Source organism: Tenrec ecaudatus, assembly GCF_050624435.1.
Source record: "Tenrec ecaudatus isolate mTenEca1 chromosome 6 unlocalized genomic scaffold, mTenEca1.hap1 SUPER_6_unloc_1, whole genome shotgun sequence".
In the NCBI taxonomy this organism is placed as follows: domain Eukaryota; kingdom Metazoa; phylum Chordata; class Mammalia; order Afrosoricida; family Tenrecidae; genus Tenrec; species Tenrec ecaudatus.
The window spans coordinates 1,661,230-1,805,408 of record NW_027457605.1 but is presented as its reverse complement, the minus strand read 5'-3'; the positions used below and the strand labels follow the sequence as shown (position 1 = coordinate 1,805,408).

Below are 144,179 nucleotides of genomic sequence, written 5' to 3'. Positions count from 1 at the left end.
AAATGTTTACTTCTCACTTCCTTTTACTTGTATTTTCTCTTCATTTAAAATAACTATCCAATGAAAATCTGAAAACCTTTCCCTTTTAATCACTCAATTGGTTACGCCAAGCCCTTAAGTCTCTCGCGCTGTAGTCCAGATGTCCTGCCTGCAGCGCCATTTGAGTTCAAGTTTTTCTGCAGACAAAGAAGATTACCAAGGAGTAAGGTGAGTCTCGCCAACCCCTCTGTCACCTCCGAATATAGGCTGGCTGCACACCTCCACACTTTTGCAATTTAAATTCACCAAGAGCCAACGCATTTTTCTAGACTCGGGAGGGTCCTCCCGGCACATGTGGCCATCTCTGAATACACTGCTGATTATCACAGCTGCTGGCGCTGCTGGCATCTAGTGGGCAAGGAAATGCTGATCCACAGCCGGTAACGCGCCGGACAGGCCATCACAACAGCAACCACAGAATCAGTCAGGTCAACATGAGCATGGTCCTGAGATGGAGAAACTGTGTTCCAAAGAGTGCTTAAGGGTCCCTCCCCTCGACAGCTGGAGTTAGAATGCTCAGAGAATTTCATCTCTGCCTCGGAATTAACTCCATGCAGACAGACAGAAAGGGCTTGCCCTGCTTCCCGCTGCGCCTGCCTTGCAGACCTCCTACCGCAACCCGTGGGGGAGGGCAGAAGGAGCAGAAGGGACTCTGCAGACCATCCCAGCTGGAGTCTCAGCCCCACAAGTTAGAGTCACGTGGCAATGGGAACATCACTCCAATCTCCCGGAGCTTCTGTGCCCTCCTCCATAAAACATTGTAAAATAATGTGACAGAAATTTCTTCCTAATTGTTATGAAGATGAAATGAGATAACTGATGCATAATAATCAATAAAGCAAACACTAGGTATTATTTGATTAATGAAACATAAGTATTAGCCATTATTTGGTGAATAAATGATTTATTTTTGTACAGCCCCAACAGTGCAGACAATCTCTTTTCCAGCTTTCGAACTTGCTGTACAGCCCCCCACCCCCACCCCTTCTTTCAGGACAGCCGGACAACTAGCAGGATATCACTCTGCTTTACATACGGCTACTTGTCACAGGCACCTGTGCATGACTAATGCAATCATTTACCTGCTTTATTTTTGTTGTTGAAAATAAACACGGTAAAACAGCTAACTGTAAGTCAAAAAGTATTGATACTACCGTTTCCGTTCATTTGCGCATGGGTTTATTCCAAACAAAATGTATGTAAGCATGTCCTTGGATCCGTGGATGGGTACGGACAAACCCTGTCAGCAATGTCCTTGTGCTGGTCTGATCAGGGCGCCTTCATAAAGGAAAGGGAATAGAAGGTGGGGCGCTGCAAGACAGCGGCGCCCCACAGGATCTGCCGGGCCAATTAAACTCCAGACAACAAAGCCAGCTCCGAAAGTTACAGCCACTGTTTGTAAGGATCCCAGTGGGATAATCTTCATAGGTTTTCTCAAAGAAAAATGCACAATTAATTAGAGTTTACTGGGGGGGGGGGAGAAAAATGAAAACCGTATAGGTGAGAAAGGGCCAGGAAAGTTGTGCCAAGAATTTTCCCATCAAAATACACCTGCTCGGTCCTAAGAGCAGCTATTCGGGAAATCCTAGCCCATTCATCCCACAACCTCGGTCCTGGGCCTCACACTTCCCTTTGTCCTGAAAACTCACAGAACATTTGAAAGAAACCCAATTTGTATCCCTTGCGGATGCCAAAATTATCATTGACATGGTCTAAATCCAAGAGGGCAAAGGAATGCCCCTTCCTCAGGGCAGGCGAGATAGGTACAAACACTGCCTTTGGAAGTATAGATGTAGACAGAAGATATGTCAGGAAGCAATAGCTTCGCATTTTGTAAAGGTTTAATAGAGGTTTCTATGATTTTGTAGCATTACTTTTTTACGTATCCTTACATGCCACTTCCACAGTTAAAAATTACAATTCAGTGACACTGACTATATTCTTCAGGTTGCACAACCACGTTCAGCCTGCCTTTCACTGTTCCCGAAGCTTCCCATGCCACATCTCAAGGTGTGATGAGCTATTGGACCTGTCTACATAGTTCGCTGACAGAGTGCAGTGCTCGCGGCAGTTATTCCACATTAATTAAGCTACACTGAGGCCTGGACTGAAGAAGGATTCAGAAACAATTCTTTTCATGTAAAGTTGAAATGTTATCCCAGGGCGCATTCCATTTCTTCCTCCTAATCCTGACTCTCCTTCTTCCTCTGCTGTTCTTCATGAACCCCATGGCCACCAAGTCAATTCCAACCCATAGCGAGTCTATACTGCAGAACAGAGTAGCCCCTGTGGGCCTCCGAGGCTGTAAGCCTTTGGGATGGGAAGAAAGCCTACTTTTCCTGTCTTGAAGTCACTAGTGGCTGTGAGCCCCATGCTGTGATTATCAGCCCAATTCTTAGCCCACTCCAGCATCAGAGTTCCCATGGTAGGTACGTCGAAACCAGTTATTGTCACTTAGATGCCTGCTTGCAAGCTGTTTAGCACCCTGTGACAAATCAGGGACAAAACAGAAGTACCAGAACCAATGATAAGCCAATTAATTGAATGTCCTATGAAATCGTGACCCCTAAACCTTCAAATCAAAAATCAAACCCCTTGAGGTGTCTGACTCTATATAAGCAGCCTTTACGACGATTCTCCTCTTTCTCTCCTCTCTGTTCCTTTACTGCTGCTGCTATTAAAAAACAGATATACATGCATGTATCACACAACATTTGCTAATTCAACTTCTTACAAATCTCCATCTCTTTAAATACTTCGTCTCTAGTATATTACTGAGAACAAAGTGCCTTGAACCTAAGAAGATCTGATCATCCAACATATGACAGAACTTAGCTCATTTGCTCCAATAACGAGGTTGATTATCATAGGAATAATAAGCACTATGCATTTTTACAGCATTATCCACAGATGCATTATGCTGGGTATATTGTCCTCTCAATCTATGCCTCCTTCCCTTTTGCAAACTCCATCTTTAAACCTGCTCCCACAAAGCTCCCCATTTGAGCCTCCTGTGCACTTTCTCCCCTATTCCATGCACAGCTCTACCCTGTTCACTCACAAGACACACACGCACTCTGGTCTGTATAGTTGCTACACATTGAGAAAGAGCCCTTACATATCAGGCACTTGGATGGGTGCTTCGCTTCCTTGGTCTCTCTTTAAGCCTCTCAGCTGCATTACAGAGTACTTATTGTTATCCTCATCTTCGTAAGAGAAAACTAAGGTTCTAGTCCTGGTTTGGGGCTGCAAATCACAAGGTCAGTCATTCAAAACTATCAGCTGTTCCAAGAGAGAAAGATGAGGCTTTCAACTCGCTAAAGATTTACAGTCTCAGAAACTGACACGGGCAGTCCTACTTTGTCCTCTAGTACCACTCTGAGTCAAAATATACTCAATGGCAGTGAGTGAGTTTCTGGTGTCTGAGACCCAATGCTGGTTCATGGTAGAATCTGAAGTCCAACCCCACTGTGCCAAAAGCCAACGCTATTTCCACGAGCCTCTCACCAATCTACACTGGAACCTCCATGGCCCCCAGAAACCCCACAGCACTGAACAGACTCACTGTATGCTCAGTTGATTCTTTTACAGAGGACTCTTTCAGAGCCACATACTGAGCCTGGACATTGCATCTTCTGTTTCTTTGTCTCCACCACACACTTCTCCTATGTTCATATAAAGGCCTTTCTGGTAGAATTTTTCATTGTCTAATGAACTACTGAATAAATATGTAAATAAAACTCACTCTGGAAAAATAATCTGATTTTGAACAGTTAGTGTGTGTTTGCGCGCGTATGTGTATATATATATTATATACATATATGAAATTCTGTGAGAGACTTCGGCATTAATTCTAGGCATGTGTGGAAATAACCTAACTTTCAGCCTGACTTGGCATTTGAAAGATTTACATTTGATCAGAGACACATATTATAAGTTTTCCATATTAAAGAAAACCTGCCATACTTCTTCATTTTCTTTCACTGGCATGACAGGATTGCGCTGTGTTAAATTGGAAGTGGAGAGAGAGAGAAAGGAGTATCGCATTCTGACCGGCCCTCTACCTGAGGCTTCACAGACAAGAGTAGTAAGAAAAAGTATGAGATAAGGGAGGCAGGGGAAGCAAAAGGGAAAAAAAATAAACCTAACGTGCAGGGACAGTAATAATTTGCCATCCTCTCAGGAAAAATGGTCTAAAATCTGTAAGTTCTCTTTGATTCCCTTTTTACCCCTTTGTCACCGAAATCAAGGCACTCATCACGTCCACATGACTTCCCTTCAAATCGTACCTGGCCCCATTCCTAAGCGCTCTGGATGCCTCCTGAGAGACAGCGAGGGCATGGCACTGGGCTAGGGACCATGCGGTGAGTAGTAGCTAGTTTGTATACCATTTCTGGGACTGGGAATATTATCGCATGTAACAGCGCATATCTTCAAACTACAAAATGAATAAACCGGGATAACTATCCAATGAGAATCATTCCTGAAGAGAAAAATTATGAATAAAAAGAGAAGAATCAAAATGGGAAAAATCACAAGGCTTCAAGGAGGAAGTGAAACTGAAAATTTTCCCTCGAAGTTCTTGTGCCAGAATAATTCTTCCTTGTTAGACCATTTTTTAAGAAGTCTCTGCCTCTTTAACACAGTGTTTCCTGGAACTGTGGGGCATCATGAGCTGAAGCCAACGTGACAGTAAACAGCAGTGACAGTGTGTTCTTGTGATTTTTTTAGAAGACTAATGGAACAAACTGGAGACGTCAGAAGTAAACACAACCACCTATGAACAGCTGATGTTTGGCAAAGGCTGAACTACATTCAGTGGGGAAGAGGTCATCTCTTCATTAAATGGTGCTGGCAAAGCTGGGTTTCTATTTTCAGAATAATGAAACAGGACCCGTATCTCATATCACACAGAAAACCAAAACTCAAGACAGAGCAAAGACCTAAATGTAATACCTACACACTATCATACATAAATAAAAATGCACAAACACCAGACTATAAACTAGAAAACTTTAACCTCCCAAAGATTAAATATTTATGCTCATCAATAACTTTCCCCAAAAGAATAAAAAGAGAATCTAAGGTCGGGTACTATTTTTTGGCAATAACGTATCTGAAAAAATGGTCTGATCGCTAATGTTTTCAATAGAACACTTCAATCCAAAAGAAGCAAAAAGACAACCCATTTTAAAGTGAACAAGACATGTCACCAAACAAGACATCCAGGTGGCTAGCAAACATCAGAAGATGCTCAGGATCACTGGCCAGAAGGAAGATGCAGATTGAAACTACAATGACATATCATCTCACTCCAGTCAGAATAGCACTGATAAAAAAGGAGAACAATAACAAAAACAGCAACACAGAACAACAAATGCTGGAGCGGTTTGGGGAGACGGGGACTTTCAGACACTGTCAGTATGACGGGGCACAAATCAGCACACCCACTGTGAAAAAGGGAATCCACACTTCTCCGAAAGCCAGGACGAGAAATGCCATAAGAGTTAGCAATCTAACTCCTAGATGTAGATCCTAAATAAGAGGCATTACATCAATAGACAAAAGCACATCCATGTTCCCTGCAGCATCAGTCACAATAACCAAAGATGGAAACAACAAAAGAGCCCACCGAGGACGAAACATAAATAAGCAGTGGCACATACATACAACGGAATATTCTGCAATGATAATGACGAATCCACTAAACACGGGTGAATCTTGAAGAGATCATGTGAGTGAAATAAGTCAAACTCCAAAGTACAAATATTGTATGAGACTGCCATGATAAAATGTCCAGAACAGATTTAGAAACATCATTTGATCATTACCAAGGAAAGAAGGGGAATCACTTACTAGACAGCAAACAGGATGATTCTGGTGAAGAAAAAGCAATATACAACATGGAGGAAGTCGGCGCAATGTGACCAAGGCAAAGGGAGACACTGAGAACATCGTAAGCAGAAAGGACAACGGTGGTAAATGCTATGGGGCTCTAGGGGCTTCATGGGTACAAGTCGGGCTGCTGCCCCAAGGTCAGCCGTAGGCTTTCTATGGGGCAATTCAATCCTGTCCAATAGGGTGCTCTGTGGCAGTTAATTTGGCTTGGGTATGTAAATGCTGTAACATATACAATTCTGGAAGAACAGTAATATTGACCAAACATCTGTGAGTGGTTACCTTCTTAACATGTATACTAGCTAAGTGTGGGAGGGCATCTGAGAGTACACATGCATGCACGTGTAGATATCATTAGGGAAATTGGGCGTATGTATACAAATAGGGGCACTTTTGGGGAAACGTCTTAGACCTATCCAAACACCTCAGAGGACTGAGCTATTGGGTTTGAATGTTAAGGACCATTGTCTCGAGGGACATCTGGGTTAATTGGCATAACATACCTCATAAAGATAATTTTCTACATCCTCATTTGAAGAGAAGCTACTGGAGTCTGCAAAGCTTGAGACTGGCCATCACAGAAGCCTGGAGCACCAGATGGGTCACCCTGACGCAGGCTGCTGGCTGTATCCTGGGGACTCAGGCTGGGTGTCACGGGGCCTTGGGACACTGAATCCTGGACCTTTACGTCGTACGGCATGCCCCAGAGGCAGAATCAAAGAGATCCCTTGCAGGAATCCCACCTCAGACGCACCTAGAACTTGTGGACTTAAACCGGAAAATACATGTGTCCAAGGAAGCAGAAAACAGCTGTATCAATTTTGGAGAATTGTTGGCAGGTAGACAAATAAGGTCTTGCTACATCAATGCCTCATAGATTGTGCTAAGATCAAATATTGTTCTGGCAAATATGTGATGATCGTTCTGCTATATTTGGTTTTTGTTTGTTCATAGCAGGGCATACCTCAGGTGCTATGGAGTAGGGAATTAGCCTTCAGAAGAAGTGAAATAAGTTTTTCCTTTTTTTGGTAAATGAAACCCAGGAAAGTGGGGAAGGGGGATAGCAATAAAAGGGAGATAATGTCAGAGTACCCAGGAGAAATCCAATGTTTGGGAACTGATTATGGAAGCAATGGTAAAATTCTTCTTGATGAGATTAAGTGGTATGATATTTGGGTTAATTCCAAAGTAAGAATAAATTGAAAGACCACGTCAAACAAACATACATCCAGGACTGGTTTGGGCATACACTAAATCCCAGTTCCAACTTAAAAATAATTAGTTCGTACATCATGGCCATGCTCAATACTCCAATACTCGTCTCCAGGAAAGGAACATGGAGGAGACGGGTGCTATCGCAAAATGTGGTAAAGAAATTAGATGGTGCCACCTATCAGATAAAATAGCATCTGGGGTCTTAAATCTTGTCTCCAAACAAGCAGCGATCTAAGTGAGATGTCAACCAAGTCCACATGGAAGAAGCACACCATCACCAGTCACCAAAGGATTGTGAAGCATATAATCCAAATTGAAGGGAGGGCTCAGTATCAGAGCCTAAAGCCCAAGAATCTGGTTTGCCAGACGCTACGGATGACATGGGAGCCCGAGATTCATTGGTGGAACTATGCAGGAAATAAGACTCTATCCAGAATCGAGGGACAGGAGGAAAGTGGTCACTAAACGGAGGGCATTGGTGAGTTGAGTATAGAAGGTCAAAGGCAGAAGCCTGCCTGAAAAAGTTAAAACTTGTCAACAGATTCCCCCTAGGATGCACGCTGGACCTGATCTGGTCTCCAAAATCGTATGCATTGGGGATTGTATTGTTTGGCTGGGTTTCTGACTGTGCATATTCAGGGGTATCTTGGGAGTGCAGTATCATTGCAGTCACCCTCTGGAAGCTGCAGTATATGTCTTTTTCATTTTTCAGGTTATGAAAACCAGGACAGATGAACCTATATCGTCAGCAGTAGGATATGAGTTTTGTGGGGGAGGGGGCCACAGATTAGGTAAAGGGAGGCTGTTATCAAGGGGGTCCATACAGAAAAAGATTGTGTGGAAAATGACCGTGGCAGCAAGTGTACAATTCTGCTAGATGTGATTGAACTGTGGCCTGGTTTGATAGGTGTATTAATCACAATTAGTTTAGAAAGAAGACGAAAACTGAAGACTCAAGGAAGCAATTAGTAGTCCAGTCCAAAGGATGCACGGCCCACATGAGCCATAATGTGCGACCAGAGAACCAGGTGGTGCCCAGCCACCACAGTTGGCGCTGACTAGGAGCACGGAAGATGACCCTGATTAAAATGATTAAAAAGTAGGGCAAATTCAAAAACAAAAATAGAAAATACCAGCTTACTGCTCTGAAAGGTATTGGAAGACACCGCAAGGCTAGTTCCCTAAGACAGTGGTTCTCAACCTGTGGGTCCCGACCCCTTTGGGGGGTCTAACGACCCTTTCACAGGGGTTGTCCAATTCACGACAGTAGCAAAATTACAGCTATGGTTATAGTTATGAAGTAGCAATGAAAATAAGTTTTATGGTTGGGGTTCCCCACAACATGTGGAACTGTATTAAAGGGCCCCAGCATTAAGAAGGTTGAGAACCACTGCCCGAAGGCAATCTTCCAACTTGAAACTCAATACGGGGCTATAAAATAAATAACAGCCATGAAGAGCATGCTCTATATTGAGACTAATGGGGCAAAGAAGGATGGAACAGAAAAGCCAGATCAATGGAAAGGAGTACCCAAGGGGAAATTAGGAGATTTCAATTAATGTCACAGAACAATGTGTGTATGAATTAATGATTAGGAGATTATTTTGCTATGTTAATTTTCACTTAAATTAAAGTGTGTTAAAAATAATTCATTGCCATGTTAAAAAGGTATACAGGCATTCAATGAATTTGCCTTCACTCGGCCATGGGCTTTCAGGACTACAGACTTTAGTTTCTCCATATTATTTGACACTCTACTTAGATAAAAAATAACATTTTTAAGTATTTATCTTTTTTCTTCTATGATGATCATTTCCTCCCACTTCAATATAAAAGTGTGTTTTTGGCTCCTCTACGTACTCAACTTTATTTTCTGAGTCTCCATTCTGCAACTTCTTCAGCATAGTCAAAAGTACACACCTTGGAGCTCAACTACCTGGGCCGGAACCTCACCCCTGCCACTTATGGACCACGTAACCAGGACCAAGTACCCTCACCAATCTCTCAGCGTCTTACTGTCCTCGTCTAGCAAACAGATAACGCAGGTCCTGACACAACCTTTTCACCCTCTGAGGAAAGCCTTATGATCCTTCCTCCCTTTCCTGACCCTTTCTTCTTCTCAAACACCATTCTCTGACTCGCTTTTTAACACCTCATGTTCACTCACTTCCCAGGCTTCAAGACTCTTCAGTAATCATACCGCACTCATTGACTTTCTTCTCTGTTCTTCATCATCTAGCAGTCTACTGACTTTACCTTTCTACGTGCCTTGTAAAGAAAGCCCCATGAGTGGCAGCGTGCCTATCGTGTCTTCAACTACTTCCTGAACCAATAAACATAAAATCTATATTGTCCTGCTGGTCTACACATAGTACACTCAGAGAAGACACTGGTGTCTGCTAGTCAACTGATTAAGGTTAATCAAAATTATTCCATTTCTTATCATTCAAATTCCTATATGTATGTGAACAGCTTATGAATTCTTCCCAAGCTGTTCTCTTTTTAATATGCTTAATTAAGCTAAAGTATTCCAAATATCTCAGTTCATCATTGGTTATAGTTGTTCAACTTATGTTTGTGAATAAATTAATAGCTCTCTGTGGTTTTAATATATAGGGTCAGCAATATATAATTTTATTTTAATGTCAACAGTACACATGAATAATGATTAGCTTCAAACACTGGCCAGTTCCTCCCTAAATTAAATCTAATCAGAGAACAGCAGCATCTCACAGAGCCAGTAAGTTTCCAGCCTGCCATCTGGTCTGATAAGGACATGCAGAAACATTAGTAAGTGGCAACGGCTGAGGACAGGCAGAACTGTCAGTACTTCTGATGGCTTCTTCCACACTGAATGTGCAGCTTTGTTTATCTGCTGAAATAGAAAGGCCTTCCAGGAAGATAATTCCTTGATCTTTCAGCAAATGGTTTTTCTCTTTTCTCCCCTTGGAAATTCCAGACCCAGAAATATCAAACAACCTTCCACCAAATATACTTGTAAGTCTTCCTAAAAATTAATATCCAATCCTCTAGGAATCTTTTGAACCTAGGTAATATTGAACTTTAGACTATGACTTTGCCTCATCATACACTTTATAGGATACTTACCAGAAAATTTTCTCTGTAACACAATTTGTGTCTGAGATCAGATGCAAAACTTTGGCTTTGTTTTCATGTCAGCTTTGACATGAAAGTCCACAAGGCCAATAAATCTTTTTCTTGAGCCTTAAACTAGATTAATCTAGTAGCCTTAACCAAATAGGAAAACAGATACTGGTCAGTAAGAATGGAGAAAATGAACTATTGCAAGTATGTGGGCAAAGGTGATAAGACATTGTCTATTATTCCTGTGCTTCTCCAGAAAGCTCCAGATATGATCTGAATGCCTCTCGGCACAGCCTTTTAATGGTTCCTCTCTGCTTAAAGATAAAATCCAAACTCCTTATATGACCTACAAATCCCTTTGCAATCCCGACCGTGCAGAAATAATCAACCTCATCTCTCCTCACACCCTTCTCTCTACCTGTCTCAACCCGCTGCCGTGAAGTGGAGACCAACTCCTGGCAACTGCATGTCTTGCTGAGCTCCACAGTCCACCCATCCCAGGCAGGGATGAAAAAAGACGTGGCCAAACAATCCTTTAAAGCGAAAATCTTAAAGAACTTAAAGGTAAAAAAGAAGAAAAATAAATCTGAAATTAGGAAAATAAACGCAACTGCAAAGGAAAGAAAATCAAGTCTATGAGGAGGTACTCTGAAAAAGTGAATTTTGTTTTCAAAGCTAGGTATTTAATTTTTTTACAAAACAACCTTATCACATTCTAAGTATTCTCCATTACACTTAATACATTGGCCAAATCTGCAATTCCATTCTTGGAAACATTTTTCAAGCTCATCTGTTTGGATGGCTGACAGCACCTCCTTGATTATCTTCTTCACCTTCCTACATCAGCAAATTGCTGTCCTTTCATGTCCCTCTTCATTTGCAGAAAGAAAAAGGAGTTGCACAGAGTGAGGCCCGGTGAATAAGGGGCACGAGACAAGACAGACATGCTGTTTTGTTGCCCAAAACTGGCACATTGAGATAGCTCTGTAAGTAGGAGCATTGGCATGGTGGCAAAACCGGTCCCCTTCTGCCACAAATCAGGCCTTTTCTGTTGCACCCTGCTATGCAATCTTTTCAGACCTCTAAATAGAAAGCTTGATTAACAGTCTGATCTGGTGAAATGAACTCCCAATGCACTAGCAGTCAACATTTTCATCCATTCAGGAAGTTGACAGACATCCAGAATGAGGTTTGTCATCAACTGACATTTCATCTTTTTTTTGAAATGAGAAAACAACTCATACACTTGAGTATTTCCCATAACACTGTCCTTATGAGCTGTGCTCAACATCAGAACAGCTTCTGTGTCATTTTTCCCAAGCAGGAAACAAAATTTCACAGCCGTACACTGTTCTCTTAAATCAACCGTCACAAAAAAAAAAAATCCGAGGTTTGAGCTAAATTGCTTTTAAGAAAAAATTCCCTGTAACCAAAGAGAGCCTTCCCAGGGGACACCACTGGGTAAACTCGCTCAGAGCGAGTTGCTCCATGCTCTCCTAGCAGGAACAATGCAGACTACACGAGCTGCCCTCTGCCCAGCGCCGTTCCAGCTTTGGTACCCCTCACATTTAGATGAGCACGCGATTGCCATTAAATCATTATTTCCTGATCTAGCCAGCATGTACCCAACAAGACACAGTCGCGCTGCCCGGATAGGGCAAGATATGACAAAATAACGAGGTATAAATTACCAAGGGCACATGAGGGAGGGGAAAAAAAAAAGAGGACCTGATGCAAGGGGCTTAAGTGGAGAGCAAATGCTTTGAGAATGATTGGGGCAGGGAATGTATGGATGTGCTTTATACAATTGATGTATGTATATGTATGGATGGTGATAAGAGTTGTATGGGTCCCTAATAAAATGTAAAAAGAGAAAAGAGGAGAAAAAAATGATTAGGGCAGGGACTGTACAGATGTGCTTTATAAAATTGATGTATGTATATGCATGAACTGTGATAAGAATTGTATGAGCCCCTAATAAATTGTTAAAATTTTAAAAAAATTAAAAAAGAAAATGATTAGGGCAAAGAATGTACAGATGTGTTTTATACAATTGATGTATGTATATGTATGGATTGTGAGAAGAGTTGTATGAGCCCCTAATAAAATGTTTTTTAATAAATTAAAATAAAATACAAAAAAAGAAGCAGAGGGGCACATTTTCCACCCCAGAGTAATTGGTGGGTTCAAATTGCTGACCATGTTAGTATGTAGCCGAGTACCTAACAGTGGGCAACCAAGACTCTTTTTTTAAAACTGATCAGGATTCAAGCGAGGAGAATAATGCAGCTTTCTACTCCCATGAAGATTTACAGTCTCAGAAACCCACAGGAGCTATCTGACTCTGTCCCAAAGAGTCGCTAGGAGTTGGACTCAACTGGATGGCAGTGAGTGAGAGGGAGGACACAAACTATTCTTTAGTCTAGATATGCCGAGACTACACTAGAAGACAAGGGAACTGATGGTCCCCTCTGTAAACACCTGAAATCCTGCTGGAAGACCCCAAGGATCATTTCCCAGTTTGTACAAGGAAGGAGAATAACCTGGTTGTGCGCTATACAATCTAGCACACGCGTTATCGCGTTATCATATCTAAACACACCATAAACATGAATGCTCTACACTAATTGAACTCTTCTGTTTTGTACGTTTGATTTTCAATTCAAGCTCTTTCCCTTAGTTTCTATTCTGCTCCTCAATATATATGCTTCTAAGCCTTAAGGCTGTTGATAAATTGTGGATTATATAACAAAACCCATTATCGTTCATCACTGAAGCCACCATCAGCCGAGGCCCGCCACCAGGGGATGGCGATTTGCGGAGGCACACTCCATTACACCGATATCCCGATGGAAACCTTGGGGCTTGATGCTTGTGTCAGCGCCTCCATTAACGAAATGTTGCCTGCTTACTCCTCCCCTGTTCTGCAAATATGTCCCTCTAGTCTACCATTCCGACAGTTCTCATCCTCTGACTCCTCTTCCTTTCTGTGCCCACTGAAAACAGCTTGTTCACCTACCCTCAGAGACAGACAGGGGTGGGCACATTCCCAGCTCCCTCAATTGCTGCTTTATGCTATTCCTCTTCTACTTCATGGAAAACCTTCTCTCTTATTGGATGGAGTTCACGGCATTCACAAATCCTTTCTGCGCCAGCCCCCTGGCCGTGCATTTCTTCAAGGAGCTGAAGTCTAGCTTACAGATTTCTTATCAATCCCTTCTCAATAATACTGTCTGTTCTAATCTGACCTCTCCATGTACACTCCAGAACTCTTATCTTCATTGCCCCAATTCACCCAATTTGCAGTAGAACTTAAAATCCCTCCAGCTTACTTAGAAATCTGCTTACCTTACCTAGAAAACTCTCTATAACAATCTTCCTACCTTATCCACTTCATCTCTCTATTTCATGAAACTACAGTTTAGTCTCATGTTGACTTATATTCTTCAATCCCACCCAATCCATTTTTCACTTATGTCCCTATAGGCTCCCACTGAAGGTTGGCTTCCCTCTTTATCGTTCTTGACATTAGGACTAATTATTTCTACAACACTAATATGTTGTACTAGAAATCTTGTCCTCTAGACAACTGGCTCTGTATGTCTTGTGAATCCCCAAGGTTGAAAATCTGCATCTCCTCTCTCTCTATTTCTGGGTTAATAAAACTTGCAAATAGGCACAAGAGTGTGCTGGGTATTTCTCTCAGAAAGATGAGTTGTTAAGCATTAGGTGACCCGTGACTGCTATCTGAAAATGTCTTATAAATACAGCTCTCCCATTATCTAAATCATTTTAACTATGCTATGCATGAATACATTTTCCTACCCCTTCAAGGATAAGGGATACTTTTGAAGTCACGTTACTGTTTACACTGATGTTCCAATCAGTCTTGATCCATCGTGACCATGCGTACAACAAAACAACACTGCCCAGTCCTGTGCCGACCTCACAGTTGCTCGTGTGTCTACACCTACTGTTGCAGCCACTGTGTCCGTCCACCTGCCCCTCCACTCAAACAAGCATGGGGCACCTTTCCAAGAACTGAGCTCTCCTGACAGCACGTCCAAAGTATGGGACTTCTCTCCGTCCTTGCCTCTAAGGGGCATTCTGGCTGTAATTCTTCCAAAACAAATCTATCTGTTCCTTTGGAAGCTCATGGTATTTTAAATATTCCTTGACAACACCACAATTCAAATGCACAGATTCTTCTTCAGTTTTCCTTTTTCAATGTCCAATTTTCACATGCATAGAAGTCGATTAAAAATCCCAATGCTTGGTTCTGGAGCACCTTCGTCACCAGAGTAACATCTTTGCTTTTCACCAATTTAAAGAGGTCTCGTGCAGCAGAGTTACTGACCACAATGCATTTCTGCTGGCTGCTTCCATAAACATCGATTGCGGAGTCGACCAACATGAAATCCTTGACAATTCGATCTTTCCTCTACTTATCAGGATGTTGCCTATTGCTCCAGTGGGAGGGTTTCGGTTGTCTTTACATCGAGTTGTGATCCAGACTGAAGGGGACAATCCATGATCTTCATCAGCAAGTGCTTCAGGTTCCCCTCCCTTTCAGCCAGCAAGGTGTGTGTCATCTGCAAGTCACAAGTCGCTAACAAGCCTTCCTCCAATGGTGATACCGCATTCTTCCTCAGCGTCTCCGTTCTTCTCCTTGGCATGCAGACTGAAAAGGTACGATGGGAGGATACAACCTTGGGGCACAACTTTCTTGATGTCAAAGCATGCAGTGTGCCCCTGTTCGTGGTCCCATGTGCTATGATCCACACAGCCAAACACTTTTGCACAGTCAACAAAACACAAGTAAACATCTTTGTGGTGTTTTCTGATTTCAGGCAAGATCCATTGACATCAGCAATGATAACCCTGGCGCTAAATCCTCTTGACAGAATTTCCAGAATTCCTGACAGAATTCCAGACAGAACTTATGGAATTCCTGGAATTTCTGGAACTCTCTGTCAATGTCCTGCTGCAACACTGTTGAATGATCTTCAACAAAATTTCACATGTAGGTGATATCAATTTTATTGCTGTATAATTTTCACATTCTGTTGGGTCTCAGTTCTTAAGAATGGGTAGAAAGATGGATTGATTCCAGTTAGTTTGCCAAGAAGCTGTCTTCCAAAATTCTCAGCATAAAGGACTAAGTGCTTCCTGTTCTTCATCAGCTTGTTGAAACATTCCAATTGGTACTCCATCAATTCCTGAAGTCTTTCAGTGCTTTCTGTGTAGCTTAAACTTCTTCCTTCAGTACCACTGGTTCTTGCTTATATACCACCTCTTGACATGATTCACTATTGACGAGTTATTTTTGGTAAAGGATTCTGCATATTATTTCCATCTTCTTTTGATGCTTCCTGTAACGTTCTGTATTTTGTCAATGGAATCTTTCAATATGACAAGTTGAGGCTTGAATTTTTCTTTAGTTATTTCAGTCTAAGATATGCTGAGGGTGTCTTTCTTTTCGGATTTCATATTTTATATTTTCTTCTCAAGTTGTCTCCTGAAAAATTCTATTTAGTTATTATACTTCTTCATTTCTTCCATTTGCTTTAGTTACTCTACAAATAGAGCAAATTTGTATGTCTCTCCAGACATCCACTTTGATTTTTTTTTCCTTCTTAGATTTTTAATGACGTTTTGTTTCTTTATAGATTTTTCTTGATGCCATTCCACTGCTCATCTGGTCTTCTGCAATTAAGGGGGCACAGCGTCAAATCTGTTGGGATATTCTCAAAATTCAGCTGCAATATACTCAAGGTCATACTTTGACTTGGGGGGACTTCTTTCAATTTTCTTCTGCTTCAACCTAAACTTAAATATGAGCAATTGATGGTCTGTTCCACAATCAGCCTCTGGCCTGGTTTAGCTGCTGATAGTCAATCAACTTTGCCATTGTCTCTTTCCACATCTATCCACAGATGTAGTCAACTTGATTTCTGTGTATTTCATCTAGAGAAGTCTACATGTCTTCAACCTTTTGTGTGTTGAAAAGAAGTTATTTTCTATTAACAAGTCTTGCAAAATTCTATCATGCGATCTCCAGTTTAGTTCTATCACCAAGACTATATTTTCCAACTACTAATCCTTCCTCTCTTTCCAACTTTTCCATTCTAATTACCATTAATTGCCATTGCATCTGGATTGCATTCTTTAATTTATTCATCACTACCTTTTGAGGTTGGTGCATAAATTTGAAAAATAGTGGTATTGGTGGGATTTGTGTGAATGTGGATCGATAGAGTCCTATCACAGACAGCACTGCACTGCACGCTATATCTTGATGTTCCTTTGGATGATGAAAGCAATGCCTTCCTTTCCTTTCGATTTTGCTGGTGGGAAATAAAATACATAATTTTCTGATTCAAAACAGCCAATATCAGACTATTTCAGCTGAACAGTGCCTAGAATATCAATCTTTTGTGCTTTTCACTTTTAATGACTTCCAATTTTCCTAGATGCATTCTTTGTACAAACCACGTTCCAAGTACTCATTTACATTCGCAACACCTTCTTCCTGTTTTGAGTGAAATGCCCCATCAGAAAACGAAGGGCCTGCAGGCTTTACTTCATCCAGGCCTGATGGTCCCCTCTACTCTGAGAAGGCAGTTCTTCACAAGTAATAGTTTTACTTCCAATGTGAGGGGCTTATCTTCCAGCATAATCTTTTGCTTTTGATTTGCTTCTGTTACTTGGGTTTTTAGTAACTGACAATGTTTTCTGCTATCCATAGTCTTTCCAGAGGCTAATCGCTCTGAAGTGGACGACAGACTAGTCCTTCAGAGTCCATTCTCAGTCTGGATGCTCTCCTGAAACTTGTTCACGCCGAGTTACCCTGCTGGTATCTGAGATGTCAGTGGCACAGCTTCCACATCACAGCCATACACAAGCCACCACAGAATGACAGACAGACAGCGAAATGGTGGCTGGAAGACAGAGTCAGCAATAGCTGGAACCATTTCTCCATTAGACATTCTATCCATCACAGAACCTGTCCTTTTCTCACCACATCCGTGAAATATACTGAGGTTTTCATAGTATGTGTGTTCTTTTTATATTCTCTAATTCCTGGACCCAGTAACCCTGGCCTTGTCATCTCACCTGTTGATAGCAATGCTGATCTCACTTGGAGCGCTAACCCTGACTCGGCACATCTCCCGCACATCCGAGGCAAGTTACTGATGATGACCCAAGGCAGGCACCCACCTCACAGATCTCTGCCTGCCAGCTCAGTGCCTATTTGGCATGACCAGCCTGTCAACAATTCTTAGAGACGATGCTCAAAAAGAACCAAACCCAAACGTATTGCCATCTGGTGAGCTCTGACAGACAGCAACCCTGCGTAGTTTCTGAGACTGGAAATCTTTAGATAGCAGTACCCTCGTGTTTCTCCTGCAGAGCAGCTGGTGGGTTTGAACTACCAGCCTTATAGTTGGCAGCAAGGTAGTGACCCACCCCACAGGACCACACAGAGTCCTTTCCTAAAAAGAAAACAAAGATGATTTATGCTTCTTGATAGTGACGTCTTCAGTGTCTAGACTTTGCTGGTTCCATTTTTCCATTTGACAGTCTCCTCAGTATTCTCTCTGGAATCTCATTTCACCTACATCTTCCTGGAAAATTCCTTAGAGGCAATAATAATGAAAGTATCTGTCCTACATATTAACTACCCCAAACAGTTAGAAGCTCCTGAAATTGGGACCTCTCTGAAAGGAACTCCCCCATTCAAACACCAAGTGGACTCTCCCTAAGTACCTACCATTTTTTATACACTACGAACAACCGAACCTACAAACCTGGGTAAGCAAAGGAGCCTGCCTCAAAGTGTGCAGACTTTGGCGCTCCAAAGAGGCCAGCCAAACAGCCGATGGACAGCTGTACATCTGTGGAAAAATGCATGCTCCACGTACTTTAAGAGGATCTCGGAAGATGACTAACTCTTTCTGGGTTTGTCAGGAAGTCTCTGCTTACATTCCAAGACAGGCTGCAAGCTAACACATTTCTTACTGTTTGCTTTCTTTTTCTCTCTGCGGTCATTGTTACATGTGCAATATAATCAAAACAGAAAGGCTAATGACAGAGAGACTTTTGTTATCAAACATAGATTTTTTTTCTATGACAACTGAAAAATAAGTCTAACCATATACTAACCTATTTCTCTTATTAAAATAAGACCTAAGTTCTGCTTCCAATGGGAAATAACACAGAATAATTCAATTTTTAAAAATGTACACATTATTTCTTCACTAAAACTGGCCATCAGAATGTGCCTTACAGATCATTTAAAAATATAAACATATCACACGCAACCTCATCCCTGGGGGATGGACAACAGAAACGTGGATAAAGGGAGACGTCGGACAGTGTAAGATAAGACAAAATAATAATAATTTACAAATTATCAAGGGTTCGTGAGGTAGGAGGGAGTGGAGAGGGAGGGAAACAAATAATGAGCTGATACCAAGGGCTCAAGCAGACAGCAAATGTTTTGAGAATGATGATGGCAACAAATATAAAAATGTGCTTGACACAATGGATGGATGCATGGATTGTGAAGAGTTGTACGAGCCCCCAATAAAATGATTAAAATGTGTGCATATATATATGTATATATATAAACATAAAAAAGAAATGTGCCTTACATTCGTGTGTGAATGTGCAAGTGTACACTTTCCAGGGGGTGTATTGTATACATACTACCACTGCATATTTGGTTTATGGTTTCTGTTGTAGTCAATCCAAAGTGAAAATATGTAAAATGCAAGCTTTAGGACTTGCGTTTTCTTCCTGAAGTCCTTCTTTAGAAATGTATTTCTTGAAACACCCACTCCCGTTTGCAAGGATGCAGGAAAAGATATCATGTTCTGAAAATCTCCCTTCACGTGTGTACTTTCCAGACCTAGCAACCATGGATGATCAGTAGTTCAAACACAGGCAATCAATACTCTTGTTATTAATTGGGGACTTTATAAAGGTCACTTCCTCTCTTGGAGTGTGCACAGCAATATGTAAAGCCTGAAAATATGGGCAGTCATAGTTCACTGTCTGCATCGAGGAACAGAGGAAGAATGCCACCGTAAGAGAGAGAAAATGAACCAGAAACAGCATTTAGAAGGGCCTATTCTGTGAGCTAAAGTATGTCCCCAGAAAGCGATCATCAAGTCTTTTCCTCAGTATCTGTGAATGTGACCTTACTTAGAAACAGGGTCTTTGCAGATGTAATTAGTTAAAAATCCACCGCCATCCAATCAATTCTGACTGATGGTGCCCAATGGGGCAGGGTAGAGCTGCCCCCTTTGCAGTTTCAATACATTACCTCTTGACCGCAGCAGGAAGGCACGTCGTGCTCTCAAGCAACAGCTGGTGGCTCGAACTGCTGACCATGTGGTTGACAACCCAATGTGTAGCCACTAAGCCACCAGGGCTCCTTGCAATTATTCAGATCACAACGAAGTGGGTCATAATCCATTCTAAATGAATGGTGTCCTTGAAAAAGGAGAAGCGAAGAGAAACAGAGACACACACCCAGAACTTGAAGGCAGACTGGAGTAATGTATCTTTATGAATCGGTGGAAGGACAAGGACTATTGGAAGGGAAAAAAACTAGAAGAGCCCCCCCCCGCCCCCCAAAAAAAACACAGACTTTCCCTAGAGTCTTTGAAGGGGTATAACCTGGGGAAAGTGTAATTTCAAACTTCTAGTCTCCAGAACGGTGAGAAAGCAAATTCCTATTATTTTAGGCCACTCAGTTTAATGACCACTTGCTGCAATGGCCTAGGAAACTAACACATGCTGAAATAGGAATCATAAGTTCCCACAGCGCCCCGAGCACTAAGTTCATCCTTGATGTGGACTTCAATCACTTTCTAAAATAAATTCTCTTTTTCTTTAGCTTTGATGGAGTTTTGTTAGCTACTAATAAAAAATGTGACTAATAAAATTCTGTATAATAAGTTACAATGCAACAAATGGGTTATTTGGGTAGTGTGCTTTATGTGCCCAATGGATTGGCCAGGAAGAATGAAAACCCACATTGCCTGTGAATAGTTGGTTCAAAATGCACAACAAATGCTGATAGGAAAAAAAAAAAGTGGTTTTGTTTTAAACAGGAGGCCTGGTGTGCTGTTGGGTAAGCATTACGCTCCTAACCTCAAAGTCAGCAATTCAAACCCACCAGCTGCTCAGAAGGACAAAGGTGAGGCTGTATGTTCCTGTAAAGATTTATAAAACCTATGAAACTCCACAGAAGGTTTCTATAGTCAGAACTGACTCACTGGCAGCAAATTTGGTGTTGGTAATTACTTTAAATTTTAAAGCCAATCTTTGCTTTCTCAACTTTTTATTTCCCTATCCAAATCCTATCAATTCCTCCTTTAAAATCCCTTCCATATCCACTTTGTTCTATGCATTTTAAGTTATGACTTTAGTAGTGATAATACTTAGTCTTACCTATGTGAACTCTCCTCGTGCCATAAAAGCTGCACCAGATTATCAAGAGTATAAATAAACACATGCAGCTTTGAAGGTACCCCAGTGGCACGGCAGTTAAGTGCTTAGCAGCTGGCCAACAGGTTGCCATTGGAAGCCACCACCTGCTCCACGGGAGAAAGGTGTGGCAGTCAATGCCCAGGACACTTACAGCAACAGCCTGTCCTGGTTTGACTTCGCTCGTGGATGCAGACTCACTAGCTCCCAACTGGAACGCAGAGTTTTCACACCAAAGAACACACTGGTCTCCTGAGAGCACTGGGTTGATCTAAGAGGGAAGTATAGAAATTGGATACCCAAAAAGGGAGGACAAAGTAATGACATGGCTGGCTTACAAACTTCCATGGGTATGGGAATATGTTCATAAGAATATTTTGATAGGAAACTTTTTTTGAAAAGAATATTTTGATAGGATTATGATGTAGATATTCACATACTGCAATTATTACGCATAGAATAGTTTTGTTTCTATGAGTGTATAGAATATTATGTTTAAAAAGCCTGGAATATTTTGAATTTTCTGAATTTTAGTTTTTTCCTTTTAAGCACAAATATGATTTTACTACTGTCCTTTTTAAAAAAATTATATTTGACTAAAGAATGGTATATATGTGCCAAGTTGAGGACTGTGATAGTTAGGTTTTCTTGTGTCCACATGGTTCTTGTAGGAACCTGGAGTTTAGTGTATTAATGAGGTCACAGCTTGAATGGAGGACCGAGATAAATGGCTCTGTGAGGCCAGCCTCTTCCTGTCTCTTTCTCCTTGAAGGCAGGCCATACACACTCTCCGTTTCATCTTCCTGTTGACAAGCCACTTCAAGTCATGCTGATGGCAGCCAGAGCCCAGAATGTGTCTACCACTATTGACCTACAAGACTTTGCACCCACCCCCACCGGCCCGTGATCTTCCTCCATTCTGCCTCACTGCATGTGGCTGCACGACTCTGAAGGGGTATTTATGGACTAGTATTCGACTTATGGTGTAGAATCAGATTTATGGACTTGATCTGTACTAGGCTGGGATGTTAGCTGGAAATATAATTACGTCTTGATATAAAGCTCTCTCTTACACTTAAAAAAATGACAGCATTGGAAATCCTAAGACAGTCTGTCTTACAAGATTGCTCTCAGTTGGAATCAACTCAAAGCAATGAGTTTGTATTAGCTTTCTATGTAGCTTTAAATTATTCAGTGAATAAAACAAATACTCGAGTGGTCTGGTATCAAGATCCTCTATAATCTAGTTTACATCTAAACTCTTAAATGTATATATCACAAATTCATTAAAGAATTTCTGAACAGATTGATTTATAATCATCAGTGTATTATGTGCCAAATGCTGTGCTTCCGATTTCATATCCATAAAACTGAAATAAATTCATTTTTGTCAAGTCGATTCAGACTCACAGCGACCCTGTAGCATTACTCCATAGGTTTCAAAGGCTGTAAATATTGACAGAAGGAGTTGATGGGTTAGTTAGCAACCAAGACTTAAACACTGAGCCACCAGGACTCCCTTTATTTATGTAATCTCTTCTAATATTTAGAAAAACTTTTGGTAGTTTGAGAAAATTTATACAACTTCTTTGACTCTATTCTCACTGAGAGATGGAGTTTATGCCTCATCCATTGATCATGAGTCACCCTAAGCTTGAAATTAATAAAGTAATACTGACACATGGCTGCATTAGAAATGGTAATACCTTCCTAACAAGAGAGAAAAATATAGTGACAAATGCAATTCTCCATAACTATTTTATAATGCAAGGAACAAATGATGTAAATCTCTTTATACTTGTGTCTTTGGAAAATGAAATCAATAGCTAAGAAGACCAACTACCATGTGAATACCATGTGATCCCCATGCTTCAAAGACGCTCAAGTGACGGAGAGAGGCCACATGTAAACCCCTCGGCTGCCAGCCCCAGGTGAAGTCCTAATGGCATCACCCATTAGACAGTGGATGATGGGGCCGCTGGACAGCTCGGGCCCTCCAGCTATAGATTATCTTGATATCCCAACACTGACACTTCCCAGCTAAGGCCCCAGACATCATGTAGCAGAGATAAATTGCTCCGTTCCAAAAACGATCTGAGTCCCTCACACAAAGAACCTGTGTGTGCCATAAAAAGTATATTATATTGTCAAGTGGTTTGCTCTACAGCAGAATCAGCCAAAGCAAATTTGTATCCATGGAGCATTGCTGTAACAAGGGCTTTTAATTAAAACATGGCCGTAGCTTCAGACATAAGAAGACTATGAGTGGAAACTGTTGATGAGGGCTTCGAGGCTAATACGATAAATGTGGGTAGAAACATAATAAAAGACAAACTTTTTGTGTGGTCACAGAAAGTTTAGCTCTACAGTTGTCTGCAGTATGCGAAAGGAGAAGAAACCCATTCCACTCTTCTTTTCTAGCCAAGGAGCTTCCAGAAAGAGTACTGACAGTGCTACCTGGCTGATCGTCAGCAGCTCTGGTAGTGTAGCGGTGACCCACTGGGGTGCTAATCACAAAGTGAGCAGTCAAAACCACTAAGCACTCTGCAGGAGACACGTGGAGCTTTCTGCTCTTCTGAAGCGTTACGGTCTCAGAAGCTCACGGGGCCAGTTCCACCCTGTCCGCAGCTGCTATGGGTCTTCATCACCTCGATAGCAGAGAGCCTGTCTGGACCTGGCTTATCACTCACTAGCCATGAAACACACACACACACACACACACACACACACACACACACGTTAAGAACAATCTCTACAGTTTTCAAGTAAAATGTAGCTAAACCATAAACGAGCAGGACTTTCTAGGTTTTAAATTAAAATTGTGTTTCCTTCCCAGACTACAGAGGGCTTAAGATCCTTAAAGTAAAAGCAGCCTCCGAAAAAAAATATTCAAATCAAAGGGTTAGAAAACATGATCTAGTTGGGTGAGCGGGGAGAGAAGCATTAAAGAACTAGAAGAAAGTTGTAGGTTTCATCGGTGCTGTACTGCACCCTGGCGGGCTCATCTCTTCCTTGTGAGCCTTTAATGCTTCCTCCCCTCCACTATCATGACTTCAATTCTACCTTACAAATCTGACTAGACCAGAACATATACACTGCTACAGATAAGAGCCCATAACACAGGGAATCCAGGGCAGGTAAACCCCTCAGAACCAATAATGAGACTAGAGATACCAGTTGAATACGGGGTGTGTAGGGGAGAAAAGGGAATTGATCACAAGAATCAACATACAATCCCATCCCAGGAGGACAACCAACAGAAAAGTGGGTGAAGGGAGACAGAGGACTATGTAATATATGAAAATAATAAACTATAATTTATCAAGGGTTTATGAGGGAGGGAGGGCGGGAAAAAATGAGGAGCTGATATCAAAGGCTCAAGTAGAAAGAAAATGCTTTGAAAATGATGATGGCAACATATGTACAAATGTGCTTGACACAATGGATGGATGGATGGATTGTGATAAGAGCTGTAAGAGCCCCAATGAAAGTACTTAATAATTTTTTTTAAGTTGGCAAATTCACATTTTCCTCTTCAAAAGCAAGACTCTTTTGTAATAGATACTGCATTGAATTTAATTCCCAAACAAACAAATAAAAAAGAAAAGCTTGATCTAAAGATAATGCTAGAGTATGACTTTATTAAGACCCTAACGGGCCTTTTCAACGTGACAACAGGCTGTTGGAGTCTTTCGATTAAGCCTCTTCCAAGCCTTGTCTTTTAAATAATAGGATAGGTAAGAATTATAAGGGTCTTGTTCTACAGACCCCGAAGGTAAAGAAAGGCTCATCTCAAAGAGATTTGTGCATGTAATTTTGTCTAATCGAGTGGATACCAGTTGATACATAAAAAACCCACCATTTTTAAAAGAATTACAACTGCTTGAATTCCCAGCAATAGAAACGAAACAATAAAACAGAAGCCTTGCTTCCCAACCCTGCACTGAAACAAACTGAGAAGGTTATTCAACACCAACCACAATCTACTGGTTGTTGTCTGCATAAGTTTTCCTGAGTTTACTGACAAATCATCAAATGGTAAACAACTTTTTTGGAGAATCAACTGAATGTTTTACAATGATCAAAGTTTTAGTACCTGAATTATATACTCATATTCTTTCATGATGTGTAAGTCAATCATAAACCTATGCTCTATCTTTCAAAATGCCACAGTTTGGATTAATAGAAATGTGGCAGTCTCTCCTGCTGACATTTATACGTCCTGCTCACAGCTCATCTTTTGCGGATAAGTAACAGTTTGATTCATTCCAACATACAACACAGTGGAATTTTAATAAAAGAAGAAAACATCTAAAGGGGAAATTATGGTCCAAATGTAAATTAAATTGCAATCAATCACATGAGGCTTATTAATTAATTCAAGAAACTCTCCTCAACAGAGGAGACCATGAGCTCTCTATTACCCCTTGTTACAAGTTCAGCTTAATTAGCAATGTGTGCCTTGAGCACTGCTCTCAGGCATTTGGATCGAATCAACAACAGCATCCAGAAAGATCAGGCAAGAAACTTAAGGAGCAGTAAGTTTATATAAATAGTGGTGGAGTGATTATGAAAAAAATAGTGAGACTGGTTATACAACTGAAGAATAAAGCCGATGTCAATGAATTGAGCAAACTGCCTTTTAAATGTAGAGAAAGGAAGATTTAGAATGAAATATAAAGGCCCCAGCAAGGAAGGTCACGTATCAGGGAGAACAACTCTCAAGGAGTCGAAAAGAGCCATAATAAAGGAATTGGCGGCAGGGGCTCAACTGAATTGGAGAACTGCCATCGGCCAGTGACGTCTGTATCCTCCTATTTTCTCCGTATTTTCATGAAAATGGCTGCTGTAATCACCGTATGCCTGTTTTATTACTGCACACTGGATGTGCAGGGGGAAACAACTTGTCTTCTGACTTGATGGTCTTCAGAGTAGAGGAAGTACACATAAGAGACAAACCCCGAGTGGCAGCTGGGCAGGGTAAGATCCTGGACCTCAAGCTTGAGCTTGAGTTGTAATAGGAGGAGGCCTATTGGTGGTTCGCTCTCTCTGAAGGGTCAGCGGAAATTCGTACAGGGGTGGATAAAATTCTTTAGGACCAGAGAGCAAATAATATACATTTAAAACACTTCCATAAGCTGTTGACCCTTTTCCTATCAAGAGGTGAGGTACACTTTCTCTTCTAATGAATCAGGGCCATCCTTAATGACCCACTTATAATTAGGAGATATTATGTATGTGATACTGAGCAACCCGTAAGGATGCCGGTAAAGGCCACAGTCTCCACCTAGTTCTTTCAGAACACCCCCCTTCGGAGCCCTGAAGTACCATGTAAGAACACAGGCCTGAAGTACCATGTAAGAACTCCCCTACAGAGCCCTGAAGTACCGTGTAAGAAAACCAGCCATTCGGAGATCACCACGTGAGTTAGAAGGCCAGGCCACACTGCGTTCCAAAGAGAGTACCCACAATGAGCAGCAGGTGAGTTCCACGAGCGTGCCAGCACCAATCCCACAGACACAACAAAAGAACCTACACGGAGTCACCTCTCATCATAGAGTGCAGGCTAGCCTGCCTCTTTCCTGTCCAAAATTCCTGATCCATTAAAGGAGAGCTTCAGTATAGCAAAGTGGTTTCTATCTGCCACTAAGCTTTGGGATGGTTTGTTTTATCACAATAGTAACCAGGAAAACAATGTAAATGAAGAATTTGTATTTCTAGTTTTTAAAAATGTGAATTAAAGAGAGGTTAAGTAATTAACCCATGTTACACAGAGAAACGAAATCTAAATTCTCAGATCTATTTATAACAAGAATACTATACTTTCTCCCACAGACCTCCCCATTTCTATGACTTTTCTTTATAATATTATTTAAGTGAATACCAAATCATGTTTCTTTTATAAAGTAGATCTCTAGACTCTAACTCACAGAAATTTCTCCCTCTTCTAAACTCTCTTGGACTCATTATGTACAAGAAACTTATTCTCTACAGGTTACACTTGACAGTTAGTGAATGCTACTGTCATTAATTCACAATTAGTGAACTTGTTGATTTTCTTATTCATATTCCTCTTTTTCCTGGTCCTTATTATTGGCCTCCCTGGTGAATTATGGCCCAAGCAAGGGTTGAAAATCCAAATAGCCACTTGATTGAAAAAGGTGAAGTAGACTAGGTACAAAGATGCAGAAGTGGTCTAGATTAAGTTACACATGGAAGCAAATGTCACTTGTAAATGGGTCAATCACAAACTTAAGAAGTATAAAAGCTTCCTGACAATGTGATTTTGTTCACTTTATTTCTAGACCCTAGAGCCTATGAAACTGCCTGACTCTCACAGAGGACATTCAATAAATAACTGTTGAAGTAATAAATGAAGACAAATACTGCCAAGCTAGAATGTAAGCCCAGTGGTACAAGATTTTCCAATTTTCCAAAAGGCCAGAAATAAATACTTTTCTATGTAATCCCTCAATTTCTAAACTTTTACAGCTAATCAGAAAAATAACATTAAGCTGTTTGGGGGTTAGGTAAACAAATCGTGTCTGCAGGCTTGAAGTCTATCTGAAGGCTGCATGTCCGATCTCTGTACCAGTGGGACCTTGGACTGCTTTTTATCTTTCCGATTACTCAGGGCAGTGCCTGGTGGGGGGGGGGGGAGGGAGGGAGTAGGTAGCTTAATAAGCAGGTACTGAGGATATGGCTGATGTCTCAAACGTGCCACCTTGAGGCGCTGCTGTCATTCAGCTGGGGTTTACAAAGACACTACTCAACTTCATCGCTCTCATCCCAAAGGAAGGAGTTTCATCTTCGGCTCTGTAATGGCCACCTGGATTTCACATGACTATCCCCCACTCAAGATTCTGAAGCTAAACTTTCACTCCTTCCAGCTGGTAAGGGTTGATAAATGTCATTCCTATCTGTTTCCAGTAATAAAAAAAGAAAGGCAGGAGAAAGAAAACAGATTGAATTTTCAAAGGGTGACAGAAGAAGCGAGACTGGTTTTGAAATCAGATTTCCACAGTATTAAATAAGAACTCCCTATGGCAATTTTGTTTTCCGTTTTACTGATCTTGGCATTTTTAGATTATACAAACTAAAAGTTTTTTCCAATTGACCTTTGATACTCTCTGATAGTGTGCTATTTTATTTTTCTACATAAAAATTATGAAGTCAAATTTTCAAATGTTTACTAATTACTTAGATTCTTAACTCATAAAAAGTCACATCTAAATAATTGGTGTGTCTGATTTTAAACCTTTAGCAACAAGTACAGATGAGTGGGACTGAGAACAATTTTAAGATACTTTATAGCAGTGGTTCTCAACCTGTGGGGGTCAAAGGAACCTTTCACAGGGGTCGCCCAATTCATAACGGTAGCAAACTATGATTATGAAGTAGCAACGAAAATATTGTTATGGTTGGGGGGTCACCACCAGATGAGGAACTGTCGGAAGGTGAGAACCACCGCTGCAAGGGAGCATGCCCGAAGAAAGCACCTCCGGTACCTGCCCCACGTGCTAAGTGACTCAAATCAAATCAAACACCAAATTTTGAAGACAGAGAGAAAACGAGGTGTCTTGGATTTCCTTTCACGAAATGATCTAACCTGTATAGCCTTGAAATGGCCATAAGAACATCAAAAAGCATCTAAAGATTTCTATAAAATGATTATAGATGCAAAAGAAGAACATGTTCCTCTATATCCAAAATAAAATCCCTGATGGTCCACTGCTTAAACTGCTCTGCTGCAAAGCAAGACGTCAGTGGTTCGAACCCACCAACTGCCCCGTGGAAATAAAAGACGTGGCAGTCTGCTTCTGTGAAGAGTTCAGCTTTGGAAACCTCTCGGGCGGTTCTGTTCTGTCCCATAGGGTCACTGCGAGCCAAAACCTACTCGATGGCAGTGGGCTGGGAGTAGGTATGGCCAGTATCCACTGCACTTAGAACAGTAACTACGGTCACATAGACTAGGCCACTATACTTTGATAATGGCATTAATTTCCTTTGCAACCATATTTATTTTAAACCAGGTTTCCCAGAGCTTGCCCCTGTGTCCTTTTGGAGAATGGGGTTTTTAAATGTTATTTACACTGCATTTAGGTGATAAAATTATTACTAACAAAAGTCCAACTTTGACTGAGTTCCTGCTATTAGTCTAAGTAGCCATAGTAACAGCAACAACAACAACAACAACAAGAGTTAATATCTGGAACGCTGGTATGATTTTTTTATAATAATTTACTACATTTTCATTGTCTTATCAACTCTAGCATAAACATCCAATACATGATCAAATTAACATGGCCTTAAAGAAAAAGGAACAGAACTCTTAGGAACACAGAATCCTGTAGTTCCGGGGGGGGGGGGGCAAGAGGAGAGTTTAGCTGCATGGGCACTAGGTTAAACTTTCAACTGAGCCCTTTACATCTGTAGGGAGAACTGAAGGAGTGCATTGAAATGCAAATATGTACCAGGGGTATAAGAAATCAGTTATGGGTCAAGCAGAAACATCTGGTCTTTTTAGGAGTCCTGTTAATTTGAAAGCACTGACCAAAACAAACTCAGTTCCACCAAATATATTTTGGCATGGCTCAAAAACCAGCATTAGTTGGAGGTATTTATTTTACCGCAGCAAGATTTATCAGTAGTGATGTGCAATTTACAGTATTGATATTTTGATATAATAAGCTTTTTTCTCAGCATATGAAGATATACCTTCTATGCCTTTCCCCATATTTGATGATAGTGGGGTTTTTAATGGTTAATCTATATTCTTTATAATATATGGGAAAATGATGGAAAGGGGTTTAAATTATCCATACCTAATGCTACGATTTATCAAGTGACTAATTTATGGGAGACCTTAACTATCATGCAACTATTGAGGCATTTCGGTATTTTATTTATATAACGTGACCTCATAAAACAGAACTTTGGTGAAGTTCCCGTCTCTGAGAGACTAGCAGTTTCTCTTGAGAGTTTCCAGGCACCATAAGCTCAGGTCTAGGGATCAGAAAACCAGAGTTCAAACTCAGCTCTTCACTGACAAGCCTGGGGATCCCAAGTGCGCTGGACTGCTGAGCCTTCGTTTTTGCCGTTGTGAGAATCACTGGGGATCTCCCATCAGTCATTTCCAGCACACCTTTAATCAAGTTGTTTGCATTTTTAAGTTTGTTATGTTTCTACTACTTTGTTATTTTTTAACTCTCACCTGTTCTAGTCATTTAAGTAATCATTTGCTTTAAACGCAATGAGTCAGGGGAAGAGCAAGAATCTTATTCTTTCATTAAAATATACCTAAGAACCTCGTACTACCAGACACTTATTTATGGTAGATTATATTCCCCGCACGTGGTCGAGTGTTGTTTAACACATTTACTCATAGGCACCTAGGAGCCCTGGTGGCATGGTACTCACTCATTGGTCTGCTAAACACTAGGTCAACGGTTCGAATCAGTGCTCTGAGGAGACAGACAGACAGGGCTTTCTACTCTGGTACACAGTTACAGTCTCATGAACTCATGAACTCACAGGAGCAGTTCTACTCCGTCTACTCTGTCCTGCAGGGTCTCTGTGAGTCAGACTTGAGTCTCTGGAAGTGAATGAGTCATGGGCACCTGATGCAATACTGTGAGAGTATGGTATCATTATGGATTTATTATTGTTATTATTCCCAAGTCAGGGGATATATATGGGCTCTACCAAGCCTTGCTGCCTGAACTCAAATCCCTGCTTTGTCGGTTCATCATGTAATCACAGTCAAGATACCTGACTTCCCGATGCTCCCCTTTTCCCATCTGTCAAACTCGGGATATCAGCTCCTATCCTACAGGGCTGCTGTGGGGTTGATAGAACTTAGATAGAGGTCATCAGGTTCAGAAATATTGGCTTAGCTAAATTAAACAACTTCACCAAACCATAAAGTTTTGGAGGAACTGGTGCAATTCGCACCTGTTCTGTTGGATTCTTAAGCACAAACTCTAAACAAGTGAAGGAAAGTTTTTTAAGGCACTAATAAGTAGAATACTGACCAATCTAAAAGGCATCAAAGGCACTCGGCTTTGAAGACTAACTAGCCGTGTTTTCTCCCCCTTCACCACTAGAGACATCTCCAGGGGCAATAACTCTAGGAAAAGCCACTGGAATGACCATGCCTTGATCCTCAAACTGCAGCTCCCGGCGGCGGGGCACTCTTGGCAGCGTGTACCATGCCAACCACCCCTCCAGCCTCTCCGGCCTTGAGCTGTACTAGGCAGGGCTGTGAACTTGACGTTCTACTTTTAGAAAACTTTACGCAGCCAAAGCCCATCTTCTGCCAAGCGTTTGCCAGGGGACGAAGAGTCAGACAGGGTGGACCTGGTAAGAGGAATTTGCCAATACCTTAACGGAGAGGCTCTGCTATGTTGGCCTTAAGCGCTCAGTCATTTTCTTTAGAGGATAACTTGTTAGCCTTTTACTGTCAATCTGGCATCGCTCAAATTACACATACCCCTTAGAAAAGCAGCAGCACTGGGAGTGGGAATCTATTCTAAGGCCCAGCAAGCTTACCCCAGGAGAAGGTCCCAACTATGCAAGGGGGGCGGAATTCCCTGTTTGGCACTGAGTGAGTGAGTGAGTTTGCGGAGCAGACGGGCTTTGGGGACGGGCTTTGGGCTTTGGGGAGTAGAGGGTTTGGGCTGGTGACTTTACGCCGCCACCCCTTGCTTCCCAGAGGGAATGGGACCGAGTCTGGGGGGTGGGTGGCAGGCAGCCCAGAGGGTCCTGAGGGTCCCGCGCCGCGGGGCCCCGCCCCTCCCTACCTTCTCTCCCCGTGTAGCACATAGGAGCTGCGGAAGAAGCCCAGGAGCTCGTTTTCAATGAGGGCATTGTAGATGATCTTCAGGTTGTAATTCCTCTGGGCGTCCAAGGTCCGGTTCAGCACCACCACCAAGACCTGGGTCTGTGGGTAGAGGAAAAAGCCGGCCACGGGCACGGCCCCAGCCACGCGGTCCTCGGCCACCTGCACCTTCTCGACGGCCACCCGGGAGGCGTGCAGCACGACGTAGCGGGTGGCGTTCCGGCACGCTATCTCCACGTTCACCTCGCCGGCGAAGGTGAAGTTCTCCATGAAGGCGGTGAGCATCAGATTGTAGTGCAGCGGCTTGAGGTGGCCCGACAAGCGCAACTGGGTCCAGGGGCGCCGCGGCTCGCGCTCCTCCTCCGATGGTGGCCGGGCGGACGGGGTCGCCGGCGTCGCCTGGCCGGCCGCTTCGGACGGCGCCGAGCCCTCGCCCGCGGGGTGGTTGCGCGGGGCGGCTCCCGGGAGGCTGGCGTTGCGGTCACGCGCGGGGGAGCCCGCGGGGCCGCCGTCGGCGCCGGGCGCGCCGCACTCGTCGAACCGCAAGCTGAGCAGCACGGCGAGCATGGTGACGGCGAGCAGCGCCACGAGGGACACGGCGAAGGCCACCACGAGCCGTTTGTGCACCGTGATGTGGCGCTCCGTGGTGCGGGGTCGCACGCCCACCGAGTCCGCCCACGGGTCCGAGGGCCCCCTGCCGCCCGGCCGGGGCGCGGCGGCGGCGGCCTCCCCCATGGTGGCCTGCGAAGGTGAGCGGCTCTCCGCGGCCCCCTCCTCTGCCCTCTTCTTCTTCCTCCTCTTCTTTTTCTTCTTCTTCTTTTCCTTCTCCTCCTCCTGCTCCCCCCGCTCGCCGTCCAGGGCCATCACGCCGCCTCCTCCGCCTCCTCCCCCGCCCTCCCCAGCACCCCCCGCGGGCGGGCGCCCCGAGCCCCCTCCGGCGCGGGCATCCGGCAGCGCACGCGGGCCCGCGGCGCGACGCCGCCTGGCAGCCGGGAGCCTCCGGCCCGCGCTCTCGCAGGACGGGCGCCGGCCCGGGGCGCGGGCCGCCCCGACTGCCCCCGGGAGCCCCGCCTCCCCCCCCCGGGCCGGGCCGCCCGGGGCGGGCTCGCGGACGCGCCCAACTTGGAAGGCGCCGCCGCCGGCCGCCGGCGCGCTACTTCCTGGGCGGGGTCCGGGCGCCCCCTGCGCGGCCGCCGCTCCCGCCGGGCCCTCCCCTGCGCCGCGCTCTCCGCGGGAGCCCGTCCGCCGGCCCCGGGCTGCGAGCCACTGCGAGGCGGACGCCGAGCGAGGGTCCCGCGGGGGGGAAGTTAGGGCTCCCGCTTTCGCCCCCCACTCCGGTGTCGCCGGGGCGTTCAGTGCTCCTCCGGGTGGGCTGCGCTGGCGGCGGCGGCGGCGGCCCCGGGGCGCCCCAGACCAGCACCCCGCAGAAGGGCCCGAGAGGATGGCCAGGAGGGACCGACTGGAGCGCCGCCGCCGGAGGAAGTCCGGGAGCTTCGGAGCCCTTCCGGGAATCTGCCCTGGAGACTCCTTCTTCGCCACCCTGGACACTTTAAGCCGCGGTGGCGGCCAACGTCTCCAGCTTGCCAACCGGACAGCCAACCGCCCTCCCTGGTTTGGATGTGGCTCTGCCCTCCGCAGATGGCGAGTAAGCGCTGAGCGCCCGGCCGGGCCACCCCCTGCAGGTAGCTGGAGCTTCGGGCTGGCTTGGTATCCCCGTGGGGAGAGCTGGAGTGAGTGAGTGTGTGTGTGTGTGTGCGTGTGTGTGTGTGTGTGTGTGTGTGTGTGTGCGCGCGCACACAGGCTCGGGTCTATATTGCCAAAGCTACTCTAGCTGCCTTCAGGGACTGAACACCTATTACCCCACCCCCACCCCACCCGAACATCCCCCCCTCCCCTAGAAAGGCAAAGGAGGCGAGAGCGCTGGGCGGCAGGGAAGGCAGGAGAGGGGAGCGGCTGAAAGGCAGAGGCAGGCACGGGAGATTAGAGAGCTTTTCCCCGCTCTGTCACAGCAGACACCCACGGCCACAGAGGGGGTTGCTGAGCCGCCTGCAAGAACTACATTGTAAATCTTCAGCGAAACAAGCCCCGCAGCCACTCCTCTCCCGGAATCTCGAGCCCCACCGCGCTGTCCAAGGATCTGTATTGCCTTCGGAGGTGAACCCCCTGGAGGAAAAGAAGATCCTGTTGGGGAGATTTGGCCTGTCTCAGATTTCACATCAGGCTCACCAGAGGATTTGGAGAGCTGTATGTAAATTGAGATAAATTCTCCATAGACTGTCGACATATATTATACAGTATGATGTGTGCAGGTGTGCAGTACTAAATTGTGGTTAGCAAGGAAGCATTGGAGTCCTCTGGCTGTACAAGCTAGAGAGAGAATTTCCCTCCCGTATCTTTAGAGTTGAGAAATGATAAAAACATAATACCTAAACATAACATCCAGGACCGTATACTTGAGACAGAACAACAGGGTTCAGAGCCCCAATACTTCAGACTTGCTGGAGGAGTAAACAAAGCAATGCTATAATTGGTCGGCATTTTTTCCCCGCTTCACCCAGTCAAGATGACTCTTGTGCAGTTTTTCGGTGTTATCTTGAAGATTGTTACAAAAATGTGTTTGGAAATAAACTTTGTTAAGAATGGTTATAATAGGCCAATATTTATCAAGGCACGGAGCGGCGTTGGCTGGCTGTGGACACATGTCTGCACGGGGAAGTTCTGAACGGTGGTGCAGAGTTTCTATGAGTGTGCATGGGCTGTGCAGGAATAGCTCGAATTGGAAGAATATTCAGAGGACAGCCCCAATAAAATTAACATCCAGGAGGCAGGGGACTGGTGTTTAATAAAGCGAAGTGTTACTGGCTTTAGAGTCCATAAAAATAGTTTTCACAATATAAAGAGAATGAGAGAATTCCTCTTATATGTGTCTTTCAAGTCTTCAAATCCTCAAGGCATTTAAAATGAATCGATATTTATAATTAAATATAAAGTGTACTGATTATGTTCAAAATTATTTTCCTTACAAAAAGCAACATGTAGTGCTACTGCAGAGCTGAAAAGGTACGATGACCTTAAAATATGACCAAAAGACAAGAGATCAAGTACACATCAACTTTGTCCTAACAACAATTATAGAAATGCAGCCCATCGTGCTAAATCTCTTTTCCATTTTTCCCAGATGGAATACATGCCCAGTGCTATACATTCTAAATGTCCATTTAAGCTGCTTGAAAATGATGAAGAGAAAATGTTCTAGGGTGGCTTTTTAAAAGCATGTTGTATGTGGGCCGTTAGCAAAACCAAGGGAAAATGCCACATTCTGTTCAAGTTACTTTTTTCTGCTCTGTTTTTACATCGCTGTGCTCTTGCTGCCCATATGTATCTGGCTAAATGCATTGGAAGAAGCAAGGCGCAGCGTTACCTATTTTGCTTTCATAGCATCACACAGCAGGGGAACGGAATGGTGGGACCCTTCTCAGATCACCTGACCTCAGGTTTTAATCTGCCAATTCAGGTTATTGATCTGAAGTCCATGGATTCATCACACGTTGATGATCAGAAAGGTCTGGAACCATTCGCTGGGGTCTGACAGCCGCCACCTAATGAAGAAGTTTACACACTCAGTATTGCTAGTCGTCATGAAAAGATGGGGCACATTTCCGTTCTTTATGCCTTTTCAATGTGTTCATGTTCTTTTCAGTGCTACAACAAGGAAACTCTCAGATATTTTGAGATAAAGAATATATATGTACCAATTAGTAAAGGCTTTACTAAATGTGACTGAATTAATAAATGATTTTTTTGAAATTCAAGTAGACTGGACATGACCTCTTAATGCACTGATTCCCCAAATGTAGCCTCACTCAATAAATTGACTATCAAGGTCAAGTGTATGGATATTTCTGCCTTTCATATCAATGTTATAAAAGCATCCAAGTGAGGTTTTGTTTGATTTTATGGTGTTGTGTTTTCTGAAAGTGTTTTAGCACCCTCACCCTCAGAAGCAGGGTCTTTGGAAAAATAGTAATATCTTCTTAGAACCTGCTATTTCTATCCTGTGTTTCTGTTAGATTGTGTGTCCAACAAAAATATCAAGAAATAATACCCTGATATTTCTACCAAGGAATATTGGTGTTATGGGCCTTCTGTGTTGTGAGCCACTGGGATAAAGACACTTTTGACTGGGCCAGTTCTGGAGCCATGCATTTCCCTAGGGAAATATCGAGCTTTCCAAGTACATGATGTTTTTTCTCAGAAACACATTTATTTGTTTGAATAATATTATGATTTTTCCAGTGAAGTCAATTTTGTGGCCCTAGTTGACTTGTAAAAATGGAAACAGTCTGAATATTTAATATTCATGAGTCCAAAGAGAAGTTATTTTTAATTAAATTTATACTTCACCTTGTCCCTGTAAATGATCAAAATGAACTGCCTTTCGTGAATGTGCTGGCTTCAGAGCAGAGACTTTATGCTTTAATTGTTTACACCTGAGCTCTTTTTGCTCTCCTTTGGAAACTGGTTTGTATGGTGAGGTGCAATTTAAGTGCCCTTGGATTCTCGGCCCCTTCAAGTGCGATTACTGCTTCTCATCCAGAAGCAGCTGTTGCTCAGGAGAAAGAGCTAGATAGAGCCCGAGTCAGCCCCAGCTGCTTACACAACCTAAGTCCAGTGACTGAATGAGCTCAGTTTTGGGGGTGACTGACTGTGGAGAAGTGGGACTAGGCAAACGCTACTAGTTCTTAACTTTTATGAAAGACTTAGAAACTGATATATTACCCTCTCTGCTTTCAATAGATTTCTCAATTATCTCCATTGAGAAATGTTTAATTTTTACCTTTTTAATGGGTAAAGAGACACTATAAAATGTTTAATAGCAAATATGATATGGATTGAATTGTGCCCCCTCAAAAGAAAAGGTGGAAGCCCTCATCCTTGTATCGAAATGTGACCCTGTTTGGAAATGAGGTTTGTCACTTAGGAATGAGAGAGGACTCTGATTCCATCTGAGAGACGGTTTCTAAAAGAGGAGAGCAGGCGAGAGGATAAAGTCACTCGAGGAAGAGGGCCACCATGTAAAGATGCATTTCAAAGCCCAGTCACTGAGAAGCGCCCAGAGCCTGCGGAAACTGGAAGAGGAAAGGAAAGATCTTGCTCTAGAGCTGAGGGAGCATGGTTCTTCCAATACCCTGGATTTGAACTCCTAACCTCCACAACTAACTTCAAGACAATCTCTGTTCTTTAAGCCATCTATGTAATGGAGTAGTGGAGCAGAGAGGAAGGATCAAACCTTCCCCAAACTGGCAGTCAAACAGGGTCGATGCGTGTGCTGTGAGGGCTGAGTTCCTGCAGACCACACGCAATTGGGGACCATGCTGACATGAATATGGAGAAGCTGGTTACCGCCATGTGACAACAGAAAAATGAAAACACAAATTTGTTTGAATAATATTATGATTTTTCCGTGAAGTCAATTTTGTGGCCCTAGTTGACTTGTAAAAATGGAAACAGTCTGAATATTTAATATTCATGAGTCCAAAGAGAAGTTGTTTTTAATTAAATTTATACTTCACCTTGTCCCTGTAAATGATCAAAATGAACTGCCTTTTGTGAAATTGTGATGAAATTTTTATTTTGGAAAAATTCATATTATTGTCTGGTTTATTAATCTTTTCATATTGCACAACTTGTTGATTTCACATGTGGCGCCACTGCACCTGTCAGCAGTGGTGAGGGATTTCCACAAGAACGACCCTGGTGGGTAGAACGTTCCTCACCATCTTGAGGATGGAAAGAGAATTGGTTAAAATTAGCCCTAATATGGAAACATGGAAATGTCCATGATGTGAGTAGTTTGTCACTATAGATAAGGCCTTTGATTTAACTGGGAGTTGTCTGACTTCTGTTTGTTTTTAAAGATCTATGTGAATAGAAATTACATCTAAATGTCATTGTCTTTTGTTCCTCACATAAACATTGGTGAAACTATGGAATTGTCCCTTAATCCCTTAATGCATTAATATATTTACTTGTTGTAGGCCATTGAATCAATCTCAAGTCAAGTCAAAGCAACTCCATGGAGCCAAGTAGAACACGTGGTCGGGGTCCCTAAGCTATAATCTCTGGGGAAGCAAATCTGATTGCCAGGTCTTTTGTGGAGCAGAAGGTAGGTTTGAACTTTTCAAATAACTTTCAAGCTGTCATTACCCCACCCCCACTAGCATTGCTATAGAATTATTGAAAGTCTTCTGATTATTCTTACATCAAAACAAGGTTAAGTCTAAGCAGAAAATAGATGGGAAATGTAAGGAAAAATCTGACCAAATATCCAGGGTATTTCCCAATCAAGCATTGAAAACTATACGCACAGAAGAGATAACTGGGATCTCTGGAAAGTTATGTTTCCACCAAGGTGGGGTGTTGGGGGGGTCCTAATCAAGGAGGCCTGGTGGCACAACAATTAAATGCTTCACTGCTAACAGCAAGCTCTTTGGTTCAAACCCATCCAGTAACACCACAGAAGAAAAGACCTAGGAATCTGCTCCAGTAATGCATCCGGCCTAGCAAGCCCTATCGGGCAGTTCTGCTCTGGCTTACAGGATCACTATGAGTTGGAATCAACTCAGTAACACACACAGTTGGCTATAGTCCCTGGGTAGTGCAGTTACAGATACAGCTGCTAACCAAATCACTGACAGCGAATCCTCCAGAGGCATAGCAGAAGAAAGGCCTGTTAATGTATACTACCCCCTCCACCACCACCATCCCCCCAAAAAAACATTGATGAAGCACTGTGGAGCTCAGTTCCACTCTGACACTGGATCAATGACAACGTAAAACTTCAGTGTTTGCTCTGGGTTCTTTGTTTTATAAGCTCAGGAGGCAAACTCTATAAAAAGGCAAAGTATGTATTGTGGAAATCTTATATATTTATAAAGCTTGCAAGCATAATAGGCACCAGATTTTACACACAGAACAGAAATTGGGTCATTTTCTAGGGATACATTATGTTGAACTAGTCTGAACTAACTAGTCTACTAGCTGAAGAAAGGAAAACTATAAGATACCAACATATTTTTGTCATGAACTTAAGTTGTTCAAATACATAACTATGACAAGAATTAATTATATAAGAATTAGGTAATGGTAAAGGTTTATCGAGGACTTTCTCAAGCTGAAAGAACATTTCAGGCCTCCAACTGCAATGTTGAAAGATTGAATGGACAAAAATTCAACAAAACAAAGTAACAAAATAATAAGGAAGGAATCGAGAGCCAAAAAAACTGATCAACCAATGTTCAGTTCACGCCAGGAGAGAACAGCTGATCAAGAACTGACAGTACTGAAAAAAGAAGTCCAAGTTACACTGAAGGCATCAGCGAAAACAAGGCTCTGGGAATTGTGCAGTTAACAGATAGCAATTGAGCTGTTTTGTCAAACAGATAATACTGTAAGCACACATTCACCTACAGCAAGAAATGGGAAAGACAGACACCTGCTCCACTGACTGGGAAAGACTCACATCTGTGCCAGTTCCCAAGAAAGGTAATTCGGCTCACTCTGGCAACTATCCACCAATATATTAGTACAAGTAAGCTTTCACTGGAAATATCCTTAAGTGGGCATAGCAGTACATTGACAGACAACTGCCAGAGATTCAAGCTAGATTTAGAGAAAGGTGGAGAATGATGGATATTATGGCTGATGGCAGATGGAGCTTACAGAAAAGCAGAAAATACAAATAAGAAGTCAACCTGTGTTTTATTGATTACACAAAGGCATTCAACTGTGTGGATCATAACAAATTATGGATAACTTTGCGAAGAATGGAAATTCCAAAAGACTTCATATTGCTCCTATTGAGCCTGTGTGCAGACAAAGAGGCTGTACCAGAACAAGAGGATAGCGCATCGTTTAAAATCAGGACTAAGTTACTGGAAGGGCTGTATGCTTTCATCATCCTTACTCCATCTGTGTGCTCAGCCAGTAACCTGAGAAACTGAACTCAGGATTACAGGAAGGCACGTTAACAGCCTGCTATGTGCAGATCATGTACCCTAGCTGGTTAAAAGTAAAGAAGATTGAAAGCACGTACTGATGACTAACAAAGAACGCAGCCTTCAATGTGGATTTCCCTTCGGCATCAAGAAAACACAGGCCCTCGCAGCATAAGCAACACCATGATAAAGAGAGCAGTATGGGAGTGCCAACGATCTCATTTTAACTGAGTGCACCGTCAATGTCCACGGAAGCAGCAGGCAGGGAGCCAAACGACATACCGAACTGGGAATAGCTGTTGCAAAAGACCTATGAAAGGTGTTCAAAAGGCGGGTTCCTCTTTGATGACTAAGGGGAGCCTGACCACAGCCATGGTATTTTCAGTCCCTTGTGGTCAATGAATAAAGAAAACCGAAGGAAAATTGTTACCTTTGATTGCGGTCTTGGTGAAGATCATACTGTGGCCTATAAGAAGAAGCACACCGGTCCTGGAAGAAGTGCAGCCAGAAGGCTCCCTAGAGGCAAGCATGGTGAAATGTCACCTGACGCACATTGGACATGGTATCAGGAGAGACCCGATCAATGGTAACTTCGAACTTCAGTGTAAACTAGAGAGGCAGCAAGACAATGGGAAGAACCTCAGATAAAGCGGCGCCCCAGCCGCAGCACTAATGTGAAACAGAGCAATGCTGTGAGGTGGTGCGGCATTGCTGTACATGCAGTCCCTGTGTGTCAGAACCAGCTCCGCAACTAACAACACCGAGAACTTGCCACGTGCCCTATGGTTGTTGAGCGACTTTAGAATATCTCATTTATCGTGAAAATGACCCCAACAGGATCATTGCTACCATGATCCCTATTTGAAAAAAATGAGACTGAAAGAAATTAATGTGCCTAAACTAATTTAATTAGTTGGTGACTGTCTTAGGTTTCTAAGGCTCAGATCACATCATAAACTGTGGTTAACATATTAGTACAGAAATGTTATGCCATAATTCTAGAAGCTAGAAGTCTAATTCAATGTGTAGACCAGGCCATAGCCCTTCCCCCCCACTCCAAGTCTCTAAGACAGTGGTTCTCAACCTTCCTAAGGCTACGACCTTTTAATACAGTCCCTCACATGTGACCCCCTCCCAACCACATAATTATTTCTGTTGCTACTTCATGGCTGTAATGTTGATACTGTTACGAACCAGGCAACCCCTTTGAAAGGGCCCTTTGATCCCCAAAAAGGTCAGGACCCACAGGTTGCGAACTGCTACTCTTAAGATCTTTTGTTAAGAACCATATGGTCATATCGTTTGATGCAGAAAAGGCATTTGACAACATCCACCCCTTATTCCTGATGAAAACAATCAACAAAATGGGAATTAGATGGGAAATTTCTCAACACAATTAAGGCCATAGATTATAAACCAAAGGCCACTCTCTTCGTCAATGTAGGAAAGCGGCAAAGATCCCCGCCTAGTGAGTGGGAATCGGACAGAGACTCATCACTCTTATTATTCAACCTTGTGCTGGAATGATTAGCCAGAGCTATTGGACAGTCAAAGGAAATCAAAGAATGTGGATTGGCAAGGAAGAAGTCAAAGTCTCACTACTTGAAGATTATATGATTTTATACATAGAAAATCCCCCAAACATTCAGAAAATTGTTAGAAACAATCTGAGGAGACTCAGCAACGTGGCAGGATACAAGATTAACATACACATAATCTGATCCCTGTGTGCTAATGAGAGCAATACGGGAAGAATATGAGAAAAAGGAATCAAGTAAACAATACTAGTTACAATATCCACACAAACAATGAGACGTACTTAGGAATAAAGGATAAGCCTCACCAGAAAAACCTAGGACGTGTACAGCGAAACTATGCTTCTACAAGAAGCCGAAAGAGAACCACTTAAAGAATATTTATGAATACAATTGCAATTCAGATCCGGACTCCACATGCGTTCTTTAACGACATGAAGAAGACACTACTAACTTCATGTGGTAAGGAAAGATACCCAGGAGGTATAAAAATAAAAAATACTTAAGAAAAGCAAAGGAGGAGGCTTCGCCCTTCTGGACCTCACAACCCATTGTACAGCCACATTATCGAAAACGTCCTGGTACTGGCACAATGACACTGGTACATAGACTAGTTGAACCAAATAGAGATGCCAGAAATAAATCCTTCCACCTAAAGAAAATTTATCTTCAAAAAAGGTCCTAAAACCATCAAATGGCATTAGATAAATTAGATTTCCATTTTGTAGAAGAATGAAACAAGACTTGTCACCCCATGAACAGAAACATACTTAAGATGGATCAAAGACCTAAAAGTAAAACCCAGAGCCATAAAGTCATCGGTAAGAAATCAAGCTGAGAATAAAAATTCCATAGGACCTGGTAATCTCGCTGCTGGGTGTAAATCATAAAGAAGTAAGAGCCGTACCAGGAGCAGACATAAGCACATCCATGTTCAATGCAACACTGTAAGCTGGAACAAGAAGATGGAAAAAACCTAAGTGTAGAAGAACGGATAAAGAAACTGACACAAACACACAATAGAATAGTATGCATCACTAAAACTACCAACACCAAACCACAAATCATGTCCTGGCATATGGAACTAGAGAATATGATGATGCATGAAATTAGCCGTCACAGACGGAGAAGTGTGATATGAGACCACTCTTATAACGAGGGGGGAAACCAAGACGAGGACTTCCATGCTAAAGGGAACAGGCTTTGGAATTTGGGAGGCCATGGAGGAAAGACAAAGCAATGGGCTAGGCTGTTAACAGGTGTTTCATTAGGTGAAATGGAATAAGGCGGTCCACAAGAGGGAGAAGAGAAATCGAGTGGATGAAGGGTGAACTATTGGGACTTTGATTAGTAGTTTAAATTGTTGAATACAAAGTTAGTGATCTGAAAATTAAACACGCACCTAATTTACAATAAATATTGTTTCATGAGTTTTCAAAATTTTTAAAAAAATTAACATTTTTAAAATTGAAAAATTCACGGGTTGTCAGATGCATCCTCACATGGCTGCCCTAAGTCCGTGCTGCTCCTCTTTTACGAGAACACCAGCCACACAGGATTAGAACCCACGCTGCTCCAGGATGACCTCATGCCAACCGAGGGCGTCTGCAAGAATCCTATGTGCTAAAAAGCTACCGTCATACCTAGCAAGGGTTAGAACTGCAACATACCTTTGTGAGAGCCCTTTTCAATCAACAGCTGTGGCAATGCTCAGATTCCAAATCAGGTCATGTTGTTCTGTAACTTCTACAGGTAACCATAATGCTATCCTGTTCTCAGAAAGGTAAGCAACTGTAACAAGTCTGAGTGCATAGCTGAAACTCTTTATATAACTTATGAAGTTGGTGAGACACTGAACTAGGAGTGTAGGGCAGAACCAGACAGCTCTGAGCTCTACTCTTACTAGCGTACAGAAGTGCTACCTGGGTGTTTGTTACGTGAAGTGAATAAATAGAGAATAGTGTAGTGTGACCCTCCGCAGAATAATTATAATTTTATAAAATAATGATTATAGAAAGCACAGCATTATCCATCCTGGATTGAGAACTAAGTAGTTGAAAGAGTTGACGATAGCTTATTTTCATACTGCAGAACAAGCAGTTTATGTGCTTTACAAATCTTAACTTGTGGATGCATTAAAAATATTCCCCTTTGACCCAAGATGGTTTGACAGATCAAATTTACACGATTTGAACGGCGCCTCACCACTTTCAAACCACAGTCAGTATCTGCATAAAAGACATACTGAGTGTAAACGCACATAAAGGTGAAACACATCCTGCTTTAGTGCCTCCACGTACTCTAATCTGTAAATGTTAATCTTTCTTACAGTAATTTATCCCATCTCTTTACATTAAGAGAAAAAAATCATCACAGCCCCTTATTTGATATATAAATATAACTATACTAAGTAGAATATTAAATCTAGCTATCAGATGATCATTGTGGATAAATTGACAAAAATATGGTGAATTAGTGTAGTATTAAAATACAGCTAACATGGAAGTCATATGCCTAGGTGTGATTTTTTTAAAAGCTGATTTTGGCACACGGTGTCTTATTTTTAATATTGTAATATTAAACCCTGTTCTTGCATAGTCAGCTTCCTGGTCAAGGACATTTTAATGTCTGTGTCAGAAGCAGACTTTCTGCTAGAAAATAGTTCATGATGAACATGCAAAATAATGCTAAAAATTTAAATCACATTGTCAACTACACTAAATTCCTACCGGGATACTAGGCAAAGGAGTTGTACTTAGATGTCAGTCCACTATGTCTGTGTGAAGGTGCAGAGGTGGAGTCCAACCTATCCCTCAGGTCACAGCCTGAGGATGCCTCATTAGGGTATGGCCTTTTGCAAGCGAGGCAGGAAGAACTCCCTCTCTTGCCCTTGACTGGCCTCCTTGCTGGGACTCTGCCTGCCACCAAGGGCAGCACCCTGTGGTTCTCCAGAGAACTGTTGGCGCCCCACCTTGCTTCCGTCGACCTTGGATCCCAGTGTTCACAGGCTGATGTCCCTGCGTCCCGCTTCACTTTTCGGTGTCATCAGTCTTGGGCTACCAGAGTCTGAAGAGGACCACGGACGTTGGTTGGACTGGGCTGGAATGATTTCTTAATATATAATTTTATCTTGATAGAAAGTTCTTTTTATAAATATCTGAGTGTCACTGGTTTTGTTTCTCTAGACAACTCAGCCTAACACAGGAATGAATTATTGTGTTTTTTCCCTCTTCAAGTTTTAGGTCTGTGTGCAAATAGCATAGTTCCTTCCCTCGGAACTGAAGAGCAGCTTCTGGTTCACTCCATCTCTTTGCGCATAGTCAGTAAAGCTTGTGCATAGTCAGTAAAGGGAAACTCTTCCTTTCAGCTCATGATACCCTAATTCAGAACCCATCTTCAGTCTCAGGATTGGATACTAAGACTACACCAAATTTGTTTGAGACACACATTGTTTTCTGAGAACATTTCCACACACCCAGAAGGCACTTTTCAATGGCTTAAAAAGAAAGTAGGAATTTGGGAATGCAGAAATATTCCTGAAACTCGAACATTTAGACTTTTGGCTATGGGGTATTATTACAAATATTAAAAATCTCACTAAAAGGATCTTCAAAAAGTTCATGAAAAAATGGACTTGAGAAATAATGGAATTTTCCCAGGAATGTTTGAAAGGCCCCCAGCTCATATAATATGTTGTTACACTGATTGCCTTTTATATTAAGAAACTAAGTGCTGGGGACTATACAAAACGTAAAAGTGCAATGATCATCATTTATATGCCAAACAGTTGACCAGTTTATATCTGTACAAAGTCGTCCCTGCAAAAGGGATCCACAGAAAATGCAAACTGCTGACTCTTGAAAAATAACCAACTGTGTCATAAAATGAAGCATTTTTCCTCTCAACAGTTTGTGGGAGGGGAAAAGCAATGCACCTGAAGGAGACGATTTGTGAATTATTAAATAAAAGTTGACCCGTTCATAAAATTGGTTAATTCTCAGTATAGGATTTATTATGTAAGTCTTCCTTGTATATTCACTTTAGTCATTTTTCTCTTTAGTGCCACCTTGTGGGTTCGCCAGTAACAATAAATACGTAGTTTTTAGTCTCTGGGGTTTGGGGGAAGTTTTTGTCTTCTGCTGTGTTTAAGCTAGTCTTCATCGTGGTGTGGTAAACTCGGCCATTCGTGTCCTCAGACAGCCTCTGCACCAGAAGGTATGTGCCATACCTCTGCAACTGGCCCTTCTGGAGACCAGGATGATTTCTCAGAGATCGGCAATATTGGAGTCTATACAAAAATCGATGTTAATTTACAGGATAATCACCAAACTTATCTTGGATAACATAACTGGCCAGCTCGGACGTGATTTTTCCATAAGAAAAGTGTTTTCTCAATTCAGTATCATGATGTTTCCAACAGTGTCCCATGAGAATTGATTCTAGGTAATTCGCAGCGCTGCTTAATCCTGTTGTAGAAAAGCTCTGGTATCTGATTTCGTCGCTAAGGCAGCTTACTTCTAACATGAGATTGCATTTGCATTGAGTTATCATACTCAGGTTTTTTTTTTTTCAATTATGCTGCTGCTATGAGAGAAGAAGGAAAAATTCCGCACAATATATTGAATGTCTTTTTTCAGACATACAGGAAATATATATTCCCTAACACGACGGTCCTCAACCTGTGGGTTGTGACCCCTTTGGGGGGTCAAACGGCCCTTTCACAGGGGTCGCCCAATTCATAACAGTAGCAAAATAACAGTGATGAAGTAGTAACGGAAATAATTTTGTGGTTGGGGGTCACCACAATGTGGAACTGTATGAAAGGGTCGCGGCATGAGGAAGGTTGAGGGCATAACATTTTCTACATATTATAATAATCTTTTAAATTGTCAAAGAAAAATCCATGGCTTATCCTCTTTAAAAAGTGAATGTAATCCACATGTGACCTCCTCCCTGGGAGATGGACAGCAGAGAAGGGGGGGAGGGAGACTCCGGATAGGGCAAGATATGACAAAATAACAATCTGTGGATTATCAAGGGCTCCTGAGGGAGGGGGGAGCGGGGAGGGAGGGGGAAAAAAAGAGGACCTAATGCAGAGGGCTTAAGTGGAGAGCAAATGCTTTGAAAATGATTAGGGCAAAGAATGTACCGATGTGCTTTATACAATTGATGTATGTATATGTGTGGATTGTGATAAGAGTTGTATGAGCCCCTAATAAAATGTAAAAAAAAGAAAAAAAAGACAAACGTAAAAAAAAGTGAATGTGTCTGAACTTACTGCTGTGGGTGTATGTGGACACTTTTTGAAATTGTATTTTTGGAGTCATTTAAGAGAAAGTAAAAATCATGTATAGTCTGGTTACTTGGAATGTGTAAATGCTCAGAGTTGAACTCCTCCTAACCTATTAACATTTGAAGGTTGGGCCATGTATTATTCAAAAAGTAATTTTCCCTGGATCTGCAATAAGGCCTCGGACCTGACCTATAACCGGAATGTCTTAAGCTACTGGTTATCAATGCTGGAAGCACACCAACAAAACAAGAAAATGTAAGTATTTTTCTAGGCTTGCTAAAGTCTAATTACAGAACTAGGACACAGTCCAGTCAAACACTATCAGTAAGACTGCAAACCCTTCGAATATAACTCCCTACTCACCTTTGATCTTGATCAAGTCTCACACTGTGCTTCCAGAATTAATACATTGTGTTTTCCATTTCAGGAACTTTAATTGTTCCATTTTGCCCTCATTGTTTCCCACAGATTTCGTACAGGAACAAATTTAAAGATACCTTCAAATGATGTCAGTTACGTTGTTCTCGATTTATCCTGTGCTCGGAAAGTTGCTTTGAAATCCAAACCTAAAATCAAAAACCCCGGAGCTAGACTCCTATACCTTGGACCAAGAAGAGTGCTGAGCAGTTTTTCCTTCATGCTTCAACTTCAGCATTGACATTAGAAGCCTATCTTCTTTCTCGCCCTTACGACCAGCTAGGAACAGATATAAATCTCTCAGCAAATTATACCCTAAGCTTCAGAAACTGCTATGTAAGCCATCTAGAAAACCCATTGAGCAGATAGGGACTGCTGAACTGCAGTGATGAAGTTCTATTTTATTTATGGTAAATAGATACAGGAAACATATTTCATATCTTCTCTGTTACAGATTTCAAGTTGGACAGATCCTAATTGGATTACATTATAGACCAACAGACTTCTACTTTAAAGTCAAATGGCATGTATGGTCTCTGTTCAGTTCCTCTTAAAGTCTGGCTGCACAAAATATATTCCTGACATTCTTTAGCATCTTGGTTCCTTTAATCTTCCAAAGTGGAAAGTGATGAATTTTGACTTGTTCTTAAAAGCGCTAACATTCAACTAGGAAAACTCAGTAAGTGACACCTATTAATGTTCCCTTTTGTCTTCTAGACAGAAAATCAAAGCTATTTAAAGTAAAAGATACACTTAAAATCAATGTGTGCCCACAAGTTAGCATCAATGCTTACAAACCCTCTCTGTGATCATTGTGTCTTATTTGCGTATATATTACTTTATGTATCTAAATCTATGAATAAGAGAGAGGTATCATTTGATGAGAAAGGAATACATGTTTCCATAGGGTCTGAATAGAGACTCTGCTGACCTGTAGTATTATAAAATACTGCGCCACTCTTCCATTTTCAGTTTTTGCCAAGATAGCCAAATTAAACTGATGTGATAATCATCCAAATATATAATTGTAAAACCATGATTGTAGAATCATTTCTTTCTAGCTCCATGAGATTTACCTCTGGTAATTCTGTTTAATGTTCAGAATTCTATAGCAGTTCTCTTGAAATATTCTAAGCAGAAGCTATACCTTTTAGGGTATGCAAATAGTTGCTTCCCAGCAACATTATAATCTATAACCTGTATTATGACTTGAGCAGAATGAGCCCTCCGTTTTGATTGCCTATGGCTCAAAGTGTTAGTGTTCTTGAACTGCCTTGTCTGTTATTAGCTAGTTGAAATTGCACTAACCATGAGAATTAATTATGGTCTGCATCTCCCCTCTCTTCAGTAGGCTTTGTCTGCACCTTCCTAGCTGAGAGGGGAGCTTCTGCTACGAAGAATGACAGACTCCCACTGCACACCTTCCCTACTGTCTGCTCCCCAACTCCAACAGTAATCCGGCCTGAGGACCTTTATATTCCGGTGTTACTTCTGAGTTCCTTAATTACTTTCCCCCAAACTGCTATGTTCTCCAGTGTTTTCTCTAGAGGGAAAAATGAAGATACATAGGCACAGGTGTAAATGTCAGACTTCATCATTTATTTATTGAAGATCACTTAAGAGCAATCTGTAATTTCTTCCATAACCTCAAAATGGGTTTCTCTCAGCCACGTAATCTCTCAGGGAAGCGTTTGTTATGAAATGATCACCTGCTTTTGCAAAGTCCCGGGAGCTTTAAGCTGAATGCCTCTCATGTACCAGTCGCTGAACAATTGACGGCATGATGACTGAGTTGGGCAGCTGCCCGTTAGGTTAGCCATTTGACACCAGCAGCCACTCCATCCAGGAAGCTGAGGCTGTCTACTGTAGCGAGTTGACATCTCATGAACCCAGAGGACCAGTTGTATCCTACTCTACACAGGGCCACTATGACTTGGAATTGACTCGATGGTTTGGGATATAGTTAATAGGCAATAAACAGGCCAACAACCCAATAGTGATTTGACTAGAACGAGTCAGCAAACTGCGCCTCTCAAACCATATGTCGTTTTATGAGTAGGCATGTGTGGCTCTGAAGTAACAGAAAATTGTAAAGGATTTTGGATAGGGTTCAGATAATTGTGATTTCATTTGTTTGTAAAAGTATCTTTTTGGCTCTTTGATTTTTAATGGTGTGGAACAGGATTGGCTGTTCTGTCTCCACAGTTTACCAACCTCTGGACAAGAAGATCATTTCCATACCCCTTGGAGTTCAGTCCTGTACCGTCAACATCTAGAAAAATGTAGCCACTAGCCACTGTTTCTCAGAAAAGCATTACCACTTCCCTGGTACCTGTTAAGCAACTCGGAAGAAGAAGAAAATGTGCAGGGAAAAAATGTCCTGAGGAAGTCTAAAATTGTTAACAAAACCCTTCTTCCACTTTGCCTTCCCAATACACAAGATCCTGTGTGGAGTGGGGATTTTAAGTAATATTTAGAAATTACTTTTCCAACTCTCATTATAGAGTGATGTAAACCTTATGGAAAGTAGTTTGGCAAATGCTTGTCAAATTCGCCAAAGTAAACAGCTGCAGTGAGATGTTTGAGACACCTTGTATCATAAATGTTAACAGAAACCTCACTTACTAGACTGCAGGCTGTTCAGGGGTGAGGAATATGTCAAAGGGGCTTCAGGGGTTCGTAGGAAAATGGAATAAAGAGGCATGTTTATTTATGTATGCACAAAGCAAGCACTCCAGGGCATCCCAAGCCCTTAGTACATATACGTTACATGAGTGAAGTCAGTAGTGCTTATCATCAGTTCCCTTGGCCTTCTGGCTCCTTCACTGCCTTTGCTTTGCCACATCCTCTCGGGATGCGTGCCTGCTGCAGGCGCTCTTCACCTCGGACGTCTACCGCCCGTCCCAAGGAACCGCCTTTGGGGGGCGATCTCATCACTAAGGTGCCTCTTCTCCAACCCCGTCAGAGATTTGGCACCAGAATATTTATTGAAAGCAGTTCCACCTATTTTGGGAGGAGACAAGCTAACAGAAATGACAGCATTGTCCCTGAATGAGCCAGTAAGTCAGTAGGATCTAAATTAGTATCAGATCCTCGAAGTTTCAAATTTTGAAACCAAAGTGAATGTGTTTTCCCACATGGAGGATGTGACTAGATGTTGGAACACGTTAGGCATTACAAAATGAGCTACACTTCACACGGGACTTAAACTCTGAAATAAAGACTATAAGGTAACAGGCACCTGCGGTGCAATTTACTCCTAAACAGTACCTCAGACTTACTACAATAATTGGTAAGTCAGCTTTGTGTGCCTGTTTCATTATACCAATATGTATGTTTAAATGCCACATGTAATACATAAACAATATTTTTAATTACGTTAAAATTGGGTCAATAAAACACTCAAGTAATTTGACTACCTTTCCCCCACCCCGCCATATGCTTGAAATGAACTTGTATGTCACTGAAGACTTCAAGTTCGCTTCAATGTTCATTGTTTAGCCACTCAGACCAATGTTTATTACATCTAAAGACTGGGGAGTCTGGAGGGGTTTTGTGCATTTATTTTCTCTAATGGAAACTTTTTTTTTTAACCTGCCCTCTCCTATGTATCCCCTCCCCCTTTCCCCATGCCTGTTGCTGGCCTCCTCGCGGGCATCAAGTCGTTTTTTGGTGCCCAAGCCACATTGCTCCTTTAGTTTTGCATATAACAATGGAGATTAAATATGTCAATTTGTAATATCGACAGCCTAAGATCTCTAGATTTGTCCATGTCTTTCTGTGCGTAAGAGTGTTACTGCTCCTTGTTGATGTATAAGATTCCATCGTATGAATGTACCAGAACTTGTTTAGCCATGGCTCTGGGGTTCGGGGGTTGGTTCTTTGTTTTTGCTATTGCAGAAATCGCGGCAAGAAGCATGGGTGTACTTATGTCTGTTTGTGTTTTCCTCTTAATTTCTTCGTAGAAGTTGGAGAGAGGAGAGAGATTGCTAGGTCAGGTCATAAGGGACTTGGCTTTGCGTGTGCTGATGGCCGCACGCGTCGCGCTGGCTTCCGGCACGGCGCCCCCCTCCCACCAGCAGGGTTACAGCGTTCCTCTTGCTCTGCATCCTCTGCAGCACTTCTTAATTTCTAGTTTATTGAATTTTTTGAAAAGTGATGGTGTGCGATGGAAACTCATTGCTTTCATTTGTATTTCTCTCATTGCTAATGAGCTTAACAATTCTTCATATGGTTCTTGGCCACCTCTGGGTCATCTTTGGTAATGTTTGGGGTCATGGGATGAAGTTTGGCTCTTGTTTCATTCTCCTGCAGGTGAAGATCCAGTTTTCCAGCATGATTCGTTGAAAAGCTGTCTCTCACTCATTTAATAGGTTGTAGTTTTTATTTAAAAATGGAGGTGTCTGTATATACGTGGTTCTTCTTCTGAGGTGTCTATTATCATCCATTGGTCTTCCTGCCATTGTGCCAGTCCCAGGCTGCGTGTTAGCATGGCAATAAAGTAGGTTTGAAAGGCTGGGAGTGAAAGACCCACTTAGCTTTGTGAAAAATTTGAATAGTGTCTGTGGGTGTGTGTGTTTGTCCTAGGTTCCTTTCTCTCTCATATAAATTTGGTAATTAGTTTTTCCATTTCTTTGAAAATTTGTGATGGAATTTGGATCACAAGTGCACTGACTTTGTAAAGTATTTTGAAAATGTTGATATTTTCACAACATTTAGTCTGCCTCCCTTTTTAAATAACACTGCTGCTAATTTACTATTGTAGTTGTATGATGTCAAAATAACTTGCTAATACAGAAAGCTTAATTTAAAAATATGCTCACTGGCTTACTAACCTAGGATTCATGGACTACTTCTACTTACATTTTAATGTTACATAATTTTGCTATTGCTTTGAAACCGTTGAGCCAACCTCTCCAATAAAACAAATCGCCAGACTCACTTCCATCGAGTCAACTGCTACTCGTACCAACCCTTGAGATTCTGAACCTATAAATCTTTAAGGAAGTAGAAAACCTCATCTTTCTTCCACAGATTGGTACCTTTAACTGCTGACGCGGTTAACAACCTGACACAAAGCCAACTACACAGACCTCTAACAAATTCTTCATCACAGTCGCTTGCATTTGCTGCATGTGCCACTTGAAGGCATTGGAAAGATAGCAAGCCTTTTGTTGCATTAAATCTGTGTTTCCCGAAGTAGGTAGTACATCCCCTGGGGATGCTGGACTGCTGCAAGTGATTGGAAAAGTCAGACACCTGCGCTTTATCCTGGATTGTGTGCTATTGTGGCAGGAGTTGTTTGCTTTGGTTTTGGGGGTGCTGTTTTTGGTTTGTTTTTTCCTGAACACAGGGCAGTAGGCCAAAGAAGTTTGGGAACCTATCCTTTAAACTCACTTGCTTGGGGTCTTCTCTGACTTCTAGGACCCTGTAGAACTGAAACCAGAGGGTTGCCTAGGTTGAAAATCCTTTAAAAAATAAAAAAGCAGGCTGCCGTATGTGCGTTAACATCACTGTATTTCTACTTAGGAGCCGAGCACTTTAGTCACTGCACTACCAGGGCTCCTATAGTAAACCCTTAGCCATCAAGTCTATTCCTACTCATGGTGACTATCCAGAGGGAGTAGAACTGCTCCTATGGGTTTCCAAGGGTGTAAATCTACACAGGAACCCAGTGCCTCACCTGCTCCTAGAGAATGACTGGCAGGTTAAAACGGCTGACTTGAGGGTAACAGCCCAATACACAACATATTAGGCCACCAGGCCTCTTCTTCTTGCGATAAAGTAAGGGTAAATTTTAAAAACCATATGCATCTGTTCTGAGTTGTCTACAAATGCTTAAAGATACAGAGTCTACCTGTAGTCGTAATGCCTTCCTCTCTGTCCCGCAGGAAAAGCAGTCCAGTGCTTGTCTGGGCTTGCCTAAAGAGTGCATCGGAGCTGACAAGAAGGCAATCTGGCAAAGTTCAGGACTCTAAGGAGGGATGCCTGAGCAGATCAGAGGACCAACAGCATCAGATGAATGATGACGTATGAGGACAAGGAACCAAGTCTCTTAGGAAGACACAAATATGCAAAGGGAGGACTTCAAATTAACTTTGTGGAGTCAAGCTGTAAGTGGAGGTAAAGATGTAATTTCATAGTTTTTAACAAATATAGATACAAACTCCAGATCACTAGCATCGAGTTAATTCTGATTCATAGCAACCCTAGATGACAGAGTAGAACTGCCCCTTGGGGTTTCTGAGCCTGACAATCTTTGCTGGAGCATACAGCTTCGTCTCCCTGGAGCTGCTGGTGGAGTGGAACTGCTGACCTTGTGCTTAGCAGCTCGACATGAAGCCTACTCTGCCACATGTAACTAAGACACACACCGAGAGATGGTGCGTACATCCACTAAAATAACCTGGAAGCAGCAACATTGCCGAAGCAATGAGAAGAGTTAATGGCCAAATCCTGGTTTCTAAATATCTCTCCGTACTAAAGAAATCAAGATCACTGGAGGTTCCAACGGTAGGTCAAAGCAGGAATGAAGTGAGATTTTAACATCTTGGTATGCCACGGAGTCAGTGAGCTCAAAGAACGATGTGAACATGGCCAAAGAACACAGGAGCCACCTGGAAGGTAAGACAATTGATGCAGCACAATGAAGCGAGTAATGGATAATAAATTCATGAATAAAAGAGAAATCTGTTTGTCCACACTGATATATACAAATAGAAAAGGAAATGCTTTCTTAGCTTAGAATGCCAGCTAATCAAGGTACCGGGAACTCAGCAAGAAACAACAATGATGCGAAATCTAGTGCTTTAAAGTGAGACACAACTTTACTCCGTCTTAAAGTATCTTCAGACAAAATTGTTACCAATTGCAAAAAAGAAGAAAACTTCATAGTGGAGAACCCTAATTTAAAAACACCATTTGAATCAAATGATAAAAATGAACACTTGTTCATTGTCATCAAATTGATTCCACTTGTGGGGGCCCCATGGATGCGATGGGCTCTAGGGCCTCTCAGACACAGGTTGTCCGGCCTGTTCCTCTGTGGTACTATTAGGTGGTTTTGAACCGCCAACTCTGGTTAACAGTCAGTGCAAGCCAAACCATTAAAACTCACCTAATGAGATGCAGTAAGAATGCATCCTAATTCTGGTATTCCAGGTAAAACTGCATTACCTTGACCTAACAGAATACACATCAAACAAAACTGGAGGGGGTTTCTATAATATCACTGGCCTTCACAAACGTCAGGGCCATGAACGTCAGAGAGACAGAGGAGCTACTTCAGACTGACGGAGGCTGAGAAGACATGACACCTGAGAGTAATGCGATCCTGAAGTGACCATTGTTGCTGCAAGCACATTACTGGAATAATTGGCATATTTTGAATTTGGTCTCTGGGAGAAGGTTACTGAGTTAGTTTATTGTGCCAGCCTGGCCTATAAACACATGTGGGGTTAATTGAAGGACAGAGGGATAAATGGCTCGGTGAACCTTGCCTTTAGAGTTCTCGAGTCTCTTGCTTTCTAATGGTCAGACCAATATGTAGCTGCCTTAGCCAATTCCCTGCTTCAGCTGGCAAGGCTCACTTCCTGCAAGACATCCCCAAGAAGAAGCCACATGGATCTACCCCAATGCAGCCCTGGGTGCTGGAGCACCCGTGTAGAGACCCCTGCCAGTGCTGAGACGCTTACACATTCACTGACTCCGCTTTCCTCCTGCAGTCGGCGTCATAGTGTGTGTTCTGTGAGATGGAGGAGGACTTTGTGGATTGGTATTGGACATCTGGGTTAGTGGGTTAACGTTGGACTTGTGGACTTGGGCAGCACTGGGCTGGGATGTTCTCTTGATGTGCACTTAACCTGTATATGAAACTCTGTCTTATGCATGGTTGCTATGGCTTTGTTTCGCTGAAGCACCCAGACTAACGCGGTTACTGGGCAGATCATCATGCTGTGCTATTCATACAACGCTTCTATCAGGATGGAATTATTGAAAATAAAAGTCTGTTTGGCAAGCCTCTCTGCTTGCTCATCAGTATTATTTTTAGGTGCCCCTGTGCTGCTAGGAACAGAACATTGGTAGAGCGGCAGTAAGGAAAGCGGGAGTAAAGTGGGGGAAAAGGTGAAGCGGTCATGTGGCAGCCATCCACCGACTAATTCACAGTCAAGTTTTTGCTTTCACTCACTTTCCTGGTGTCTTGCAAGTACATTTCCACCATAAGAAAGCCTGTGTAACCATTTTAAACACCGAAAAAGACTTATTTTGAGAGTATGTTTTCCTTCCTGTTCTTCACGAATTTATTTTTAGAGACATCGTTTATTATTCTGGAAGAGGCCACGCTAAGCAGCAAATTGCTAGACCACTCTCCCAGCCCCATGAATCACCTGCGAGCACCGACGGAGGAAGGGGTAACTTGGGGCGTTAGCGTTAGCTGCTAACTACCAAGTCGGTAGTTTAAAACCACCAGCGGTTCATAGGAGAAAGATGAGCGATTCTATTCCCACAGTTACATTCCCAGAAATCCACATGGGCAGTTCTATATTGTCCTATAGGATCGTTGTGAGTCACAATGAACTTAGTCACTGAATTATGAGACAGGGAGTTTAGTTTGGTCTTCCTAGCTTTCTTCATCCCATTCATTTACCTCACAGGCCTCTTCTTCTTTATCCGTCGTTTCCTCCTCTCTTCTCTTCACCAAAACCAAAACTCACCTGCATTGAGTTGATGCTGACTCAGTGTCCAGACAGGACAGAGTAGAACTGAGAACTGAATTTTTGAGACCAACTCTTTATGGGAGTAGAAAGCTCCACCCTCCTCCCACAGAGACTGATGGTTTTGAACTGCTGACAATGCAATTAGCCCCCATCTCATAACCACTACACCACCAGGCCTCCTTTTCCCTTGACCAGAGATGTAAAAATGCTTCTGAGACTCATTCAAAGAGAGAGGCCCACCATCAACATTTCTTGACCTATACTCTATTCCAAACCCTCCCTTAAAGCTGTGAGAAGAAAGGAAATCAGAGTGGTAAGCATCCCCCCTCCTTTTCGTTCTCTTTTGTTCGGTTTTCTAAATTTTCTCCCCTTGCAATTCAAGTCAGGGCTATAAAACAGCCTGCCACTCTGAAACACCACTTGTCAAGAATGTGAGAAATTGTTGAAAGAAAACTTTAGAAGATCTAAATTCAAACCACCTTGACTGCAATTAAAATCGCCACCATTCTTTAGTAATGACAGGTGGAGTACAAAGGAAGCAGCAATGACAGCCACAGAGCTTTCTAAGACCTGGAACAATATCCACAAATCAGGAGAAACAATAGACTCACAGTCTATCTGGTGAGATATTTTAGTTCTCGTGTTCATCTGCCTCACAGAGACTAATGGAATACACGGTTAGATAACCTGGGGCTCTCACCTGCAATCACCAACTGCCTCATCTCCATTATGGTCATGATCACCTCACATTCTCCTTAATTCCGTCTCGGTGTTAATGGCGAGAAGGAAAATGGCCATAGAAGAAGAATGGAAATCACAAATCAGGTAAGTAGTATTTGGGGCATTCTAAGAATCCCTGCCCAAGCGATCATCCCCCTGATAACTACTTGTAACCAGACCTGTTAACCGCTTTTATTGGACATTTCCTATGATGCAGTGTTCAAACCCAGCTACTGCAAGCTTATACTGTGTGACTTCATCCAGAACAGCCCCTTGGTAAGTCACACTCTGTGCTGCTGCGAATCCTGGGTCTAGTTCTTCTAGGCCAGGATCTGCAGCCCTCCTTGGGTACTCTCTGCCACAATAAAGGGGCTGGGACATGTGGCCCCATTTAAACCAATCTCTTCTCAGCATAACCTCTCTTATATTAGATCATGGGTCTTGAAACTTGTCCCAAAGTTGTCCTTCCTGGTATTTATTTACTAACTCACTCACCATATGCTTATAAGAACTTTGTGCAAAGTACTTCTCTGGGCACCGTGAACAAAACAAAAACAAAAATTTTCCCGTGTGGAGATTTCATTCTAATAGACAAAATTTTAGAATTAAAATAAATAAGTATATTATAAATGGAGCTAGACCCAGGATTTAAACTGACAGGGAAGGCCTTATATGTGAATAAACACCAGTGGTAAGTAAGGTGTGTACTTGCGGGAGTGGACAAAGCAAAAGCTTTATGACAAATTCTTCTTGTAATTGATGTAAATTTACAAAACCCAAAAAGTGACAGTGTGGAAACTATCCAAAATAATACAGGCTATCTAATGTTCAACATATGTTTCTCCCTGTCCAGAGGAAAGCATGCAGAAAATCAAAAGCACGTGGACGCAATTAGTCTGATGGACTAACAGGCCATGCAAACATCATTCTCCATGACCCTGAAACCAGAACAAGTAGAGAGCACCCAGCTAGCACTGGCAACGGCTCTAAAAGGGATCGCATTAGAAGCACCTGAGTAGAGTGGAGATGTGGAACAAAACCTGGGGTCACAGAAAGACCAGGCTTACTGGTCAGATAGAGACTAATGGAACCTCCAACACTTTCACCTTAATCACGCTTCAGGTCTGGAAACAACTCCTGCCCAGGGCTCACTATTCAGCCAAACAATAGGTCTATACAGGAACAGTAGCAGTAGAGGGGTATCCTTATCTTAGAGCAGTGGTTCTCAACTTAGCTAACTACGGGACTCTTTCATACAGGTCCTCATGTCGTGGTGACCTCCCCCCCCGCACACCACCATAAAATGATTTTCGTTGCTACTTCATCACTGTAATTGTGCTACTGTGATTAATCAGGTGACTCCTGTGAAAGGGTCGTTGGATCCTCAAAGGGGTCGCCACCCACAGGTTGAGAACCGCCCAGTGAGAGCCATCAACCATCTGAGCTATAAAAGGGCAGCATTGACCCAAAGACAAGCTTCAGATGGGTTAGGAAAGACTCGAAATAGGAAACAGAGGAAGTGGATAAGTGATGTCACGTGTGGAGATTACAATCAGTGAGATGAAAATCTTTGTGAATTGTTGAAGAGAAAATTGATCAGCTCTGTAAACCTTCATCCAATTCACAGTACAAAGTTGAAAAATAATAATAAGCCAAGCAAAAGCCAGCTGTGATTTGGACTAGAGTGGCAGCATTTCAAGTGGTGAAAAGTAACTGAATTTTGCTAAAGAATTTCTATTGTTGCCTGTGAGGGACCTCAAGAATAATGTCAGGATATTTGGCCTGAGCAATAAGGAGGCAGAACTTAGTTACTGAAGTAGAGAAGACTGAAGGAGGACCAAGATTGAGAAAAATACAAAAATTTTGGGGTTACTCTTGTTGGTAATCAATTGATATGCGGTCTGATGGTTGCTCTTATTTGCCAGTCTGAAGAACATGGGTGAGCACAACATGAACACGGGCAGTGGAGACAGTGCGAGTGAATGAAAAATAAAAGTGGTGGGAGTAGACAAGTGGTCGAGAGAGCACAGAAACGTTTTCTTTCCGTATCGCATGGTGACATTTCTAGACGCTTAAGTAATCAACAAAAGAATTGTAACAAGACCTAACTAATGAAGATCCGTGGGACAAACAAACCAAACAAATGCAAAAAAATCCTTGATTAATGTCAAATACGAAAGAAAGGGAAGAAAAGGTTATTTAAGCAAATATGGAAGACTAGTGATGAGATGGTAACTTTTCCTTCATTGTACCAGCAGCTGCATGAAGTGGAAAGACATTGAACACTTTAAGATAAGCATTATGAACTGAGTTTTAAAAATTGCACTACTCATCTTGAATGCAAAGATAGAGGAAGAGATAAGCATAAAAGAATAGGAAAAGATAACAGCAAATATGAACTCAAAGAATTTACATGGAATTGCATTACTAATAGCAGACAAAGTATGCTGGAAAACAAGAAGGGTTTACTAACTAAAAACTTTCACTAAAAAATATTTTCCATAATAGAAGATTCAAGAACATATGAAGACAAAATCTAAATTTGCGTGAAATTGGTAACATAGCCTGAAAATACATAAAGCAAGATTTGACGGAAATAAAAAGTCAAATGGACAAACTCACAGTTCACAATGTTACATATATCTTTCAGTAATTCCAAAATAAGCAGGGAAAATATCAAGACTGCATAAGATTTAAAAGCATAATCCACAAACTTAGCCAGAAAATGGAGAACTCAGCATCCGAAGAATGCATGTCGTTCATGCCTTTCAGTACACGTGGACCAATTTGCAGAATTATGCACGCGTGGGGCCGCGAACAAGTCTCCGTCAGTCAAGAGAACTGCAAAGATACGAAACAGGCAATCTCTGGATTATGACGAGTTCTGTTGCCAAATTTGTCTTGACGTCAAATGTGCATATAAGTTGAAACAGGTCTGACGTAATTATCAGTCAAGCGTCTGTCTTCGCATACAGTCTAGCGTGTGTGCATCAAAAGCCGTGGTGGCACAGGGCTCGGTGCTGCCCGGAAGACTTAGAAATCCGCTTCCATCATTATTGATGGTCTTAGAAGCCTAGTTCTACAGGGTCTCCGAGTCAAACCAAATTGACAGCAAGAGACATGTTTGGAGGCTTCTTTGTATGCATCAAAGAAATACTTCCAGACACCCTAAAACATCCTTAGCCCAAAACAATAAATAATACTAATGGTTTGGTAGGAATCATGAAGTAGCACTGATTCATTACTGAAAACCATTGTATGTACTTCAAAAGGTTAATATAATACACTTTATGAGGGATAAGTCATACTATGAGTTGTATCTAAACATACATAGTACATATTAATACAGTTAACTAACTGACATTAGATTCTTGGAAAATGCCGATAACACTTATAAAATCCTAACAAGATTAATCAAGACAAAAGACAAGGCACAAATTACAAATGTTAATATTAAATTACATCAAATGATACAATGGAAAAAACGTAAGTCAAAACATTTATAAGTTTAGATATAAAGAAAAGTCCTAAGAAAATAAAATTTATCAGATCTGACACTAAAAACCTTATATATTTACTTAAAAATCTTTGTAATAAAAAATTTCCCATAATAAATTCTTCCAAATAGCTCACGAAAAAATAAATCCAACCTTACACAAACTCAGAAAACAGATAAAAAGAGAATGCTTTCCAATTCACTTATGAGGTCAGCATAACTGTCATAATAAAATGACATGAATGTAATTTAAAAGGAAGATTATAGACCATTCTCTTTCATAAAAATAAATGCAAAAATCCTAAATCATATATTAGGCACTGTGGTGGTTATACAATCTTGTGTCAACTTGAGGGTATTCAGAGTGAAAGGGTGGAGTCTAGTCTGTCCATCAGGTCACAGACTGATGATGCCTCCTTGTGGGCAAGGCCTCAGGAGGATTCGGGAACTTCCTCTCTGCTTCTCTTTCCTGTTGGGAGCCACATGGCTGAGACCAACTAGCACCTCAAGATACATCCACCACCACTGGGTTCACAGACTTTTCACCCACTGGCCTGTGATCTTCCTGCATTCTGCATCATTGCATGTGGCTGTGTGAGTCTGAAGAAAGACATATGGATTGGTATTGGACTTATTGTTTGAAATTGGACTAAAAGATGATCTGGACTGGAATGTTTTCTTGGTATACATTACTCTTTGATACAAAACTCTTTCAGATAGATAGATAGATAGATAGATAGATAGATAGATAGATAGATAGATAGATAGATAGATAGTCTCTAGATTTGTTTCTCCAGTCAACCCGGCATAACACTTTAATCCAGTATTTTTGGTTTTTTAAAGCATCATGATCCTAAATGGTATATTCCAGGAATGCAGTGGCGGTTTAACATTTAAAAATCAATCAACATAAAGTATCCTATCATCAGGATAAAGAAAAACAATCAGTTTAAGAAAATAATTATAGAAAAAGCATTCTACAAAACTCTAGTACTCAGAATAAAAAAAAATTTTAAACCCTTAACAAACTAGGAGTAGAAAGATACTTGTTAAACACACCAACACATATCCAGAAAAAGTGTGTGTGTGTGGGGGGGAGGAATCCTACAGCAGAAATCATAATTAATGGTGATCTATAAGAATATGCCTTTCACAATTGTGAACAATAAAAGTCATCTGTCACTCCTATAGAGTACATTGCTCTGAAGGTCCTACCCAGTGCACAACCACAATAAAAATTCATTTTAAAATTAAGGATTGGTGGAAGTACAAAGGATAAACTCGATAAAGAGCGTGGCACCCCATCAGACTTGACTGGAGGCCATGCCTAGAGGTCAAAATTCAGACCTTTATCTATTTACAGGTTTTCTTTCTTTTTTAATTTTTTTCTTTTTAAATTAATTTATTCTTTTGTGGGTCATTGGTTTTCTTTTTTGTTGTCATTGTTGGGTTCTCTTTTGTTGCTTTGTCTTGCTATGCCATGTTTCTTGGTGTCTATTATTATCTCTACAGATCTATCTAGATAAGATAGGCTGGATGAACAGTCTGGAGGAGAAAACAATTGGACCGATGGTTCCAGGGGGACATGGGCGAGGGGGAGGTGGGGATAAGTAGGTGGTATGGACCGACCCAAGTTCTCCAAAATTAGTGGTGGTATGGACCGACCCAAGTTCTCCAAAATTAGTGGTAAGGAGGGTGTGAGAGGCCTGGTAGGGATTCAGCAATGGCAATGTAACCAAGAGAAATTACTGAAACCCAAATGAAGGCTGAGCATGATAGTGGGACAGGAGGAAAGCAAAAGGAAATAGAGGAAAGAACTAGGAGACAAAGGGTATTTATAGAGGCCCAAATACAGGCATGTACATATGTAAATATATATAAGATGATGGGGAAATATATCTACGTGCATATACTTATAGGTTTAGTATTAAGACAGCAGATGGACATTGGACCTCCACTCAAGTAATTACTCAATGCAAGAACACTTTTTTCCTATTAAATTGGGATTCCATGATGCACACCTACCCGACACAATCACTGAAGACAAATTTGTGCATAAGCAAATGTGGTGAAGAAAGCTGATGGTGCCTGGCTATCAAAAGATATAGCGTCTGGGGTCTTAAAGGCTTGAAGGTGAACAAGCGGCCATCTAGCACAGAAGCAACAAAGCCCACATAGAAGAAGTACATCAGCCTGTGTGACCATGAGGTGTCTAAGGGATCAGGTATAAGGCATCAAAGAACAAAAAATCATATCATTGTAAATGAGGGTGAATGCAGAGTGGAGACCCAAAACCCATCCATAGGCAACTGGACACCCCCTAACTGAAGGGTTGTGGGGAGGAGATGAGCCACTCGGGGTGCAGGGTAGCAATGATGAAACATACAACTTTTCCTTTAATTCTTAAATGCTTCTTCCCCCCACTATCATGATCCAAATTCTACCTTACAAATCTGGATAGACCAGAGGATGTACACTGGTACAGATAGGAACTGGAAACACAGGGAATCCAGGGCAGATGATCCCTTCAGGACCAGTGCTGAGAGTGGCGATACCGGGAGGGTGGAGTGGAAATGGGCAACCAATTACAAGGATCTACATATAACCTCCTCCCTGGGGGATGGATAATAGAAAAGTGGGTGAAGGGAGACGGTGGACAGTGTAAGACATGACAAAATAATAGTAATTTATAACTTATCAAGGGTTCATGAAAGAGCAGGGAGCAGGGAGGGAGGGGGAAAATGAGCTGATATTAAGGGCTCACGTAGAAAGCAAATTTTTGAGAATGATGAGGGCAACAAATGTACAAATGTGATTGACACAATGGATGGATGTATGGATTGTGATAAGGATTGTATGAGCCCCAAATAAAATGATAAAAACATTAAGGATTGGTAAAGAGGAAATGAAAGCTTCATTGGCCACATATAGCATAACTATGTATGGACGAAATACAAATAAACCATGACAGTAAGGAAATTGAGCAATGTCACTAGAAACAAGTCAGAATTTAAAAATTCATTCAGATAATATTTAATAAAAATATATACATATATACCAATTATATATATTTCTGCAGCATGTTATATGACAGGTGAACTAGTTTGAGGTATGAAATGACATTTGGAGAAACACTTAAAATTGGTTAAAGTAACTAGAATGTAATTGAGCTGGAAGTTTTTATTAGAGTGACAGAAAAGAAATTATTGATAAATATGATTATAAAGATGGAAACATACTGTTTCGTGTAAGGTATCATCTTTCTTTTTAGCCATGATGTTAGCCATGGTCTTGGGTGGCACAGTATTACATCACAAAATGCACATATTGGATAGATAGGTCAAATATTAGGAAATATTTTAAAGTTGTATAATTCAGTATTTTAAGTTTAAAATGCTGATATTCTTATCTTAAAAAACATACACTATTAAGTAAATTTTTGTCAATTTTCTACATCAAATATATAAAACCAAAACATTCCTTTGAAATCTGCACTTCTATAGAAGGGTCTTTAAGAACAGCAAGGGCTCTATTTCTCAGTCTAGACTATGGTATTCTCTAGGAGCCAGGAGCCCCTGGAGACCTAGAGACCTGGTGTTGGGCTGTGAGCCCCATAGACCTGGTGTTGGGCTGCTAAGGACGAGGTTGGCAATTCAGATGCACTTCCCATCAGAAAGAGGAAGTGATCTGTTCCAGGAAAGATTTACGCCTCAAAAATCCAGATCGGCTCACAGTGAGGCCATATTGACTGGATGGTAGTGAGTTGTTTTGGGGGATTATTCTCTTATCGTCTCCATTGACCTTATAAGGTTCAGTGTATGTCTAATATACTCTTAAGAAAATAGGTGTATCCTAAATGATATTCTGCAATAAAATACCATGAAATTCTGGATGAAACATAACAAAACTACTTTAAAGTGATCCTTTACAATTCTAGCAGGGCTCTTTAAAAAAAACACACACAACAAAAATACCTCCATACAATAAAAAGAAAGAGAAGGTAGAAACCAATACAGGTACATTCTTGAGCAGACAGGTACCTGGGAATAGTGCCACTTTAAAAACAAAAGTAGGTGGTGTTTAATTACCTTGCAAAACTATAGTCAATACCTGAGTATCCAACAAATGAAGTTGGAGTGGTAAACTTTATATTGAACATATGTCTTCAATGAACAGATGAATAAGATAAAATCGCTTCCACCAGAAAAAGCAAACAATGCGGCAGCTTATTCTGGGCTAGGCTTAAGTGCTGTGTGGAGGGAATGGAGGTATTTTTTTCCTTAAGAATTCATAATTAAAGCCATCGTTTTATGTATGCTTGGCACAGTGCATTGAATAATGACTCCCCAGATGCCCATATCCTAATCCCAGGAAGATATGCCTATATTACTTTACATGACAAAGAGACTTTTCAGATACGATTAACCTTAAAATTATATGGGTGCATATATGTACTTGTGAAATTACTTAATCTACAAAATATTATGTGTGTCATTTATGAGTACAGGACATGGTTCTCAACTTTTATCTCTGCAATAGAAGGGTCATGGATGGAAACAGATAAGGTGAGACTCAGACATCAAATCTTCTAATCAAATAACTTCTATTTACATACTGGTTAATTATTAAAGCTAAATAACAGAAATCAAAATAATAGAAAGAATTCTGGTGAAGATAGCATTCTGTATTTTTTGACAGGATGTTTATTTCCCTGACAGATACTAAGCAACCTGGATAAAGTGCTACCAAGTAGACAGATGTAATAATTCTGAAAGAATGATCTATTTCTTAATACATGATGCAATGATTTATTGGGGATTTTGGGGGACAACTGGAGGGAGAGAGAACAAACAATAAATTCGGGAGTGGGCAAGGAGCATTAGAACGGATTGTGATCACGTGTATACAACTCTTTTTAAAATCAATTTAAATATAGGAGTGTATGATATGTGAATACTATATTAAGAAAACTGAGGGGGGGAAATGAAACCAAACTTGACTAATGGTTAACATGGGTAAAGGAGGAAGAATTGTTGCTTAGAAGTCATTGAGTTTATGTTAATGTTAGGGGAATAGTTTATGTTAATAGTTAGGGGAAGAGTTAATGTTAATGTTGGGAAAGGATATTGTGATAGTTATGCCAAACTGGCCAATGAACACCTGGGGTTAATTGAAGGGGAGAGAGATAAATGGGTCAGCGAGCCTCGCCTGTGTTGTCGCTTGCTCTCTGATAGTGGGACCAGTGTGCAGCCATAGCTAGTTCCGTGCCTCAGCTGGCAAGGCTCACTTCCTGCGAGACACCCCTGAGGAGAAGCCACATGGACCTACCCTGATGCAGCCCTGGGTGCTGGAGCAACCACGTGGAGACCCCTGCCAGCACTGAGATGCTTCCAGGCTGACTGATTTGGCTTTCCTCCTACAGTCAGCGTCATTGCATGTGTTTTGTGAGATTGAGGAGGACTTTGTAGATCAGTGTTGGACATATGGGCTAATGTCAGACTTAAGGGCTTGGACAGCACTGGGTTGGGATGCTTCCTTAATGTACATTTACCTCTTATATAAAACTCTCTTATACATATATGAGTTTCTGTGGATTTGTTTTCCCTAGTCTACCTAAACTAACTCAGATATTAATAATGATTATATAGCATGAAGAGTATAACCAATGGCACTTGATTATACACATAGAAATTGTCAAATTGGAGAATGTTTTGTAATGCATATTTTTGCCAAGGTTAAAAAAATAATTGCATGAATACCAATGAGTACAAGGAGGAAGAATATGTTTAAAATTGAATGAAGTGGTAATTCTACAACTCTTCTTGGTATGATTGGATTATTGAATTGTATGACATGTGGATAAAGAAATTACCAATAAAACTTTTAAAAGAAGAGTCTATTTCTGAGATAAAATAGAAAAAGTAGCTTTCTTCTACTCCCTCCCTCTAAGCAAAACTAAATACCCTGCAAAACACTCAAAATCATAGGAGAACTCTGAAGGTGGAAAGAAGATTATTTGGCTAGGCATCTTAGGGCTTAAAGAATAAGGTTATAATGACTTCTTAGACTTCATTATAAGTTGCTGCTGGTGTTTAATTTTTCCTGTAGCCCAGGCTGGACATTGGAAAGCCCTGCAATGCAGAACTCTCGACAGGCATAAACAAGAAAAAGATGAAAGAGGGAGAAATGTCCTGTTGCTTTGACTAATGAACTAAAATAACAAAGGGAGACAGTAGCCCAGCAGAGACAAGCCACACTCTGGCAGCAGCAGCTGATCTGTCAACAATAGGGTTGTCAGCAAGTGACTAAGCAATCCTGTCCACCCCTTGATTCACACTGGGTGACAGTAATGGGCGCAATTGCCAGTCACTTGCCACCCAGAGGGTTAATTCATCCCTTGCCTCACAAACATGATCTACCATCATCAGTATCCAGTGCGCTAACAGCTGTCCTTCCCTAAGCCAGCACGCCCATTCTGCCAAATGACAATCCCAGCAGAGACGGGGAAGGCCTGCCAGACCTCTGCCAAACCAGCATCAGAAAGTATCAAGTTAACATAGAAGATCTAAATAAACTTGAGCCTCTAAACATAATATCTAAAATGTCCACACTACAATCAAAGATTACTCATTATAGCAAAAACCTTTAAAAATCACAGCTCAACTGAGAAAATACTGACATTTCAGCAGGCACAAATTCTGAGAGGAATCAAATATTGAAACCATCTGACAAAGAATATAAGGTTGCCACCATAAATTAGACACAACAATAAAGGTTTGCTTTCTTCCAAATGAATGAAATGGAAGTTTTAAAAAGAAATTATAGAATTGAAAATTGAAATAAAATGGAGCCATCTAGTTAGTTTCAACCCATACCAACCCTATGTACAACAGAGCAAAGCAATGCCTGGTCCGGCCCCCACAATTGTTATGGTCAAGAACATCCTTGCAGCCACTGTAACAATCCATTTGGTCAAGGATCTCCCTCTTGTTTGCTGCCCCTCTACATTAAGAAGCATGTTCTTTTACAGGCAATGGTCTCTCCTGATCCAAAGAATGAGAGAAAGAGTCTCGCTATCCTCTCTTCCAAGGCACATGCTAGCTCTACTTCATCTGCTTATTCCGGTGGTAGATTATGGTACTCTCAGTATACTTTGATGGCACCATAATTAAAATGCCTGAATTCTTCTTCATTCTTCATTATTCAATGTCCAGTATTTGCATTTAAGGTGATTGAAAATACCATGGTGATTGAAAATACCATGGCTTGAGTCAGGAGCACCTTAATCCTCATAGTAACATCAATGATCTTCAACACATTAAAAAAAATCTTGTGAAACAAATTACCCATATAATGCCTTATTTTATTTCTTGACTACATCACAGATGAAGAAAACAAAAGGTCATTAAAAGATAAGAAAGAAAGAGTCGGCCAAAGTGGACGTCAGAAGAGACTGAAATTTGCTTTTGAACATAAATCACTTGAATGAAATAACAAAGTGAAACAGCTGAAAACATTTCAAAGAGCAGCTTAAGAAGATAAAATATTACGATGAAATATTTGTGCAAAACCTTGAGAAAGGCAACCCAAGAGAATTCTGAAATTTTAGAACAATGTCATTAATAATAAATACAAGTAAATTTTAAGAAGATTATTCAACAATGGTTGCAGCAATGCATAGACAGGGTGTCGCCAGGAATTCAAGACAGATACAGAGAAGGACATAGAAGAGTGACTGATCATTGCTTTCATCAGCTGGCGCTTGGCTGAAAGCAGTGAACACCAGAAAGAGACTTATCTGTGTTTTATTGACTGTATGGATCATAAAGAAATAACATTTAGAACAATGGGAATTTCAAAGCACGCCATTGGGTCCATGAGGTACCGGTAAATGGAACAAGAAGCAGTTGTTTGAACAGAACAAGGAAATACTGAATGGTTTAAAATTAGAAAAATTTATATCAAGGTTGTATGCTTTCACTATATTTGTTTCATCTATATGTTGAACAAATCTTCTGAGAACTGGATATATGAAAAAGAATCCAGCATCAGGATTATAAGAAGGCTTGTTAACCTTTAATATACAAATGACACCATCTTGTTTGCTGAAAGTGAGGAAGACGTGAAACACTTGCTGATGAAGATCAAGGTTTACAGACTTCAATATGGATTATAAGTGAATGCAAAGGAAACCAAAATCCTCACCACTATACCAGTAGATAACATGATGATAAAGAAAAATGATAGATGGGTTCAGTTATAGAGTTAGAACCAGTGGAGTAGATAAGAGCTGATTAGAATTTAGTAAACCTGTAAAGCAGAGAGAAAATATTCTGCGGGGAATGGGGGGCAGGGATGGTGGTGGCACAGAACAGACCACCAGAGTCCTGTGGGACAATAACAGATCCAACATTCACATCATCAGAGTCCCAAGAGAAAAGGAGAGCAAATACAGGACTGAAAAAGTATTCAAAGAAATAATGGTTGAAAACTCTCTAACTTTGGTAAAAGATAAATGTATGACTATATATAATAAAAGAGTAAAAATATCAAATCAATAATCTAGGATATGCTTCTCACCTAAAGAATTTTTAAAAAGAGAAAAATAAATTCAAATAGTCAGAAAGAAGGATATGATAAGGAAGATAAATCAATGAAATTGAAAACAGTAAACAATAGGGAAAATCAACAATACCAAAGACTGCTTTCTTAGAAATACAAGTAAAATAGCTAATTAACATTTAGCAAGAACAATAAAGTTTAAAAGAGTGTGCTGTAGTGTATTGCTTATTATAGCTCTTCTAGCTATCATCTGTGTAACTTTCACCAAAAGACTGGGTCTCCAACCCACAACCCGGAATAACACTCGGTCTTTGGGTTTCTGAGACTTTAAATCGTAATGGGATCAGACAAGCTCATCTTGTTCCCATGGAGACACTAGTGGGTTCCAGCTGCTGATCTTGCAATTAGCAATTCACGGAGTGACTCCCTATACCACCAGGGCTCCTTCATGATGAGGTGTAGTCTCACTGCCATCAAGGCAATGTTGACTACTAGCAACTCCCTGTGGGTTTCTGAGACGGTAACTCTTCACTGGAGTTGAAAGTCTCTCCCGTGGAGTTGCTCATGGTTTTGAACTGCTGCCTATGTGGACCAGGTAGATTGCAGCCTAAAGTATAACCACTACACCACCATGGCTCCACAAATTTAAGGTGTTTGTTATCCACCCAAGGGATTTATTAGTTGTTTTGTTTGTTTTTTATTACTAAATGTTTTTATTGGGGCTCATACAGCTCTTATCACAATCCATACATACATCAATTGAGCAAAGCACCCTTATACATTCGTTGCACTCGTCATTCTCAAAATTCGCCTTCCACTTGGGTTCCTGGAATCAGCTCAGTTTCCTAACCCCCTCTCCCCACTCCCCCCTTCTCCCTGCTCTCTTAATATTTTATAAATAATTATTTTATCTTATCTTACACTGCCCGGCGTCTCCCCTCACCCACCTTCCCATTGCCCATCTCCCAGAGAGGAGGTTACACATAGATCTCCAAGATCGGTTCTCCCTTTCTACACCCCCTTCCCTCCCGGTGTCGCCACTCCCACCGCTGGTGTTGAGGGGTTCGTCAGTCCTAGATTCCCTGTGTTTCCAGATCCCTACTGCACCACTGTACATCCTCTGGTCTAACCAGGTCCGCAAGGTAGAATTGGGGTCATGATAATTGGGAGGGGAGGGAGCATTCAAGAACTAGAGAAAGGTTTTGAGTTTCATTGCTGCTACACTGAATTAGTATGTTAACAGTGTAAATAAGAAACATGAAACCATTGTGTGGGACCTTGCAAATAAGGAGGATGGGACCTTGACAAAGGGATTGGTTAGTTACACCATCCTGCTAAACTGAAAATGAACCACTCCAGAGATGCCACGTGGGTCCAACCACCATCAAGAAAGAAGAGCTAGGAGGGGAGGCTGACCTAGAAATCCCTGCACAGATCCACAGGGCTGTGACACCACAAATGGCAGAGCGACAGCCAAGAAAGGGCAGCAGCTGAGCTAGGGGACTGGCAGCAGACAGTGCAGTGAGCTTCCCAGCCGATAGAGCAAGAATGTTAAGGGGTTTCAAGGAGAAAGCTTGTTGGCAGAGTCTGGTGCCTCTGGACATTTATCGACAGAGCTAAAATAATTTCTAAACGTCATCTGCCAAAAGAAGTGGCTAAGAGATCAAGGAAAAGAGAGAGTTATGTCCGTGGACATGGCCGAAAAGGTGCTGTCCTGAGCATTTCTGACCCTGAACTGTATCTGTTAACTTTACTAATAAATCCCTTCATGGTGAATGTTGCCTGTGAGTTCTGTGTGGCTTTCAAAACGAACTACTGAACATAGTAGAGAAGCATAGTGTGTCTTGGGAGAGGCGATTGGTGTCAGAATTGGTAAGAAATGTGGAGGGTAGAAGCATTCCTGAACTTTATCTTATAGACATCAGTGCTGGGCTGCTACCAATGGCAATTCTTCTCTTTCCTCTTCATGAAATTAGGGGAGGTCAGATACCACCCCCAAAACATGATGAATGAAGAGAAAGCCATAAAATACCAAGAGTATGTATGAAAAAGGGATATCACCACATATCTTGCAGTAATTAAATGGGATATATTTATATTTTTACAGGAAGTTTTATCCTCCTAAATATGAACTAATTCCCTGAAAATCACAGACTACCAAAAACTCAACCAAGACTTAATAACAACCTAAGTAGTTTTATAAACATTAAGGAAATTGAGTATGTATTTGTAAAAGTACCTAAAAGAAAGACATTAAGGCCCAGATAACTTCACTAGGCAATTTTAGCAGAGAGAAAAAGTAAAAATAATTTATTCAATATCTTCAAACCGTAGAAGAAAAGGTATTGATTCTCAATTCATTTTTATGAGGATAATATTACCCTAAATTAGCAAAGACAGAACAAAAATGATACATCAATGTTTCTCATGAACTTAAATGCAAAAAAATATCCGGAAAATCTTAGCAAAACATGTTTGGCAAAAGTCAAGGAAATAAAAGCAGCATATACATTGTGAGAGCTAATGTCAACCTATTAGAGTCAAACTACCTCTGGCCAAGAAGAAAGACACCTTCAAAGTCCTTCTCCTGCCCTTTTTACTGTGAAAGCCTCGGACGCTTTTTCAAAGCAGCTTGGTGTCAAAAATTCTTTCAGTATCATCTAAAAGCCTGTTTATAACTTGTTAGAATTTTTTTTGTGTTGTTTGCTGACCATATAAAATGAGCTCTCTTTTATCTGGTTCCTGATTGTTTTCTGACCTTTAGCATAATGGAGAAACATCTTTTAGCCCTTTAAAATTTGTGACAACAAAATTTGGATATGAGAAACATCTTCAAAGCTGGATTATCTGACTCACAGTGTGATCTTCCTACCATTTAGATCCCCTTTCAGAGAGTTTTGCCAGCCTGACATTTCTACAACTGAAACTGCCAGGCCCTAATGAGTTTGCTCATTTCTGAATTTCTCTAACCCTTATTACCTATATTAACATATTTATTTTAAATTAAGTCATCATTAATATGTGGTAAAAAGCACTCATTTTACATGTACATCCAGTGTATGGTGACAAATAGATTCAGTCCTGTGGAACCATCATCACAATCAAGTTATGAAACATTTTGAACATCCCAAATTGACTTGTCCCCTTTTTCCAAACCCCAGATCTAGGCAACCACTAGTTTGCTTTTCATCAATATAGATTAAGTTCGCCTCTTTCATAATTTTACTGAAGTACATAGCATGTATGTTTTGGGGTCTGACTTGTTTCACTCGGGATGAGAGTCTTGAGATTTATCTAAGCAGTTGCTTTGTTGCTGCTGCTGTTTCTGAGGCATGTTCCATGTTATGACCAGAGGTGTCCTTAGCCATTCACTTGATGAAGGATATCGGGGATGCTTGTCGTTTGGGACTATTACCAATAAAGTTGCTAAGAGCATTCATGTACAAGTCTCTATGGGCTATCTAAAGACTCCTGAGCAAACAGCTGGCCGTGGAATGGCAGAATCAAAAGGCAGACATGTGTTCCACTTAACCAAGAAAGCCAGACCCTCAAATGCATGAAGAAAAGATTCCCATCAGCAATGTGTGAGAGTTCCACTAGTTCTGCATCGTTGATAAGATCGGGGCTTTTTCGGTTGTTGTGAAATCATTAAAATGTTTACCATTCTAGTAGGTAGAATGCCATGTGGTTCTAAGGTATATGTCGCTGGTGATTACTAATGCTGAACAGATTTTTGTGCTTGTTGGCCTTCACACATCTTCTTTGATTGAAATTTTCACATTTTGGCCCATTTTCTAATTGGGTTCTTTTTCTTATTATTATGGAATTTATATATAACAGATAAAAACTCTTTGTCAGGTGTGCATACATTGTGAATATTATCTCCCAATATGTTTCTTACTTTAATACTTTTTCTTAAGAGTATAATAAATTGTCAGAAGTTTTCATTCTAACAAGATCTTAATTAGGACATAAAATGTTGATAGCTAATTCCTTTTGTTTCTTGCCTCAAGAAATCTATTCCTCTCAATGTCATAAAGATCTTAACCACTGTTTTTTGTCTAAAGGATCCTTTGTTTGATATTTTACATCAAGTCTATGATACATTCCAACTAGCTTTGGAATAAAATTTTAAAAAATAATAAAATCCAGAGCTAAATTCAATTTTTCTCAGGTAGTATTAAACTTAAGTGCTTAAGTTAGTTAGTATTAAACTTAGTTCTTAACTACTTAGTATTAAAGTATTCAGTATTAAACTTAAGTATTTCCCATCAGCATGCTCTCCTCTCTTCTGCCTCTTTGTAGTTCCTCTCAGCTAGATTGTTGTTGCTCCAGCAACCCCAGGATTTCTACGTCCCCCTCGTTGTTGATTTTAATTCCCTAGTTGTTCCCCTGTCTATGGAGTTGTTTCCTCACCATTTCCTTCTGCCTCCTCTGGAACCTTAGGTCCTTTGGCTTGCTTCCCATGCCTATCGTATATAGGTAGGCAACCCAAACAACAATGCAGACAATACAAAAAGAAAACAATATATGAATAAAAAGAGAGAAAAAAGAGATAGAAAAAATATATATATATAATAATAATAACTAGCAAAACAAATAAAAACCCTGAACAAGCATAAATAATTCCAGGGCTGCCTGCTGACCATATTGATTATATTCCCACGGGTCTTTGGGGGTTCCGGGAACTGCCCCTCCTAGCCGGAAGTCTATTTTGGGGGCTCTTCAGTGGTTTTGTGGCTTGGCTTTGCTCCCATTGTGGATCTGTTATGTTCCCTTCTTGGGTCGCCCTATTGCGGGGGTTCAGACTGGACGCACTCCCCACCATGTATCCCCAGCACTGACCTCTGTCATGGTATGCTCCAGCGAGGGGTCATCATGGTGGGAAAGTAGGAAGGTAAAAGGAAACTGGAAAGACCTAGAAAGCAGAGCTATGGATAGAGGCCTAAACATAGGTGTGCACTTATGTAAATATATCAATTCATAAAAATAGGGGTATTGGCATAGGTACATACATTTCTATGACAATACATTGAGGAAGTGGACAGATGTTGGGCCTCTGCTCAAGCCCTCCCACGATGTAAGAACACTTTGTTCCAACAACCTGGCCTTCTGTGATGATCACCCTTCTGACACGATCACTGAAGACAAATGGGTGCACAAGCAAATGTGGTGAAGAAAAAAGATATCGTGTCTGGGGTCTTAAATGCTTGAAGTTAAACAAGTGGCCACCTAGCAGAGAAGCAACAAGCCCACGTGGAAGAAGCACAACAGTCTGTGCGATCATGAGATATTGATGGGATCAGATAACAGGCACCAGAAGGCCCAAACCAAACAAACAAACAAAAATATATTTCAGAGGACCAGGGAAGTCAGAGCAGACACTCAAACTCTGTCTGTAGAAAATGGGACATCCCTTCACAGAAGGGTCACAAGGAAGACACGAGTAAGCCAGGGTGAATATAGCACTGATGAAACACATAATAGTCCTTGGTTCCTTGAGGTTTCCTCACCCCCCACCTCCCCACTATCATGACCCCAGTCCTTTCTTTCACTGTGGGTTAGGCCACAGCATGTGCACAGGTACAGATACAGATCAGGACACATGGAATCCAGATCAGATAAACCCCTCAGGAACAGAAATGGGAGTAGCAATATCAGGAGGGTAGGGGGAAGGTGGGGAGAAGACAGGGAAGAAACTTCAGGGGAAGGAAGACAGTAGTGGGTATAAGAGAGACAACTGGACATCCCTTGCAGAGGAGTAGTGGGGAGGAGATTAGTCACTTAGGGTTCAGTATTGCAATAATGAAACTCACAACCTTCCTCTAGTTCTTAAACGCTTCTTCCCGTCCCCCCCCCTCGCCCCCAACTATCATGATCCCAATTCTACCTTGCAAACCTGGTTAGACCAGAGGATGCATAGTGGCACAGTTGGGATCTGGAAACACAGGGAATCTAGGACAGATGAACCCCTCAAGACCAACGGTGAGAGTGGCAATACCGGGAAGGAAGGGGGTGGTAGAAAGGGGGAACCGATCTCGGGTATCTACATATAACCTCCTCTCTGGGGGATGGGCAACAGAAAAGGAGGTGAAGGGAGACACCGGGCAGTGTAAGATAAGATAAAATAATAATTTATAAATAATTAAGGGTTCATGAGGGAGGGGGGAGCTGCGAGGGAGGGGGAGGGAAAAAAGGAAAATGAGCTGATTCCAGGAACCCAAGCAGAAGATGAAATTTGAGAATGATGAGGAGGGCAATGAACCTATAAGGGTGCTTTACTCAATTGATGTATGTATGGATTGTGATAAGAGTTGTATGAGTCCCAATAAAATTATTAAAAATATATGAAATTAATAATGATTTATCATGTATCAAGGGGTCACAAGGTTGGGGGAGGGAGAGTAAAATGAGGAGCTGATACCAGAGACAGAGTAGAATGTAAATATTTAGAAAATAATGATGGCAACATATTTACAATTATGCTTGATACAACTGATGTAAGGATTGCTTTAAGGACCGTAAGAACCTAATAAAATGATATTTAAAATAGAAAATAAAGAAACTGATGGTCGGTCTACAGCCAGTACCTGCCTTTGTTTTGAACAATAAAATAAAATTAAAAATAAACAAGTATTTAATTTAATGTATTAGAAATTCAATATTTTACTTTTAAAACCTAAAACTTCCCATCAATGGAATAAATAAGAAAGCTGATATCTACTAATATGAACTCCAAACTTATAAGCAACATAGTTTCTTAACAAAATATCCATATTTCAGATACACCAAGGCAAGTGCCTTAAATAAAAATGTTCTGATTCTCCTGGAGTGACTAAAGGAGACCAACAATTCTACCCCCTCCCATACTCAAGAAGAGTCAGGGCAGCTACTGCTTCGTTAGTGAACCCTAAATCTTATGCCTTCACTCTACTTTCTGTTCCCTAACATTCTAACATATTTAGAATGATTTACCCTCTGAAATAAGTTGGCTTCAGGAGCCAAAAAAGGGAAATTGTATGAAGACTTAGCAAAGGTATCTTTTAAGAGCAATTCAATTGTATATAAATATGAAAAGGCATTAAATAAAAATTTCACTTTTTGATTTATAGTTTGTTTTCCATTTGTCTACATTGGTGTGGTGCTGTGGGTAAGATGTTGGACTTCTAATTTCAGTGTCGGTGATTCAAATGTACCAGCTGCTTCCAGGGAGAAGGGTGAGACTGTCCATCTCCATAAAGATTTCCAGTCTCAGAAACCCCAGACAGGGTCATTTTGAGTCATAAGGAACTCACTGGCAGTGGACTTGGTTTGGGGTATCTAAATATTCTATACCTAATATAAATGAAGTTCCAAAATATTTTCAATTCTCTGTAAGTCTGAGAAAGAGATTCTTGAAATTGCTTTGGCCCATATTCTGCACAAAGTACCATAGTTATATAAGGTGATTTAATTTTTTAAAAAGTTTATGTACTTGTAGGTTTCCCAATATAATCCCAGCATGTAATCTGAGGGCCTGCAATGTGAAAGACACTGTCACATGCAGCCAGGATTGAGAACCATTTTTTTTTTTTAGTGTGGGGTGTCAAAACTTGGTCCATGGACCACGGGAAGCCCCTTGTACATTTTCAGGGGTCCACAAGGTCAAAAGTTAAAAGGCTAAAGCAGAGATGTCATTTTTTTAAAACGTTAAGACGACATTTTTATTAATGCTTAGTAAAGTTTCTGGAGTCGCAGCATGAATTAAGAAAGTGGGACAAGCTACCCCAGTTGTTGAACTTTTCACTACCACATGATTAAGACCTGCTATGTTCAATTACCTTGTATGCATGTGAAAGTTTGACAACGAATAAGGAAAACCGAAGAAGATGTGATGCATTTATTTCAATTATGGTATTGGCAAAAAATATTGAAAGTACCATGGGCAGTTGGAAGAACAAACAAATCTTTCATGGGAGAAACCCAGCCAGAAGGCTCCTTAGAAGTGTGTATGGTGAAACGATGTCTCATGTACTTTGGGCATATGACCAACCAGTCCCTGGAAAGGACTTCAAGCTTAGTCAAGTAGAAGATCAACAACAAAGAGGAAGACTGTCAAGGAGATGGACCAATGCTGCTGGTTGATGACTGCAAGGATGGACTCAAACCATGGCACTGGGCCAGTGCTGGGCATTGTTTTATTCTGTAGGACATGGGGTTGTAAGCATCAGAACCTACTCCACGGCAACTTACAACCATCGCACACCAACACGTGGTAAGAGAACACCCCCCAAAATTAAATAATGTCCATTATTTAATTAGAAAAAGATGAATGTTATTAAATATTAACTCTTAGAAACATCCCTTTACTCTTCTATGCACCAAGATGAAAGAAACACATCCAGGACTTTTACACTGTTGTATAAAATGACTTGTCTCCAAGAGAGGGATTTGTGTGATTGCTTAGGTCCTGAATGAAACTAATCACTCTAGCATGAACATAATTTTTGTTTGAATTAAAGACTGAAAAATAATTATTTCTACAGGAGCATTTGGCAGAAATTTTCTCAACAAACCAAATTAGCTGTCACTTTAAGGAAAACAATACACTAACAGTTGCCAATGATCAAATGTGAACTTGAAGTGAAAAATTAGAAATTTGCAAAGTGTGTTCCTGCCACAGTGAAACTGCTGCCTATAAAAAGGCTTAATGATTTTTCTAAAGAAATTTATACTTAGGCTAAAAAGTTTTTTATATGGTACAAAGCAGTGTAGCAACATTTGGAAACCCTACATGACTCAGAAAATCAATCATTTACAAGTGGCCATGCATAGTGTTACAAGGTCATGCGTGGGTAAAAGATCTAGTAAAAGAACAGGATGGATCAATAGCACATAATATAATAGATTACAAAAACATTGACAAACTGTAGATTTCACATTATAACTAACCTTCAAGAAACCACCACTTGTTTTCAACCTTCCTCATGCCACAACCTTCAATACAGTGCCTCAGGTTGTAGTGACCACCAACCATAAAACTATTTTCATTGTTACTCATAACTGCAATTTTGCTACTGTTATGAATCATAATGTAAATATATGATATACCGGGTATATTTTCATTGTTACAAATTGAACATAATTAAAGTATAGTGATTAATCACAAAAACAACATATATTTATATTTTGTGACATATTTCTAATTACAAATAAATGAAATTTTGTCTTGAAGCATGGTACAGCATGGGTAACAGTCTTCTTGCTGGGTGCTCGTATGTGGGCGTATCTGCATGTGGGTGGACTCGCCTGGAGATGGATAGAGGAGCGGTGTCTCAGTTCCTAAGACCATTGGAAATATATGTTTTCCGATGGTCTTTGGCTACCCCTGCGAAAGGGTCATACTCCCAAAAGGGTCACAACCCACAGGCTGAGAACTGCTGGTTAAGGTATGTTTTTTAATGCAGTATCTGTGGAATTTTTTTTAAGTCGCTACATTGTTCACAAAAGCAGACAGATTGGGTACAGGTATCTCCTGAAAGGGCCAGATAGTGCTGAGTCTTCTCATGACCCTCAGGCTGAGAACTACTGATCTAAAAGGACTTCTAAAGTATCCTTTTCTTTTATATTTATATAACTATGTAAAAGTTTAAATTTCATTTATATTCTCAATTTAAGCATATATTGCAACGATAGACAGCAGATACAAAGATGAGAATACACCTGTTTTCTCTTGAGTCACACATTTTAGAGATTTTCAAAAGGGTAAAAAAATGGCATTCTTCTCATTTAATGTCATCTTTAATTGGAGAACTATTATTTTTCAATAAAATACAAATAATTTATATTAATATAAACGAATCGTTTTTTACATTAATTAACATATTTTATAAATACATTTTAATCTCATAGTTTACATGGATAACTATAACTCACAAAGACAAAAGTACTTTGAGGCCCTCAATAACTTTTGATAATATAAAAATTTGAGAAGTGCTGATCTACATGTTTCTTTTTTAAATAATTTTATTGGATATAATTCACATGCCATACCATTAATAGAGCATATTGAGAAGGATTGTTCAATCAGCACCATGGTCAATTTCAGAACATTTTCTTTTTTCTCATGCCCATTGTTGTTAGCATCCTACCCCAGCAGCCAACATCTCCTGCCATGCCCGCGGATGATTATTAATGCAGTCACTGTCAATAGAGTTACCCACTCTGACTTTCATAAAGAGAAAATCATACAAAACACAAACAGAAACAATGACAAAATGAGACAGAGGAAAAAATCTTAATAGAAAAGAAAGTATTAAAAATGGAAACAGCTTTCAAATGGATCATATAGGGATCAAATGATAAGGTATTAACTACATCTGTCATAATTGATCTTATACTACTCTCTGTGGGGAAGCAATGTTCCATTGGTGCAGTGCCATCAGAGGGAATTCAAGGATGCCTCACTCGGCGTGGGGACCCTGTAAATGGATTTTGGGCGTCCATTCTCCTCCATAGCTTTTTAAGCCCAGGTGTTCACAATTTAAGATCTGATATGGTCCCCTCCTTTAGATTTGGATTTGATTATTTGCAATCCTTGGATCGCACAGATTAATGCGCTTCTTTCATGTGGACTTAGTTGACCCATCACTTAGATGCTTGCTTGCTTGGAGACGAGAATTTAAAACCCAAGATAGTATTCATTCGTATGCCAGGCACCATCGGGTTTCTTCCCCATACTCTGCAGTAGCGCCCTTATCCGCAGGGCTCTCCTCAAGAAGGCTAGTATTACATCATGAGACCTAGGTGTTCTTAGACTGTGACTATGCTTAAGTGTGCGTCCAAAATCCATTAATAATACAGGTCTCTGGTCACTTTGGGGCCATCATTATTTTTGATAGAGAATATGATAAATCATCTCCATGGACAGGAGGCAATCCTATTGATAGTCTCATTAGTTTAGCCAGAGGTATAGACTTTGAAAACTGTTGAGAAAAGGATATTGTTCACGTACAGGTCAGCTTTTCAGACAGCAATACATGAATTGTTGATCTGTCAAGTTCAGTGCGTAAGTGACCGGCCACTATTCACAGGAGCAGCGAGGATTGCGGATAGGGCAACACTTTCAATAACACTCACTCACCAAAGGCAAAACCATGACTGCCAGGCTAACACATGTCATAAATAAGCAGAGTGTATTCACATAGTAAATATCTGGTAGTCCCAGGCCACCCATTATTCACTGGGCACCCTTAAAGCAAGAAATTGGAAGCAAAGGCCAACAAGCACAAAGTCTACAATCTTGGAACAGCGGTCATCTGCTCCCCATTGCTCCTGCTTCCTTTTCTGAACTTCCCAAACAAGTAGAATTTAGTGTGTCAAATACAAACGTGTGTAACACTGAAAAAGTCAGTTTCCTCTTCACTCACCTCAATTCACTGGTTCTTAACTCCAATATTCTGTGTCCAACATAAAAAAAGAATTAATAATATTATGGGTTAAATTATGTTACCCTGAAATATATGTTGTAAATTTAACCTCTAAACCTGTAGATGTAAATCCTGTTTGGAGACAAGGAATCATTTGTTATGCTAATTATACTATACTCCCAGAATCAGCCATCAAGTTGATTCCGACTCAGTGAAAGCCTATAGGACAGAGTAGAACTTCCCCTTTGGGTTTAAGAGACTGCACATTTTCGCAGATGCAGACGCATTCATTTTTCTCCCGTGGAACTGTTGATGGGTTCAAACCGCTGACCCACTAAGCCACCAGAGCTCCTGAAGATGAAAATAGAAAGGAGGAAATGATCCAAAAAGAAAGCAGGAAAATATGTTTCTCTGGAGACAGAGGGGAATCAAAATCCATATCCAACTGATATTGTGCAGATAAACATGGCCTAAGGGGGAGAAAAAGTAACTCAGCATTACTGAAACTTAAATTATAGACATGCCACTTCTCTCTGCAGAGCAATATGCTACAGAGAAATGCCAATGTCCACATGAAGTCACACTTCTTGCAGCTTCTCACACCTACTTGCTTGGCAAAAAGTTTTAAAAGTTGAAAATATGCATTTTTGCAGAAGGTGTAAGAAACCTTTTTTCCACTGTTATCTAAATGTAAAATAGTTTTGTTTGGGGAGACAATATCTTTGAAACATTAGCATGTAAAATCATTGACCAAGTCACCCCACTTTAGGAATCTATATTTGAGAAATAATCAAACACACGCAGTGATATTTTCACCAGGACGCTCTTTGTCACACTGCATGTGATTAAGAGAAAGACTTTGAAAACATCTTGCGGAAAAACCATTAGGGTGTGGTTAAATACATCATGGCATTTTAGACTTTATTGTTGTGAAAAATATTTGTTTAAACTTAACCTAATATATTATATGCTTCTCCTAAAATTAAATATATATGTGCATATCAATTTTAATCAACTTATCTGTACCTGTGTAAATTTAAATAATGACCAAAAATTTTAACAATAATTTCCTTACTAGAAGAATGCAATGTAAAAAAATGTAATTTGTAAAGTCATATGCTTCATTTACTTAATCATTTTTTGAAATGTTGAAAGAGTAGTAAATTAAATTGTTTTAAGGTTTACAGATAGGTAAACATATCCATAGGAGTAAAAGTTTATTTTTTGCAAGGAAAAGTATATCCTGCGAATACTTGTAGGAATCAGAACATAGTGTTTTCATAGAAGAGACTTGGGAAACTTCTAGCAGCACTAGGATATCTCAGATGAAAAATTGAATAATGTGTAGCCTTCAAGGTGTGTGAGAATAGAGTGATTTAATTTTTTCCCACTAAAGTTGAGGTTTGGGGAGAAAAGTAGGATCAGCGACATGAGTGGCTGATTACATATAAATACAAAGTAAGTACAAAGTTATTGCTACGAGAGTTCCAGTTGATTCACATGCATGATATATTCCAAATTAAATATTTAAATATGTCTGTGATCAGTGTGTGACTGCAGGCAAGTTCTCTCAGTAATGTGTTTATCTTAGCCTCATTAGAGTACCTTAAAAAAAATCCAATCGGCTAGTGGGTGGAATAGGGGGGAGGGGAAGGGAAAAAAAGTCCAATCAAAACTGACTTTTGAAGGCATCTACTGACCAGTAAAATACAAGTCATCTTAGGGGGTCATGCCGTTGTTTTCTGTTATTCCAAAGGGATAATTTTGACAGATTTTCTTGAGGTACAGAGTACCCAGTAAGTTTTGGTGATTCCTGGAACTTAATATGAAGTTTTAAGAAAACTGTACACCTAAATTAGTGAAAAAATGGCCAGAAGTAACCAGACCCATGTCCATCTTAATGGTGCCCCTGCTCGTTCTTTAGGAGTAGCAAGGGCTCTCCTTAGAGAAATTCACTGGGAAACCACATCCTAGCTGTCCCATATCCCTAACTGTGTTGAGACTCTCCTTTTGGGCTGACCTTCGAGTTCACTATGCCTGCTGTCCTTTTGCAAGGCCTGGTTGCTCCTAAGAGCATTTCCAGAGTATGAAATCTCACCATCCTGGCTTCGAAGGAGCATTCTGATTGTACTTAGGCAATATAGATTTGTTTGCTCTTTGGGCAGACAATGGTACTTTCAATATTCTTCGCCAACACCATAATTCCACACATCATTCAGTCTTCATTATCCCTTGCCCAACTTTTTGATAGATGTGAGGTGACTGGAAATACCATAACTTGGGTCAGATGTACTTTGGTGCTCAGAGTGAGAGCCTTCCTGTTCCAGACTGAAAAACAGGCTTGTGCAGCAGATTTCTCCAGTGCAACGCACTGTTTGACTCCCTGTTGCTGCTTCCAGAGCATTGAAAGTGAATATGAGCAGAATGAAATCCTGAGCACTTCATTTTTTCCCCATTTATCATGATGCTGACTTTCATCCAGTGGTGAACATATTTGGTTTTGGTTTTTGACATTGAGTTGCAATCCACACCGCAAGCTGAGCTCCTTGGTATTGTGTCTCAGCGAATCTTTCCAGTCCTTCTTACTTTCAACAAGCGAGTGTGTTATCTTCAAATGACAGCTTGTTAATAAGACTTTCTCCCACACTGATTCTAGTCTTATTGATATCCAGCTTCTCAGATTATTCAGCAGGCATGAATATGTAGGGTGAAAGGCTATAACCCGGACATGCTACTTTCCTGTTTTTAAGCTACACCGCATTCCCCTTTTCTGTTTGAATACTGCCTCTTGTCCACATACAGGTTATGCGGGGGCACAATGAAGAGTTCTGGAATTCCCATTCTTCTCAAGGCTATCCATTGTTTGTTATGAGCCACTCAGACAAATGTATCTACATAGTTAATCAACCACAAGTCAGCCTCTTTTTGATATTCTCTGTTTTCAGCCACAATGAAATTGCTCTCAGCAATAATATCTTTCATTTTGCGTCCTTTTCTCAATCCAGCTTGAATTTCTGGCAATGTACTAATGCAACCATGGTTGAATTGTTTCTGCACAAGTTTACTTGTGTGCAATATTGATTATATTGTTCAATAACGTCTCCACTCTTTTGGGTCGCCTTTCTCTGGAATAGACACATATATGAATAGCTTCCAATTGGTTAGCCAAATTCCTTGGCAAGGAAGCGTGAGGGTTTCCAAGGCTTCAACAGTTTATTAAAACATGTCAGTTGGTAGTCTATCCATTCCAGGAGCCTTATTTGTCACTGATGACTTCCGGAAGCTTAGACTTCTTTCTATACCATTGGTTCTTGATCACATGCCATCTCTTGAAAGGATTGAATATCCATCAGTTATTTTTGGTGCACTAACTGTGTGTTTCTTCCATCATAATGTGTGCCTCCTGTATTGTTGTAAGACAAGGCGGGCTACTTCTTTAAAGATTTAAAGTCTCAGAAACCCAAAGAGGCAGTTATATTCTATCTATAGGATTACTGTCAGTTGGAATTTACATGATGGAAAGAAGGCTTGGGGTTTTTTTATGTTTAATATTTTGTCCATATAATCTTTTAATATTCTAACTACAGACTTTAATTGTTTGCCTTCAGTTCTATCAGATTAACATCATACATGTATATAGAACATCCTACCTAACAACACCACAATATACATTCTTCTCTAGAATACATGGAACATTCTCCAGAAAGGAGCTTAATTTAGGCCACAATGCAAGCCTTGAGAAATTCTTAAAAATAGGAAAACAACATAGCATCTTTTCAGCTCACAGTGTTATAAAATTAAAAGTAAACAATTGGAAGATTGAGGGTAGTGGGAGTAAAATACATGGAAACTGAATAACAACTTGCTTAAAAACTGGGTAATAGAAGAAATGAAAATTTAAGATTTACTGAATCAGGTGATAGTGAAAATACAACATATCAGAATGTTTTGGGATCACAACAAAAAGAGTGCTCAGAGGCAATTTAAAGCAATGAGTACCACATCGAATGAATAAAATCAACATCGTAACCCAGTATCTACAACAATTAGGATAAGAACAGCAAAATAGGCCTATAATTACTGAAAGAAAAAGAAGTTTAGAACAGAAATAAATGAAACAGCAAAGCATCAATAAAACAAGCTGTTGACTGTGTCACTGGGGCTCCAAACACTCCAGAAGAGCTGCCTCAGATGGAACTTGGTCTCTCTATGAATGGATGAGAGGAGTGAAGAAAACGGAGGATGCATGGAAACAATTGAGTCCATTGTAATGATAAATCATAGACAACCTCTGTGGCCCTAAGAGGAGAAGAACTACATGGTACTGGAATACTAGAAACAACTGTTCTGAAAGAGATCTCAAAATCATAACGAGAAGCCTTACTGGTGGTGCAGAGAGTAGTGGAACCCAAGACTACGGCCCTTAGTCACCTTCCACGTCTGGAAATGAACTTACCTCCGTGGCTCAGTATTTTAGCCAAGCGGTTGTGAGGTCAATAAGGAGAACACTGACCCTAAAGAGATATGCACACCTTAAATAAGCCACCACTTGTAGTGAAAAGGGCAGCGGCAGAGTTCAAAAGGGTGAGAAAAAAAGGAATTGAAACGGGAAATATGAAAGTGGGGTAAATGATGTTACATTATTGAAATTAATGCTATGTACCAAAACATTAATAAATTCTTTGATGGAAAACTGGTGTGCTTTTATATCTGCCCAATTTATAATAAATAGTAAAGTAATAAATTAGCCTAATATAGATAATTTAATGTTGAAAGAGTCATTTTCTGTGTTTCCACTCAAATATTAAAAGGTACCTTTTAAGGAATCTGATAGATATTTTGTTTGCTTGTTTATTTTTTGAATGAATGGCAAAAAACAAAACTAAGCTATCTCTCAAGGGTAAAATAATTGTTCAAAGACTGTTTGTCTCATTCCTATTTCCCTACTTGTTTTCCAAGCACTTTTTCACTTTTATGATTAATGATTTAAGGGATATAAAATAAATTGTTTTTCAATTAAAAATCCCATTTCATTATGTTTAATATAAGCCAATGGCCTAAACACCACAGAAATATAAATATAAAGCTCCTCTTTGGTAGTCAGAAAATTTCTACCATTCTTTTTCCTCTTTAAAATTATATTGTTAGTCCTCTGTCCCCAAAGAATTTGATCTTGCAGTCATATGCCACATAACATCTACTCAGAACATCTGACACATGTACATGTACTAGTGCAGAGTGCAAAAATCCAATTGAAGAATGGTACGTAGAGAACACAACGCTTCCCACAGGTAAGACAAGGGGAATCTAATTCCTCTTGGGTACAAGGGATCGCACTGCCCGGTCAAAATATAAAACTAAAATATGTATGCCTGGCTAGGCATAATAACCATTTATATTAATGGTACGGTTTGTTCTATTTTTAAATGTACAAAGTAACAAATATGTTTCAACTCATAGGCAGCAACATGCAATATCATGTAAGAGCACAACTCTCAAGAGTTTTAGCATTATCTCTCTGCAATTTTCCTTAGAAAATATTTCCATGATGTGCTTCATGGCTCCCGAGGAAGGCAGAATCGCTGACACTGTTAGCAGCTACATACAAAGGAAAGGCAGAAATATTGATTCAGAAGTGAAGCAAGGTTACGAACAAGAGTAAAGTGGAAAATGAGTGAATGTTATCGCTCACGATTTAGGCTTGTCCCACATGGCAATTAGGATACTCAGAAAAGGAAAAGAAATGCTCTACATTGTAAAAGATTGGCTCCACTGAAAGCAACAGGGCTAATGAATGTGCCGGGGGATCTATAGTAGATATGGACAAACTGCTAATAATATAATTTGAAAATGAAACATAAAGCGAATCCCTCTCGGCACACTCACGATCACCACTAAGCGCTAACATATTCCAGAGCCAGGCCCGGACTATTAGCTCGTGCAACATCGAAATCATCAGAAACCAAACCTGCCATTGAGTTGATGCAGAAGGACTAGGTAGAGATGACTTGGGATTTTCTGTTTTGTCACTTCTGATGGGCATAGGAAGGCCCCGAGGCCTCTGGCAGAGTGGCTGGTGATTTCCAACCGTGCCCTTCTGGTTAGCAGCCCAACCACTATGCCACCAAGGCTCCTATGTAAATCATATAACCTCTTAGTTCTCAGAACACTATCTTGAATATTGTTCTTGGAAGTCTTTTATTGACCCCCTATCACATTTTCATCAGTAAAATATGTATGTAACGTTTATTTTTACTTTGCAAATAATTATGGACCCATCAAGTACAGTGGGTTTCCTTTTGAATCGGTGCAGGGCCAGTGGTGCTACCTTCCGTTGTACACAGTCGTTAGGAGTTAGAACTGATTCAACAACACCTTACAGCAACAAAATTACTTTTAGTATCTAATCCATCAAAAACATATCGAAATCATTATAATTAGAAACATAAAGTAATATTTAATTGCGAAATTGATTTCTTAATGAGATGGTGATGCCTTTTTAGCAATTCGTGTATATATTTATAGAAAATAGTTATTTTCATCTATTTTAAGAAAACAAAATGACTTCTGTAGGCGAGTCAGTTGGTCATAGAGCAGCCCCATATTTGGCAGGGTGTAATATTTATGGAAGAAGCCGGCCACATCTTTCCTCTGTGGAGTAACTTGTGGGTTCAAACAGCCAATCTTTCATTTAGTCGTTGAGCATTTAACCAGGAATGCTTACTTCTATCATTAATGAAGGGAAATTAATAGCCAAAAGAAGAGTATGTTAAGGTATGTTAAGTGACGGCTAAGAGCTGAATTTTCAAATGTATTGTTAAATATATTATTTACAATAGAATCTAAAATACATTTCTGTAAAATTTCCCATTCTAATATCAAACCTATGGAGTAGCTTCATTGACCTCCAAGTTTATGGTTACTGCAGTTTCGAGATCATGGTATAGCAAGAGGACATAATTGACAGTGGTATTCCATGAGGAAGTTGCTACGAACGGAGTTAGTAACATCATAGACTTGAACATGTGTGCATCAATGGGCCAAAAAAGGATAATAAATGTAGTAACATCAAATGATAAATAGAGCCTCATAACTGAACGTAAGGGCTTAATAAGCATGTGGAGAAATCAGAACCTTCCTCTATTACTGAGGGGAATGCAAAAATGGTATAGCCCCTGTGGAAAAGTCACTTGTTCTTGTCCAAGATTTTGTCTTACCAGGCCCAAATCTCCCAGGATCAAAGTGAGTAAACGGAGTTAAACCACCTCCATTGTCTCTCCAGAAAAGAAGTATCGGTCGCAGAGAAGCTGCATTCATCATTTACGTAGCTCATGACACCAACAAAGGGGCAACAGAGAATATCAATTATGGATTAACCAACCTGTTCTCATCATTAATAAATTTCCTGAAAGGTTCGTAATTGTGTGTGCTAATATTTGCAATCCCTAGAAAGAAAATAAACTGTGAGAGAAACTACTCTGTAGTTATTACTTCTTTATCCTCTTTTAATATAAAATCCTTTGAAGTCTACAGTAAAAGCATCAGAATCTAAAGATATCAAGAGGTAAAATGTGAGAGTAAAGCCCGATAAAACTTTAATAAAAGAGGAAGGAATGACTTAGTTTGGATGTGAAATGAGTTTCCTGTGCAGACACTGTTCTAGATCCGGGTCAGCTGATATGCCATATGCAGTTCCTTCAGAAGGCACCCAGGGATCTGAAGTAAAATTGAAAATGAAAATGAAACGAACATCATTTCCTTTAATGGATACTATTCAGATAGTACTAGTTTCATTTGTTTGTGAAAATATACTTATGGCTCTTGAATAATTTGTAAATTGCTGTGAGGAACAGGAGTGGCTTCTCCATCTCAAAAGGTTGCTGATTCCTGCTCCAGATACTTGAGACAGAGCAATGAATGATAGAGAAAACTGCCAAGCTCAGATGGAGTTTGTATTCTAGGAGGGGCAGGAAAGGGAGGAGGAAGACAGAATACACATATGTATATGCATACATATTTATATACATGTACATATATGCACATGTATGTGTTTGTGATAAGGACAATGGAAAGACCACAATAAAACCAGCTAAGGAAGACTGGATATCATGGGAGTGGGCACATGGTCTCACATACATTTAAGTAGCGATACAAAAAAAGTGAGCAAGCAAACCTTATATCTCTCCAGAAAAAGCACATGATAGGTAGTGGACTAGGAAGAGTAAAGACTCTTCGGGAGCTTCGTTGGCATGTGTAAGTTCACATGACGGCAGCGAAATGAGAGCGAGCAGGAGTAGGAAGCAATGAGGTTAATGAAGTAGCAGGGACCGTCTTATCCCTTTCACCCTGAGTGATGAGTTTCACCACTGAAGGACTGTGAACAGAGGAAGGAAATAACCTTACTTCTCAAGAGGGTTATTTGTGTTTATTATACACATTGTTACAATAATATAAACAATACTTGATGATGGCTTGAAATAGAGTATAAATGATGGGGTGATGGACTTGGGTTAAGGATAGTATTTGAATGATGCAAGGTGAGAAATACAGCAGACAGAACAGGGGAAAGAAGAAGAAAGTAACAATTATAGATAAAGGTATAAATATACATATATAATGTAAATATATAAAGATATAAAAATAACTGTATCTGTCTATGTATGTATACATGTGTCAACTCAATAAATAAGCAGATGAACTTTGGGCCTCTACTTAAACCTTACCTCAGTATGAGAATGATTTATTCTAATAATGTGACAATGTGTGATACTCACCTTCCCAACACGATCGCTGAAGACAAAGCAGGTGCATAAGCAAATGTAGTGAAGAAAGCTGATGGTGCCCGGCTATCAAAAGATATAGTGCCTGGGACCTTAAAGGCTTGAAGATAAACAAGTGGCTATCTATCTGAGAAGTAACAAAGTCCACATGGAAGAAGCACACCAGCCTGTGTGATCATGAGGTGTCAATGGGAATGGGTATCAGATGTTCAAAAGCAAGCTATCAAATTGAAGGGAAGAGCATGGACAAAGTTGAGACCCAAAACCCACCTCTAAGATAATTAGATAGTACTTCATAGAAGGGCCACACGGTAGGAATGTTAAATCTAGGGAGCAGGATAACACTGATGAAACACATAACTATCCTCTAATTCTGTAACATTTCTTCCCCTTACTATTATGGTCTTTGATTTGCCTCATTAAACTTGTAGGCCTGCATATGTTCATCTGTACAATTAAGAGCGCTCCATGCATGAAAGCTAAGTAGATAACCCTTCTGTAACAGTAATGAGAGTAAAGATTCCCTGAGTGTCTGGAAGACTGGCGAGGGGGGTGGGAGGGATAATTGGGATCTGATAGTAATGATGACTGTATAACCCCACTTGAGGAGAAGGAATAACAGAATTGCTGGTCAATGGATTCACTGGATGGTGTAAGATACAGCAAATAATAATATGTAATAAAACAGGGTCTCTGGGGGTAGGGTGGGGAAGGGGGAATAAAGGGAAGCTGATATCAAAGAGTTTAAGAAGAAAGAAAATATATTGAAACTGATCGTGGTAGCATTTGTACAATTATGCTTATTTTAATTGAAATATGGATTGTTCCAATATCTGTAAGAGCTCCCAAGCTTCTTTTTTTAAAAGGAAAATATAAAAAATTTAATCTATGCAATTTGAAGTATGGAGTTGTCATTTACTATGATGAGAAAGGCTACAGAAAGAGTAGATTGGGAGATAATTTTAGGAATTTTATTTTGGACATATTACATTTAAATACCTATGAGATTTCTAAGTGGAACTGTTGAAAAGTTAGATATGTAAGTCCTGAATTCAGAGGAGGCATCTGGGATGAAGATACACATGTGAGAATCATTAGCATGGATAGGACATATGGAGAGCCTCCAGAGAAGGTTGCAGATACAAACAGAACACGAGGAATGAGGTCTAAGTGATTAGGAGCAAAAATCAAGGACAATGACAGGGATCAGCCAGTGAGACCATAGGGAAGAAACAAAAGCAACTGGTGTCCTGGAATCCAAACGAAGAATTCCACATTGGAAGAATTTCACTATAGATTAAACTGTGCCAAATAGCACAGGATTTGGAATTGCCTGTTACAGTTATGTGAAAATCATTGGTCACCTTCTGAAAGGCCTGTGTCAGTAGAATCTTGGGGCAAAAACCTAGAGTAAAGAGAGAAATTGAAGCATTTGAAGAAAATGGCAACATGTGAGTTCATGTGCACATAGACATATTAATCTATAGTAAGGATTCTAGAATACTGAAACCAATGATTACTAAAAATACAGGGTTATGGTTTTTACTTTTACCTATTGAATCAGAATCTATGAGACTGGAGCTAGAAAATATATTTGTGGTCATTTTAATATTAATCCAAAAATGAGAAAAATCTTGTGCTTAGAGAGAATTAAAATAAATTAGTAAAACCAAAAATGTCTCCAGAACCCCATTTCACTGGTATATATCAGTGAAATATATCAACCTTTTAATGAAGACTATCACCAGTTCTACACAACTTTCCAAATTATAGGGGCAATGGGAACACTTCTCTGTTCATCTTATGATGCCAACATTCCCCTGCTAGCAAACGAGCAAAGAGTTCAAGAGAACTGAAACAGATAAACAGACCTCATGAACATAAATACAAACACTCTCAGAAATATCCATATACCAATTTCAGCAATATATAAACTGACGAATAGGAAAGTCAGGTGGAGTGCATCAGAGAATGCAAATGCAGTTCAACATTCAGAAATCAATCAATAGAATACATCTGATTAGCAGCCTTAAAGAAAACAGCAGATGATTCGATCAATTAGTGCAGAGCAGCATTTTTTAAAATTCAACAGGCATTCTAGATAAAAATTCTTAATAAAATAGGAACATATAACAATTCCCTTAGCCTGATAAGAGTTATATACAAAAATCTGTAGCTAACATTGTATTTAATGATGCAAACCTAAATGCTTCATCCCAAAAGTTGGGGAAAGGATAAGAATTTCTACTTTAATCAGCCCTAGACAGAAAATATGGCAAAGAAAGGAAGGAGAAATTTTTTTTAAAAAACATAAAAACACAGCAGGAGGCATAAAACCAACCCTTTTCAGAGGTGAAATATTTTTAATGTAAAAATATCTCAAAGAATCTACAAAGGACCTGTTAGAACTGGTGTTTAGCAAAGTTACAGGCCACATGATCAATTAAAAGAATGTATTTTTATGAACTAGTAATAATGAATTGGAATAAAAAATATCAAAATTAGTTCATGTAAAATATCTAAAACAACAAAATAGGAAATAATAATTACGATAATAAACCATGTATAGAGTCTGTATTCTCAGAATTATATAATACTAATTCAATAAATCAATGAAGAGACATCTAATGTTTTAATATCAAAAGTTTCAACCAATAATCATGTCAATTCTCCAAAAATTGACCTATAGAATTAAAACAATACCAATCAAAATTCCAGAAGACTGTTTTCTGGATATGAGTAAGCTCATTATAATATATGTTTGGAAAGGGGAAGGATCCTGAAGAGTCAAAGCAAGTGTGACAAATGAGAATAAAGCAGGAGGAATTATTTCACTTAATTGTAAGACTTCCTACATAGCCAGTGTAATTAAGATGACATGTTGCAGACACAGAGAAAGATATCAAGATCAATAAAGAACCCAGAAACAGAATGCTATAAAAATGACTAATTGATTTTGACAGATGTTGGAAAATATTTAATAGTTAAATAATGGATTGAAATGAAAATGCATAAAAACAGTACTAGGATAATGGGCCATTGAATTAGAAGAAAATAGTAACATCAACAAAAAAGAAGAATCTTGCCCTAAACCTCATACACAGTGCAAAACAACAACTCAAAATGTAGCGGAGAAGTAAATAGAAACTATAAAACTATGAAAATTTTAATAGGAAAAAAATAGGAGAAGTAGCTCATGACACAAGATGTTCTTAGAGATTACAGGCAAATAACAGGGGGGAAATGGTCCAGGCTTGAATCGCGTGCATTGTTCATAGAAAAGGTGAATCACTAGGCTTAGTTCACGGGGTGAGCTACTCTTCTGACAGTAGCCACTGACGTCAGAAATGCCAGCGGCACTCCCCAATAGCAAAGACCCTGAACATACAGATGAAAGGGAACGAGGAGAGAGCATTTCTCCAAAGGAAACAGTCATTTTCCCCAGAGGTATTAAGAAGAAAAATCAATAGAAGCCTAGTGATACCTCTTCATATTTTTTAAAATGTTACATGGTGTTACAACCTATTTCAGAGATTAATAAACAGCGAAATCTTCTCCACTCCTAAATTCATATAATTTTGAGTCTCTACAATTCAACACTTTGATAACCTCTTTGCAATTTTACCATCCAGTAGCCAATTTACTTTGCTTTAATAAGACATATTACCAAAATACTGTACTTTCAAAGCCATAGATGCTCTCGCCCTCTCCCTCATTGCACCATGTTAAATAATGATATACATTTTCAATCTATCTATGGTGGATGTTAGAATATGGCAGCTGTATTTGTTTTGCACGATGTAAAGTGAATGATAACATCTCACAGGCTGATTTATTTCCTTCTTTTCTAGCCGCAATGCTCTTACGGTGCTATTTCAGCTTAAAAATATGGATATTGAAGCCCCAGCTGTTTCAACTCTGGAGACTAGTTCTTCCTAGGAACCAACACGTTACTTAAAATAGAAAGAAAAATACAAGACTACTTTGCAGGGCTACCTAAACCTAATAAACACCCAAAAAGAAAGAAAAACACGTAAATTGGGTTTTTTTAACATTGCAAGATTTCTTTTGGTAGGAACAAAATACGGGCATTCCCATGAAAATAACAAAATCGATTAAAGCAGGGATTCTTATTAGTGTTGTCCTTGTTATTCTCACAGACACAAAAAGACCTCATCCAAAGTTCAATTATATTTGTGGCATAACCAGTAGGTAAAGCAAATTATATATATCAAGCTAAATGTTTAGGATGTGAAGTAACAGACATTTCTTTTTAAAAATTGTTGTGTTTTATGGTTTTTTTAACTTTAAAAGAATATAACAGATTTTATCTCCATTAAGAAAATAATGCATGCAGAGGTTGAAGCAGTGATTTATACTGTGACATAATCTGTTTTTGACACAAAAAGTACTTGTCAAAAATGAGAGACAAAAAAGCAATATGCTAAGTGTTTTCAGGGGAGCAAGGAATAACTGGATTTATCAGTCGATAATACCTCTGACATAAATAATTATTGAAAAGTGACAGCTACATGATGTGATTTAGGTGCTCCAACCTCCTGCAACTAACGAGACCAGAAATATCCATTTTGTGTTTCGGAGTCATTTTGCTGTAACGTAATTGAACTCGTAGTCATTGCAACAAGTGCTATAGTAATTGCATTAGTAATGGGCCAGTCATATCGTGAATAACTTCCTTCATTGAATACTTGTGTTCACTGTGTAGCTGGTGCTCTGACTCAAAATGGGGTTCAATTTGGCAGTAGAGAAGCATAGATTTAATCCTTAATCTTCCATCTGTCTCGTATGAATAATTTTATTTTTCTGAATACAAAAAAGGAAAAGAAAAACCATGAGGTTAAATAATGATATGGAGTGTTAACTGGTCACGATTGACAAAAAAAATGGTGGAAGATTAATTTTGGAAGATGTGATGTAGTTGAGAGTCTGCAGAAAGGCAGTGTACTTTCATAAAAACCAAAGATCAATGTCTGTTTCTTATGGCTCTAGGAAAAAACAATGTCTTCTCAAAATATTTTTCTCAGAAGACACAAACTGCTTTGAGACTTCAAAAACTCACATTTACACATTTTTAACTGTTTCACTCTGGTGCAAACTATGGATTTTCATACTCCAAGTTCATTTTTACATGATAGTGTGAACTAGGAATTCAAAGAGGTGGCTGGTGACTTCTTACTTTTATAAGACCACCCTGCCCACCCAACTACCAACAAAAAACCCCTAGTAGTTTGTTGAATTTATTATCCTAAAGATTTGATTTTATGCTAATATTCTGTCTTCATTTTAGTAAGGGATTTAAGGTACCTCTCTAATGCACTTAATGCTGCTATAGCATGAAGAACAAGTGTAGACAGATATCTGCTCATTGTTGTATAATCACGTGATTCGTTTTGCATGTTCAAAATTGGCTAGATGCTAACTAAACCCAATACCCTCTTGGAGCACAAACTCTAGTTCATTTTCCTTTCTCCCTCAGAGTTAGGAACGATGTGTCTGAGTTCTAGCCAATGTAATACAGAGAATTAAAGGATGCTACCGTCAGGGCCAAATCCCATTCTTTCTGTACCTTCCCTTATGACGGAACAATGTCTGATTGCTAGAGGAAGGAATAGCCAGGATACATGGAGGCCTAGCTGAATCCACAAATACGCTTGAGGAAGTCTGCTCATATGGCGTGCTGCGGAGCAACAAGCTCTTCTTGTATTAAACAAATGTAGAGTGAGAATGTCTCTAATTCACTAGCGTAAAGTCGTGTTAGCTAATACATGCCTCACTCTAAAGGCGAGTTAATGTACTTATTAAGTTTAGCTTGGTCCTCTGGTGATCTACCTGAGAAGAGCTTGCCCTTGTTTCTGCTCCTCGTGGGCGTGAACCTCTCTGCACACACATATGGAATAGACTGGGCCCTAGCTGAGAGTCTGGTGAGGAGCCTGGATTAGAACTGAAAGCAGAGCCATCAGCTGCGCCCGTCTGAAGTCATGTAAACCTGACTGAAACGGAAGATCTGTAAACAAGAAGAGAGCATCCTTGTGCTGAATCGTGACGTTTGGAGGTGGTTTGCCAAATGCAACAATGTAGCAATAGTGGGGTGATACAGAGAATCCTAATGTAGTGTGGTTAAGAGTACAGATTGTGAATGCAACCCGTTTTCTGTCCAATCTCTACCATTCACCGGTTACGTTTTATGGGAGCAAGTTATTTAAGCTATGCTTCAGTCATCTTAATCATAAAATGAGACAATAATAGAATTTATCTCAAAAATCGAATATGTCAAAGTTCCTACAACAGTAGCTAGCACACAGTTACTACGTTACTAGTGTGTTTGATAAATAAAATAAACCAATCAATGTGTTGAGAAAGCACTTCTATCAAGAACGTAACCACGTTATGAAGTTGTCTTATTCGAGCCCGAGAAATGTGTCCAAAGTGTGATTCTTGATTGTTGACAATAAGTGGCCTTGGAGAGAATGTTAAGCACAATTGCAATGTGCATAGGACTCCACAAGCAAGCTAAAATTAGTTTGGAAAATAACTAGAACTGTTATCCCTCTACCTGTAATTTTTGCTTCTTCTTCTTGAGTATAATTAAACCACATTTTTAGGTCTCCCTGGTAAAAAACATGGCCATTTCTACATTGGCTTCTTCGGCCGGTCGGTTCTTGGTGTGGGTTTGGCAAACGTGCTTCCCTGCTGGAGGAGAGCAACTCTAATTAATTTAGGGTTCTTAATGTAGGAGGGTGACTCTGGTAAGGTCAAGGCTAACAATTCTGTTTCAAATCAAATATAACCTCTGCACCAGGAAGGAAGTGTTTCATTCCTGTAATTTCTATTCTATCTTGAGAAAATCACTCAGTAAGCAACTTCAGATCTTAATTCTCCATTACTTACTGAAAAGTTTTGTTTGCCGCTTAGGAAGCAATGTCCAAAACACTTCTCAGAAAAGATGCTTACCCAAAAGAAACTTTAGAATTATGTATGTCCACCCTGCAGCCATGCAGGCAGGGGAAGTTCTCATGATTGAAGGCCAAATGTACCCAATGCAATGATCACTTTGTAAAAAGAAAAAAACAGCAACAAAAAAAAAACACTTTAGAAACTGTGTATAATCTTCCAATCAGATACACTATCACCCAATTTTGTAACTATTACTTAAATATCTACCAATTGTTGAATTTTTATTAAAACTCCATATATAAACACTGTGAATTGTCTCCCCCTTGTCTCAGTTAAGAATCCTCTGTAAATTGACGCCTCTCTCAATAAAAGCTCTTTTCTTTTCATTTCAATCAGACTCTCCCAGTTTTTTCTAAGACACTGTAGTCAAAGCCAGTATAATAAAATGTTTAAGGGTTATGTTTGTTCAATTATTCCTTCAGATGAGTCAAAATCCTGTTTTTTAATTCTGGATTTAAAAACCTAGGTTTTAACAACCTAGGACTTGGACCCTGGCCCAGACACTGGATTTCACTTTTCTCATCAATGACATAGAACCAATAATAGTGCTTAGGAACCCCGATGCTATCATGGTAAAGTAGTCTGATCTCTGCTGCTAACTGAAAGCTCGGTGGTTCAGCCCACCAGAGGCTCCGTAGAAGAAAAGACCAGCTGTTCTGTTCCCATAAAGGTTACAGCCCAGGAGGGTGGCACAGTTTTACTCTCACATGACTCTGTAAGTCAGAATCATCAGTACGCAATAGTATTTAGCTCCAAAAAGTTCTTTCCAGAACTGTTAGCTGCTGTATAGAAAATATTTTCATACAGTATGTAATTTACACTTGTAATTTACTATAAATCGAAACAGATTAATTATTATTAATTTGGGCAAACAATTTTATGATCTATAAGGTCAGTTTTAGCGTACTGTAGTTTGTAACTTCAAAGTATTATTTATGCAAATTCACCAAAAGGTAACCTTCTTTGTTTGATTTAGGCAAAGTGGATTTTTAAAAAAGAGAATGTAAAACCAACAAAAAACAAAACTGTAATATTTCTCTCCTGAAATACCACAAATTTCTTCAGCTTTTATGGTCATATTTTATTGGCATATCATTATAATATAAATCATAAAAAGGATTCTTTTCATTATGTCTATGTTATCTTCTATTTTATTCTTATGTAAATGTCTCTACCTTGTATTTGTTAACAATATTTATGTTATTAATCAAAAGAGCCCTCAAGTCACATTTATTTCAATAGCCAATTAATTTTAAAAGTACTGGGTGTGGATTATTTGAACCAGTAAGCCACAGTGTTTTGATCTTTTACATGAAAATAACTGTAATGCCCCAGCTTGACTGAGAAAAGATATAAAAAGAATGATTGCTATAAATCAGAAAACATTCATGACTTGCTGGAGGTGTAACAACTGTTGATTTAAAGTTTGCATCTTTGATAACATGATGCTGCTGGGAAGATAACATCTTTTTGACAAAGCGGTGAACATAAAAATTACAAGGATTTACTCAATATTTAGATATTTTCTCTGTATCACTTACAGGAATAAACTATTGTATGCACTTACACCAAAATTGAATTATACTATACCTCATCAAGAAATTTTACAATAAATTCAGTATTTCCTTGTTACAGAGGTATACTGCAGATGTGTCACATCACAAATACAAATAACTTAAATAACCCTCAGTTTAGAGAAATGGTCTACTATCGTTATGTACAAGTAGTTTCTACTATTGCAATACAAACACAGAATCTAGCACACACCTGGAGTATTATTCATTCTCTTCTATTATCAGCTGGAAGTCAGTGATTGAAAAATTAGGTGACAAAACAGAAAAGGTATTGCATTGACTGGGGAAGAAAACACATCTCAAAAGTTAAATTTTGAAAATGTATACAAGAGAATAACGTTACCAAGCAGTATGAAATAATAATAGTGTTTTTATGTATCTAAAAGTTGCTGCATTATGTACCTATCCTTCACTGTTGACTCACAAACTAGGAAATTTTATGCTGAAGTTTTGTGTTTCTCATATATCAGTGAAGTGCACACAGAACATCATCAAGGAAGAGCCATAGAATAAAATTCCAATCCTCTATTCAGAGTAAAACTAAGAGGTCAAAAGGGAAATAGAGAGCCCAGGAAAAGAAACTCAATGTTCTGACATTCTGAGAGAGAGATGAACAGTTATATAGAAAAGTGGGGTAAGAAGAAGGTGAGCGCGATGGCAGGATTAGGGATTATGTATAGGAAAACAGCAAATTGAACAGTGCAAGGTTAGCTAATCCACCCTCCAACCTAGAAAGTGATCCTCTGAAACATCTCCCTGGATAACCGTGCTGAGGCATGCTGCTCAAATACTCCTGCAAGACCACTCTGGCAAACACACATTTTGTTGCAAATAGCATCCTTGACTCCTCCATTGTTGGCTATTCAGGTTCTAAATGTTCCAGGAATGTCAGAAGGCTCCAAACAGCAGGCAGTACACTTCTGAAGGCAAAATAGAAAACAAAGTAGATAGTAGTCAAAAAGTAAATAGGTAGCTAAATAGTAATCAATGAAGCCTCGATTCAGACTCAGGTGAGTTATTTCAATCATGCCAATCACCCCAGTTTTGAGAAACTATCACACAGTAATATTGAGAATGACACAAGTAGTGATATAATATGTCTCTTCCCTTAAACGAAACTCATTTTGCTTCCTTTTTTCCTGTGAATTTCACTTAACTTATTAACAGTTTTGCTTTTTATTGAATATTTTAAAAATATTTTTTTCTCTTTACCCAAGACTTTCTTGCAATATCATTGTGCTACATACGCACTCCACTGCCCTACCCAATTGGAATATATTTTAATACTCAAATATATTTTTAATACTCAAATAAAATTATTTGAATTTTATTAAAATTAATACTCAATAATTAAAATTAATACTCAAATAAAATTATTTGAATCCCAAGCCAGGTGCTCAGGAAATTCCAAACCCCAGTTGCCTTACCTCCTAAGAACTAGATTGAGGTTGCCTACATTCCTTCTAGATAACGCTCACCCTGTAGTTTTATCCTGCGTTTCTGCCTTCATTCCTCAAGCTGTGTGTGCAAAAAAAAGTTATTGAAGGTTTCAAAAGAACAGAAAGCAGCTTTAAGTTGAACATCAGACATCATGTTTCATTAAGGGATGTTTTCAACAAATATTTAGTAGGCATCTACCGTGTGCCATCATTGTTCAAAAACCATGGAGAAACGGTAGTAAACACAACAGATGAAACTCCCTGCTTTAATCAAGCTTGCAGTTTCATGAGGGAGACAGATAATAAGCAAAGTACACAAGCAAAATGTATAAATTATAGAATGATAGGTGTTATTAAAAGAGACTCTGTGGAAGAAAACAGATTTATATGAGACAGCGGGAAAGAAGATTGACTGAAGGTATTATTTTGGTAATAGAATCAAGAAAATAAGGGGGGAACCTAGATATATGCTGATAAAGTATGTCTTAGAAATAAGAAAAAAAAGACTTTGATATAGGTGTTCCCCCTTGAACTTGAGCTAGGCCTTCCCCTTGGAAGTTAGTGTTCTGGTAAGGAAGATGATAGGACTATGGTTCTTAATACCTCCTTCCCAGAATTTCTCTCAGGTAGCAGATGAGCAACTCAGAAATTATTTTTATTTCATTAGAAAATAATGGTGGTTCTCTTTATTATAACGGAATATTATAATATTCAAAATTCTGTCTTAGAGTCTAGCTCGGTATAACTGAAAATTATTACATACATACATACACATACACAAAACCAATCTTTGTTACAACACACAAATCCAATTCCAACCTCTGGTTATAAGATCATAGCCAATTAGAGTTGTGTTAGGGCTAGGATGAGGGTGAGGGTTAGGGTTAGGGTTAGGTTAGGGATTAAAACAAGATCATAACCATCTGCCCTCACTTTGACTCTCTAGTTGTACTCCAATTGTCCACCGCCCTTGAACTCTTTAATAGAAGTGGTGCCTCCTAATTCAGAACGATTCCAGCATCTTAATTGTGAACAATGTGTTTACATTGAACCAAATTCAAAACAAAAAAAGAGTGATAAAAATAAAAACACAGAAATAATTCATCTGATGGACTAATGGATCATGTAAACATTCTAAGACCAAAACACGTAGATGGTGCATGTTTGTTGACCACTATCAACTGCTCTGAGCAGCATCACAGTAGGATGTCATGAACATGACGAGTGGAAAATGTGGAACATAATTCAAAAGCATTAAAAAGATCATATTAGATGGCATGGAAACCTGGTCATCCAAGCCAAGACATGAAAATGGAACCAAAAAGATGTCCCATCACCGGCTAAGCAGCATGACACTGCAAAGGAGGCACAAGAGGAATACATAGACCATATCCCAGGCCCTGTCAGCAAGGGCAAGTGGAAGAATAAGGATCAAGTTCTCATCTATTCTTCCAGAGGAGTAAATTTCAGAACAAGATGCTTAATGCAAGATTTAAGAATGGTGATGCCTCGTTCAAAAGCAGATACTAAAATAGATCATAAAGATAAGTTATTCGTGATTAATGAGGCCTACTAAATGAAAAACTAATAAGTGCATCTATTTTGAGGCCAAGAAAAAGCAGCATCTTTATATGTGGCTTTCAAATTCACCTCACGGACCATCTGCTAAATTCCTTGTTCAGAATAATCATACCCTAGCTGAACTCAAGTTGACTGGAAGCTGTTTGCAGGTTTCTCGGCCCCTTTTGTGTCTTGACCCTGTATTGGATGAATCCCACAGGATACTTTGTTAAAAGACTGCTAAATTCAGATCTTCTGGATGCCCCACTGTCGCCCCAGCTGACCTCCTTGTCAGCCCTTTATGAATCATGTGTTTGCTTTCAGCATTGTGGATAATCGGTTATGGGTGCAGAATTTCCAGATTATAGAGGAAGATGCTGCTCTGGTAGAGATAGGGAACGTTTTGTCTTAAACTTTATCCAGATTTTCCAGGGAAGGCTCAGAGCACCAACTTCATAGGAAAACCCTATTCAGTCACCAAACACGCAGCCGTATCAAGAAATCCATCACAGCTGCAAAATACAAAGCACGACAGCAAGGGAGGAGGTGCAGAAACGGAGAAAGAAAGAGCCCACGACTGAGCTGCCCATGGTCCCCTGCAGATGTGCTCAACCCCCAGCCGAGGAAAAGTCCATCAAAATTGAGTGGGTGAAATCAGAGCCCCGGGTGGGATTGAAAACCAGGAAGAAAAAGATCTACAAAAGGCAACGAAAAATGCCACAGAAGATGAGCAGTGGGGGTGCGAAAGGAGTCCAGTTGTTTTGTATTTAATTTACATTCAGAGTGTTAATATTTCCATTATCCAGAGCTGTGTAACTCATGCAATTTTAAAGAAAAAAATGAAATACCAGAATCATTTTGTATGGATTTAATGGTGTCGGTATGTTTCTAAATAAAATGGTATCACAACTCAAAAACAAACAAACAGGTTAACCTCTTGGAAAGATCAGGTGGGATCCCCACGAAAGCTTCAGCTCTGAGTCTGAACAGGGGATATGGGATACATGATGAAATACTGAGGGGATTGGAGTGGATTATTTTAATCATAAGGTGTATGACTCATTGTATGTAAAACTATGACCATCTCTGTAAACCTTCACCTAATTCACAGTAATTTTTAATAAAAAAGTTAAAAATATTCTATTCAGAATATTCAAAAGTAACCCCAAAGCCTTACGTTCTTAGTGGTGACAACATTCCAATCATAATAAACTGGGTTCCTGGAGGTACTGTTTGCATTGTCTAGACATAAAAACAAAGCGAACAGAAAAGCATGGGTCTGGTTTGATGAGACCAAAAGAGTGAAGGGGAGAAGAGATCTCCCGGGCCACGTCTAACTCCCGTTGGGGGCTTTCCGAAGTGTTGTACAGCAGCAGCAGACTGTCATCAGCTGGAAGGTCCTCAAAAGGAATAGGGAGAGGTGTTTTTGGGTAAGGAAAAGATGGTACCCATCCCATGGTGTGCACCACCTCCACAACTTCTTCTAGGCCAGTAGGCTGAAATAGCCGCGTCATTTACATAAGAAGGAAAAGAAGGAAGTGAATAAATGCTGAAAAGAGTCACAACTCTCTGGAATATCAAAGACTCAGATTAGTGCTAGGGGACATCACATTGGTTCCAGCGCATGGAAACATTATGGACAGAAGACGGAAACACTGCCAGGGTCAGGCTGCATTCACAATCACTTCTATGAGTCATCCCAGTGATGCAGCCTCGGTGTGGTGCCAATGCAGGGTCATGAGGCCCTGGCTTCTCAAAGCAGGGTGGGTCATCATGACACGGATGGAGAAAAGGCTTACAGGAGCAAAGCCTTTGGGACTTGGACTTGCTGATGGGCTCTGACCCAAAATGAGAAGGAAGCACCGCAAATGCCATTGGTCATCATCAGAACTTGGAATGCATAGACTACGACGCTAGGAAATTCAGAAGTTGTGAAAAATGAAAGGAAACACATAAAGATTGATGGTCTAGGCTTTAGTGAGCTGAAATGGACTGGTATTAGCCATTTTGAATGAAAAAATCTTATGAATTATGATGCTGGGAATGATAGATTCAAGAGGAATGGTGTCTGATTTATTGTCAAAAAGGACATTTCACTGCTGTTTGTGATAGCATAATATCTATCCAAATGCAAGTTAATAAGTCAATATACTATATATACTTCAGTATAAGCTGACCCGAATATCAGCCGAGGCACCTAATTTTACCACAAAAATGGCATTAAAATGTGCCGAAAAACTCCACTTATACACAAATATTTATGATAATTATTATTCAAATTTATACACCAATCACTAATGCTACTGATGCAGAAATTAAAGATTTCTACCAACTCTTCATTCTGAACTTGGTTAATTATGCAATCAAGATGCATTGATTATTATTGGAAATTGGATCACAAAAGTTAGAAGCCGAGAAGAAGGAACAGTATAGAAATGATGCTAGAGATTGCATTAGAGACTTTTGCAAGACCAATGCAAATATATTTTTTTCAAAGCAAATACCATTGTTCAATATAAAAAGTGACTGTCCACATAGACTTCTCCATATGGAATATGTAGGAAACAAAATTGATTCCATCTGTAAGAAGAAACAAGGAGGAAGCTCAATATTAGCAGGTAAGCCAGACCAGGGAATGACTGTAAAACAGGACATCATTTGTTTATATGTAATTTGACTGTGAAGCAGAAATTAAACAAGTCCACCAGAGCCAAAATAGGACTTGAGTAGATCCCACCTGAGAATATCGCAAGGACAGATTTGATACATTGAACACAACATGAACGATGAGACTTGAGTTGCTGAGACAACATCAAGAACATCATTCATCATCGTGCCTATCTATCTCCTGGAGGGTTTGTGCTCTTTCATTGCACTATTCTTTACCAAGCATGGTGTTCGTTTCCAAAGACTGCTCACCCCTGATGATATAACCAAAGTATGGGAGGTGAAGCCTTGTCACTCGCACATCCAAGGAGTATTCTGACTGGACTTCCTCCAAAAGAGATCCGAGGGTTCTTATAGGACTGCATATTACGCTCAATATGCTTCACCAACACTATAATTCAAAGCCAGGAATTCTGCTCTGAGTTTTCTTCATTGCCTGATTTTCAGCTGGGTATAAATCAATGAAAATATAATGACTTTGTGAGTCAGGAGCACTTTAGTCCTCAAGGTGATTTACTTATTTCGTTTAACATGTAAAGAGGACTTCTGCAGCAGATTTGCGCAAAGCAATATTGTAGTTGACTTCTTGACTACTGCTTCCATGGGTGTTGATTGTGGAGTCAAGTAAAAACATCTTTGTCAACTTCAAAAAAATAAAAGAAAACAACATCATTCATGAAGAAAGCAAAAGATCATTAAAAGCATAGGAAAGAAGAAAAGATCAAAGTGAATGTCAGAAGAGACTCTGAAATTTGCTCTTAATCCTAGAGTAGCTAAAGCAAATGGGGGCGGGGCTTAGAAAGTCAAAGAGTTAAACAGAACATTTCAAATGGCAGATTGAGAAGACAAAGTAAAATATTATAATGAAATATACAAAATGAATAACACATTCAGCATATCTTAAATGGAAAGAACTCAAGAAAAAAAATCAAGCCTCAAGATGAAATTCTAAAAGATTCTATGGCCAAAATATTGAGTGATACAGTCGCTGTACCAAAAAGAACTAGTTGACTCGCAACCATTTCAAGAGGTAGCATATAAACAAGAATCAAAGTTACTAGAGAAAGAAGTTCAAGCTACACTGAGAGCCTTAACCAAAAACAAGGCTCCAGGATAGTCAATAGAATAGCAATTAAAATGTTTCAACAAGCTCACGAAGCATAGAAGCACTCACTGGTCTATGCCAGGAAATTTAGTAAACAGCTACTTGGTCAACTGACTGGAAGAGATCCATATTTGTACCCATTCCAAAGAAAGGCGACATGCTCATATTATAGAACCAGATCATTGATATAACATACAAGTAAAATTTTGCTGAATATCGTCCAACAACAGTTGCAGCAGAATATCAACAGGGAGCTTCAGGTCCAACTTGGAAGAGAGCATGTAACGAGTAATATCATTGCTGATATCAGATGAATCTTGGATGAAATGAGAGATTTCCAAAAAGATGTTTACTTGCGTTTTATTGACTATGGAAAGGCGTTCAACTATTTAGATCTCAACAAACTAAGGATAGACTTAAAAAGAATAGGAATTCCAGAGCACTTTGTCATGCGCCTGTGGAACTTGTACCTGGATCAAGGAGCTCTTTTACAAACAGATCAAGAGAATACCGCATAACTAAAAGTGAGGATAGATGTGCATTGGGGTTGTGTCCACCAGCCATATTTACTCAATTTGTATGCTAAGCAAATCATCAGAGGAGCTGGATTACAGGAAGAAGGCGGTAGCTTATTAACAATCTGTGATGTACAGATGACACCACTTTGCTTGCTGAAAGTGAGGAGCACTTGCTGATGAAGATCAAGTCAGCCTTCAGTAGGGATTACAATTCAATGTGAAGAAGACCAAACTCCTCATGATGGGACCAATAGGTAGCATCATGATAAATAAAGAAAAGGTTGTCTAGAATTTTATCTTGCTTGAATCTGCAAACAATGCTCATGGAAACAGCAATTAAGAAATCAAAGGACACGTGCATTAGGTCAATCTGCTGCACAAAACCTCTTTAAAGTGTTGCAAAGCAAGGGTGTTACTTTGTGGACTAAGGTGCGCCTGACTCATGTCATATTTTCAGTCATCTCATATAATAGTGAAAGTTTGGTGTTCAATAAGGAAGACCAAAGAATAAACATTGGATATGAATTATGATGCTGGCAAAGATTGAAAGTGGCAAAAGAACAAAGAGATTTATCATGGAAGAAGTAGAGCCAGAACTCTCCTTAGAGGCAAGGATGATTAAACTTTGTCTCAAGTACGTTAGACAAGTTGTCAGGAGAGACCAGTTCCCAGAGAACAGCCCGTCTCCTAAAGTAGAGGGCCAGTGAAAAAGAAGGCCTTGCTCAAGATGGATCAACACAGTGGCTGCAACAGCAGGTTCAAGTGTAAGAACAATTATGAGCATGGTGCAAGACCAGGCAGTGTTTTGTTCGGATTTATGTAGCAAAGAGTTGGAACTGGCGATTTTGATTTCAGGTTCTCATCCATATAGTTCAATTTTCAAAAATTGTATGTTGAGCATAGAGTTTGAAAAAGTATACGGAAATAACAAAACCCCAACCACATCTGTTCCGGTTTTAAACCACGCAGTATCCCTCTGGGCTGTCTTATCCACTGGCAATGTCCGTGCATAGAGTATTATAGACGCTGATGCAGGAGGACAGGTTTGACCCCATTTGACTCAAAATGTATCACTGGTATTACAAAATTCTATCATATGATCTCCAACATTGTTTCCATCACCACAGCCATCTTTTCCAAACTCAAAATCATCTTTTTATCCAAATTTCTAACCACTAGTAATTGACAATACATCTTGATAGCACATCTCATCAAATTGAGAATGCAGAACACGGTCAAACTCTTTAAGTCCCTCATCTTTGGCATTAGTGGCCAAAGTGTACATTTGAATAATAGTCATATTAGTTGGTCTTCCTTGAAGACGTCTGGTCATTATCCTACCTCTGCTCATCTTGTACTTCAATTACTGTTGCCACCAGTGCTGTGAAGTCAGCTCCAACTCAGAGAAGGAAATCTCACAGCCCCTGAATCCATGCCGACTCCCAGAAACTCCAGAGAACAAGAACTGCCCCCAGGAAGTTCAGGCGCCATCTTTCCCCTCAGGAGTGCTGGTGGTTTCACTCTGCTGACCTTGGGGTTAGCAGCCCCAGAGTGAAACACTGTCTTGTCCTGCAACACTTCCACAAATGTTACGTTGGAGTCCTCTGTCGCAGCCATTGTGGCAAGCTGTCTTCTGGAAAGTTACTCTTTTTTTGCTGCCTGTCTACTTGACCAAGCACAGTGTGCTTTTTCAGGAACTGGTCTCTCCTGAGAACATATCCAAAGTATGTGAGACAATGTCTTGCCATCTTTGCTTCTAAGGAGCATTCTGGTTGTACTTCTGTCCAAGACAGGTTTGTTTGTTCTTCCGTTAGGCCGTGGTACTTGCACTATTCATCCCCAGCACCATAATTCAAATACATCACTCTTTAGCGAAGACCCTGATTTAGGCCGAGCACACGTGAGTCCTCGATATAGCATCCATGGTCCTCATTTCAAAGAACCCTGTGCAGCAGAGTGTCCAATAGAATGCCTTGTTTGAGTTCTTGACTAGTGCTGTAATGAGCATTGATTATGGGTGCAAGCAAGATACAGTCCTGGGAAATGTCAATATTTGCTCCATTTATCATGATGTGATGAGGATCTCAGTCTTCACACTGAGTTGCAGTCCATACAGAAGGCGGCAGTCACTCATCTTCATTAACAAGAGCTTCCCATCTTCTCTTTCAGCCACCAAGGCTGTGTTATCTGCAGATTGTTAATAAACCTGATGTACTGCGGTATCGATGTTGAAATGTTCGTTTCTAATGATGAATGCCTGACACTGTGACATTGCAGCAATACTAAACCAATGACTGGATTCAAAGCGGCTAGGATCAGTGCATTTCGCCTCACAAAAGTGTAGGATGTGGCTTTGTATGCCTTCCATTTCATTTTTGATGACTTCCAATTTTCCTAGATTTGTACTTTATACATTCCAACTTCTGAATAGCAATGGATGTTTGCCAGTGTCTCTTCTCATCTTGCGTCATGTCACACCCGCAGATGAAGGTCTCAAAAGCCGCCGTCCACTACGGCGTTCACCTCTGCTCTGAGGAGATGGCTTCTCCAGCCTTATCTGGAATACCTTCTAACCTGAGGGGCCCACCTTCGGCACCAAAAGTTAAGTTAAAAAATATTGCCAAAAACATCACAGAAATCTTTACTAAACAAAAATTTCAAAATATGAAGCTATTGTTCTCTAGCTAGGTCTATAGACTTCTGAAGGTGGTTTCCATCTCTGTAATCCTTCCTGAAGAATGTGCTCTTTGATTTAGACTAAATCAAAACTTTGGGCATCCTCGGGAGCCTACAACAATATTCTGTCTAAATATTCTTTGAATTTTGTCAATATCACAATGACTGAAGGGGTGATATCAGGGCTGTAGGGCAGATGGGATAAGGTTTCCTATTAAGTTCTTGTAGGATAATTTGCTTCCCACAAAGAATGAGCAGGTGCACTGTTGTGATGGGAAAATTCCTTGACACAATTTTACTGGACCTTTCCTCACCGAATGATTGTGCTATGCCCTTATAGAAAATCTATCAAGATTAGTCCTTTGCACCCTCCAGGCATCGCCACTCTCACCACTGGTCATGAAGGGGTCATCTGTCCTGGGTTCCCTGTGTTTCCAACTCCTATCTGTACCTATGTACATCCTCTGGTCTAGCCACATTTGTAAGGTACAATTGGGATCATGATAGTGGGGGGGAGGAAGCATTTAAGAACTAGAGGAAAGTTGTATGTTCATCTTTGCTACCCTACACACTGACTGGTCATCTCTTCCCCACAACCCTTCAGTAAGGGGGTGTCTGGTTGGCTGCCAATGGGCTTTGAGTCTCCACTCTGCACTCACCCACATTTTCAATGGTATGAGTTTTTGTTCCTTGATGCTTGATACCCGATCCCTTCGACAGCTTGTGGTCACACAGGCTGGTGTGTTTCTTCCATGTGGGCTTTGTTGCTTCTAGATGGGCACTTGTTTATCTTTGAGCCTTTAAGACCCCAGGCATTACATCTTTTGATAGCCTGGCACCATCAGCTTTCTTCACCACATTTTCTTATGCACACGTTTGTCTTCAGTGATTGTATCAGGAAGGTGGGCACCCACTGATGTGATTTTTAGTTCTTTGATGTCTAATAACTGGTCCCTTGTACACCTCATGGTCACACAGGCTAGTGTGCTTCTTCCCTGTGGGCTTTGATGCTTCTCAGCTAGATGGCCGCTTGTTTATCTTCAAGCCTTTAAGACCCCAGACGCTATGTGGTAGAAAGGGGGAGCTGATTACAAGAATCTACGTATAGCCTCCTCCCTGGGAGAGGGACAGCAGAGAAGAAGGTAGGGCAAAACATCAGACAGTGTAATAGATGACAAAATAATAATAATTTATGAATTATGAAGGGTTCGTGAGTTAAGGGGTAGTGGGGAGGAAGGGGGAAAATGAGCAGCAGACATTAAGGGCTCAAGTAGAAGGCAAGTGTTTGGAGAATGATGATGGCAACAAATGTATATATGTTCTTGACACAATGGATGTATGTCTGGATTGTGATAAGAATTGTATGAGTCCCCAATCAAATGATTAAATTTTAAAAAAGACAATAAAATGAAAAAAAGATTTGTCCTTTGAAGTCTGCCCATGCCCCCAAGTGATCAAAATCTTCTGAACTGACCTTTCTGCCTTTCCTTTAACTTGTCCTTGGAAGCGACTACTTGAGTAGACCTTGTTGGAAGTGTTCCAATGGACTGACACGAGAGTATCACTGAACTACCTTGTTGGCAGTCAGTCGCTGATGGCTGAGCCAGGTATAAACCAGTTTGTTTGGAAGGAACTCATTCGTGTCTGAACTGGAACCATAGCAGCAATACTTTTGTTTTGGTTTTTTTTTCTGATTCTAGTATGTAAAATGATGTCCCCTGCTCTTCATAAGATTTTTAGTGGTTAATTTTTCAGTAGTGAAATGCCTCTTCCTTCTTCTTAGCTTCTCTTAGGCTGGAAGCTCCACTACAGCCTGTCTACCGTCAGTCACCTTTCTGGGATTTAAAATCCTGGTGACTTCGTCAAGCCCCACAGCCATACATGAGCCAGGGCCTGACAGAGCAGTGGGGGATCAATGTAGTGAAATATAAGTGTTCTGTAGGATTTTAAAATATTTCTCTTTTTTGTTTTCATGTTCTTTCTTCATTGTCAAATAAACATGTCTTATGTTTGTTTATTTTTTCTCAAAAAATAGCAAAACTTAATCAGTTAAAATTCTGCCTCGTATGTGAATTAATTCTATGGGTATAACACAGCTCTGACTTTAAGTGTTGATGAATGTCCAAAGTCAAAAAATGACAATATCATTTCTGTTACCCATTTTCTTTTCACAGTTTATGCTAATTTCTGGTCCTAAAATAATCCCAGTGTGTTATTTTTCAATTACATTTCTATCGAGTGATGAAAACAGAATTATGATTCATAGTAACAACGTTTGACTTAAAAAGAGCTTGTGCTACAGTTGGGGGAAGACTACATATCTGTTGAACACATCACCGTATTTTCTCATTTATAAGCTTTGGCAGCTTATAAGACACAGCCAACTTTTATAAGCATATGTTGCACGGGGAAATTTTTACCACAAGTAGAGTGGAGGGAAAATGTATCTCCCAACCCTGTCAAAGCTGATGGGTTTTTCTGCTAAGGTGCCCTGAGAGCTTTTGCAATCAGCCACCCTGGGGAATGCTTGGTTTTCTGAGTGGGGAGCTCTAGACTTTATTAAAAATCAGTATATTAGCTAGTTCCACTATCTAGTGACAGTAACTGCAAATTACAATAATATTATAATTACCTAGTTACCCAGAATGAGATTCAGTTTTGATGTGTGTCTATAAACAGTATTTGCTTGAAAGTGTAAATTTTCACATTCTGGATTGGTTATGATGTGATTGATTAATTAGAAAGTATAGTATTCAGACTACATATTATGCAATATATTGGTATCAGGTACATGAATGTCAGGAGGGGAAATATAAGAAAAAGAATGAAACAATTACTACAATAGCTACTTTGTTTATTATAATAGGGATAATATGGATGATAATAACATGAAATCACTATGCTAATTATATACTTAAAGTCTATGAGTAAACAAAGATGATTATTAATTGGTGTTACAGATTGACTTGTCTTTGAAAAAGATATGAAGTACCAACTGCTGGTACCTGTAATTGTGAACTTATTTGGTAATAGGGTCTTTGAAGATGTTGTCATCTGTTAACGTCTGTTAACATTTGGTCATACTGGAGTAGGTACTAATAAAATCTGCGCGAAGTCCTTATAAAAGAAGAGAAGAGATACAGAAAAACAGACAAGGGAAGAACAGTCATGTAATGATACATCTACTAGCCCAAGAATGCCTCAGGCTAACAGTTGAGAGACACAAGACAGGCTCTGTCTGCCCACAGAGGGTTTGGAGGGAGCCTGGCCTGTCTGACATGTTGATTTGTACTTTAGTCAATAACTCCTGTTGTGATAAGCCACCTTCCTGTTAGTGTGTTGATAGAACAGCCCTGGAAAATTAATAGTGACCCAAAACTAGAAAGGATCTCAGATAATACTTATCAAGATGTATACAGGAAATACAAGTTTATTGTTACAAATTTTACACTCTTTAGGACGTAAGGCCCTTTGCTTTATTGACATAATAATTTTAATAGGGCAGATTTCAATCACTCAAGGTTCTCTAGAAAGAAAACCATCTGCCAGTGATAAACTAGATATCTTCCTGCTAGCACATCTATAAACTATTGATATCTGCTTCATATATCAGGTTGCGAAAGAATTCATTTTTCCTAAGCTCCTTAAAATGAATATTGAATTATAATATTTGAAAAACCTTGAAATTTCTAACACGACATTAGCATCTCACCCCTCTATGCTTTTAACAGTTCTCATTGTCCTTAGCATACAATTGTTCCTTCTACATCTCGTGCCATCGGGGGACTTTCCACAGCCCTTTTCCTCAGTGCAGATACGGCTGCAAAGTCTCATTTCTCTTTATCTATTTGTGAGTTTACTTCAGTCTATGGGACAGTGTAAATAGTTAAGCTAATTTTAATTAAAATTTTAAGTAGGTTTTCATAAAGCATAAAGCAAATGATTTAGTAAAGCCCAGATATATTGCATCTACTAAATTCCCTTCATCCACTTGGTAATTTGATCAAAGGAATGCAATTGAATATCTCTGGCATGATCTGTTCTTTATATGCTCATGCTGTTTATCATACAAGCTTTCATTTCTCTCTTGATGCATGTATACATTTCCCTTTAATATCTGCCTTGGAATTTTACTGAGAATTTAAATACTAATGGCCAGAGGATCTTTTCTTGCTTTCTTTCTGAACTCTTTTTAACTAGTTTATTGTTCCCATTGTTTTTTAAATGTTTTCATTACCCCAATCCCAAGAAACATTTCCCAGTGAAAACACAAACACAGTGGGTAATATTCCTGGCAACTAAAGGTGCTTTATTTAAACCAAATGTGCTTAATTGCTATGTTCGATGTATTCCTTTTTTAGCCTATTGAGTTCAAACAGCTTATTGATGTTATCATTAATCTTCGGTACCATTCTCATCTTTTCAGTTAATTACTCCCTGATGAAATCATGAGGAAATGTGTAGTTTCTGAAGCACATGCCATCTTAACTAGAAGTTGTGTTTGTTTGTTGTCCATTTTAAAGTACTTTAAATACCTTATCCCAGCCTCATAGCACATTCAATGATGCAAGCCTCAGCATATTAAAATGATGATTCTATTTGTCACTTGGCTGCATTCTCTATGACAGAAAGTCAAACAATTACTAGTAGGTCTCTGAAAGTTCACAAATTGGCAATGAGGCTTAAAGTCTATTTATAAGATAAACTGAAGTCTCTAACTGGAATTTATACTAATCAAAATAATTTCTATTTTATTAAAGTGACATTTTTATGAACTGTTTGTCAGTTAGACTAAATACACTATAGTCAAAATCAATTGTCTTTTCTACAGAGTGGCCACATAAGTAAAGACAGAGCATTTCCACACTCTTACATCTCTGAGAAGTTGAAAAGGAATGAGGAGTCTGTAAGCGGTAAAGCATCAGACTGCTGGGGAATTCAAGTCTACCAAGAGGTGCCTTGGAAGAGTCTGGTGCCCTGCTTCCAAACGGCCTCAGCCTTGAAGACCTTAGGGAGCAGATCTACTCTGGAAACATGGAAGCCGATCAAATTGCCATGGAGAACACCAAAACAGAGGGCAGGGCCAGCAAGAGACAAGATGTGTATGCCAATGCGATCTGTTGTTCCACATGCTCAACGTGGTAGACAAGTTCACCTACCACATACACTTCTGGACTCCCCTTGGCCATGCGTAACAACCGTTGTGATTTTATTGATTGATTGATTTTTCAACTCCAATTGTTGAATCATATTAAAGAGTTGTGCAGTCATAACCACAATCAACTTTGGAATAGTTCTACTTTCTTGTTCTCTTTAGTAGCTCCCCATTTCCCTCAAACTTCCCCATTAACCCTAAGAAACTGTCTCTATAGATTTACTTATCCTAGATTTCACACGCAGAAAAAAAACCCAAACTAAAAGCAAACACAAAAAGCCCAACAATGAAATAAATCAGAGAAAAATCTCAATTGAAAGGAAAGCAGAAAATATTAAAACCTAGAACAAATTTAAAATTGGTCCAACAGGAAACAAAGCATAGGGTGTTAACTTTTAACCCAACTTTGCCTGTATTTCAATCTGGCTGCTGAGAAATAATCAGAGAAGCTGGGCTCTATGAAGAAGACTGGAGAAAGGCTTATTAAAATGTGCGATAGCCAGAGGACAGCACCTTCCTTGCTGCAAATGAGCAGGACTTGAAGCACTTGCTGGTGAAGATCAAGAATTGCTGGCTTAAGTATGAGTTACAACTCAATGTGAAGAAAAGCCAATAGGTAACACCATCATGATAAATAGACAAAAGATTGAAGTTATCTAGGATTCCCCCTTGCTTGGATTCGCAATCATGTTCTTAGAAGCATCGGTGAACAGATCAAAGGATACAATGCATTGGGTAAATATGCAGCACAGATCCTCTTTAAAGAGCTGAAAAGCAAGGATGCTACTTTGAGGACTAAGGTGTGCCTGATTCAAACCCTGGAATTTTCAATTGCCTCATGCTCATGTGAAGCTTGTACATGGAATATGGATGATCAAAGAAAAAGTTATGCATTTGAATTATGGGGCTGGCAAGGAATATTGAAAGTACAATGGACTGTCAAAAGAACACATAAATAAGTCTTGGAAGAAGTAAGTCAAATTGCTCCTTATAAGCAAGGATGACAGAACTTCATCTCCCATGCTGTGGACATGTTATCAGCGGGAAGCAGTGGAGGGACAGAAAAAGGGGTTTGTCTTATGTCATTTGGACGTGTTATCAAGAGAGACCAGTCTCAAAAAGGACATCAAGACTCGTAAATTAGAGGAGCAGTAAAAGAGAAAAAGATCCTTGACCAGATGGACTGACACGGTGCCCATGACAATGGGCTCATACATATGAACAATTGTGAGGATGGCCCATGGCCAGGCAGTGTTTCGTTCTGCTCTACATAGCGTTGCTATGAAATGGAACAGACTTGATGATACCAACAACAGCAATACATCTACATTGATCCAATTCCAATGCAATCTGTCTGATAGGAAGGCCATTCCCATTCATGGCCAATAGCCAGAGGGAATTCCCTCAAGGCTTAATCCAGGTTGGTAACCTGACAATGTATTGGGACTTTCCCTGTCCTTCGCAGCCTTATGCAAACTGGATGCACAGAAGGTAAGCTCTAATGCCATTCCCTTCTCTCGTCTTGGCTTTCATTAGTTACAAAAATTGGATCAAGACAAGCCTTTAAGGCCCCACACATTATCCTTTGCAATAGGCGAGTGCCATCTGATGTTTCGCCACACTTTACAATAGCACCATATTTTCAGTGATCATATGACCAAGTCACAAGAACGGTTATAATTAAGTGAATGTTCAAAATGTATTCATAAGTCTATAGTTTACACAGGCCCCTGATTCATAGTAACTGTATCTTTACCATCTTAAGAGAGAAGGTCATAAATCATCCATATAGGTAACACAAGGGGTACCCCAAAATGGAAGAAAAAAAAGTCTCCACTTGGCAGAGCCTTCATAATATGCATTTTTCCCATTAGGTGAGCATGGAGTAACCTGCTCTGAGTTAGTGCATTGTGTTAATCTGGGTAGACTAGAAAAACAAATCCATGGACACACATATGTGTATAAGAAAGAGTTTTATATACAAGAGGAGTTGAACATTGAGAAAGCATCCCAACCCAGTCCAATCCAGGGCCATAAGTCTGATATTAGCCTATATGTCCGATACCAAACACATGCAATGAAGCCAAATACAGGAAGATCATAAGCCAGTGGGTAGAAAGTCTTTAGATCTAGTGGCATTGTAAGCATCTCAGTGCTGGCAGGGGTCTCTCTGTGGCTTCTCCGGCTTCTGAGATATGGTTATGTCCATGTAGCTTGCCTTCTGCAATGTCCCCTAGGAAGTAGCAGAGAGAGGTGTCTCTTGCCTCCAAGGAGAAAGTACTGGATTTCCCAGAATTCTCAGGAGAAGGCCATACCCACACAGAGGTCACATTGGCTATCTTCAGATTGACAGACTAGACTCCACCCCTAAACCCTTAAGACTCAAATTGACAGCAGATTAGGTGACTACCACATGCACCAAGTGGCATCACCTGGGAAAGTTCTCTTTAGTCACAGTGATTTTTTTCATAAAAGCAGTTTTGCTTGACTCTCGTTTTTCGTGATGGCTGATTTAAGAGAACAGTGTGTGACTGAAATTGTGTGTCCTGCTTGGGGAAAATACTGCAAAAGTTGTGATGTTGAACACAGTTTATTCAACTCAGGTGCACGAGTGGTTTTCTCATTTCAAAAAAAAAGGTGAAGTTTCCATTGATGACAAATCTTCTGGATGTCTGTCCTAAATGGACAAAAATGTCAACATAATTTGTGCACTTGTGCTCAAAGACCATGTCAGATGATTGAAGAGATGGAGAAGTTATAGGGACTATCTTGGAGCTTGGTTCAGCAAATTTTAACGGAAAATTTGGGAATGAGGTTGCTGGAAAATGTGCGCCCTCAGGTTCTGACTGAACAAGAAAAATAACACTGAGTGGAAACATGCCATGCTTTGAAATAATAGTTCTGAAGCGACCCAGACTTTTTGTAATCAAGTTCGTTACTGGTAATGAGACATGACGCTGAAAGCAAACATCAATCACACTAGTGGAAGACCCCATTGTCACTTCACCCTCCAAAAACTCAACAAGTGAAATCTGAGATCAAGATGATGCTTATTTGTTGTTGTTGTTGTTGTTTTTAATGTGAGGGGAATAGTCCATTTCACCAGGTTGGACTTTTCATCAGGTCTTTCATCTAGAGATTCTGACAAGATTGTGTAACAGTGTGTGACCAAAAAGGCCTGATTTGTGGCAGACGGGGGACCAGTTTTGCCACCATGACAATACACCTGCTCATGCAGCCATCTCAGTGTGCCAGTTTTTGACAAAAAACAGCCTGCTTCTCTTGCCCCACACACCTAACTCACCTGACCTTGCTCCATGAGATTTCTTTTTGTTTCCACGAATGAAGAGGGACATGAAAGGACAATGATTTGACAACTTAGAAGAGGTGAAGAGAAAAAAGAGGGAGAAGCTGTCAGCCATCCAAACAGATGTGTTTTTAAAATGTTTCCAAGAATGGAAATGCAGATTTGACAAGTATATTAACTGTAATGGAGAGTACTTTGAAGCTAATAAGGTTGTTTTGTTAAAAAAATTAAATATATAGCTTTGAAAAAATTCCAGACTTTTTGGGGTACCCTCTCATATAGTAATCCTATTGATCTTGTTAGGTGCCATCAAGTCAGCTCTGATTCATAGCAATTCCATGCACGACAAAGAGAAACACTGCTCAGTCCTCTGCCATCCTCCCAACTGTGGGTACTCTTGAGTTCATTGTTGCAGACACTTTGTCAATCCATCTATTTGAGGGAGTTCCTCTTATTCACTGCCCTCTACTTTATCAGCCATGATGTTGTTCTCCAGGGACTGGTCTCTCCTGACAACATGTCCAAAGTATGTAAGATCAAGTCTCACCATCCTTGCCACTAAGAAACACTCTGGCTGAACTTCTTCCAAAACAGATTTGTTTGTCCATTTAGCAGTTCATGGTACATTCTTCAAAAGTACCACAATTCTAAAGCATGGATTCTTCTTCCCTCTTCCTTATTCAATGTTCAAGTTTCACATGCCTACACGGCAATTGAAAATACTAATCCAGCATCAGACTTACAGACTTGAGTTGGACTGGGCTGGGAGCCTTCTTGATATGAAGTTAATTGATATAAAAATTCTTTCTTGTACATATAAGAGTGTCGTTGGTCTTCTTTGTCTAAATAACCCAACTTAACACATGTGGCTATTGTAAATGGTATTATTTTCTGGATGTCATTTTTGAGTTCTCTTTGCTAGTATACAGGAATCTGATTTATTTCTGCTGGATAATTTTATACCCCTCTACTTTACCAAATTCCTCAATTGTTTCTAACAATCTTTTCTGGTTTTGTATTTATCAAATTATATCATCTGATAATAGTGAGAATTTAGCTTTTTCTTTTCCCAATTATATGTCCTTGATTTCCCTTTTTTGTCTAATGGCTCTGGCTAAGACTTCCAGCACATTGTTGAGTAAGAGTAATGATATGCAGAATCATTGTCTGGTTCCTGTTCTCAGAGAAAATGTTTTCAGTTTATCCCCCAATGACCATGATATTGGCAGTTGAATTTTTTATATAGGGCCTTTATTCTGCAGAGGAATTTCCTTTTCTGTTTTTTTCTTGGGTTTTTTTAAAATTAGAAATAGCTGTTGGATAATGTCATTTACATTTTCTCTGTTGATATGCTCATGTGGTTCTTATTCTTGTCTTGCTTATGTGGTTATTTACATTAATTACTTTTCTAATGTTCAGCCATCCTTGAACCCCTGGTATGAATTCCACTTGGTGATGGCAAGTTGTCTTTTTGATATGTTATTGGATTCTATGAGTCAGAATTTTGATGAGAATTTTTGTGTCTTTTTCTTGAGGGATATTGGTCTGCAGTTCACTTTCTTTGCGGGGTCTTTGCCTGGCTTTGGTATCGGGCATATGCTCATTGCATAGAATGAGTGTGGGGGTCTGTTGGCCCTTTCTGTATTCTGTGTCGGAATAGTGACGGATCGTCAATGAGGACTTGGTAGAATTCCCCCTGTGAAACCAGCTGTCTCGGCCTTTTCTGGTTTAGGAGCTACTTGATAACCTTCTCTGTTTCTTTTTTCTTATAGGTCTCTTCAGGTTTTCGAAACGCATCAGCATTAATTTATGTAGATGATGTATTTCTAGGTATTTGTCCACTTCCAGGATCAAACTTATTGTCTTTTGCAGTAGTGAGTTCTTCTTCTTTTTATTTCATTTGAATCTGTTGTCACATTTTTCTTTTTCATCTCTAATTCTAGATATTTGCATCTTCTCTGTCTTTTCCTTTGTTAAATTTATCAGCAGTTTGTCGATTCTATTGATCCTTTCTAAACACCAATTTCCAGTCTTATTGAGCTTTTCCATTGTTTTTCTGTTTTTTAGTTCATTTATTTCTGGTTTATTTTGTTGGCTGAGCGTTTATGTCACTGCCCTTGTTCCAGTTGATGCATGTGTTATGTTAAGGTGTAGATTGTGGATTTTCCCTCATTTTTTTCATGTGTGTCTTGATTGCTATAATTTCCTCTCTGATAAATGCCTTCCCTGTGTTATATTGTGCTACCATTTTCATTCATTTCTCAATTTCATCTCTTATTTGATATTTGAGCCCTGGTGATGTAAGGCTTATATGTTGGGTTGCTAACCTGAAGGTAAGCAATTCAAAAATTTCAGAAACTCCTGGGGGAAAGATGAGGCTTTCTACTCCCATAAAGAATTATAGTCTGGAAACCTACAGAGACAGTTTTATTCTGTCCTGTAGGGTCACTATGAGTCAGAATTGACTCAACGGTAGTAAAGTGTTTTATTTAATTATTATTTGATCTCTTACCAGTCCTTTTTAAGTATTATGTTGTTCATTGTACTTGTGTTTAGTTTTATGTTCCTCTTCCTTACTTTGTTGATTTCCAGTTTTGTTTTGTTTTTTAACAATTTATTAGGGGCTCATACAACTCCTATCACAGTCCATACATATACATACATCAATTGTATAAAGCACATCTGTACATTCTTTTCCCTAATCATTTTTTCTCCTCTTTTCTTTTTTTACATTTTATTAGGGACTCATAGAACTCTTATCACAATCCATACATATACATACATCAATTGTGATTTCCAGTTTTATAGCATTGTGATCTGAGAAACAGACTGTAGGATCTCAATGTTGGTTTGTTTTTTAATTAGTAAGGCTGGCTGTGTGGTCTAGCAGGTGGTCTATTCTAGAGTACATACTGAGTGTCCTGGAGAAGAATGGATGCCATGCTGCTGTTAGTGGAGTGCTCTGGGTATGTGTAGGAGCCCAAGCTAGCTGATTGTGTTGTTTAGCTTTTCTGTTTCTTTGCTGAATTTCTGCCTTGATGATCTGTCTTTCTTTGATATTGGTATAAATTAAGTCTCCAATTAGTCAAGCCATTTATTTCTCTCTTCAACCCTATGAGGGTTTAATTGATTTATTTGAGGATCTTTCATTGGGGGCATATATTTATTATAAGGAGCCCTGGTGGTGTATTGTTTACCAGTTGGGCTGCAATCGCATGGTTGCCAGTTCAAAACTACCAGCAACTCCGAGGGAGGAAGGCTGGGCTTTCTATTCAAGTAAACAGTTACAGTTTCAGAAACCAATACTAGGGTTGTTATGAGTCAGCATGAATTTGATAGCAGTTAGTTTGATTTGACTTTGCATGTTTATTATGGTATGTCTTGTTCTTGTATTCCTTTAATCATTATATGATGTTCAATCTTATCTCAAATTATGCTATTTACTTTGAAGTCTATTTTATCAGAGATTAATATTGCCATTCCTTTTTAAAAAATCATTTTATTGGGAGCTCATACAATTCTTATCACAATCCATATCACATCCATTGTGTCAAGCACATTTGTACTCTTGTTGCCAGAATCATTTTCAAAACATTTTTTTTTCTATTTGAGCCCTTGGTATCAGCTTCTCATTTTCCCCATCTCTCTCCACCTTCCCTCCCTCATGAACCCTTGATAATTTATAAATTATTATTATTTTTCCATGTCTTACATTGGCCGATATCTCCCTTCACTCGCTTTTCTGTTGTCCATGCCCCTGGAAGTGGGTAATAGGTAGAGCATTTTGACCAGTTCCTCCTTTCTCCCCCCACCTTCCCCTTACCCTCCTGATATGGCTACTCTCAATATTGGCCCTGAGAGCTTCCAGGTCTTATCTCCACCTATGTAGATGCTCTGACCTAGCCAGATTTGTAAAGTAGAATTGGGGTCATGAGAGTGGCGGGGAGGAAACACCCTCCTGTAAGGGGATATCCAGTTCCCTACAGATGGGCTTTGGGTCTCTACTCCACATGCCCCCTCATTCACCTTGATATGATTTTTTGTTCTGGGTCTTTGGTGCCTGATAACTGATCCTGTTGACCTGTTGTGATCACGCAGGCTGGTGTGTTTCTTCCATGTGGGCTTTGCTGCTTCTCAGCTAAATGGCCGCTTGTTTATCTTCAAGTCTTTAAGATACCAGATGCTATATCTTTTGACAGCCGGGCACCATCAGCTTTCTTCACCACATTTGCTTATGCACCTGCTTTGTCTTCAGCGATTGTGTCTGGAAGGTGAGCATCATGGAGCCATTCCTGCTTTTTTATGGTTGCCAAAGTCTTGGTAAATTTTTCTTCAGTATTTTATTTGGGGCCAATTTTTGTCTTTGAGTTTTAGGTTTGTCTCTTGTAGGCACCTTATAGGTGAGCCTTGCTTTCTAATCCAGTCTGCTACCCTGTGTCTCTTGCGTGGTGCATTCAATGCATTGACATTCAGTTTCATTATTGATATATGTGTGTTTGACATTATAATTTTGCTGTGTTTGTCTTTGTTGTTGGTCTTTATTTATTGCTGTGATTTTATTGGTGTCCTGTGTTGGTCTGAATACTGCTTTCATTGTATTGTTTTCTGGGTGCTGTTACCTGTCTGATGATCTCAGGTTTGTCTGCTGTTATTGATTCTCTGTCAATAGTGATCCTCGTTTTGTAATGCTGGTCTTGTCTTTCTGAATTCCTTTAATTGTTCTTTATCTGTAAATACCTTTACTTCTCTCTCATATTTGAGGAATTATTTTGTAGGGCACAAGATTCTTGGTCAATCTTCTTTCTTCTTTCAGAACATGACACGAGTCACTTTGTTGTTTTCTCGCCTGCATATGTTTTCTGAGACATCCAAGTTTATCTTTATCATTTTTCTCTGTAGATGACTTTTTTCCCCAAGCTGCATTCATGATTCTTCTCTTTACCTTGGAATTGGATCATTTGGCTACCATATATCACAAAGCATTTCTCATTGGATTCTGTCCTGTTTGGGTTTTCTTAGATTTTAAATAGTTATTTTCTCCTGCTTTGTGATGTTAGGGAAGTTTTCTTGCATGATTTCTCTTACTATTTTCTTTGTAGATATTTTCGATTGTTTCTTCTTACTCTGGATTCCAATGAGATGTAGGATGTTACTTTTTACACACCACATTGGAGTGTTTCTTCTTACCCAATGAGATGTAGGATATTACTTTTTCCCCACCACATTCTCAGGCTTTCTTTGGATTTCATTGCTCTGCTTTTTTATTGTTTCTCTCCAAGCTGGTAGTCAGAATATTTTCTTTGAGTTCACTGATTCAATTCTCCTTTTCTTCTGTCATAGAACTCAGGTCTTTTGCCATGCTGCCTGGTTCTATAACATTATTGCTTATCATCTGATAGTTACTTGGTATCGGTTGATGTAAGACTTCTCGTTTTTTAGTTCTTTCCATTGTTCTCATGAAAAAACCCCACTTCTCATGACAGCACCTCAACACATTTTGTTTGAATTCAATTTCAGATACAGTAACGCATTGTATTTAGGTGATTACCAGTGGTTAGTGACTGTTTTCTTGATTTGTAGAGTGTGCTCTGGTTGACTGCTCCCTGGCATCAAGGTGAAGCTATTAATAGTGTGTGAGCTGCTGTGTCGAGTTGGGGGAGTTGGTTTTGTCAAGTTATGGGGGAAGAGTGAAATAGGAGCTAGAGAACATTTAGTGGAAAATGGAAGGAGATGGGCAAATGGGGAAGGTAAAATGAAAGAAGAGAGAGGATAAAATTAAGTTAATAGTAATAATAATAATAATAAGGGGGATATCTTAATAGAGCAAAGGGTCTATAAAAATAAAGAAAATACATTTTAAGATAGGTCATAAGATTTAAAGGTGTCCTAGGAAAGGAGATAGAGAAGAGAGAGTCCATGAGGCAGGAGAACATTGTAAGTAAATAGTCAGACCAGAAGAAGTGCACTAATATGCATTTACATGGAGAAGGGAGCTCTGTTCGGGTCGGGGTTACAAATTGGGCTGTGATCTGAAAGGTTGGCTCTTTGAAGCCATCAACCACTGCACTATAAAAAGATGGGGATTTCTAATTCCTTAAAGAAGTACAGCTTCAGAAACCCACAGGGGACCATTCTATCTGTGTAGATTTTTTTTGTTTGTTGGGGTCATTATGAGGATTGACTCAATGACAGTGAGTTTGGTTTTTTGTTTGTATTTAGAATAAGTAGAATTAAAGAACAAGAAAGAAAATGAAGGTGGAATGGAAGAAAAAATCGAAGGAAGGGGAAAGAGAGAAGGCAAATATGATAAAAGAAGAAAGAAAAAAGTAAAATTTAACTGTGCTGAGAAGAGATTGAAAAACAAACAAATAAACACTTAGACCTGGCTTGGGTATGAGTATGGAGTTCTGTTACTATGGTGATGTGAACATGGGTGAGTCTACCCTCAGGGCAATAAGCAAAAAAGAAAAAAACAAACCCAATCTAGTTTTAAAAACCTTGTTTGATTCCTGGGGTGAGAACCAGGTAGTATGGCAGAGGCCAGACCAAATACAAGGATACATATGGTAGCCAACTAAAAAGGATGTGGGGGAAGAAAAAATAATGGGTAGGGGGAGTCAGGGCTCTAACCCACCCAGGGGGAGGGTAATGTTTATATCTCCACAGGGAAAAAGGGACCAGACTTCAACCCAATGTAAATGCAACATGCCGGCATGGACTAGGGAACCAGTGGAGAGTGCTGAGGGGCCAGCCTCAATCCCAACTATGTGGACAGCTGCCCCTCCCCCCCATAAGGATTTATTTCAAAGGACAACACTGTATCTGCAGCTCCAGGAGAGACACATGTCTGATCAGAGCACATGGGAGCAGATAAAGGGAGAGGAAGAGAGAGTGGAGCACAGCCTGTCCTGCGAGCCTTGAAGAAGATGATATTCCCACTCAGAGCAGTCGCTACAGAGAAGACAACACGGTCAGTCCCACTATGAGATACGAAATCCCTCACTGACCCATAGCCCTACAGGGGACAACACTGGAAACAAAGTGTGGGAATTGCACCTGATCTGATCCCACCACACCAAGGCAAAGCACTAAGGGTGTGGAACAGAACAACAAGGGGAACAGAGCAAGGAAGTTCCCAGAGAATAGACTTTGGGGCCAGGGCTTGGTGCCCCAACAGATTCAATCAGAAAACACTCCTAAAGGCCAACAGCCCTTGAACTAACTACAAGCTTTTCTTTCTTGTTGTTGTGCTTTGTTTTGATTTTTGCCATTGGCTTGTTGGTGTTGCTCTTGTTGTTTTGTTTTAGTTTGTTGCTTGGTTTTGCTCTGTCTTGTTTTTGTGCATGTTATTATCTCTGCAGGTCTGTCTAAATAAGATAGGCTGGATGAGCAATCTGGAGGAGAAAACAATGAAACCGACAGTTCTGGGGGGATATGGGGAGGTGGGGGGGTGGGAAGGAAGTGATGTTAATAAACTCAGGGACAAGGGAACAACAAGTGGTCCAAACTGGTGGTAAGGAGGGTGTAGGAGGCCTGGCAGGGCATGATCAAGGGTAATGTATCCGAGAGGAATTACTGAAACCCTAAAGAAGGCTGAACATGATAGCAGGACAAGAGGAAAGGAAAAGGAAAAAGAGGAAAGAAGAGCTAGGAGGTCAAGGGAATTCATAGAGGTCTAAATAAAGGCAGGTACATATGTAAATATATTTATATGTGAGGATGTGGAAATAGATCTATGTGCATATATGTATAGATTTAGTATTAAGGTAGCAGATGGACATTGGGCCTCCATTCAAGTACTCCCTCAAAGCAAGAATACTTTGTTCTATTAAACTGGCATTCCATGATGCTCAACTTCCCGACACAATCACTGAAGACAACGCGGGTACATAAGCAAATGTGGTGAAGAAAGCTGATGGTGCCAGACTATCAAAAGATATAGCGTCTGGGGGTCTTAAAGGCTTGAATGTAAACAATTGGCCATCCAGCTTAGAAGTAACAAAGACCACATGGAAGAACCACACTAGCCTGTGTGATCACGAGGTACAGAAGGGATCACTTATCAGGCATCAAATAAAAAATCATATCATTGTGTGCTCACCTCCCCAGTATAATCACTGAAAACAAATGGGTGCATTAGCAAATGTGGCAAAGAAAGCTGATGGTGCCTGGCTATCAAAAGATATAGTATCTGGGGTCTTAAATGCTTGAAGATAAACAAGCGGCCATCTGGCTCAGAAGCAACAAAGTGCACATGGAAGAAGCACACCAGCCTTTGTGATCACGAAGTGTCGAAGGGATCAGGTATCAGGCATCATCAGAACAAAAAAACCTTGTTTGGGTAACTGTATCAAACTGTCTGCAGGTTTGTAAATCTTCTTAGGAAGCATGCATATCTTCACAGTTCAGAGGACACATGGGAAGAAGTAAGAGTTAACCAGGATAAAAGAAAAAATTAAATAAAACAAGTCAAAAATAGAAAAAGCAAAAAGTAGAAAATAAAACCATAATTTGGGTGGGGATTCTGAATCCTTTAGTTGCTTTGGTGTGCTCCCTTGACTGCTGCATGGTGAAGAGGTGGTGGCATGTGGGGGAGGGGTGCAAAAGATGGAGGAAATAAGAAAAAAATATTAATGGGTAAAAGTATTGTTTGGGTAGTTAGGATGCCTACCCAAGCTACCCACACAGTCTGTTGTCCACACAGGGCCCACAGAGGCCAGCAAGGCAAGAGGTTTAGTGTGCAGGTTGGAACAGAGACAGGGAAAGTTCCACTTGTACAAGGGAGGGGGAGCACACATAAACAACCTGGGTGCCAGTCAATGGGAAAGGTGAGTCAGTCACAATCCAAAGGTGGTGCTAAGTTCCAACTTTAAGAATTTTTGGTGCATTTAGGTGTTTAGTTGTTTTTCTGCCTTCCCAGGAGTGCAGGATTTCCCTACTAGTGGGACCTCTCTACTACTTGCTAAGGAGATCTTCCTGTGATTGTTACCTGACAGCCATATCCCCAAGAATCTTGTTTGTCATTTTAAATGATTCCTTTAAATGGCTCTCAAGAGAGGAAAATGTTTGAGCTTACAGATTTCAGAGGAAATAAAGAATAAGTTTGTTGCAGCATTTATCATGCCCATACCCATAGTAAAAGTGTTTTTGGTTTTTTTATCTTTTAGGTACCATTCATATAACTACCACACAACTTAACGACTATCCCACCATGAAAACACTGAGTATTACACCCTCTCTAGTACAAACATCGATACGATTTGAAGTTCATGACACATCTTAGATTTCTAGTGAGATCCTTGTCTACAACACCAAAGAGATAGTCAGACTCTGGTTCTTCCCTGAGAAATCCTACTGCCCCCGGTCAAAGCTTCATTCTCAGGCTCCTAGAAATATCACCCAGTCTCTTTCCCTGGGGCTTTCCTTCCAGGAACATCATGAAGAACAAAGCAGTCAGACATGCAAGCTTCCAACCTCAAGACCAAAAGAAAATTTCATTTCCATCATTCCTGTAGGAATTCAATAACTAGTCTCCCACCTCCTAATGAGAAATGGTGCCTCCTATAAGCATAAGAAAAGAAGTCCTGTAGTTGACCTCCCATATGTAATCACATTAAATGCTTAGAAGCTCTGGACATCAATATAATTGTTTTATTTACAAACCTGGTGAAAGTGGCTTTGAATAAATGTGTATCCCTTGTTTCAACCACCTTACACTTTATCCTGTTTCACGTTTTTATCTCCTAGATTTCTTCTTTCCACTGACTTTTCCCTAACTTTAAAGACCTTTGAAGAAAATTTAACTATATGCAGAAAAAATTTAAGTGAGACTTTTAACAAACCACAGATGGTTATATGTCACAGTAGTAAATATTACTAAAGCAATTCTTTGGTTAGAGGGTGATAGTATGTTGCTTATGAGGCTAAGATTGCATATTCATTCCTTATTTGAGTCAGTTAACTTTACAGAGAGGGGAAAAAAATCTTTCCACAAAAAAGACTGTCTCTCTAACTACAGCCAATAGAGTAATTTAGCAGGATCCCTGGGAAAAAAATTCAGAGAGCATTTCCTGACAGCTGGTCAATTGCATCATTTTAGTATATGACAGACAGTATACTCATATTCTTATTCACAAGGAGGAGGTATATTTCTTTGCAGAATTTTTTGCAGAATCAGGATTTACCAATTCATCTAGCATAGGGAAATTTATTTAAGTTCAGTAGGCATGGGTTTAAGCCATTGGTTCCAAAGTAAACTGAAAATTACTTACTTGAAATCCTAATAAATAAAATAGAATAAGCTCAAGAATTAAATATGCAAAATTGAATGAGCTTACAAGAATTAAGGGCGGAGGAAGATGATTAAAATGTAGCCATGTTTGCATATGTGTACTAATGGAGAGTTATGATTAAAATTCAAACCACTGATATTTTCCCCAACCTACTTTAATGTTAAGGTGGTTTATGAGACATATGGCTAAGCTCTGGCTAATTATGGAAAGGTTAACAATTCCAGCCAGATATCAATTTAGAAGAAAGGTCTGGGAATCAGCTTCCCACAGATCACAGCCTTGGAAACCTTATGGAGCAGCTCCAGCCTATTCCCCTCGCATTGCCAGCGAGAACAGGTCTATGGCATCTGACAGCCAACACATGGAAAACATTGCACTGCACAATACTCATGCATGAATTTTTGTAACAGGAATGAACGTCATTGTTACTGGACCATAGCTGCTCATTTTTTCTTGACCTGAGTATGTGATGTAAATCTAGTGAGAATCCCACTCATACTGAGGACTCAGAATTCCTTGTTACACTTAGAAAGTTATAGCTTTCCTCTGGGTAACCTGGTGTGCCCTCATAACCAAGTCCCAAGCAACATTGATACAGTCCAATAAGAATAAAATCTATCAGGTTAAGTGGAGATCTTCAGTATGAAACGATATGATATTAAAGTATTAATATGCTTTGCTTTCCTCCAAACTGCACCGTGCGCATTGCCCCTTGGTTTCTAGACCTTAGTTGTTTTTTTCTTGTATAGCCATTACCTGATGAAATATAAGAGTCCAGTAATTTTTATTAGCTTTCCATTCCCTCATCAAAGGAATTCTTCTTATTTGCAACCATATGGTTGAATGGCCCCCTTTTATAGCCCATGGGGGATATGTGTGTGTGTGTGTGTGTGTGTGTGTGTACTTCCTAGGATGCTTGATGTAAACAGGGGAAGATGATAGTTAAAGCTACAGTTTATACTTACAATATCTGCTCAGTCTGAAATCTTAAAAACTAGAATTATTGAGTTATTTTGACTCAACAAGGAAAAAAATAATCGTTGTAAAAACAGTTGCTTGCATGAAATGACAAAAGCAGAATGGAAATGGAAACAAGAGGAGAAAAAATGTTTTTAAAAATCTGCCTTCAAGATACAGAACACAAATTTGACCCGTGACTTATTTGACCAACACACACAGAGAAGCATAAATACGTCTCAAAGTCAGAAGAGTCGAGAGAAGCTTCGCTATCCTATTATGGCGTCAGGGATACATTTCTTCCATTAGTCTGCATAGAAAAAGAAATAAGCACACAGGTCTGATGTTGAGAATAGCATCATCGACATTATCCATAATTTTAGAAAATACAGTGTTGAGATAGAGTCAGGGCAGACCAGCAGCACCACGCTAGTATTGAATTCAACAAAAGCAGGTCTCACTGGAGAGCAACCATAAAAACGGTCTAATGAAAAAAACACAGCAAAGAAACCATTTTAAGATCTGTTGCTTCCTCTAGGGGAGGAGCTATCCTCTAGGCAGCACTGTGAAAACGTTGAATGCGTTGTTGTTCTTCTTACAGTTTTAGGGGCACTTACAGGCATTTGGCTGCCGTACTGGTGTCATAGGGGGTTAATCTTTGGTCCGCTAACCTTACGTTAATGTTCAAACACGCCAGCAGCTCCTCAGGAAAACATTTAGGCTGTCTGCTTCCATAAAGATGTATTTGAATTTCTAAGAACTCGTTCTGTTCTATCCGGCGGGGTAGGAGTGAGTTGGAATCCACTTGATAGCAGTGGATGATAGGCAACTGATTTAGTAGTTAAATGCTCTCCTACTAACGAAAAGGTCAGTTGTTTTTGCCCACCAGTAACCCCAGAGAGGAAAAGAACTTCCCGTCTTTCCCAGTAAAGATCACAGCCTAAGAAATCCATGGGACAGTTCTACTCTGCCATAGGAGAGGACATTCCATCCACAGCACACACAACAACAAAGACAGTCGGTTGACAAGCATGAGCCCATGCTGCTAGCCATCCTGCAGTGGGTACATGCCACACAGCATGAGTGAGGGAAACAGAAAGGGAGATAGAAACCCAGTCCGTGAAGATGTGTGTTCCAAGCTCTGTGCCACATAGTATCCGTATGTCTCTTAAGACATTAAGATCCTGAATATGTACTTCGACTTGTGGACTTCAGAGTGGTTTCTGTTATTTTAACAATAATCTATCTTAGGGCAAAGAATAGAAACCATTTTCTCACTGTGGTTATAAATAAGACTAACATATTTGTTAGGATTTTTTTTTTGTTTTTATTGTTTCCTCCATTTTGACAGTTTGTAATTTGTGTCTTTGTTTTCTCTACCTCACTTTATATTCTCTCTCGCCTCTATTTTTTCCATCCTGCGTGTTTATTACACTTTTTACAAGCCCCTCCTCAATCCCTCTATGGCTTTGATTTGTCCCTCCCAAGGGCATTTTTATTTTTATTTATTTATTTATTTATTTTTTAATGATTAAAAAAATTTTTTAATAGGGAAAAATGTCAATAGAAAAGAGAAAATATTAAAAGCTGAAACTTCAAAGTGGGTCAAAAGGGAGATCAAGTGATAAGGTACTGGATTTTAACTTAACTACATCTACCACAAATAATTTTACCATGCTGTCTATCTGATAGCAAAGCTTTCCCAAAGGATTGGGCCCTTTTAATAATATGTCCCAAGTATTGAGAAGGAGCCTCATGACCTCACTAAGGAGCATCCTGCCTGTTCATCTTCTGAGTCAGATGTGTCCATTTCTTGGCAGTTCCCGGTATTTTCCACAGTCTTCACCAAATGCAAATGCTTCAATTCTTCTTTGATGTTTCTTATTCATGATCCAGTTTTCCCATGCACACGAGGTTTTTGAAAATATTATGGTTTGGGTCAGCAGCACCGTGGTCATCAAAGTGATAGCTTTGCTTTTTAACAGTTTGAAGAGGTATTTTTTTTTTTAACAATTTATTGGGGCTGATACAATTCTTTACACAGTTCATACATATACATACATCAATTGTATAAAGCACATCTGTACAGTCTTTGCCCTAATCATTTTTTTTCTCTTTTCTTCTTTTACATTTTATTAGGGACTCCAACAACTCTTACCACAATCCATACATATACGTACATCAATTGTATAAAGCACATCCATACATTCCCTGCCCCAATCATTCTCAAGGCATTTGCTCTCCACTTAAGCCCCTTGCATCAGGTCCTCTTTTTTTCCCCTTCCTCCCCATTCCCCCCTCCCTCATATGCCCCAAGGGCATTTTTAAAAATCATTTTATCGTGGGCTCATACAACTCTTATCACAATCCAAAAATACATCAATCATATGAAGCATATTTGTACATTTATTACCTTCATCATTCTCAAAACATTTGCTCTCCACCTAAGTGCCTGGCATCAGCTCCTCATTTTCCCCCTCCTCACTCCTATCTCCCTCATGAACCCTTGATAATTTATAAATTATTAGTTTGTAGTATGTTACACTGTCCAGTGTCTCCCTTCACCCACTTTTCTGTACATCTGTTCCCCAGGGAGGAGGTTTTATGTAGATCCCTGTAATCATTTCCCCCTTTCTACCCCGCCCTCCCTCCACCCTCCCAATATTGCCACTTTCACCACTGGTCATGAAGGGATTATCCATCATGGATTCCCTGTGTTTCCAGTTCCTATTTGTACCTGTGTACGTCCTCTGTTCTAGCCAGATTTGTAAGGTAGAATTTGGATCATGATAGTGGGGCGGGGGTTGGGGGAAAGCATTTAGGCACTAGAAGAAAATTGCGTGTTTCATCGTTGCTATACTGCACCCTGACTGGCTCGTCTTTTCCCTGTGACCCTTCTGTAAAGGGATGTCCAGTTGCCTACAGATGGGCTTTGGGTCCATTCAGCACTCCCCCTCATTCAAAATGATATGATTTCTTGTTCTTTGATGCCTGATGCCTGATCCCTTCAACACCTTGTGATCACACAGGCTGGTGTGCTTCCTCCATGTGGGCTTTGTTGCTTCTGTGCTAGATGGCCACTTCTTTACCTTCAAGCCTTTAAGACCCTAGATGCTATATCTTTTGATAGCCTGGCACTATCAGCTTTCTTCACCACATTGGTTTATGCACCTGCTTTGTCTTTAGTAATTGTGTCAGGAAGGTGAGTGAGATAGTTTATTGTGCCAACCTGGCCGATAAACATAAGTGGGATTAATTGAAGGGAGGAGAGATAAGTGGCTCGGTTAGCCTCGCCTTTCTTATCTCTCACTCTTTAATCATCGGACCAGGGTGCAGCTGCCTTGCTTGTTCTGTGCCTCAGTTTAAAGGACACACTACCTGTGAGACGCCTAGCCTGTGGACTGTGTCTCTGTAAGTTGTGTGGTCCCTTTAAGACCACACAAATGAAATTTACATCTCCAGAGCTGAGAACTGACAGTTGGTGACCTGGCTGACAGTTGGTGACCTGCCTTGCTGTTTGCTGACTGTGCTGGGAGAGCCTAGCTCGCTCTCTCTACAGAGGACTACCTGACGGCCCTCAAGACTTGAAAGACTGACAGTGTATCACCACTCTCTCATGGGAGTGAGTCGCCCTGAGCCATTTGTACTGCTTTATAATTTAACTGTTCATTTCTTGTATTATATATCAATCTGTTTATAACTTAACTGTTCATTTCTTGTACTATATATCTCTTTATAAATATATATGTATATATATATATAATTATCAGCAATAGGTTTTATCTCTCTAGAGAACCCTGTCTAACACAATTGTGTCAGGAAGGTGAGCATCATGGAATGCCAGTTTAATAGAACAAAGTATTCTTGTATTGAGGGAGTACTTGAGTGGAGACCCAATGTATATCTACTACCTTAATACTAAATCTATAAATATATGCACATGAATCTATTTCTCAATCCTCGTATATAAATATATTTACATATGTACATGCCTTTATTTAGACCTCTGTAAATGCTCTTTGCCTCCTAGTTCTTTCCTCTATTTCCTTTGACTTTCTTCTTGTCCCACTATCATGCTCTGCCTTCATTTGGGTTTCAGTAATTCCTCTTGGCTACATTACCCTTGATCACAACCTACCAAACCTCTGACACCCTCCTCACCACCCATTTGGATCACTTGTTGTTCCCTTGTTCTCTTTTTCATCTTATCATTTACAAATAAATATTTTAAAATTATTTATCTGTCCACTAATTTTAATTAGGATTCACCCACATCTCTAGCCTTTGAATGTTCTCCCTATTCAGAATAGCTTCTTTCTAAATAACCTTAACTCTAAGTATTCATTCATCTAAGTAATTAGCTGCCAGCATCTGAATTTTTCATTTGTTTTCTAGTATCACTATGTGAGCACTTACATACGAAAGTACTTATTCCTTTATTGTAAATTCTATTTCTTTTCTCTCTCCTTTATCTTATACAGTGCTTTATTGTTCTGCTATAAAATTATGAGTACATTTTATACTTGCCACCCATGAATTTCATTTCAGGATTTAATATGAGACTTTGCCAAATACTTGTTTTCAAAGAGAGTCGTGAGTGTGATATAGTTGAGAGAGACTTGGGGGGATTAGGGAAGAGGGACTTACACAGAAAATTGGATAGTCACCTCTGAAGCATATTGCCTAATCTCCATCCTGAGCCTGAGTAAGAAGAGGGAAAGAAATCTGAGTGAAATAGTCAGTGGACTAGCCGGATCCTTCATCATTTTGAATGGCAATGATGCCACAGACGATAGCTGGGTAAGAGCCCAAAGAGTCCTGGCAGTGAGAAACCAACGTGGATATGTCTTACAGGAACATAGCTCCAATATTCAGCATATGATTCAGTGGAGTACATCCAATGGACCCCAGAAAATCTGTCATATGCTCCCTAAATTAAAGCCAGTCTTTGAATTATACAGAGCCATAAATGACCAAGCCAGGCTGGTTAAATAGGAGACATTTCATCTTTCCCACTTCATATCGCCTGCCAGATTTCACCATTATAAATTAAGTATAAACCCAGAAAACAGGAGGTACAAAGGACAGTAAAAGGATAGACGATGTCCTTGTCCCTAATCGAGATTTCTCCCTGATGGAGGATGAGTTAGAGGATTAAAAGACAACACCAAAAAAGACCCTCCACCACGATGGAGTCAATTCTGACACACAGTTACTCTGTGCAAAGTTTCCAAGACTTCGTAAATATGCTATTGACTCTGACTCACTTTGTAAATCATCTACTGGCCCTGCTCTCCAAACACCACCCCCAGGATTCCTCGACTTAGAGAATTGGTGGTGCTTTATCCTGTAAGGAACTCTTAGACTAGCACCTGCATGGGACTAGAAGACAACAAAAGAGTTGCAAGATCACTTACTGACGCAATGAAAAAGGCAATTCAACTGAATGTCTTTGAAGTCAATCAGAGAAAAACTTAGATCATTGATGTCTATATCTGTAGGTAAGTATTAATGCTCCAAAAATGGCCCATGCTTCAGCTACGTAGGCACACCCCAAGTGTCCTTGGTCCTGATACTGCTCCCCTAAAGATAGCCAGGTGCCACAGCATTGCCAGAGGTGCTGTGGATGATCTCTTCGTCCTCTCCCTACCAGAAGAGCATGGACCTCGCAGTGGGATTCCGGTTCAGGGTAGGTTAGTTTCGGTAGCGCCCCCTATTCCAACTCTAGAAGGATTTCCCAGAGCAATCCCTCTCAGACGAAACGTTCCCATCCAGCCTCACTAGAAGCAAAGCTACTCCCTATCCCATTCCTTAGGAACCCTTCCTCCCCACCCCACCCCAATGCAAATCAAATGATTTCTCTCACTTGGTTCTCCATCTGTCCTTGGCTCTCTGGGGACCTGTGTACGGAGGGTCTCTTCTTCTCTTGGGGTTGAATCCAGACAGTATGCTACACAGTTCATACTGCTGCAGATGCTGATTAATACAGATGGATACCAGGTAGACAAATTAATTTCTATTAAGCTACGAGGTCTATAATTTTAAGTTAGAGATAGCTCATTCTTTTAAAAAGTTGAACAAAGAACATTCTGTGTCCAACCAGATATGTCTGTAATCCTAGATTAATAATATGAACAAATGGACAGAGATCTGAGTCCAATATTCAGCATTGTCCTTGAACAGTAATGGGGACAGATGCTCTTCTTTGCCTGCTTTGACTGGAGCTTTTAAATCAACTGTGAACAAGCCTTAGTAGCCAGAGTGTCGTGGTTTCTGCAAAACTCAGTTTTGTTAACCTTGCACTGTAGAACCTGAATAATGCACCCCCTGATGCTCAGGCTCCATGACGTCATCACCACGTCCATATCCCCGAAGATCAGATTGTACAGTCTGCCTTTGTTTCTGATCTAACAGCCAAATTCATGTTCTTTCATATAGATTAATTTCACCAACAACTTTAAACTTATCAAAGGAAATTATAAGAATACTTAAATATTTAAGACCCCAGATTGCGCCATTGTAATTTGTGTTTCCATTCACTATATTGATTTTGTGAATTTTTGTTTTTTACAAAGCAGTAGCCCAAAGAGGGTGAATCATACGTTTCATAAGGCATTGTGTGGACAGAACATGCTTAAGGGTGCCGACAGTGTCTGCCAGAGAACAAGGGAGGCATCTGAGACCTTTAAAAAAAAAGTGGTCAGAAAGCAACACGTTATCTTCATTGTGTCCAAACTAGAGTAGATTTGCATCGTACCCACTCCAGAGTTAGAGGTGCCACTCTAAGGGAGCAGGACTCACAAACCTGAAGCCTTCTTGTATTCTTCTCAGTTTACTCGTTTCCCTCCATCAACCTTGAAGGCAGATAGGTCCAAAATAAAGTATGGAGACGGATCACATACATGGAAAAGAGGTCTGTCTCGACGTGGCCCATGCAGGGGCGGGTGCAAAGAACAAAAGGAACAAATGAACAAGGGGAAGGCGTGAGTAACGCGCCCTCGTGGATCAACAGTTAAGTGTTCAGCTTCTCAGTTCACAGGGATTGGGCAATCTGCTCCTGTGAGGGTATAGCTTAGACAAGCCCGGGGGTAGGTCTACTTTGTCACACTGGTTACTCTGAGGTAACCAGAGTCCCTGGTGGCACAGATGGTTAAGCACTCAACTACTAAACAAAGCAAATGCAGAAGAAACCTGGAGATCTAGTTCCGAAAAAATCAACCCCCAAATGCTATGAATCAAGTTAATTTTGCATCATAGTGACTCCGTGCATCACTACAATGTGGAATTAACCTGATGAAAATTGAAGCAAGTTGTGTCACCTTACATGCAGGTGTTTTACCTGGCAATTCACCCGCTCCACATCAGAGGCAGAAAGAGAAATTTTTGTTTTTACTGAGCAGGTATACCAGTGAGGAGACCACAGCAGTTCAGAACAGACTGTCTTTGTGGTGTGCTGGGTGGAATCAGAATACATGGAAAATACATGCCTTTGGCTTTGGAATGTACACTTTGGGGAGTCATGTATAGCAGCTTTACATTAACTCAGGATTCAAGATAACCAAGGGAAACAGCTCTTGACCATGAGCAAACAAGCAGATGAGAAAATGCTTTAAGTCTTAGGCCTGTCTCCGGATGTCTTTGTTGACCAACTAGGTGGCAGGGCCTGGTTTTTAATTACGAATAGGTGTGTTAGTCTGGGTAGACTAGAGAAACAAATTCATAGAACTCACATGCATATACAAAAGAGCTTTATATGCAAGAACAGTTGAATATTGAGAAACATCCCAGCCCAGTCCAAATCAAGTTCATAATTCCGACATTAGCCCATATATCTGATAACAATCTATAAAGTCCTGATGCCGAATGCAGGAAGATCACAGGCCAGGTGGTGGAAGGTCTTATGGATCCAGTGGTGTTGTAAGCAAAGCAGCAAGGTCAGGGGTCTCCATGTGGCTTCTCCAGCTCCAAGGGTCTGGCTGCCATCAGCCCGTCTCCATGTGGCTTGCCAAGGAGAATGTCTCACAGGGACTATCTGCAGTCTGCCTCCAGTGAGCTATTTATCTTCTTAATGCCTCCAAGTGAGGTCATCAAGCTGTTACCTGAATGACAGGCTAAACTCCAACCCTTCACTCATATCCTCTCAAATTTACAACAGATTTTGTAACTAACCACAACAGTAAATAAGAGAAGACTCTCCGCATTATCTGGCCCTTTTAGGAGATACCTGCATCTAACCTGTCTGCTTTTCGGCAATGTAGCCACTTATAAAATTCCACAGATACTGCATTAAGAAATAACACTGTAGGCCAGTGGTTCTCAGCCTGTGGGTCACAACCCCTTTGAGGGTCAAATGACCCTTTCAGAGGGATCACCTAAGACCATCAGAGAACATGTTTCTGATGGTCTTAAGAACTGAGACATCGCTCCTTTATCCATCCATCTCCAGGCAGGTCGACAAATACTCCCGCATACGAGTACCTGGCATGAAGACTTACCTGTGCTACACCATGCTTCAAGATGAAACTTCATTTATTTGTAATTAGAAATAAATATTTCATAATACATAATTACATATTGTTTTTGTGATTAATTACTATGCTTTAATTATGTTCAATTTATAACAATGAAAACACATCCTGCATATCAGATATTTACATTATGCTTCATAAGATTAGCAAGATTACAGTGATGAAGTATCAACAAAAATAATGTTATGGTTGGGGTCACTACAACATGAGGAACTGTATTAAAGGGTCACAGCCTGAGGAAGGTTGAGAACCACTGACTTCAGCTTACTACATTTTGTAAGGGAGATTTTTTCTGGCTACATTAAGTAAAACAATGGGTTACAATAGTAAACAAAGAATGACTTAGTATCTGGAGGAGAGGTTCATACAGTAGAATCTTCAGATATGTAGCTTCAACATCTTCTCAAAGTTAATTAGAAATGCAATTCTCATCACCCCACTCCATACATTATTAATCAAAAGCCCTGGAGATTCCGAAATCTGTATTTCAAGAAGCCCTCAAGTGATTGACTGATTCGTGGTGAAGTTTGAAAATCATTGATTTCTGATATGGGATATCAGGGTAAAGAGATGAGAATTTCCCCCTCAAATTATCCTCTTCCTCACCACTCAGTTTAGATCACTAATGTTTTTAATATTCCTACACTCCTTACCCAGCAGCTGAAACCCAGGGAGGAGCTGGTGGGTTTGAACCGCCAACTTTGTGATTATCAGTACAATACTTAACCAATGTTCCCGTAAGGCTTCCTTACCACTGAAAAGATTGGATTTTAATTCGGTTTTCTGCTTTTTGTTTTCTGTTCCTCTCCTGGTCCATGAGTGCCTATCACAGGAACGACAACTACGTCTACTTCCCAAAAGTAAGGGAGTAGGTTATACATTCTTTTTGTCACTGCTGTTGGAAGACCTCAAAGATGAGCCAAGGGAAGAAAGATCATCAACATCACAAATGATGAAATTGCCTGAGGTTCAGAAACCAGTGGGAAAAAAACCATCGAGTTAGTGTTAATGTGATAGCTAGGGAGTTGGGATATCACATGATTCCACATTTATAATTTTAAGCAAACACCTTGTCCTCAGAAATCTTTTAAGGTAATCGGCAGTGCAAAGGTAAACTAGCTCACTTTCCACCAGTCTTTTACGCAAGATAAAAGCTATAAAGTGATTCTGTGGAACAAATTATAAGTGGGGATGAGTCTTCCAGTTACCAATATGGTCCAGCACAAGGAAAAATCTAAACAGTGGTTCTCCGAGGAGACCTGCTATGTCAACTAAATCCAACAGAGAGATGAGTTCAGCAACTGGTTTTGGAGCTCCTCAAAGGCACCATCTGGATAGAAGTTCTTAAAATCAGAGGATGATCATGGGACTTATGAAGAAGACATTTTAAGAAAGTTGAAAATTGCATTGGTGAGAAAAAGACCAGGAAAATTACAGCGAGATGTTTTTTTGTTTGTTTCTATCATGACCCTGTAGCTGCTCATCCTGTGAGGGTAGAAGGAGATATCCTATGAAAATTTCATTCAGAAAATTTACCCTATCTACCCGACGGCCCTGATCTTGACTGTAGAATTATTTGTTCCCCAAACTCAACATTTATAAGGAACTCAACTTTAAGTCCCCTGAGGATGCCAGAACTATTGTTTTGACTGCATGTTAATTATAGAAAGCAGATTCTTCAGGGAAAGGTTAGAGAGATAGAATCCCTCCTTCAGAAATGTATAGACCTAGATGAAGGAATACCTTCATAGACCAAGAAATAGACTGAAAAACAAAACCTTCACATTGTGTTATTTTTGTTTAATAACAGTTTCTTTGATTTTGATTGTATCTTCGTATATGATGCACAAATTAATCCTCATCTGCCTGACAATAATAATCTCCAAATACCATTGCATATACCACATGTTAGTAATTGTTTTATACCCTTTTCTAGCATTAACTTACCTAATTCTCATCGAAACATCATTAATTAGGAACTAATATTGTCATCCCCATTTGGTAGATAAGGAAATTGAGGCACTGGAAAGTTAAATAGCTTGCCGAAAGCCACATAGCTAATAATTGAGATGGTCAGAATCTAACAGGTGGCCTTGACAGTTTGAGTCCTTAGCTACCATGCTACAATGCATCAAAGAGAAACTTTTCTAATGTGTGAGTTAATATTTTTATTCTTGCATTTTAAATCACATACCCTTAAGGATCATTTACTGACTCACTGTTGTCAAGATTTCCGCTTAGAAATCTATATGATTGTTCTCCACCTTTGGTTTCTACCTTTGTTCTTTTATTTCCTGGTCTCCTAGGAACGGGCTGTGTACCTCCTCTATCTAACTTGTGGCTGTCTTGAACAAGATCAAAAGTCAGTAGTTCAATGTACTTTGTAAATCTGAACAAAGTTTGGAATTTGGATTTTTTGTTTTTTAGGTTTGTTTTCATCTGTCACTATCATTATAATGACACAAAAGAAGCAAGGAGTTGTTTGTTTTGGGTTTTTTGTTGTTGTTAACTGTCTTCTAATCCACCAAACTCATGGTGGATCCAGGCACATCCCCTTAACGGACTACAGATCAAATGAGTGTGATCTACAGCTCAGCATCACAACAGCACCCAGCTTCCCTAACAGATAGGTAGGGACGTGAAGTATCCTTTCCCTAACAGATAGGTAGGGACGTGAAGTATCCTTTCCCTAACAGATAGGTAGGGACATGAAGTATCCTTTCCCTAACAGATAGGTAGGGACATGAAGTATCCTTTCCCTAACAGATAGGTAGGGACATGAAGTATCCTTTCCCTAACAGATAGGTAGGGACATGAAGTATCCTTTCCCTAACAGATAGGTAGGGACATGAAGTATCCTTTCCCTAACAGATAGGTAGGGACATGAAGTATCCTTTCCCTAACAGATAGGTAGGGGACATGAAGTATCCTTCCTGGGAATTGAGCCCAGACCTACCACTTGAAAGAATAGAAATCTACACTGAGCCACCACTGTCTCACAGAAATAAGGAGTAGTGGGATCATATTTGTTCAGATGCAAAGCAGCCAACTTAGTTTCAATGATCAATAATCTGCTTATAAAGAGACTGGGAGGAGATCCTCTAAGGGGAGTAGCTATTATGGGCAAATAGAAGAACCTTACAATATACTTCATACATGTAAGGGGGCTTCAAAAGTTCATGGGAAATGTAATTAAAAGATAAAATTTTTCTACAAACTTTTTGAAGTCACTTTGCGGATCATCAGTCTAGTCAGGGAGCTAGACCGGTCCTGAGAGCACTGAAATGTGTTCTTATGACCCAGCTCCAAGTCTGCATTGGAAATGATGATCCGTGGCATCAGCAAAGCATAGATCCTGAGAGAAGAGCAAAGTATGAATACTTTGGGGGGTTATTTCCTAAGCTTTGATTAAACAAAACTTAATTCTGATGAAAAATAAGTTTGGAAAAATATTTTCCATTTTGAGGAGCTCTGGTGGCCTCATGGATACGCTTTGGGCTGCTCATTGCAAAGTCAACAGTTTGAGACTACCAAGCTTTCTGTGGAAAACGGGGCTTTCTTTCCCTGTAAAGATTTATAGTCTTGGAAACTCACAGGGGCAGTTCTGCTCTATCCTGTAGTGTAGCTAGGAGTCAGAATCGACTCCATGGCAGTGCATTTCACTTGGTTTTTGGTGGTCTAGTGGTTACGCATCGGGCATAAAGGTCAGCAATACTAAATCACCTGCTGCAGGAAAAAGCAAAGGCTTTGTACCCTCATTTCTCAGGCTTTCCCTGTAGACTATTGATCTGCCTCTCAGCGTGCACCTTCTCTGCCCTGTTTTAAACACAGCTACGCAATGTAATTTAATTGCAAGTAGGACTATTCCCATTTCAAAATGCTTTTTTTCATAAAAGTTGTCCCTATTATGTTGGATAATTTTTAGAACAATTTTCAAGATCTAAAGATAAATAAGTAACAGAAATGTGGTAGTTACATAATTTCGTGCCAACTTGTATGGTGAAGTCTAGCCTGTCTTTCAGGTGACAGCCTCATAGTGACTGCTTGTGGGAGTGGCCTTTTACAAAGGAGGCACCTGCGAGCCTCCCTACCCTATTTCTCTGCCTTCACCTTCCTGCTGATGCCCCGTGGAGACCTGCTCAATCCCTGTGCTGAGCCACAGGATCCATGGATCCCTGCAAACGTGACCCACGAGACTGTGATCTTCCTGCTTCTGCATCATTATGTGTGACTGCATGAGTCTGAGAGGGCCTTATGGACTGGTATCAGACTTATAGACTTTAGTTGAACTGGGCTGGGATGTTTTCTCGATGTATAATTCGTTCTTGATATAAAACTCAGTCTTACACATATATGAGTGTCACTCAATTTGTTTCTCTAGTCATCCCAGCCTAACCCAAAAACCTACTGGAATTTTCCATTTGTCTCAGTTGATATATGAGCTTGTTTTATAATTTTCAGATGTCCTAAATAACTTTCTGATGTTATTCATTAATTCTTGCATTTGTTTTGACATTGTCCTGAGCATCTCTAGTAAGTTTGTTCTCAAGTATTTTCTAATTATAAAGTATAAAGGTATACTTAAAAAATAATAACAGATGATTTTGAAAGTAGAGCAAGTACAGAGTAGAACAATGCCAGGCTAGCAACACAAGCAACAAGAGTACTGATCTTGAGTCTGTCACTGGTCTTAACCCTTAACACATAATACATCTATTAACTACCGACCTAGACTACATATTTTACATCATGGACATCTATATGAGTTGTTTATTTGTTTGTTTTTATGCAGGAAATGATATGACCAAGGCCAAATTTGTGAAGAATGCCTTAACAGTTTATAGGATTGGAGAAGAGAGAGCCTGGAAAACAAAGAAGCAGTTAGAATGTTTGCTGAACACTTAATCCAGGGAGGGTGGAGGGAAGGCGGAGTAGAAAGGAGAACAGATTACAAGGATCTACATATAACCTCCTCCCTGGGGGACGGACAATGGAGAAGTGAGTGAAGGGAGACGTTGGACAGTGTAAGATATGACAAAATAATAATAATTTATAAATTATCAAGGGTTTGTGGGGGAGGGTGGTATAGGGAGGGAGGGGAAAAATGAGGAGCTGATCCCAAGGGCTCAAGTAGAAAGCAATGGTTTGAGAATGATGATGGCAACAAATGTATAAATGCACTTGACACAATGGATGTGTGGATTGTGAAAGAGCCCCCAGTAAAATGATTTTTTTAAATGACTATGGGGGAAAAGTGACGATGCCTAAATCTTCCTGAGCAGGTGAGTTCATTGAAGCTTCCAGAGAAGCTCTGCAGCACATGGAGCAGTCACTCTTGCGCTCCTCCACTTCTTTAAATGATCCGAAAGGCAATGCGAGGCTCACATCTCCTGCAAAACTTCAAATCCAACCAGAATCTAACGAACTCAGTCTGAGTTAAGCAGTGTAATAAGTATGAGAATAAATGTACAATTTTAGTGTCACATCAGATTGGTTAATGTAGATGTGTAACTCTAATTTCGAGATTAAACCACTATAAAATCCATACAAAAATTTTTAAAAGTCATAATCCAAGGCACACCCTAGAGGCCTCATTTCCCACACTCAGCACACAGTCTTGGGAAGATTGATCTACCAATGTGCTGCACCCCGTCAAACATCTACTTCTTTTCATATTCCATTATCTGTGGCTGGAAGGCCATTCCACACTTTCCTTTGCAGCTCTTAACCAATTCCAGGTATGAATGAACACTAAAAACACTGTTACGTGAAATAAATCAGGCACAAAACAACAAATACAAATGTGAACTAGCCCAATTATATTTAAGAAAATAATTATAGGCAACTTTTGTAAATGAACAGTGGTGACAGTTGCATATCATAGTGAATGTAATTACTATCACTTAATTGTATACTTAAAAGTGGTTAAATGGCAAATATTTTGTTGTATTTCATGACTTCTTTTCCAAATTGTTATCATCATCACTATATTTAAAAAGAAGAAACTAGGAAGGGCATCGAAGGCCTGGTGGCATAGTGGATTACATGTTGGGCTGCGAACCACAGGGTCTGTGTTCAAAAGCACCAGCCTCCACCCCCACCCTGACAGCAAGCCCAAAGACGAGCCGGACTACTTCCATAAAGAGTGATAGCCCAGACACCGCAGGGACAATTCTACTCACTCTTACAGGGTTCCTCTGAGTCAGCGTCCACTTGATGGCAGTGAGTTTGCAGTTGTGAAGAAAGGGGGAAAAAAGAACCTCACTGCCATCTAGTCGATGCTGATTCAGAGCTTCCTTCCCCTGTGAGCTTCTGAGACTAAAACTCTTCACAGGAGAAGAAAGCCCCATCTTTCTCTTGCAGAGTGGCTGGTGGTTTTGACATGTGGCATGTGAAGCCAACCACCCAGTGTGTAACCACTACATAACCACAGAAATAAACATTGTTTTCTACATTTGATTCCGTTTGGTTGTATGAAAAATTCACTTCATTTTAATTGCTGTATCTTTTCCCTGCTAACTGGTAAAACTTCTGAAGGCGATGCCATTCTTCGAAATCTCTACAGAGTTATTCTCTGAACTTCAATTTATACCCTGTCAAGATGGCAGTTTGTCATCTTCAAGGGATTCAAATTGTGTTCCTTTTAAGTGTTCTTTGAGTTTGTGGAACAAAAAGAAATTTGAAGGGGTAAGAAAAAGGCTGTTGGTGTGTGAAGTTTTCCAGTTGAACCAATTCGCAGAACTCAGGTCTGAGAGAGTATAGTAGGTTGAATCGTGACACTCTCATACTCTCTGTCTCTGTCTCTGTCTCAGTCTCTGTGTGTGTGTGTGTCTGTCTGTGTGTGTGTGTGTATGTGTACCTTAAAAAAAAGTGGGAAGAAAGCTCCGCTGGGCAAAGCTTTTGTAGTACAGATTTTTCCCACTAGGCAAGCATTGAACAACTGGCTCTGAGTTAGTGCACCCAATGGCATCAGCAGGGAAGGTTCTCTCTGGTCATAGTGAATAATTTCTTAAAATCAGTTTTACTTGAACCTCATGTTTTTGTGATGTCTGATTGAAGAGAACAGTATGCAGCTGTGACATTTTGTTTCCTGCTCAAGAAAAATGCCACAGAAACTGTTATAATGTTAAACACAGCTTACAAGGACAGCATTATAGTTAAATCTCACGTGTAAAAGTGATTTTCTCATTTCAAAAAAGGTGAAATGTCAACTGATGACTAACCTCATTCTGGACATGCATCAACTTCCTGAATGTATGAAAATGTTGACTTGTAGTGCACTAGGAGTTCGTTCCACCAGGCCAGACTGTTAATCAAGCTTTCTATTTAGAAGTTCTTCAAAGATTATGTAACAGTGTGTGACCAAAAAGCCTGGTTTATGGCAGGTGGGGGACTTGTTTAGCCACCACAATGTACCAGTTCACGCATTCATCTCAGTGCGCCAGGTTTTTGGCAAAAAACAGCATGCTCCTCTTGCCCCTGCACACCTTACTCACCTGACCTCACTCTGTGAGACTTCTTTTTGTTTACAAAAATGAAGAGGATCATGAAAGGACAGCAATTTGATGATATAGAAAAGGTGTGAAGAAAAAAAATGAGGGTGATGCTGTCAGCCATCCAACAGATGAGTTTGTTAAATGTTTCCAAGAAAGGAATCGCAGATTTGATCAGCACCTATAAATGTGACCATACTTGGGGAAAGAGATGGTGAATCTTTGCAAATGTCATTAAATTAAAGATACTAAAAGTAGACCATCTTGTATTTAGATTGGAGCCTGTAATAGATCATTTTGTCAGATTGCAGATATATAAAAGTATAGGGATGATATCCAAATTCTCAATCAAGTCTCAGCCTGATGGTGCCTCCTTGTAAACGTGGCCTTCTCATAAGGCATGCCCTGGGGAACCCCCTCCCTCTGCTTTCACTCTCCTGCTTGCTGGCCAACTTGAGAGCTGCTGAAGCCCTGCCATGTTACCACTGACCTTGGATCCACATGAGCTTGCCCCCCACAGCCTGTGATCTTCCTGCATTCTGCATTCTTGCATGTGGCCCCATGAGTCTTACGAGGGACTTATAGACTAGTGTAGGACTTGTGGACTTGAGTTGCAATGGGCTGAAGTTGTAAGATCTCTCCTTCTGGGCTAGAGTTACACCTCCGTCCTTGGCGCTACACGAGAAAGAATTCATGCCGAAGCCTGGCTCGTGATCCAAGTGAATTTAATGAGATTTAAAAGAAGTTTCAGGCTTTACGCAGCACCCATAAGATTCCTTTCGACCATGCAGCCTGGCAGAGACTGCTCGGGGTCACGCAAAGATCTCTCTCCCAAGTTTTCCTCCAATAGGACTATCTCAAGTTCCTTCCCCAGTTCCTTCCCCAGTTCCTCTCTCTCTCTCCCCCTGGCTCCTGCCTTTTCAAGGATTCCAGGGCGAGGCATGGTGGACGACCCCAGATTGACCTCACTGGCTGGATTGATTTCACCTGGCCCAGGTGGGCTGATCCAAGTTAACGCCCACCAGCCCACCATGCCCACCAAGGGGAAAACCTAGGCCTTTGTTCTATGCTTGGCTCTCCTGGGCATGCGTCAATGGACATCCCATCCCTGCCTATCTGCCTAACAAAGTGTCTTGATATAAATTACTTCTTGATATAAAGTTCTTTCACCACCTGATAATAGCAATGGATGTGGAAAAAAAGCATTCAAAAACATCAAACACAGATTCCTGTTTAAGAAACTCAAGAATATAGGAAGGAAAGGAAAATTCCTCAATATAGTACAAGATAATATATAAAAAACCAACAGCCATTGTGGTGGTCAATGGAGAAAACATGAAAACAATCCCACTGAAAAAGGGGACCAGACAAGGATGCCCCTTGTACCCACTTTTATTTGACATTGTACTAA

At 40.1% G+C, this 144,179-nt stretch overlaps 1 protein-coding gene and 1 pseudogene across 1 annotated transcript; both read left to right on the top strand.

The window, feature by feature from the left end:
* Nucleotides 1-32,330: 32,330 nt before the first annotated feature.
* Nucleotides 32,331-54,864, top strand: LOC142435891 (uncharacterized). The gene is made up of 3 exons (XM_075539938.1): nucleotides 32,331-32,346; nucleotides 32,500-33,279; nucleotides 52,731-54,864. The coding sequence occupies exons 1-3, from the start codon at nucleotides 32,331-32,333 to the stop codon at nucleotides 52,763-52,765; spliced, it is 831 nt and encodes a 276-aa protein (XP_075396053.1). The 3' UTR covers nucleotides 52,766-54,864.
* Nucleotides 53,433-100,841, top strand: LOC142435890 (ribosome biogenesis protein BRX1 homolog pseudogene; annotated as a pseudogene).
* Nucleotides 100,842-144,179: the final 43,338 nt, after the last annotated feature.

Coding starts and splice junctions, on each gene's coding strand:
- LOC142435891 (XM_075539938.1), top strand. Junction 33,280..52,730: donor GGCCGGGCCACCCCCTGCAG/GTAGCTGGAGCT, acceptor TCTGTCCCGCAG/GAAAAGCAGTCCAGTGCTTG.